This window comes from Cetorhinus maximus, chromosome 13 (assembly GCF_964194155.1).
Source record: "Cetorhinus maximus chromosome 13, sCetMax3.hap1.1, whole genome shotgun sequence".
In the NCBI taxonomy this organism is placed as follows: domain Eukaryota; kingdom Metazoa; phylum Chordata; class Chondrichthyes; order Lamniformes; family Cetorhinidae; genus Cetorhinus; species Cetorhinus maximus.
Window position 1 is genome coordinate 32,897,247 of NC_135891.1, and position 129,223 is coordinate 33,026,469.

At 43.1% G+C, this 129,223-nt stretch overlaps 1 protein-coding gene across 1 annotated transcript; it reads right to left on the bottom strand.

Annotated features, from left to right (window-relative positions):
- Positions 1 to 1,359: 1,359 nt before the first annotated feature.
- On the bottom strand, positions 1,360 to 120,473 carry LOC144689173 (sterile alpha motif domain-containing protein 10-like). The gene is made up of 5 exons (XM_078556295.1): positions 120,288 to 120,473; positions 109,942 to 110,120; positions 46,953 to 47,121; positions 27,608 to 27,748; positions 1,360 to 2,691 (listed from the first exon to the last, which is right to left on the bottom strand). The coding sequence occupies exons 1-5, from the start codon at positions 120,298 to 120,300 to the stop codon at positions 2,669 to 2,671; spliced, it is 525 nt and encodes a 174-aa protein (XP_078412421.1). The 5' UTR covers positions 120,301 to 120,473; the 3' UTR covers positions 1,360 to 2,668.
- Between the last annotated feature and the right edge of the window lie 8,750 nt (positions 120,474 to 129,223).

Genomic DNA, 129,223 nt, shown 5'->3' on the forward strand with positions numbered 1-129,223 from the left:
CGCTCTTTATACAGACTGTCGGTTCCCCATTGCAGCTGGCAGTCTGAACACACCCGCTGCCGATTTAATTTTCCCAATGAACATGGGAGTTGGAAGCCCGCTGGGCGGGCCTTAATTGGCCCGCCCACACAAAATGGCGGCGCGGCCCGTTTCGGTGGCGGCGATTGGCTGCCTACCCGCCATCGAGTCGGTCGGGCCCACCTGCTCGTCAAATGCAAAATTCTGCCCAAAGAGATTATTTGTACAGCATCTCTACACAAAATTTCCAATCTAAATGCAAATTCTATGAGGTTGCCCTCAAAATAGATAGGAGCAAAGGTCAGCAAAAGTAGGGCTATGATCTTCTGACCATACCTCCAACTTGCACTCCAATCTAGCAAGACTGCATTCTGAGAGTGCAGCCTCACTCCCTCAAGGGCTAAACTATGAGTAATATTGTGCTGTGTACTCAGAGGAATTATGAAATTGGGTTGGAATTGTCAAATTAATTTGATTTGGAGATTTTTTGTCTATATCACTTTAGGTGGGACTTGAGACTAGCCCTAGAAGTAATAGAACAGTGCACCGAGCCATGGGTCCCATGCGGATTTATCTTAAGATAAGGATGCCATCCTTGGGATTTTCTTTTATTAATCTTAAACTTGTTCAATTTAAATCTTCAATGTTTAAAATTTGAATATGGACTGGGGGCAACAGACAACCCTCACAATGTTACTTCCTCTGTTAAAAATGGTAGTTTTACAAGTGTGCTAATAATTTGTTGTCCCTCACACTGGTTTCATTTCTAGATGCATGCCTGGGTTGCCAGGAAGTCATTGCTCTATACTGTGTCAAACTTAGAACAGTGGAACTTAGCACGAAAAGTTTACCATAAAGATGCATAATAACTATCACTTAAACAACACATACGGGAAGATATCAGGGGTGCTACTGCCACAGAAGCATGTCACTTGAGCTCTGCACAAGTGGCAGCAGAAAATTGCTTTATATCAACTGAGACAGAAGAAAATCAGACAAATTGTATGTAAGTCATGGAAGTGGAGATCCTTCTGACCACTTGCTATACAACATAGTCACATAAAGGTTGATTCCATGACCTCAACTGGCAGTTACACTGATGGAGGAATGTTGGAGCCCCATCTCCAATCAGCACTCCCTTTGAGTGTGACTGTGCTTCTGGTTGTGCAGGATCATGGAATCACCTCTGAATGCATTTAGAATGAGTTATCTGGACCCTGCTCACTTCAAACAATAGCGTCACCTGCAGCACACAGTGAATGTAATTTTCAAGAGTTACCTTACTTGAGCAATACAAGCTATACTACAGGTTTAGCTACTATACAATATTTTTTTTTTTTTACAAACAACTTGCAGCAATAAGTAAAACTGCAAGACTTTCAAATCTGTACTGACAGTATCTCAGTCACAAGTGCATGCCTACAGCACAACCGTTCAGAGCCACTGCTGGAAGCTTTTCTTTAATATAATGAATAACGTAAGCATAAGGTAGTGTCAGGAGAACTGTAAAAAATATCAGATGTTTCACAAAATGATTCTCAATGGGACTTATAAAAAAAAAACTGTGCTAAAGTTGGGCCTTACACTGAAATTGAGATTTTCCTTTTTATGTTAAATTTTCCCAGTGCACAATCTCTTCCATAAATACTTTAATGCTCATACCAGTGACATGTATAAAAATTTCCACACATAAAGATCATTTTTCCTCCGTATTTACATACCATGTTAATGTGTAAATAGCACACCTATAGCAAATAAATTACTATTTGCTTCTGGAGAGAATCTGAGTTCTAAGTCTTCATTCTTAAGCTCATTAACCAATCAATGGAAACCACTTTGTTCAGTCATAAAATGCTAAATTTTTTATGAATCTTTTAATGACACTTAATGAAAGCCTTCATTCCCTGTTAAGCCAAATAGTCACTTTATCTCTAGACTGGAATTTCACCTTTTACATCCACATCAAGAATAATTGTTTTTCAGCTAACCATATTCTTACAGTTCAGCTTGAACTCATTTTTATTTGGTTTCATCTTAGGGAGCCAATTACAGGCATAGTGAAATGCAGTTGCAAATACGTTTTTATTTTAAAATGATATTAGTGTGCAAGGTTTTTCATTTCAGGGATTCTTTTCATTGGTCAGCATTTTATATAATAAAAAGTTAAAGATGTGGAGGTAACACAAATAACTCGCATAACATTGTACGTTAACAGGAACCCTGGAGCTGATCTAAAGCAGCCCATACATGTCAGGAGCACTTACATTTCCTGGTGTTGCAATATTAATAATGAATTCCCTGCTATTTTCTAGTGTTACAACAAACTATCAGTATCAGTAGGTGTAGAATGAAACAGAGAAATATAGCAAATATAGCACCATCCAGTCACCATTAACACTTGACTTAACTTTCATACTTAATTTACAAAACTATAAAAGAAAATTTTGTGTTTCTTCTTTAGCCTGAAAGCTGATTAAGTAAATAATCATGAGGTTTAGCAATTCAGCTTAAACTGGAGTTCCTCTGCTGCAGAATGACTACATTAATTCACTGCATGATTCTCCACAGTTTCATATCTATATCCCACAGATTCATCCCAGTGGTATTGAAGGTCCTCTCTGTCACAGCAAGCTGCCAAAGGAGGTGTCAGCTAGGAGCCATTATCAAATGAAGCTGAAAAGAAAAAAACAGAGAATGAATGAACCTGACAGCGATAAAGTGTAAATTTCTACTTAATTCTTGTATTTGCTCAGTTAGTGTGTAAGCTCGCTGAACAGAAAATCAGTTGCCCATTGTGATATGTCTACTGAGGCACATAATTTGCTGCATTCTGAACACCTATCTCTCATTTTGCTTCCATTCATCCCCAGTTTCCTTCTCACCTGAATGATTCCTAGGTGCAAACCCAGATGGAGTATTCACAGGCCATCTGACCATGGGAGTGCATCGTGACAATCCTGAACCTGTTCTCATCCAACATCAATACAGGTGCACTTTCTAAGAATGGTCACTGGATAGCAATCAAGAGTGAAAACCTAGCGCATCCTAGCTTGAGATTATTTGTAGCACCTCTGGTGAAATCACCTAAGTCATCTCACTTTTCATTGCAACATTTAAACCAGTCAAGTTTTCTATGACAGAAGGTGTAAACATTATAAGAAACAACATCTGGATTTGAGTATTACCTAAAAAAGACTTTTTTTGTTGAAACTTTGTGTCTTGCATTCGTTAGGATAATTCACAAGAATACCAAATATAAAGGGAACAACAATTTATATTGTATGAGAAGAGAGTGCTAATTGGTTGACAAATGGACTCTGATCAGACAGAAAGGACATGTATCCATGTTGTGCCTGTTTTAGCGAAATAAAATAAGTGACAGGCAATTGCTGGTCCATTCCTCAGGGCAATGCCTTGACCAATCAGAGCCAAGCTGCCTGGTTTAAATTTCAAACAATGCTTGGCAGTTGACTGTCATTTACCACCAACTGGTGCATTCTCCATGGCAACGCCTCTACCAATCAGAGTCCACTTGCCAACCAATCAGTACTCTCTTCTCATACAGTATAAGTTGTTGTTCCATTTACATTTGGTATTCTTGCGAATTGTCCTGATGAGTGTAAGATGAAAAGCTTTTACAAAAAAATCTCTTTTTTCAGCAATACTCAAGTTCTGTACTACCAATCAACTTCCAGATTCTGCACCAGCCACTTAAATTCTTACATTGATGCTCAGTTATTTCACAGGAGCTTTGACACTAACTATATTCAGAAAATCTAAGTGGCTGGCCATAAGCTATATGGAAGCATCAGTGACAAGAAAGTTGGCAACTTAATTATTTAAATCACAACTATTTTTGCAATCCAATTAAATTCTTCAGAAATAAAGAACATAAATTTAAAAACTTTGTCCATTGTAATAAATCATCACTCGTACAATTTTCAGCAATCAATCCCAATGCTTCTAGCCTCCTGCAATAAGGTTATTTTTGTATTTAGAAAGTCAGAAAATAAGGCAAGAGAGGGGAGTCCTCAGAGAGCATGAGAACAAGAGACAAAGAGAAAGAGAAAGAAAGTGGAAGTGATAAAATGAAAGACAGTTACAACAAGAGGGAAAACGACAAAAACAGAGAAAACGATCTGAGAGAGAGAGAGCCCTAGTACAAGAACAAAAGACAGATGCTGAGTGGTAGAGAGATAGAGGGAGAAAAACAGAGAGAGAGACAGAGGGCTGGATTTTACGTGCCCCTGCCAGGTATGTGTGGGGGTTTTCTGTGTGGGGGTGGGGCACTTAAAATAGATCATGTGGCTAGCTCACCACCTTCCTGCCCACCCCTGAGCTGACACCCATAATACACTAGGCGAGTGGGTGCTGAAATCGGCAACCTGCCCGCCATATGTAAATAAATATTTATACGTCTATTAGGCTTGTTAACAAGCCTATTGACCCTGATAATACGCTGCCCATGCTAAAATTCAGCTAACGCAGCAGGTGGGTGGGAGTGGGCAGGCCATTTTTTTATGGCCTGTATGCAAAAAAGGTGGGAAGGGGGGTACTTAATTCAGGGGTGCCCTTTGTGCACCACAAATATATCATACTCCCCTTTCTTCTGTGCCACCTGCCCTCTAAAACCCAGCCCCCAGCCCTCACTTCCCCCCTCCCGTGGCTCCAGGATCCCTCCTGCCCTAAAACTCCGGGACTTACCTTTCGGGTGCACCCATCCACCTTCTTCATGCTCCTTCTTGCAGTCTTGGCAGCACCCCCTACTGAGCTCTGGTGCTGCTGGGACTGCTGGAGCTGCTGGCCAATCAGATTGGCTGGCAGCTCCCGCAGGCAGGACAATCTCCCACTGATGGGTGGAAGTCACACTCTCAACCACTTTAGCCTACCCGGCAGTACGTTATGGCTGCGGGGCTGGCTTCTTCTGGGTGTGTCAGCTTCCGGCCCACTTTCTTTCCAGGGGTCAAGCAGTTCGCCAACCCTCCTCCCCTCCTCTCCGCACCCCGCCCCCTACCTCCGCACCCCCACCACCATCTTCCCCATCTCCTGTAAAATTCAGCCCTGAGATGCAGACACAGCAAAGTAGAAGACAGGGCCTGTGAGCGAGATGAAGGGTTAGATTTGAGTTAAAGTAACAAGACTCCATTCGAAGGAAGTCAGGGTCAGAGAATCAAGTGTCCAGGCCATGATGCATTACTTGTAATGCTTCCAATTTTTCATTTATTAATGCTATTGTGTCTTATAAAATCTGTAGATTTTTTTATACCCAAAGCATTGGAGATGCCTTGTTTTAAAAACTGACAATGTTATGCATGTTGACAGCACAGGCATAAAAACTCTACAGTAGAATAATCGAATGCAACATTACCAGCTGAAAAGCCATCAGTTTGACAGTCAGCCCGATTTAGTTTGTTCTTCAATTAAAAGTACTCTGCAAGTGTCCGTGGCCCAAATTTTGAGATCAGCAATGAAGCAATGGCGCTAGCTACTAACCTCCAAGGAAGCTGCGCACAATGATCTAGCCATCTCTATTCATGGATTTCCCCTTTCCAAAAATCAGTTTGAAACTGTTGCCAAGTCAACAGCATCTTCAGGTTTCCAGCAACAGTGATGTCATCAAGCAGGGTTAGCAGCCAATCAGAAGGAAGCATTCTCACGGACAGCAAAGCAGGAGGCAAAATACACTGAATTTTGCACTTCTGATTAATTGCAAAATAAATGTTTAGGGCCTACACATGTGATTAAGATAGAGTCCAAAATATGAAAAACCTTTAAAAATAAATTTTTATCATTATGGAGAAAATTGGAATTCCAAAAATATAAAATTATTTTTTCAGGGACAATGAGACTAACCAGCAGCAATAATCAGCTTAGCACACTGGTAAAAACTCAGTTACATTTCATTCTACAATGATTTTTACAGCGAGGTGGAGAGAAAGAAAACCCAACTTTAAGGGAGAAAATTGGGCCTGGGCAAGTGGTGGAATGATGCAGTCTGCAATTCCCTGTTGCAAAGTGGAAATGCTGTTGCTTGATGCCAATGTAAGGAGGATTGGCTCTGTTTGACAATGAGCCCTTCCTCCTTCCAAGAGGCTAATGTGCCATGCCTGGCAGGAGGTAGCCACCAGGCTCAAAACGCTGTGCATTATCTGTAGAATGTAGGAACTATATAGGAATGTAGGATGGCATGTTTTATGAAACCTGTCAGGGTGCAACTAACAAGTGGTACCATGTACCATCTAAATTAACGAAGATTGCTTGCAGCAAACTGGTGTCCTTCAACCGGTTACATTTTACTATTGACCTCTACCAAGCCCCCACACCCATACAGTTCTGCCATTGCATTTCATACATATCCATCCTTCAGTAGGGAACATATTTAAGCAGAAAATTACAGTTGCAAGCTTTATCATACTCTTACCTTCAAACAATTGTTAACACAACATAGCAATTTACTGGCATTCAGGATAGGTTTCACATTGGGCACTTAGCAGCCATCAATTACCTCTTCTATTTGGGAAGTACAGCAGTGTGGCGACATATTCCAGTAGGAAAGGATATGAAAGTGCTGACCAATCTTTCAATCACTTATTCCATATATATGAACAATACATAACTAGTACCATCGTACTAGCTGTGTGAGCCAGCCACAGACATAACAGTTGAAGGCAGTGGTGACCTTACTAACTAATACCCGTTGCAAATTTATGTTCCAACTTAGCTGCAGGTGCCTGTGCTACAGATAGAAAAGCTCCACAACTGGCTGCATGCCAACTTTGAGTCAGCTGAGGCAATTGTCTTTGATCAGCCAAGCATGCCAAGGTTGGCTGATACGTCCTGGTGCTTGGTCACTTGCTTCAGAAATGAAATATTTTGAGGCACATCTAAAATAAACTTGGGTTTCCAAAATTACCAGTGAAATGTTAAACATTTTCAAAATATGGAGAAGATGCCAAAGTGTTGCAAACAATTTTTTCATTAAACTGTACTTTAAATAAATTTAAAGGACAAAATGGGCACACTCTTGAACAAAATATGCCATGTGACATTATTCATGCAAAAGTCACAGAATTGCAGCCCAGTAGGCAGCGGGCACAGAACCTGCTCCACCAATTCAAGATTCCCCTATGCCTATGGCAGATTTACTTTCAGGCACTGCAGTGTCAGTACTGTTTCGAAGAGGTTTTACTTAGTCTACAGGCGACTGGAGGTAGGCAGTGTAGTTTTGTTAAAACTAAATAATGATGTAACTGTAACATCAGTAGCCGGATGACTGAGAGGCTCCAACAGATCTAGGCACACAGCATTCTGTGTCATGAATACCATGTGCTTATTATGATGTCTTGTACATAGTGTTTTTTTTATTCATTTAAGGGATGTGGGCGTCGCTGGCTCGGCTAGCATTTATTGCCCATCCCTAATTGCCCTTGAGAAGGTGTTGGCGAGCAGCGTAAATAAATAGTTTTAGCAAAACTGTATTGCCTATCTTCAGTTACATGTAGACTATGTAAAACATGGTGGCAGTGGTGGGATACAAACCCGCACCCCAAAAAAAATCTTAGGGAGTTTTCGGGTCTGGTCCCTGATGTGCTGAGTTGTTTGAACTCAGAGCTGTAAGAACTGCAATGGGTTTCAACGCCCTTTGGTTAAATTGGGGAAAATTGTCCTGATTACCATTTATTGAATTCTACTTTGGTGGAGATTAGGTAAGGGTAGGATCAGGCTCAAGTGTAGATTGTTGATGTAACTTTCATTTTTATCATTTAAAATAAAACACCTCCAAATGTTTGCAGTAAGATCAAGAAATGCTTTCTTTCCATACAAATGTGGAGAAAACCCCTCCCCCCAAAGAGTGTGGATGCTGGGTCAATTTAAATTTTCAAGGCTCAGATTGGTTGATTTCTTTTATATCAAAGGATATCAAGGGATATGGAACAAAGGCACATAAATGGATTGAGTTACAGAACAGCCCTGAATAGCCGAGCAAGCTTATTCCTGCTCCAAGTCATTTATTGCTGTCTTCTTTTGACCTGGGCTCTAAGATTTACAAGCAGCTGCCACCTGCAAACTTCCTTCAGCAGCAGTAATTAGTCTCCATTTGACCCCAGGGTGTGTTTATTTACAACAATTAGACTTTGTGATCTTAAAGAGACAGCCACATTAAGCACAGCTTAAGCTCAATGTGCATTACATGGTGCATACTCCTGTCATTATAAAACAGACAATCTTCAAACATACCCCGAAGAATACCTTGGGGAATCCTTTACTAGGTTTAAAATTCTGCAACAGTATCATTGATAACTTCAAATAAAAAAATCAAAGAAGACGATACTTATTTCAAACTGTCTAAGTCATCACATGGTGCTATTAAGCTTCAAATCCCAGGGTTATTATGTAAAAGCAAAGCATATAACAATAGCCTTCAGAGCTTTCAGTATTCCTCATGATTTATAGAATAAATCAGTGCAACAGTCACCTTAGAAGGTGCAATGGTTGAACTTTGATGTGTGCTGTGCAGTTCACTGTACCATATCATTTTGTGGAGTTCTCTATCATTACTCACAACCTGACTGTTTAATATACTGAAAATCTAATCAGGTTAGCTGGTTCTGAAATCTGGCAAAAAAAAACACAGAAAGTACTGGTGACAGAAAAAAGAAGTGTTTAAATTTATAAGCTTAGGATTTACCACTGATGTTATTAGCTAAACACAAGACATTCCTCTGTTCATTATTTTAAAATGACCAGATTACACTTAATACTTTGGCTGTACAGAGGTATTATAGGTATATTTTGAGCTATTATTATTATTTTTATACTTTAAAAGTACTTTAGAATTTAATTTAGATATAGTACAAAGGCAGGGGAGCAGACCATTCAGCCCATCAAACCTGTTCTGCCATTCAATGAGATCCATCAACCTACCTTAACTCCATATACTTTTAAACCCTTGTCTAGCAAAAATTTATCGATCTCAGATTTTAAAATATTAACCGAGCTAGTATTCACTACTCTTGTGAGAGAAAGTTCCATATTTCTACGCTACTTTGCGTTAAGAAAGGGTTCCTAACAGCTCTTCTGATTAGCCTGACACTGAATTTAGGGTTATGACACCTTGTCCTAGATGGGATGCCTGGAACTGTAATCAGGATTCCAGATGACCAACGCTTTGTCTTCCAGTAGCGAAATGTCTCACCTTTATATTCTATCTCACTAGTAATAAAGACTAATATACCATTAGCATTTTTGATTATTAGTAAATCATACGCTGATCATAGTAAAAACATAAAGAATAATTTACTTCTAAATACCACTAACAATAATTATAGGCTAAAAATTTGTCTGCATCCCTTTTAGGTTGCAGCTCGCGATACTCCCTGCCTCCTCTTCTTCCTCTTCCTCTTCCTCCTGAGGAAGCATCCAAATGCCTAAGGGCAATGGTTGCAACCTCATGATGGCAGGTTCTGGAGGACACCAACTTGCTACAGCGAGTATTGTAGAGCTGGCAGTGGAACCATTGTTTTAGCACCTCAATAGTCTGCTCCACAATGTTTCTGGTGACTCCATGGCTTTCATTATACACCCATTGTCCTTATATGGTTGTATGGTGGAGGGGTTCATCAATCAGGTGTAGAGGGAGTAGCACGTGTCTCCAAACAGCCATCGTCTGGTTCTTCTTGAAGGCCTGAAGATGGTGGGAACAGCAGGCTGCCTTAGGATGTAGACATCACGGCTGCTGCCGGGATACTGAGCATTAACCGATATGGCGCTCTGGACATGGTTGCACACCAACTGTACATTGATGAAATGGATGCCCTTACAGTTCCTGTACCTCTCCCCATTGACATAGGGAGCCTGCAGAACCACATGCGCACAATTAATGGTTCCCTGTACCATTGGGAATCCCACAATCCTGGAAAATCCACTTGCCCATTACTACTCACTAGCAGAGATAACATGATGAAATCACCTTTCTTCACATATAAGGCTTCATTCATGTGCCAGAAGCACACTGGGAGATTTTAACTAGGTCGCTCGCTCCCACCTGGAATCATGCAGTCATGTAGAATTTTAATGCAACTGTGCCTTTTTTTGAGGCATTAAACCAAGGCCTCATCTGTTCTCTCAGGTGGACATAAAAGATCCCAAGGCACAATTTCAAAGAAGACCAAGGGAGTTACCATAGTGTCTTGGCTAATAATGATTCCTCAGTCAACATCACCAAAACAGATAATTTTGTCATTATCACATTGCTGTTTGTGGAAACTTGCTGCCATGTTTCCTACATTACAACAGTAACTATGCTTCCACAGTACTTCATTGGCCGTAAAGCACTTTTGCATATCCTATGGTTGTGAATGTTACTATGCAGATATAAGTCTTCTTTTTGTTCCTTTCTCCCCCCTTCTGCAGCCTCTACTCCACTTGTTGGTCATGTTGTAGACCCAGAGGCACTGTAGCTACACCCCCATACCTCTTGCAGACTTGTTATGTACAGGTGACCAAATCCTCTGCCCTCCATGAATAAATGTACCAATTCACCAAAAGACCTCCAAAAACAAATGTTACGGTTGCATCATATAACCGTAAAACTATTAGGAAGATGAACACTTTACTTTTAAAAAGTAGCATTGAACATTGACACTTTACCTTGGCAAAATGGACACCAGAAGGTCAGGTGACTACTTTTGTGGTTTCTATACAGACACAGAATAACTCATGTCTGAACATGCCCCTGGAAAGTCATCAAAATGTAAATGTTCTTGTGGAGGACCTTCCATTGAAGAGATATCAGAATGCAAGGTCACTTGTGGAATTTACAGTTACAAGTGTTTAGATACTTACAGAATATATAATGGTCAGATATAATGGTTGCCCTAGATTCGGTGTCTGAAAACTTGAAATCTAATAAAGAAGGGTGTGTAGGAACCATTTTATTGCAAGCAAGTGCAAATGGCCACCATTCATTCCCCATTGTGTGGCGATGGCTTATGATGTCAAACCATTTATGTGGATCATAGGAGTATTGATTCTGTGCTCACATGATTGAAACTAGCTTGAGATAGAAAATATCTTATTATTCCAAGGACATGCCAGGGCAAGTCAGTCTGGGACAAGGACTACAGTAGAGAGATCTTGCCCATAAAAAAAAGGAAAAGACCCTACCTTCAAAAAGTCACCTCAGGCTGAGAAGTGGAGATTTCTTGTACCTGGGCTTGTAATTTTGACTACTGGGGCTTGACCACAGTTTTTGACTGAAAAGCCTGAAACCTGCTATTGCTTGGAGTACCATTGTGAATTCATCACCAAACACTTCCAACCTTCATTTTTCCTTCAGTGAACTGAAAGAAAATTTCCAGGCCTGCAACCACTTCCAACCACCATCTTGAAGAAACAGAATAATATTAACTTTCAGGACTTTAAGTTATCTATGTGCATGTTACATCTTTAGAAATGATCTTTTATTTTGTGTGTGTGTGTCAGTGTGGGTTTTTATTGTGTACCTTTTCAGGTATTGTAAGGAATAAATGTTTATCCTTGCTTTTGATTTAAACTTGCCAGAAAGTATGTGTCTGTTCTTAAAGTTACAGCACTCAAGGGGTTAACACACTCCTTCTCAGAAATACACCATGTTGTGGTCAGTCGAGAGGTGGAAAAAAGGGGCCAATTGTCCCACATCCCTCCCCATCTGTAACACAAATGACAGTACTTCTACGAACTTTACCACAGCAGAATTCAGTCAAATGCAATTTAGATGCCTATCCCTTTAAATAGCACTAGTGAGGAGGTCACTCATGCAGATAAACACATCGGCTCGAATTTTCTGGCCCCGTTGGCGTCGGGTGTCATGATGAGACAGCCATAAATCGGATTCACGCCATCGTGAAACCAGTTTGCAATTGTCCACTCCACCCGTCAATGGTGGGCCTCGTTTCCCATCGCCGCATGTCGGGAACCTAATTTCAATACTTTTGCATCTCAGTATAAGTCCTGCTTGCCGGAATCATCCTCCCACGCTGGGTCATCTGGGCACATCGGGGTGCAATGTTTCACAAGTGTACATAAGCAACATGCACCTAGCGAGCTGCACTTCGCTCGGGATTTCAAGGTTTCTTTGTCTACCTTGCTTCGGGCAGCACTCGTGATCATCAGCGCCAGGCTTCGCAGCCAGCACCACATCACTTTTAGGGCTCGCACGCAGGTCTCTACCTACCAGACCAGCTGTAAGGTGGGGGTGCTTTTCAACGGCTGCAGGGCTAGTTCTTGCTTAGAGAAGGGGGAGAAGCGGCCTCAGGCAAGGAGAGAGGCTGCAGGGCAAGGGCTGTTCTGGGGAAGGAGGGTATCCCAGAGTGTGTGTGGGGGCACATGTTAATCTGTGCAAGTGGCCCCAAGATGGCGAGGGCTGAGGAGGCAGCCTCCAGAGGAGATGAGGCTATGAGGAGATGTGAGGGTGTGTGTGAGAGTGGTGATGTCCCTTGAGCTGGTAGTGCGTGAGATGACAGTGAGTGTGTGAAGGCCTTGTGAGTATATGAATTTAGAATGAAAAGATGGTTGCCTTATTCTGGCAACAAGGTGAGATCATTGATTTGTTTTCTGCACTAGATGGCCGACTTCTTGTGTGCAGCATTGGCACTGACCACTGCTGCCACCACCTCCCAAGCTGGAGTGGTGAGACTGATAGGCCTCCTGCAGCCAGAGCGTGGGAAGAGGACATTGCAGCAGGCATCCACAACATCCAGAAGATGTCCGAGGGATGTGTCATTGAATCAGAGGGTTGTACTCGTCTTGGCTTTTGGGGCCATGTCTTCACTGGAGCAGTCCTGGGTTGTAAGCATTGAGAAATATGCACACGGCTGCAGTTTAAATATGGCGCCCTGTGTGAGGAAGCGGTGAGGAAACGATGCCACCCAGAGGTCACCCGCCAGCGAGACAGCGTATTTCCTGAGGCTGCGTAATTCATGAGGCGCCATTGCTGCCGGTGGGTAAAACGACTTTTCTCCCGCCCGCTACCACACTTTGTGGAAATCTGGGACGATTCCGCTCATCATCAGCGGAGAGTATTTAATATAAACTGGACATGCACAGTCCAAGTTTCAAAAACGTGCATCAATTCAGTCTGAATGACATCACAACCTGATCACTCCTAATGCTTCCATTGAACATATGGCATGGCCACGCTATTGCCCTTCCCATGAATGGTGCTGTCTGATTGACACTTTTACAGGATTGTAAGAAGAGCAGTTTTTTTTTTAAAGCAGAATTCTGATTGGGTGTTTTATTTTCCCTCAGCATTTCAAGACTTGCCATTATTATTATGTGGCTCATTGATTCTATACATAGTGCATAGTGAGTGAGGGGGCATGGGGGTATGGAAGGGGCATGAAGAGGGCATGGTGGGTGCATGAGGAGCATGGGAGGCATGGTGGGTGCATGGGTAAGACCTTTTAACCTTACCTTTCAAAAGGTTCCCGGATCTAGACTATGGTTCAAGAGTCCTCTGAGGGGCCATGAACCACTAGTCATCCAGAAGCTGGACAGACTCTGCCAAAATTGTGTGCAGGGGGTGGTGGGATGTATGAGATATCTACCCGTGCAATGGAGCCAGCCAGGTCGGGAATGCAGGGTGTGGGCTCACTAACCTCATCCCACACCAGTGAAAACTGCTGGTTCTGGACATGGGGCAGGAATCCCGGGATCAATCGTGTCCACCATTTTTAAATCACCCTGCCCCCCACCCCCACCTTTGCCTCCAATCCAACACGGACAGACATAAAAATACAGGCCACAGACTTGATCTGAAAATTACTGAGAACTTTCACTCGTGGTGTACGTTAACTTTGAGCAATATGTATTACTTTCCAGATGACCTCCTATCCCTCATTTCCTTCCTCTTCACAAGTGAATTATTTCCCTGCCTTATTCTTATATGCTGAGAGTCATTCCCTGATCAAACACAATAAGGTGAACAATTTCTTAAAGCTATATTGGGCGGAATTTTCCGCGCCAGCTGGCGGCAGTGGTGATAGGTGACGTGCGTGGAAAATATGGCACAACCTGCTTCACAACAGCATGAAGGCAGGTGGTGATCATCCGCTCAGCCTGCCAATGGTGGGCTGCATTTCTCACCATCGGTCGGCGGGGAGCTAATTGTAATACATTAGCATATAATTAAAAGACCAGCCAGCCAGGCTCTTTGAACCCCGCCGTATCGTCTGTCCACATCGGCGGGAAAGCACATCGATGTGTTTAATAACAACACCTCAGGTGACGTGCACTTGGTGGCCTTCACTTTGGGGGAACTGAGGTGAATGAGCCGCAGTGTTCTCCACAGCTCGCCCCATGTTTACAGGCCTCAGGGGCGCCTGGGGGTGGGGAAACTGATGCCTGGTCCCGCAGGCAATTGCTGAAAGGGGGAATGGTGTCTGGGGGCAAGTGCTGACCAGCCTCGGAGGCGACTGCTGTGGGTGGGGAGGGCTGCAGGTCAAGTGTTGCCTTGTCACTGCACCCCGCACACAGGCAATCAAGGTGGGGGCAGTGTAAGCGAGGGGAGTGGTCGCACATTAGGGACACCGGTATAAACTGACCATGCCTCCGCAACTAAGACAGATCAGGCGCAGCCACAGTGATGTGATTGGGCTCAGGCTCCTAGTCTGCCCGTCCATGCAAGCAACGCAGAGGCACCCAAGAGCCACCAAGTGCTCCATACCTTACCCACAAATATCCCCTCTGCCCCTGCCCCCCATTACCCTGGCACAGACTTCGAGTCCATCACCACTATATTGGACCGCGGAGCAGTTGGACTGCACACATTATACAATCTCCACGCTAAAGCTGGCCATGTAGCAGTCACTGCTGGAGGCGCTGACAGCCCCTTACAATCTCAGCGTCCCCGTTTGGACCAGTGTCCCCAATGTCGCAGGTTGACAGGGCAGCCATGCAGCGCACCCATCTCTGGCCATCCGTGGGGTGACCAGCACTCTCCGGGAAGCATTAAGGGGCAGTAACACAGAGAAAGGTGCTAAGTACAGACATGATAACCACGTCTCTCTCTCTTTCATGCTGCAGGAGTACGACGTCAGGATTATGGATCCTGGTGAACTAGCTGTGTGCCTGATGGCCCACAGAGACCGTAGAAGACGGAGGAGAGAGTGACTGTGCAAAGGCAGGAGGCAGCAACCTCATGAAGAAGGGGCAGCAGGAGCTCCTGCACACTCTGCCCAGGAGTGACAGCAAACCATGGCTGGTCAGTGCCTAGCATCACCCAGGGTCTATAGACGGCGCCTGCCATTCCTGCAGATGACTGAGAACCAGTGTTGCCGACAACTGCACATGACTAAGGACCTGGTCGCTCACATCTGCTACTTACTACAGGACTTGGTGCCAAGGGATCATGGAGAGCATCCACTGCCAGTGGCTGTGAAAGTGACCGTGCCACTCAATTTCTAAGCCAGTGGTTCCTTTCAGGGCACCACAGGTGACCTCTGTGGGATTTCACAACCCGCCACCCACAAATGCATCCATGAGGCCACAGATGCCATCTTCTCCATGGCACACAACTTTGTGCATTTCGCCCAGGACCGGGACAGCCAGGGTGCAAGGGCCATTGGTTTCACCCTAATCTTGGTGTTCCCACAGGTGCAGGGTGCAATTGACTGCACTCATGTGATGCTCAGGTCTCCATCACTACACCCGGTAGACTTCATCAACATCAAGGGCTTCCACTTGCTGAATGTACAGCTGGTATGCGACCACCAGAAACCTATCCTGCAGGTGTGCGCACGGTTTCCAGAGATTGAGAACGACACCTATATCCTGAGTCACTCGCAGATCCCTGAAGTCTTCCAGGGTCCACAGAAGCTGCCGAAATGGCTCCTCGGGGACAAGGCTACCCGCAGAGGCCGTGGCTGATGATACCCCTGTGGCGGCCTCAGACTGCAGCAGAGCGATGCTATAATGAGTCTCATGCAGCAGCTCGCAACTTGGTGGAGCAGACCATCGGGATGCTGAAGATGCGGCTCCGGTGCCTGGACCGGTCTGGTGGAGCCCTGCAATACAGTCCACAGAGGGTGTCATGCATCGTCTTCGTCTGCTGCAACCTTTACAACCTGGCGCTGTAACGGGGAGAGGAGCTGGCTGAGGTGGAGATGGAGGAGCTGCACGTCTCCTCCGATGAGGAGGATGCCAACGGGGATGAGGGTGAGGGGGTCCTTGGCAGTGACGATGATGGGGATGAGGCTCTCACACTGGCTAGATGAGGCTTGCGCACTCAGGAGGCCCTCATAGCTGCCAGATTTGTGGAGGATGATGACAACATGCAGTGAGGTGTCCCCGTAGATCCTTACATTGCAGTTGTGAATGTTTGACTCCAGTCTGGCTAATCGCAGTGCCAATACCCTCTGTGAGAATGCTCCTGTCATGGAGATGCAGTGGAGGCCCTAATAGTCGCTTGATCACAGGAGGATAATGACAACATGCAGTGAGGACACTCCATAGATCTTCACATGGCCACTGAGAATGTCTGATCCTGTCTGGCCAAGGGCAACTCGCTTGCGGTCTGTGATCAGGGTCATCTCAGAGATGCAGCCATGAAACATTAGGTGCATCTGATGCTGTGTCCATCTTCAGCACCTCAGCTCTTCAGAAGCTGGTGCACAGCATCACTGGTCACACATGCTGGTGTGATGGGGGCCAGCCCCACCTTAAAGGTGTTGAGAGCACACAGAGAGTATGTGAGAACTATGTGGCACATGTCCACTACATTTGGCAGCAATGACCAGCACCGCTGAGGTGCGGGCATCAGTAATGTTTCCAGGGAGTGTGAGGCCAGACCATCATTGTGGTCTGAAGGCCGCACAGAGCACAGGGAGGAGGCCCTGAACTGAGACACCTGCCTTTTATCTTGTGCAGAAAGGTTTCACATCCGAGTGACAAGAACACTGCTCATCAGAACAAGGAGCCACAGGCAGGGAGACATCCTTAGGAGTTTATTGACAATGGTGAACAGTGTGCACAAGTGATTAACACCCGTGTCCAGGCTGTGTAACTACGTTTACCTAACTTTCCTAACCCTGCTGCTACATCTTGGTGCTCCCCAGACATCCACAGCAGAAGTGGAAGCAGCCTGCTGATTGTGACATCCTGTCTGTGATGACTTTGGCAGGTGTCCTCCGGAGGGCTGAGACCTGGAGGGCCTCGGCCTGCTTTTGGGGTCCTGCTGTGTGGCAGTGACACCCTCCTCGGCCTGTGAAGCTGGAGCTGCGGAGGTGACAGGAAGGGGGGATTCGGATTGGCCGGTCACTCCCAGAGCCACCTGGATAGATGGCCCCGGAGCGTGCATCTGCTGATCCTCCTCCCTATGGGTGCCTGAGGGCCCCTGGCTGACTCCGTGAGCGGAAGAGATAGCTGGAGTGAGATCGAGCTGCCCAGCACCCCTCTCTTGTACATATTGTTTGAGGCCAACTTTGGCATCACCGATCGGGTTAAGCCCACACAGACTTGCAGGAGTGACATCCCGGACCAAGGTCTCCATGGCAGCTGCCATCCTGTCAGTGTTGACCTCGGTGCGTTGCAATGACAACGCTATGACCTCAGCCTGAAGATGGATGGACTCCTCCATCATGCCTTGCAATCTGAGGAGTGCAGCGGACATCCCTTCCTGATGTTCCTGAGCTTGCCTCTGCAGCTCCAGCAACTGTGACCTGACAGAGTCCAGAGGCTCATCATCTGACTCGAAGTCAGTAATGTTTTGGCCTCCTGAAATCCTCCGAGTGCCGGACATCTGGGAAGTCTCTGCCTCCGCCTGCTGTGGATCAGAAAGCATGACGTGTTCACCAGATTGTGATCCTGAGGCTACTCTAAAGCTAGGTCCCACCGAGGTGTGTGTCTCTGCGCTGGTGGAGGGTGTGGGTGAGCGCTGTGACAGGACTTCAGGGAGGGTGCCTTCAGATTCCCCTTCGGAGGTTTCTTCGGAGCTTGATTGGAGGCCCTGGGTCATGGACTCTGTCAGCTATTTGGCAGATGTGCCTGCGAAAGCAAGGAGAGATAATTAGTGCATGGCAGTGGCCTGTGAAAGAGGACACATCACTCACAGCATGGTTGTCTGATGGATGTTGCACTGCTGGATCCTCACTTGGTAGAGCATCGCTGACCTCACTGTCATCACAGGACCAGTCCCAGTCATCGCCGGCCAGCTAGATGGCTCTGGTTTCGAATTGTGTCAGAACTTTGATTTCCGGCACCCCTCCACCTGTCTACGACCTTTCCCTCCTGTTGTGAGCCAGTTTGTTCTGCACGGATAGAGATGGGGAGAGGGTATCAGGACGCCTGCTGGACCAGATGATAAACATGCCTGGCCTGTGTGGGTGGTGAGTGGTCTCATGGACGGGATGAGGACAATGATGGTGTGTGTGAAAAGTGAATGGTGATGTCCCTTGCACTGGCAGTGAGTGAGGGCCCTGTGGATGTGTGATGGGTTTGTGAGTGTGTGAGTTGTGAGTAATGAAAAGAGTGACTTACCCTGGTGGAACGGAGGAGATCATTCATCCTTTTGTGGCACTGGGTGGCTGTCCTCCTCTGCAGGGCATTCACGCTGCCAACCACCTCCCAAGCCAGGTTGGTGACATTGCTACCCATCCTGCAGCCAGAGTGGGGTTGAGAAAATCCCATCAGGTCTCCACAACATCCAGCAGTGGCTTGAGAGATCCATCATTGAAGCGGGGTGGGGGCGGCAGTCTTTTTGCCTTTGCTGGCCATGTCTCCCGGACAGCAATGGTGATGAGCTGGTGGTGATGAGTGCTTTGCTGGCGGCTGCCTTTTAAAGATGGCGGCCGGTGTGATGCAACAGTGGGGTGATGGTGAGCGGGCGAATGAGAGACCGCCCGCGATGGAAATGGCGTGTTTCACGGGAATGCAAAAATAATGAGGCGTGTTCGGGAAGATATGGCATGAAAACCCGCCATTTTCGTTGGTGGGTAGGATTCCATTTTACCCGCCCGGTACCACACTTAGTGCAATTCTGGGAAAATTCCACCCATTATCTTTTTTTTATATATCTTCTTAAAGTTGTACCCTTAATTATCATAGATGCAGTGCTCTCAACATCGTATGGCTTACATATTATCCCTCTCCCATTCTATTGCACTGGCCTGAATCTTACGCTCGTCGGGCATGTGCAATGTAGGCATGAAACGCGCGCTGAGAAAGCCTCAGTGCTGCCGGGGGGTGGAGGGGTGAGCGGGAAGAGGACGGGCACCGAGAAAAGCGAGGGCGTGGGTGAGTGCTTCTTGTGAGCTCTCTGAAGGCAGACAGCTGCTGCAGAGCTGCCTCAGGGAACTGCAGATCTGTACAGATTAAACGAGAAGAATAAAGTGCAGTAAACTGTATCTATGCAACACATTCCAGCACCTGACAGCAGAATTCAGAAAACATCAGTCCCCAGATAGCTTTGTTTTATTATATTTTACCCCGGATATTTCATGCCGCCCTGGATTGAGGTCTCAGCGAAAATGTGAATGCTGCCTGGCCGACTGGCCCATCCGTCAACCATAAACAAACGGGCCACGTGAAATCAATTACAGCTGCTCCCTTACTGAAAAAGAATTAGACTTCCTGGATGCGTCCTCAAATTTGGCAGATTTTGTTTTAAAGTCCTCTTTGCTGACCTTTTTAATTCTGGAAATGGCTTGTTGATTGTTGAATCTTTTATCCCACCACAAAATATCACCTGCTGAAAGCTGGGAGACTGCAGGATAAACTTCACTAATGTCCTGCTATGGCAGACCGGGAAATCATACAGGCAACTCACCATCCCTCCCACCCCCCGACAACCCCAACAAATGCAAGTGTCCCTGCCAGAAGCATTTTTTTTACTTTCTGTATGTGGAATTAAAATTCCAGCACTGTCAATTTTCCCATTATTTAAGTAAGCACTTTAGAAAATTTATACTGAAGCACTGAACAAGGATTGAACACAAGGTTAAGTTCAGTGATCCTGCTTTCCTCACAGGTAGCCATGCAGTAAGACAGGAATACAAAATCACAGTGCCAATTCTCTGGCCCATGTTCTCTTCAAGCACTGCTCACTAAGCTCATGAAGCTCATCCAATGGTACATTATCATTAATGATAAATGATCATTTATAAATGATAACTGGACTGCAATAGTGGACCAATCTCTCAATGGTGCAGCGCCAGGAGCATGCATACGCAGAAAGCCACCAATTTGTCTCAACTGATTGAATCTAAATCAAAAAGATTTGAGTGAATTAAACACTTCAGATGCATGATTGCAGCTTATAATTAAAATGGACCAAATTTATGGATGGGTCAGAGAAGCACAACCTGAAGAGTTCTTCAGTGCTTCAGACTTATTCAAACCATGACTCCTTCTCAAGTGGCTTACATTCCTGGTAATTGACTTTGGCACATCTACACTATCAATGCTGATAATTATGAGTAATTGCCCGCAAGTATTTAAATAATTGCTGTGGAAACATGTCTGCCATCTAATTCCATTCCCCAAACTTATTCAAGCACGAAAATTCATCAAATGATACAAACACCTAGCACCGTAAAACATTTCAGAATGCATTATAAAAAAGTAGAATCTGAGTTAGTCACTTTAAAACAGTGGCCCAAATGCTATCCCTTGTATAGCATAAACATCCTTACTGTTTTAAAACAGCCTTCCAGAGACCCTTTGAGTGAAAAAAATACCTCATCTCTGGCTTAAAAGCGAGATCTCTTATTTTTAAGTTGTGTCCCCTAGTTCTAGTCTCTCCCACAAGAGGAAATATCTGTCTGGTATCCACTCTATCAAGTCTCCTCAGGATCTTCTATGTTTCAATAAGATCACCTTCAATCTTCTAACCTCCAGTGGGTACAGGCCCAACCTGTTCAACTTTTCTTCATAAGATAAGCCCATGAGTTGAGTAAACCTTCTCTGAACTGCTTCTAATGCATTTATATCCTTTCTCAAATAAGAGGACCAAAACTGTACACAGTTCTCCAGGTTTGGTCTCACAAAGGTCCTGTCCAACTGCAGTAAAACTTCCCTACTTTTATATTTAATTCTCCTTGCAATAAATGTCAACATTCAATTTGCCTGCTTAATCACTTGCTGTACCTGCATATTAACTTTGTGATTCATGTACCTGGACACCGATCCCTCTGTACCACTGAATTGTGAAATTTGTCTCCAGTTCAATAGTATACTGCTTTTCTACTTTTCTTGCCAATGGAAGCCAAATTGTTCATGTGTGTTTTGCTACTAAAATTAATGGGGTGAATCTTACACTCAGGACCACTGCCTCTCCTTGTTTATGTAAAATCCAGCGTGATGATGACTGGTTGCTAACTCGACATCTTCATGCCAGTCTCCAATAATATGGAAGTTGGGCAAGTACCAAAGTTGGCAGCCCGTCCGGCATTTAAAAAAAAACTAAATAAGGACCAATTCAGCTTGATTATAAGTCAATAGACTTGTACTGTATGTTTCCCATGCCATTTGTCAGTGGGTGCGTGAGAAAAACGTTCAGAGGGAGTCATGCCGGTCATGAGGAGGCATTGCAAAGGTGGATGAAAAGGCTGCAAGCAGGATTATGACTGAGTCAGGGAAGGGTACCTAGAGATAGGTGTAAAGTGAATTTTCTGCACCCCAGTACTGGACCCTGAGGTCGGTGTCCCAATGGGCATACTACATTCCAGAGGAGGCTCCTCCTAGAGTAAGGAGGAGAGGACAAATAGGAGAAGGAGGAGGGTTGTTGGCCAAGGACAGATATGCGACGTGGACAAAGAAAATGTGGAACCTGCTGCTGCGCATGAGCCTGCGGAGGGGAGACAGCAGCAGCTGGTACCTCAATGTAGATGTACCAAATGAGGCCCATCTGAAGGGCCCACATTGGCACAAACTCCCTTAAAAACATGAAGTCAATCCAAATCAAAACCAGCACATCACAATCACGAAACATGGATGCAGCCAGAACTGCAAGTGCAAAGAACAGTTATTTATTGACAAAATAAATCAAAACATTTCAGATCTAACAACACTAAGCAATCACCCTTGTGAACTCATGTATGAGAATGAGGTGTTCTCTTCAGCTTTTCTTCAGAGACAGGCTGTTGACCATCATGCTCCTTTTCCAGGGGTGAATTGGGAGGCATCCTCTGTTCGCCTGAGGTCATAAGGGCCCAATGTTGTGGGGGGTCTCCTGCACAGTGGTAGGAGGCTCATCTGTCGCCATGGAACTCTGAGGCATTTATGTCACTGACAGAGAGGTGGAGGAGGGACTGTTCCCATCAGAAACACCCTGAGTGATGCCCCACCATTGGCAGCAGCACCTGCACATCCACCACCATGAGGTCCATTTGGCCCTCCCTGATTTCCTGAGAGGAACCATAACACGGCTGTTACTCCAGGCATCTTGTTATCCTCTCACCCTGGTTCTGGGCACCAGAGCTCAGATACAAGGCGATGGAATGCATGTCAGAACACATACCCAGTGTCCCATCAGTGAGTGGCTGGGTTGGGTCCTCCATGACAGTTGCCAGTCTCTCGAAGGAGGAAGCCAAGTGTCCTGAAGAGTGAATGATCGCAACGCTCATGGTCTGGATGCTCTCCTCCACTGTCCATGTCAGTGCGTGCAACCTCTCTGGCATCTCTTCAACATCTTCACGTACCTCGCACTGCATGTCCAGCATTTGGCGCCTGACGACAACTCCAAAGGCTCGTCATCACCCTGGGGCTCAGAGCATCTAGGTCGTCTCCGGCACTCCTCTGACTGCTAGAAGCCTGCTCTAACTCAGTCTCCAACAGCTTGTCTTGCGACTGCGATATGGTTGCAACAGCACGTGGATCCATTAGAACTGCCTCGCACATACCCACTGAGGTGCCGAGGTGTGCGTACCTGCGTTGGTGCTGGATGTAGAGGAAGGAAGTGACACTGCAACCTTCGAGGCTTTCTCCTCATCCTCAGAGGTTAACATTGGTCCCTCAGGGATAGTGGCTGCAGCTGCTGATGTTTCACCTGTGGGGGAAACAAACAAGGGGTATGAAGGGCACCATCATTATTTGAGATGGCTGCAGAGAGACACAAAAACACACACCAGCACCACTGGGAGATGGTAGCCAGGGTTTAAACCTCAGCCCCTTCAACATTGAGGCACACATTTTTTCCTAAACTCTGCAAGCCTCCAAAGTCCAAAATCATCAATGTTACCCCCCTGCAACCTTCCCTCCTCCACTGCGACACCTCCCCCCCAAGCCACTCCCCCTCCACCCTCCCCCACCCAACCACCACACGCAACACCCCCCCGCCCCGCCACTCAACCACCATCCCCTTCAACACTATCTTTGCAGGAGAGGGCTACATGCCTTTGGAATCTCACCACTCCAGGACCGTCCTCCAACCTTGCCTCGCCCAACAGTGAGGCTCCACCATTTCGCTGCCAGCTCCAGAACTTCCTCCTCCAAAGAGGTGAAAATTGACAAGTTGGGTTGACCACCTCAGGCCCAGACCCTCTCTCGGGCATTATGTGCCCTTTTCTCCTGCAAATAAAAAGAGAACATAGTAATGAATCTGCTGTGGAAAAATCATGCTTTCATTTGTGTGTCCAACATGTCCTTTGCCGGACAACAATTCTCAATGATCCTTGCTAACTACACATGTTGTAGTTCATAAGCACCTTACAGCACCTTCCAATCCCATGACCTCTACCATCTAGAAGGACAAGGGCAGCAGATGCATGGGAACACCACCACCTGCAAGTTCCCCTCCAAGCCACTCACCACCCTGACTTGGAAATCTATCACTGTCGTTGGGTCAAAATCCTGGAACTCCCTTCCTAACAGCACTGGGTGTACCAATGCCACATGGACTGTAGCGGTTCAAGAAGGCAGCTCACCACCACCTTCTCAAGGGCAACTAGGGATAGGCAATAAATGCTGGCCCAGCCAGCGAAGCCCACATCCCATGAATGAAATTTTAAAAATAAGCAATGCCCAACCCCATCCTTGCGCCGAATCCCCCGGTGCCTTGCAGAGTTGCACGTCTACTTCACACTGCCTTGTGTACTTGGTCAAGACACACTTGACACAATCACACTCTCAGATCCTTCCATGGTGGTCCATTTGCAAAATGGCTACACACTCACTCTGGCAAAGGTATTGAGATTTTTACGGCACTGCAGCCTTGTCCTGTAGACAACCCCTGGCTGCTCACTGTCTCTGCAACATCCATCCAGGCTGCTTTGGTCTGACTAGGAGGTCTCCTCTTCCCACCAGTAGGCATGAGGACCTTCTACCAATCACTCACAGCCCTGAGGAGGACTCACAGGGAGTCATCATCAAACCGTGAGGCCGTCCTTGGTGTGAGCCCCTCAACAGCTGGTTCCTCTATTCTCTCCACCATACAGTGATCTTACAGCCTCTGTGAAGAGACAAAGAGTTTTAAAGGATAGAATTTAGTCTTTTCCCAAACATGTGTTATTCATAAGGGGAATGGGACAGGTGTGCTCAAAAGTTCTTTCCTCCCTGGCAAGGATCTGGAATGAGACACTGCTGACACATAGTCACCAAAATTTAAAAACAAGCTCTTACCTGCTGCTGCTCCAATAGTTTAATTGATTTACAAGTCTGCTTGGTCCAAACTTCAGCCTCTGCACCAATAATTTGCAGCTACCAATCCGTGTCAGGGTGTTTTTAAATGGGTGGCCTTGACCGACTTCCTGTTCGCGGCTTCACCCCCCCTCTTCCTGGACACCCCACCCTGGAACCCTGAGTGGGCACGCTTCCCACCCTTCCCTTACCTAGTTCGCTGGCTTCCTGCTGGACAGCCATTAATTGGCAGCAAATGCTTTATTTGGTGTCTTTAAAAGTTGGTGGCGGGAGTCAGCAAACCATGCACTTCCAGAGTGGATTACCACCTCCCATTTACAAATGTAAAATTCACCCCAATATGATATATATTTATTGTATTTTCCAAGGAAATATATTTCCTTATTTTTCTGGTTTAGCAGGTGTTGATTGATTCTCCATTACTGGTTATAGAGTACCCTCAAGTGTTATCATTTACCCAACAGGCGCATGGCAACACCCTTGGTACCAATGGAAAAGTTGTTTCCTGCATTTTAACAATGATCTAAATATATACTTATCTTTAGCAATTTTATCCCAACATATCCAGGTTTTCTCCTCCTGATATTCTCCCATTTTGATACTACAAGTAGAACTGAAAACTCTAAAAGAAACATGTCTTTTGAAATGGCCGTAGCAATGACTAGTGTTTCTTACATGAAGCCCACAGTGACATATAAAGAATTATAATGCAAGGCATCCATTTCCCTTGTGTAGAAGTGTTAGCCTGCAATTATTAGAAAATGGATTTGAAAACCTATGCAAATGCTTTTCATAGTTAATGTACTTTGAGTTGAAATGGTGATGGATGATATTAGTAATTAGTATGAAATTTCTCTGTCTCATTCAACAAAGACAAATAGGAGGAAAATCAAACAAATGCATTAACTACTAATGTTACATGGCAATCTAGTTGATTCTTTCACGTTATTTTATCCAATAAATTTCTCAATACTGTATTATTAGTGTTTATATTTTTGGATATATGCATCAAAACATATAGATTGCACTGAAAATAAATTATTTAATTTTATAACAATCCTTTCCAAATTGATTGGTGTTTCCTGCTTTCAATAAATTCATATTTTAAATATTCTATGTCTGCATACTTATCAATATTCTTTAGTTGTTTTTTTTAATATTGTTGCCTATTATATTTGTTTTGGACTTGGAAATACAAATATTATATAAAACATATGTGCAAATAGGAAGTGAGTCACAAGGACTTTGTGGGTTAGGCGGTTGGGGCTCATAGAGTATCTATGACCCAAAGACTGCAATTAAGGAATAGCATCAAACAAAAACTTTTGTTAAATTAAAGCTGGGCAACAGTATTTAGTGCTGTAATGAGTTGTTGAAAGGCAATTTGTATACCCCAGTGTATTAAGGCTTTTTCAATCAAGATTACAAATTGGGATTCTTACAGAAAATCAGTAACTCTATGAAATTCGAATATCCTTGCTGGAATTGAGACATTTAAGACTTTGTAATCCCCATTTTACACTTCAATATATTCTTTTTGGACTGATTCCTACCCGTGGATAATATTGTCCTGCAAAAAAATTGCATTATTTTCAATGTTTACTTTAAAAACTGGAAAATCTAATTTAAATGAAACCTGATCAATTACCTGACCACTTTCTGGCTTCTCACAATAGTGCTTCATAAACTAATATACCGATGTATCCCACAAAAACTTTCGGGGAAAAATTATCCCCCCATCAGGGGGATTCTGCGGGGGCGGGCGGGCCAATTAAGGCCCACCCATCGTGACGCGTGCCCGGAAGCACTGTGCACTCCATGTGCGGGCGGGGGGTATTCCCTGAGTGGTTCCCTGTGTTCTTTCACACATGCACGCGAAAGAGCGCAGAGATCTCCCTCAGGGAGATCTGTTTGACATATGTAAGTTTAAATAAAGGAAGGAAAAAACTTTTGAAACATGTCCCCTCATGTGACACTGTCACTCATGGGACATGTCAAAGAATTAATGTAAAAATTTTTATTACATTTTGAAACGCTTCATGAAACCTCATCCCACCCGTGGATGAAGTTTCATGAAAAATGCAATGGCCACCTGGGCTCTTCGCCTGCCCCACCAACCTTAAGGTTGGACGGGAAGCTCATTTAATTGAGTTAATGACTATTTAAATGGCCTTAATAGGCCTTTGACAGATTGACAGGCTGGGCTTGTTTCCAATGGAGTTTAGAAGAGTGAGGGGTGACTTGATTGAAGTATATAAGATTCTGAATGGCCTTGACAAGGTGGGTGTGAAAAGGATGTTTCCTCTTGTGGGTGAGTCCAGAACTGGAGGCACTGCTTTTAAAATTAGGTGTTGCCCTTTTAGGACAGAGATGAGGAGAAATTTTATTTCTCAGAGGGTTGTGCAACTTTGGAACTCTCTGCCTCAGAAGGCGGTGGAAGCGGGGTCATTGAATATTTTTAAGCCTGGGGTAGATAGATTCTTGTTAGGCAAGGGAATATAAGGTTATCGGGGTAGTTGGGAAAGTGGAATTTGAAACACAAACAGATCAGCCATGATCTTGTTGAATGGGGGAGCAGGCTTGAGGGGCTGAATTGCCAACTTCTGCTCCTATTTCGTATGTTCATATGGTCGTAAATATTTGACCTATTTGTAGACCTTCATTCATCTGCTATTTAACAGAGGACTAACCCAATCATTTGAATGAGTTAACACCCTAGATAAAATAATAGTTAGAAATGTTGTAGGAGCCTATAAGTATTCATCAGCTAAAACAGACAACAGTAATTTCAAGCTTCTTGTGTAATGTAAATTGAAAATATTGCATTATTTGAATCTCATGCCCAGGCTACCTACAGTGAATTTACATGGCAGAATCATTGGTCCTCAAATCTGCTCGGGATCTCACTAAATTCACTACAGAAACTGAATGTGAAAATGTAAAGGTGATAATGTTTGCATCATGGAACCAATTTTACCTTGTCTAAGTAGTTGTAGGTTTCTCACTTCCTCTCGTACCTGCAGCTGAAGAACCTGCTGAAGTACCTCTTGCCTTTGACCTTCTTGCAATATTCCCATGCGTTCCAGCTTTTCACCATTTAGCCTAAGTAGTGCCCGACCTGAGAAGAGGGTCAATTTTTAAAAATCTGGAATTTGTACATTTTACACAATACATATACATAACATTTTCCCTTTATTATTACATCCAATTTTTACTGTCAGCAGGAAATAAAGCAAATGAGGTAGATAAAGTGGAAAATATTATGTTTTTACTGAATTAAGTTTTATTTGCTTCTATTAAGTACAGCAGGAACCATGGGAAATCTGGAAAAACTCACTAGTACAAAACTGCCCAACAAGAAAATACTATATTTGTAAATATAAATGAAATAATTACTCAATAAGTGCATAAAACCATCAAGACGTCATGAATAATAGCTCTGACATGAGCAACTGTTCTGTTGTGTTTCATTAGTTACTTATTCACTCAGACATACTGTCCTTGCCTTGCGGCATTTTAATCTAGTAAAGAAGACAGGAATCAATTCAATTCAATTTCCTTCAGAATGACAGGACATGTCCTTGCAGTGACTTATACCGATATCTATACACTCCTGTCAATACAAACTTGCTATTAATGATCACCAGAATCAAAATGAAACCATTGTAGGATGCAAAGCTGTTCACATATTTGATTTGTTGTTCAATCTCTCATTACTCTATGCCGCAGGAGAAGTATATCTCAAATAACATTTCAATTTCTCTTCAAATATCCTAACCTGCATGTGAAATTAAATAAAATATTAGGACCTGTTGAAAATGCTGGAAATACTCAGCACGTCTAGGAGTATCTGTAGAGAGAGAAACAGAGTTAACGTTTCAAGCCAATGACCTTTCATCAGCATTTTCTATTCTTATTTCTGATTTTCTGCTTCCAAAGTATTTCACTTTTGTATTCATATCTGCTGAACTTCAGAGGCATTATTTCCAATACTTTGTAACAATTATTTAGGAAGAGGCATATTTGGAAGGCAGTTAAAGCAAAGTGAAATAGTAACTCAGGCTAGTTGTGGTTAAAAAAACATCCAGATAAAGGGTGGCCAAGAGTCAACTCTCTTGGCTGAGCTTTTCAAGAAATTTCAGTGTGTTAAGTAGAGCAGCAGAAGATCAATATTAGAGGAAATGTTGGGTTGGTATGACGGCTGCCTACTATTTCCGTTAGATTACTTCTTAGCTGACCTAACAGTGCTATAAGCAGGATTGTGTTGCAGCAAGGTTCAAAAGTGAAAAAGTATCCTTTTATCTGGAACTACTTCTCAGATTCAGCAAAGCAAAGTCATTCAAAATATATTTTGTAAAGAGGCAAGAAAAGTTTCAATTACACAAAACCTGTCCTATAATGGAGAAGGTATAAAAGGTCATATGCATATTACCATAAGAAACTTTGTATCACAAATTTGAGTCAGCCAGCTTCAGTAGCATCAGTCGCTCTTTTTCTGAGTGCTGTACTTTTATGGAAATTGACTCCACTTGTATGACAGTATAACCAGGCATTGTAACAATAGTACCTGCCTGGTGAACTGAGTGAGATATTCATGTTTCTTGCATGCATGTTTCTTCAGTCTCTCTGAAGGCTGATGAGCAACCAATTGGTGAGACAAAGCTAGATGTGAATTGAAAAGCTGCTTTATTTCGCAGTAAGGTGAGCATACAGAATAGCAGTAATAATTATGTTTTCTTAATTCAATCAATACAATTTATCTTCAGAACAACAAACATAGTATGCTTTTTCATATCAATGAATCATCATACTTGACATAAACAATGTAACCTCTAACTGTCTTCCAGCATTTCTGACTTCTCAGTCATCCACCTACTAAATTCCTAATCTCTGTCGTGTTGCTGTGGTGAGGCAGTGGCATATTAAGGGAGGGACAGACACAAAGAAAATAAAGGCTCGCATTTGTATAGCACCTTTCACAATCTCAGATCGTCTTAAAGCACTTCACTGCCAATGAAGTACTTGTGAAGTGTAGTCACTGTTGTGATATGATGTGCATACATACCTTTAAGGGAGCATATCTTAACTTGCCATCGTACACTACCACATTGACACAGGATATGATGTAGTAGTCCCATGACTTGCAATCAGTCTGCAAGCAGCAGGGTAGAGATTAGACTTACCATACTTAGCCTCCCAGTAGAAATTATCTATATATAGTCTTATTTTTAAATAAATAACATACATTATTGTTTCATCAATCCTTGTGTATGATTGGTGCGTTTCCTTCAAAGAGAAAAAGAACATAACATGGTGACAAGGTGGCAGCATGTTTTTTGAAGACTTGACTAAAAAATATACAAGCCTCAACCCTTCATGAACAACAAAAGAAAAGAGCTGGTGTGAAAGCGAAACAACTATCAAGACTCACTGTGTGTAAGGATTGTGCAGTTCTGTAGGGATTCCGCACATGGTACCTCTGTTCTGGGATTGCACCCCCCCCCCCCACCCCCCTCACCTCCAGCCTGCAGACATAGGATGCCAGTAAGATTTTTCAGATTTGGGAGAGCTTAAATATTAAAAGTCTATCGTTTGTGAAACTTAAGCAGGAACAGAAATTAAATAACAGAGCCTGGAGATTCTCACTGTAAGCAGAACTCACTGCCAGGAAAGAGTCTATCATTGTGACTTTTCGGGAAGTTAAAGTACTGCAGACCGAGCTAAGATGTAGAATCAATCCGGTAACAGTTTCTAGCAGCCAAGAAGAAGCCTGTAAATTTTTGTTTCACTGTTCGCCTTCAGCTGTGAAGTCTGCAGCCATTTTCCCACCTAAATCACTGCTTTGTTGGTGCAACTTAGTATTAAACCCAGGAAAAATCAGAAAGAACTTAACAGCACCACCATTGCAGTCAAGCAGCAACTTATGACCAGCTAAGGCAGTGGCCACTAAAGATACTACAACTTAGAGCTAAATTGACTCCAAAAGAGATGGAAGAAACTTGCATAGCTGGCAAAAGCTCCAAATAGCACTAAAAATCCTGCAAAAAAGCTAAAAGATGACCACAAAATGTTCAACACTCAATTGGAAGGCAACAGATCTTCTATCTGAATTTACTTTGTTCCAACAACATGTCATGTTGTGTTTTCTGGAGCTCAATATTTTTCAGCCAGATAAACAAACCATTAAAATTAAAGTTGCCATAGACAATGAAGGCCTCCACAGACTGAACATATTAGGCCTGTCCAAAGGCCTTCCCAAAAATCCAGATAAAATATGGTCAACACTCACGGATCAATTAAAAGTGAAGCTTAACTTCAGAATATACCATCTGGAATTCATGCCTTTTTGGCAAGAACTAATAGAGACCAGCAATCAATTCATAAGTGGATGCAGAGACAAGGGGCATGATTGCATCTTTATGACATTTGAGCTAGCTGACAGAATAATCAAGCTTATGATAAGATCTACCCTAATGGAAGTGTACAATAAAGACCTCTTAGACCTACCTAAAGGTTACACAATGGAAGCATTACTACAAGCTGGGTGCAAGTATGGAGCCAAACTACTGAGTAGACAGAGTATACAGGCTTTGTGTAATTTGTCCACCGTTGGCACGATAGCTAATACAGCCAAATCTAGTAAACAATGTGGGTGGTGTGGTCTCATAAATGGACCCAGAAATTGCCCAGCTTTTAATCCTGTATGCAAGGCATATGGCACCAGTGAACACAAGAGGTACGAGTGCAGAAAGCAAAGGCCAAACAAGTGGTTTGATGTCATGAGCAGCCACAAACAGAGGCCAGACAGGTACAGCATTCCAACCAACCAAGAGCACGTACCAAACATTGTCAAGACAAGATGCATGTAATGTCTAGCCAAGCTATATGGTCAGATGATGAAGTTGACCAGACCATCGACACACAAAGTGAGCCGACATTCAGCATGGTGAACATCAAAGAATGTATTGGCACAGTGGTACCAACAGAAGCCTTTGCCAACAGCCACATTAAATGCACATAGATGAAGGATCAGCATGATCTATATGCAAAAATGGATACTGGTGCAGGTGCAAACATTCTTATACTTTCTATGTTAATATGTATGTACCCACAGAACTGGCAAACAATGATTCAACCAAGCACTACCGAACTCACTGCATACAACAGCCCGAAAATTCCATCCCAGGGATCCATTACACTCAAATGCCTCTATAAAAACTCACCCTGGTCACCCAAGATATTTTATGTCGTGGACACTGCGTGCCCAGTGATCATAGGCCCACCTGCATGCAAGGGCCTGTCCTTGGTCACCATCCATGGTATCATCAAGACCACGGTGAGGACTACAGACCACAAGGAGCACCATTGGAAACCCTGTGCTTACAATGGGAGAAGATCACCTAACTCTGCAACGTATACCAGCAGCTGACAGACTATGCAGCATAGTTGGAACTGAATATGTGTACACATTCCAAATTTCATACAGTGGAATCAACGTGGAATTACTATTCAGCAGGACAAAACTCCCCAGTCATCACTCATGAATACTCTCAGGAGAATGTGTTGCATTACTCGAAAAACAGGGAAAGGTGCCCATGACCAGCATGTGGGTAATCAACTATCCAATCTGAACATCAGGGAGAAATTTTAGAAATGTCATGGGACTACTACATCACATTGTGTGTCAATGTGGCAGTGATTGACAGCAGTTTAAGATACTCCCCTTAAAGGTATACGTACATCCTATATGTGCATATCACAACATCCTTTTTTTTCCCTAAACTAAAGGTTTACCTTTAACTAATCAAATTATTTACACGACAGCAAAACAAAATAACTTCGCATCTGAATGTACTTTAACACAGAGCAATAAATGTATATGTCTCTGAAATGTATCGGTGATTTCCTTATCCATCCCGCTTTGCTCATGGTGAACTTTGATGGGGATTACTGTACATTTTCAGAATGCTGGTTAGCATTGCTTTGTTTGTGTTGCATCTTAGACCATGTTCTAGTCGCAACAGAATTACTCAAGTGTTTCTGGTTGTGGTATTGTCCTGATTTGATATCTATTTCATCGCACTGTCATGCTGTTTGGTGTTCATACTTGACATGACCTGGGTTCTGGACATATGCTAGCAATTTCTGCTGGATTCCAGGTGCCATCAGTTGGACGTTGTACTCAAACTTTCATTGATGTTCAGGTTGGGTTGTTCATTATCCATATGTTGGTTATGGGCATCTTTCATCTTCCCCTATTTTTTGAGAAACACATCATGTACTCCTGAGAGTATTGGTAAGTGATGATTAGGGAGGTTTGTCCACACTTGCCTGCTGAATAATAATTCTGCGCTGGTTCCACAGTATGAAGTTTTCAAATTCAGAATGGGTATACATATTCGGTTCTAACCATGCTGCATAGTCTGTCGGCTGCTGGTATACATTGCAGAGTTAGGTGATCTTCTCCCATTGTAAGCACAGGGCTTCCAATGGTGCTCCTTGTGGTCTGTGGTCCTCACATGGTTTTGACGATTCCATAGATGGTGACCAAGGACAGGCCTTTGCACACTGGTAGACCTACAATCACTATCCATGACATAAAATACCTGGGATGACCAAGGTGAGTTTTTGTAGTGACATTTGAGTGTTAAGGATTCCAGGGATGGCATCTTCGAGCTGTTGTACACAGTGAGTTTGGCAGTGGTTGGTTGAATCATTAGTTGCCAGTTCTGTGAGTACATACATTTCAGTGTAGAAAGTGAAAGGATGTTTGTACCTGCAGCGGTATCCAGTTTTGCATATCGATTATGCTAACTCCCCATCGGTGGGCATATAATCTGGATGGTGCCAAAGGATTCTGTTGGTGCCACTATGCCAATACATTCTTTGATGTGCACCATGCTGAATGTTGGTTGGCTTTAATGTGTCAATGGTCTCGTCATCCTCATCATCTGGCCATTTAGCTTGGCAAGACATTTTGTGCATATTGTTCTGATGATGTTTGCTACGCACTCTTGGTTGGCTGGAACACTGTACCTGTCTGGCCTCTGTTTGTGGCTGCTCATGACATTGAACCACTTGTTTTGGTCTTTCTTTTCTGTCCTGTCATAGTCAGTCTGCAAGCAGCAGGGTAGAGATTAGATGTACCATTCTTAGTCTCCCAGTGAATATTATCTGCATATTGTCATACCTTCAAATAAAGAACCCACATTATTGTTTCACTAACCCTTGTGTATGATTGGTACGTTTACTTTGAAGGGAAGACTGTTGTAATGTAGGAAATGGAGGCAGCCAGCCAACTTACCCTCAGCTAGCTCCCAGAAAGAGCACCATGAACAGATAATCTGTTTGTAGTGATCTTGAATGAGGGATAAACATTGGCCAGGATCCCATTGATTGGCTCTTCTTCCATGCCAATTCCATCAAAACCAGAAAATGGGTTGCTGTGGCTAAATGCCCTAAATAGGCTACCTCTCTGTTTTAGCCATGGCTCAGTTGTAGCACTCTAGTCTTTGAATCATAAGGTTGTGAGTTCAAGTTCTATCTTAGAGACCTGAGCACAAAAATCTAAGCAGACACTCCAGGGTGGTACTGAGAGAGTGATGCACTGTTGAAATTGCTACCTTTTGTATGAGATGTTAACCGGAGGTCCTGACAGGACAATATCTCATAGAGAATATCTGACCCTAGTCTCAGCCAAACAAGACGCCATCTAAATGCAATCTTAGATCCAAATAGTTTCTAATCCAATTTTAAGATATAACCAATCTGAAGGTAAAAGTTGACAGAAGCTAGAGATGTTGTATTGTACATTCTTACAATGAGTACTGCTTAATTAAAGCAAAACTGAATATAAGGATGAACACATGAACTTACTAGAAAGAGGTACAGAGGTTGTATTTATACTGAAACTTTGGAGTTGGTGTAAGGTGGGGGGTTTCCCCTTAGCAGTTAAAGTATAACTCTGGAATCAGGGCCCTACACAAATTTGGGGCTGAGTTGTGTGAGACAACATGTAGTATACTTAACTCCAGTGTGATGTCAGACCTGGTGTAAAAAGTGCCCAAGAGGAAAGGGGCCCCTTGGAACCCCTCAGAAATTTTGTATAACAATCCAGAGTTTATTTAAACATTTAGAAAGTTTGGAAAATACTGCCTAGACTCTCAAAATATTTGAAGTTTTACTAAGAGGAGAATTCTGCATGTGCACATCAATCACATATCCACAAAACAATCTTCTGAGCAGAATTGCATCTGAAGCCAGTCAAGAACCAGCCTACAGCACAAATGCACCCTTAGAGAGCTATGTAGCCTGATACTGGATTTCTGCTGCTATGCCACTAATTTGACATATAAAGGACTTGTTATACTCAAAAGGATAATAATCACCTATCAGATGACAATAAAATGGACTGAGTAAGGATTTCCTGAATGGGATGTTATCTCTTGGGAGAGAAACAAGTGATATATTATGTATGTATTGACTTCAACAACCTATAGAATCTTGTCCTTAGCATCATTTTTAACAAGAAATTTGAAAAAAAATTAATATTGTAACAAGTGTTTTATAATTCATGGATATCATTTAGTAATTTGAAAAAGCCCAGACAATATGTTTTTTTCATCTGCAATGCTAAAAGAAAATACTTTCTGTGAAATATATTTTATTCTTATTAACATTTTTCTGATTGAAGTTCAGTGAGCACTGGAACATGTGGATGTAATGAAGTATTCAAAATATAACCAGCATATAATATATAGATCCGTACAAATTTTAACATACAAAAGATCATTTAAATTTATATGTGGAATGGCAGGAGATTCAGGTCATGAACAATGAAGGAAAATCCCCCAAACTTCAGTGTGGGGTGGTACTGAGCCTTATAGATCATGCAAGTCCCAGAATCTATCCATGGTCTGTGCTGAAATAGCTGGAATGCTGATAGGATGCTATCGTTAACATTACCATTCAGAGGCTAGTGAGAAGAAATTTTCAACAAATACAAATGAGGAAAGTCATATGGCCATCTAGCTCATCTATATTTACAGGTCAAATCAATTTAACTCAATGTGGAATTACTAATCAATGTTTCTGACACACGCGACAGGAGTGAATGTTGACAGTTCAAATATTGAGATAGTACTGAAGACTTGTGCTCCAGAACTTGCCACGCCCCTGGTCAAGCTGTTCCAGTACAGCTACAACACTACCCAGCAATATGGAAAATTGCCCAGGTATGTCCTGTACACAAAGAGCAGGGCAAATCCAACCTGGCCAATTACCACCCCATCAGTTTAGTCTTGATCATCAGTAAAGTGATGGAAGGGGTCATTGACAGTGCTATCAAGCAGCACTTGCTTAGCAATAGCAGGCTCACTGATGCTCAGTTTGGGTTCCACCAGGGCCACTGACCTCCTGACCTCATTACAGCCTTGGTTCGAAACATGGATGTTGTGGGGTGGCCGAGTTGTCCTATTAATGATAGAGTTGATCCGCAGGCACTACTTAGGTGGAAACATTTATGTTTATTTACAATATACTCAGCAGCAACTACACGTGTGCTTTCAACTCTAACTCCATCTCTGCACTGCCGTTTAGGTAGCCCGTGCTACTCTCCTATTGGTTACTACAGATCATATGATCTCTCCTAACCAGTATTATTCTTAAAGGTACATTACACACACTAAATAGAACTAGAATTACTTCAACGGATGAAAGAGATGAGGTGAAGGTGACTGCCCTTGACATCAAGGCTGCATTTGACCGAGTGTGGCATCAAGGAGCCCTAGCAAACTGGAATCAATGGGAATCAGGTGGGAACACTCTCTGCTGGTCGGAGTCATACCTAGCAGAAAGGAAGATGGTTGTGGTTGTTGGAGGTAGGTCGTCTCAGCTCCAGGACATCATTGCAGGAGTTCCTCAGGGTAGTCTCCTGGGCCCAACCATCTTCAACAGCTTCATCAATGACTTTTCTTTCATCATGAGGTCAGAAATGGGATGTTCACTGATGATTGCACAATGTTCAGCACCATTCATGACTCCTCAGACACTGAAGCAGTCCATGTCCAAATGCAGCACAATCTGGACAACATCCAGGCTTGAGCTGACAAGTAGCAAGTAACATTCGTGCCAGACAAGGGCCAGGCTAAGACCATCCCCAACAAGAGAGAATCTAACCATTGCCCCTTGACATTCAATGGTATTACCATCGCTGAATTCACCACTATCAACATCCTGGGAGTTACCATTGACCAGAAACTGAACTGGACTAGCCATATAAATACTGTGGCTACAAGAGCAGGTCAGAGGCTAGGAATCCTGTGATGAGTAACTCACTTCCTGACTCCCCAAAGCCTGTCCACAATCTACAAGGCACAAGTCAGGAGTGTAATGGATGAGTGCAACTCCAACAACACTCAAGAAGCTTGACACCATCCAGGACAAAACAGCCTGCTTGATTGGCACCACATCCACAAAGGTTCACTCCCTCCACCACTGATGCACAATAGCAGCAGTGTGTACCATCTACAAGATGCACTGCAGGAATTCACTCATAATCTCACAGAAATTCTCCTTAGACAACACCTTGCAAACCCACGACCACTACCTTCTAGAAAGACAAGGGCAGCAGATATATGGGAACACCACTAACTGGAAGTTCCCCTCCAACCCACTCACCATCTTGACTTGGAAATATATCGCCGTTCCTCCACTGTCACTGGGTCAAAATCCTGGAACTCCCTCACTAACAGCACTGTGGGTGTACCTACATAGGGACTGCAGTGGTTCAAGAAGGCAGCTCACCACCACCTTCTCAAGGGCAATTAGGGATGGGCAATAAATGCTGGCCCAGCCAGGGACGCCCACATCCCGTTAATGAATAAAAGAATAAACATGCCCTAATTTGAACTTGAATTCATAACATTCACTCCTTGAATTCAAAACAGGTGAGCTCTGAGCTAGCAAAAATATTTTTAAAAATCTATCCAGAATATCTTGTTGCACACAGAGGACCCACTGAGGAGAGTTTTGGATACAGTATGATCACTAAAGCATTGGTTTATAATTTTATGTTTTGAATAAATTACAATTCTCAAATCTGCGTTAAGCAACGTGGGTCAATGATAAACTAGCAGGAAATTAACCCTTTCCACACTAAATAACCTACTTGTCACTTAAAAGTTTGTTTCAAATTGCATTAACAACAGTAGTTCCCCACCGTTTCTGCGTATGTGATCACTTGGAAATATTAGCGCTCTTAGGGTGGCCTGACACATTCCCAGCATCCTCTCTGGCTATTACGAATAAACAGTATCAGCTGTCCCTGTCATTGGGGGATTTTTATTATAAAGGTTAGTGTAAAAGGTTAGAAAGATCACAAACATAAATTAGAAGATATGGATGACCATTCTGCCCATTTAGTACATCAAATCTAACCTCCTCTTGGATGATGAGAGAACTTTAGCATATTACTATAAAGTTTTAGGAATTATTGACCATTTTTCCACTGAAAGGATTTGGAGATGATGATGTATTTTAAACCAAAATGGGCTCACGCAGATATAAAATTCTCTTCAGAGCTCCATGCTGCCACTGCTGAGCCAAAGAGATATTTAACTGTTCATGAGCCAGAAATTGGAGCTGTGCAGTAAAACTAAACAAACTACTTTGTGGAAGTATTAATGCTCACGGTCCATTTTGATCTGAGGTATTAAGACTCAGACTCTTGTCAGGATGGCTTTATTCATTTTGAGAATAATAGAAGATGGTTCCTTGCCACCTCAAAGAGGGAGACGGAAATGAGAGATAGCCGGTCTTATCAACAGGCCTGAGGGTAAGTTCTGAAGGAGAAGTAGTCAGGGTTGGAGAAAAGCCCATGCACTTCCTGTGAGCACAGTAAGAAAAAGGGCAAAATGAAATGTATAGACATCGATCAATTGAGCTAGGTGTAGAGACGGAGACCAGTCTAGCAAGTGAAAGCTCACTCATTGTAAACTTCTTCAGTCAGAGCCAAAAGGCTGATGAGGAAAGAAAAAACAAATTTTGCCACTAACATGGAGTAATGTGGTGCGGTTTATTATATTTCTCAGGTATTCAGGGGAAAGTGAAGTTAATGAAGGAAGTGAAATTCAAGTACAGCTGTTAATTTGTATATTCATTTGCTTCCTATAAAATTAAGCAGTTTAATAATTTGGATCTGGCCTCATTTCACTGAAGTGCTTTCAGCCTATCTATTGAAAGATTGGAAAGTTGACTTCAATGGAAACAAAATTTAGGAGAGGTGTAGAATGGGTGACCAATCCAATATCGTCCCTTTATTATCAAAAGTCAAAATTACTCCTCCCTCCAACTGTGGGATTGTTTGAAAGTTGCAATATCCAGTTCACAAAGGAGAACTGTTGTTCTGCCCCAGGATATATCACCACATGATTAGATATCAGGTGTTGGGGCACATTCCTGAATACCAGATGAATGGACCATTTATTGGATTGACCAGCACTGTTAAACCCAAGGCAATATCTAGGCAGAACAAATTTGTAGCAACTACCCTTCCAGTTTTAAATTAGTGCGTGAAGACATTCTTCATGACATAATTTCTGAATTTGACTTTTGTTGTTCCTTAATCAGTATCCACATGTTGACATCCGGCCTCATGGTCTGAAACCGGTAGATTTGTCAAATATGCAGAAAACCTCAACCTTCTCTTTAGCCATAAAAGTATCATCAAATATAAAATAATTTTCTTAACAATACCATCATGCTGCTACTACATATCCTTCCACACAATGCCAGGAGCAGTAGTTTCAGCCCCTTAAAGATTATAACTTACGTGGGACAAAAAGAATGTGGAAAGCAAAGATAGAACTTGGAGACACAGAGCAGAGGCAGGAGAAAAAGCTGGAGCTTGGGGGTAGATGTGTCCATGCTGTAATGGACTCAGAACTAGTAAAGATGCTAACTAAAGTGCACAATGAGATTAAACAAAGTCAGTAAGGAAAAGTTCTGATGAAAGGCCATCAATCTGAACTGTTAACTTTATTTCTCTCACTATAGATGCTACCTGACCTGCTGAATATTTCCATCATTTTCAGCTTTTATTAAGGAAAAGTAATGCATGGGTAACAATTCAATGTTAATTTTAGAACTTAATTTTTTTTCCTCTTTGCTGCTCAGCATCATGCTACACTCTGGTTATACTACAGTTATAGTTTAATTGGCAATCTTAGGTGAGTAGCAACAATATGCATACACAGAATGCACTAGCAGATCGTTGCTGCCTGGCTGAATCTGACTCTTGTGACTGGAAGGGAAGGATTCAGTCATATTTATTGCAACTGAAGGAATGTGTCTCCAGGCATAAGAATGAAGAACAGTTCACACCTCAGCTGCGTACATCATGTGAATCCCTTAAGTGTTTAAGTAGAATACTTGACATTTAAAGCCTAACCTGAGGCGTATTTATAATTCGCTTGGATAATACCCAAAAAATGCTTAGTTGCATGGACTAGAAAGATGAATATGATTAGAATGGTTTTAAATAAAAGGTGTAAAAATTAAATTTTTATGTATTTAACAGTGAATTAGTAACAGGTCAATAATTCACTTACTTGGCTAAAAACAAAGAACTTTTACATCTATACCAGAATTGAAATTGAGAACTATTTGGTGAACATCACAGCATAGGTGATTATGATAATATATATTTCATAAGATTAATTATCTGAATGGAGAGAGATTGCAGATCTCTGAGATGCAGAAGGTTCTGGGTGTCCTAGCCCATGAATTGCAAAAGGCTAGTATGTAGGTCTCCTTATTTAAGGAAGGATGTAAATGCGTTGGAAGCAGTTCAGGGAAGGTTTACTAGACTATACCTGGAATGGGCGGGTTGTCTTATGAGGAAAGTTTGGACAGGCTAGGCTTTTATCTTCTGGAGTTTAGAAGAGGAAGAAGCGACTTGATTGAAACATATAAGATCCTGAGGAGTCTTGACAGGGTGGATGTGGAGATGATGTTTCCTCTTGTGGGAGAACCTAGAACTAGGGGTCACTGTTTAAAAATAAGGAGTCACCAAGACAGAGATGAGGAGAATTTCTTTTCTTTCTTTCAGTGGGTCATGAGTCTTTGGAACTCTTTTCCTCAAAAGGCAGTAGAAGCAGAGTCTTTGAATAATTTTAAGGCAGAGGTAGATTGATTCTTGATAAGCAAGGGGGAGCAAGGTTATCGGGAGTAGGCAGGAATGTGGAATTGAGGCTACAATCAGATCAGCCATGATCCTATTGAATGGTGGAGCAGGCCCAAGGGGCCAAATGGCCTACTCCTGCTCCTAATTTGTCTGCTCATATGAATGTGCTCATGAAAGAGTTGATTTAGATGGCAATTTTGGGGACCCAAGTCACTATACAGTAAGCATAGCAGAAGATGATTACTTGGGGTAAAAATAAGTTTCCAGATCTATAGATCATAGTAGCAAATGAGGAAAAAGTTCGCTGAATTGAGAAAAGTGCAAAGGCAGATTTAACTAAAGTGTGCCCATTATAAAGGAAAGAATTTCTGCACTATGTATGAACCAGGAACTGAATCCACAATATCTTTGCTACATCAGCAATGCAGCCTGGTAATAATTTCTACACTTATCATGTGAATGAGTATGCTATATTCACTTCAGTCATTTCTACCGTTTCGTTTCCATTTAAGTATTCTCTTAATACAGCCATTTTTCTGAACTATAATATTTTTGGAAATTTTTGGAGAGTTTTGTAATTTTGTCAGAGATTATCAAATTAATGAATTGCTTGCCCTTGAAGGAAGGACAATGACAACAATTAGTTTTTGCCGTCAGGTGGTGCTGTATTGCACAGGTAAGTTATAGCACGTTGATAGACACCACAAATACAATAGCCTTACACTGTTGCTGGTTTGGTTCCTTTCAGAAGTATAGTGTGGTAGGATGTTAGTACACCATCTTGTAGGATGTTGTATGATGTGCTTGCATGCCATTGTAATATAAAGGTGCTCGACAGAGCAAGGGTTAATCTGGAACTGGAGAATAGCACCACCACGAGATGATGTATAGAGTCCCATGGTAATAGGCTGAGAGAACAGTCGAGAGAGAACACTCTGGAATCAGTCTGCATGGAGGTAACAGCACCATGTATGACAGTAACCTGGGATCTGTAAATAGTTAAAGGTTAACAATAAAGGGTTCATGTTCAAATATACAAGTCTCAAGATCTCATCATTGAGACATCTAAAGAACCCATAATACAACATGGTTGGCAGTGGTGAGAGCTCCTAAAAGATAGCACATCAGCGGTGATATGAAAGGTGGCATTTTATGCGATGAACCCAGAACAGTATTCCAAGGTATGAAATACTAAAAGCAACTGAAGCCGAACTAGAGAGATGTGCACCTAAGAAGAAAACTTGAAGAGACAACTGGAGAAGCTTTGTTACAGCCATAGAAGTTGAGGATTCCACCAGAGTAAGTGAAAGCCCATTGCAAGACCCCTGAATGGTGCAGGCCAAAAGTCTGCTTAGATCACAAGACACGTGAGCAACACTACAACACTTGCAAGATCTTGAGTGACACGAAGTTAAGACATTTAGTTAGGTCACAAGATGGTGCGCAAAACTACAAAAATTGCAAGACCCTGAGTAACACAGAGTCAAAGAACCTGGTCAGTTTACAAGATGATGAGAAAAGTTATACAAAAGAAAATGTACTTACATTATAGAATAGGTGGCGGCCCTAGGGCTCCGCAGACTGTAGCAGTGGTGGCTGTGCTGCACTGAAGTTAATTTTAAAAATCAGCTAGCAGAGTCAAAAGAGAAACCTGCTGGGCACAGTAAAAAAACAAAAATGGAAAAAGTCTGCAGAGTTTAAGAGACAGGGAACCTCTTTCAATCGGGAAAAGTAAAGATTTTCAGTAAAGTAAAAAAAATATTGCTTCTGTACTCAGAAGTTTCAAACTACCAGCACTAAGAGTGAAAAAAAAAGAAAACAAATCCTGCAGAGTTGACAGCTCATGGCTTTCAAAAGAAGCACCCCTGCTGAAACTCTCAAAGTGCAAAGCTCAAAGGGACCTGCAGAGTTTGAAAAAGCAAGAATTGCCCAAAATATAAATGCTGCAGTATTTTCTTTAAATTAAGTCTGAAAGAAGGCCCAGATTCGTGGGGATCCTGGGAAAGCACAGAAAAATTACTGGGAGAAAACCAGCAGGCTGACAACAACTCCCAAAATTCAAAATGAACTGGACCTGCAGAGTTCAAAGAGAAGAAAAAGAGAGAAAAAAGCGCTGCGACTTTAGAAGTTTTATTTTCAAAGCAGCCATGATCGCTGGAGAGCCCACAGAAAAGCACAGGAAAATCACAGTGATTGAACCAACGGCTGCAGACAGCCTGAAGTGAAAAAAATGGTTACTTCACTGACAGTCTTAAAGGGGTAATGAAATTTAAAGCTGTAACCACAAGAAAAAACAAACAGTCATGGACAGCAAATTAGAAGAGCCAGAAGCAGTTTTGCTATGGAAAGGGCTAAACGAGACCCAAGAGTGGGAGTCTTGGTGTAGTTTACAGGAGACTTACAGGATTAGGTAAGGAATTGGAAGAAGTACAAGTTGTTAAGTTTTTATTCATCTTTGGTTCATTTGCTGGTTAAGTACTCCATAGCTAATGTATAGCTCAATACTTGACAACATTTGGTGAGATATTAAAAGGCTTTGACAGATATTTTAAACTGCAAATTGTGGAGAGCGCAGATGCTAGAAGGAAGTCTACATGCCCCCAATAAAACAAGAGACTCCAGAAAGAGGGCAACTCACAATAAAGTGCCAAGAGCAACAAGAGACCCCAAAGAAAGGGCAACTCCCAATAAAGCATCAAAGGCAACAATAAAAGACCCCAGAGAGGGGGTAACTCCCAATAAAGTGCAGAGGGCAGTAAGAGACCCTAGAGAGAGGGCAATGCCCAATAAAGTACCGAGGGCAACAGAAGACCCCAGAGGGAGGGCAACAAAAGACTCCAGAGAGAAGGCCATAGAAAGCCTCAGAGAGAAGGAGCCAAAAGACCTAGGAGGAAGGATGACAGATGTAAGTGCAGAGTGTGCAGGTGGCTGTGAAGGAAGGAAAGCTATCTGATGTAACTCAAAAGAAGCAAAACATGCAAAAAGTAAATGAAGCTGTTCTACAGAAAATATTTGCATCAGAGCTGAACTGTAAGACTTGAAGCACAAAATTCAAGCTGAATATTTACGTCTGAAAACACACAATAAACTGAAGCCTTCAATGAACCAATCTGTTTGAGATCTGAACAGACAAATTTCAGAGAGGACACAAAGGTACCAGGAGGAGACAATGACCCTCAATTCCACAGCTGGCAAATCAAAGCAGAAGTTGGGAAAACTCAACCAGATGTACAGCCAGGCAAAACGGCAGGCAGAAAAGGCACAGAAAGAAGTTGCAACCCTGAAAGAGTCCTTGAAGAATCAACATATAGCCATGGAAAGACATGAGAAGCTATAGAGGATGTTGAATATTACTTCAGAAACGCTGTGTTGAAATCATCAGTAGCAACAAAACCATGCACTAAAGCCTAGAGTGAGTTGGCAAGAGGTCAACAAAAAACTAAACAGTTCAAAGAACAACTGATTGTCCTTCAAGATTAAATGCAAAAGGAATGCATAACCATCCAACAACATGAAGAAATGAAGGCTGTCTTAAACAGCAGAATGGAAGCACAGCAGAAGAAACTCCAGTAGACTATGCTGAATTACAGGGAAGCTCAAGATGAAGCAAGTGAGCTTTGCAAAGAAAAGGAAAACCTATGACTCTTCACATGCTACAAGAATTCCTTAGGACAAACTTTATTCCTCTGGAAAATTATGAAGAGAAGCAAAATGAATTTAATGTCAGTCTGAACAACCTGAAAAGCCAGTTGGCAGAGAAGACTCAACAATGTTCTATATTCCAGTAGGAAGCCGAAAACTGCAAGAAACAGACTGAAGAGCTGAAGAAGCAGTTGAATGGCAAAGAGGAGACATTGAAAAGAAAAGCCACAGAACTTTCCAAGCTGCAAGCAGATAATGAAGCCATGAGTAGAACAATTACGGAACTTAAACAAGTTAAGACTTCACCAAAGATCGACCTGGCCAACAGTGAAACCAAAAGGAAGGACGAGGACAAAGTTCTGTCACAGACAGAGAAAGGAAAGATAGAAATGAGATCGGAAAGTGTAAATCCAACACTGAAGCGCAAGGAACTGGAAGAAGAACAAGCTGAGCTGAATGAAAATATTCATAAGCTTGCAAAACAATTTTGAAACTAAAACAGCAAACAAATGTTTGGCTGAGATTGTGAAACAAGTAGAAATGAAGATTCCATTTTCAAAGCGTATACATCCAGCAAGAACATGGTGGACACCATCAAAAACTAAAATTCGAGTCTGCTCTAGGAATGAATGGAATACACATTCCCCTGAGAAGGAACAGAACAAACCTACAGTGTCCGAATAAAGCAGATGGGTTATTAATAAAGAGAAATGCAACTCGAAGGAATGCAAAAGCAGAATCAAATGGAGGTAACCAAGTACCAGAAACAGTGTACTAATACCATTCCTCAAACTGTGACAGACCGAGATGTAGATGAACTACCAAGCCTCAAGACCATCTGAAGTTGTAAAATCAGCGACTTGAGACGGGGGAAAGGAATAGCATGTAAAGACTGTATTACAAATAGTTATACACTGTTGGAAGGGAAAATTTTCTTTGGAGAAGAAAAGGGGAAGTTGTAGAATGTTGTGTGATGTGCCTGCATGCCATTGTAATATAAAGGTGCTCGACAAAGCAAGGGTTAATGTAGGACTGGAGAATAGCAACACCCATGGTATAATGTATAGAGTCACACGCTAATAGACTGAGAGGACGGTCTAGAGAGAACACTCTGGAACCAGCCTGCATGGAGGTAACAGCACCATGTATTGCAGTAACCTGGGATCTGTAAATAGTTAAAGGTTAACAATAAAGGGCTCATGTTTAAATATACAAGACTCAAGATCTCATTATTGAGACATCTGAAGAACCCATATTACAAAACACCATGTAATATATATTTGAAAATATGGTCAACTAGCTGTACAAACTAGAAGACTTAGCTTGAATTTTTAACTAACCTACCAGGAGCTGGGTAGTGTTGGAAAGGTGTGGGGAACACAGAAGTTGAGATTCCCCTACATGCTGCGTTTTAATTCTACAGCACACACATGATGTCTAATTGTCAGACTGGGCTTCTAGTCAGATGGAGGAACTGGTCTGTGAAAGTCGCAGGACAAGGTGGGTATGTGCCGGTGGAAGGGCAGGGGGGAAGGGAGCCATTTTTGGGAGGGTAGGGGGTTGATCAGGGATCGGCGGGGGGGAGGCAATTGATCCCAGGGTTTGGGAAGTGATTAAACCAGGATGGGGGGAAGGGGGAAAGGGGTCAACAGGAGAAAGATGGGATTGCTCCCTGTGGGGAGAAGCATTTTGTGGCCGGAGGGAGGGGTCAATCCTGGGAATGGAAAGTGGGTCAGTGGGAATGGGTGCAAATCCCTGGGAGTGGAGATCAGAGGCTTGTGGAGGAGGTTAGGCGAGGGGGATCGGGGGCCTCAGGGGTATTTGAAAGCCTGGGTTGGAGTGACCAGAGACATAGAGGAGAGAATGAGAAGCTGAGGATGGGTGGATTGGAGGGCTCAGGGGCTGTTGGAGGCCTGGGGGGTTGATCAGAAGATACATGGGTGGAGATGTTATGGGGTTGGAGGCCTTGGGAAAAGGCTGGAGGCTTTGCAGGGCTAGGGGGTGGGATTGAAGGTCTTCTGGGGAAAATTGATTAGGGGGAAAAGGGGGGGGGGGGGGGGGTGCAGTGGTGTTGTCCTAATCATGGAGCTTGCTCAGGCAGGCACAGTTGATCCAGGAAGTGGGTGTAGAGGTACTTCCTTCCTGGATCTGGCAAGCCTTCATCTGGATAGAGGCCTGGATGAAACCTAGCTACTCACTGTTAAAATTGTAAAGCTGAATAGTAATGAGGCTCACAGCCTCATTATAATATTTAAAGTGTCAACCCACCTCCTCGGATCAGTTGATCGTCCACATACCTCCACCTCAGTTAAAGTGAAAATGGATGGGTTGGAATCGGGTTTGGGCCTCTATTCTGATTTTTGAGACTTTACACACACTCACTTGACCCAAAACCGCTGTTTTTCAATTAAAGCTCCCCCCCTAGTTTCAGAAAATATGTTAATAAGGAATATGTAACATAATCAGTCTTTTTTTATGGTCAGTTCCTGTGCGGTACCTGTTATAGCATGGTGTGAGAAAGCCTCGACATAGGTGAGGTAATTATGTGGACAGTGTTTCTTTAGCCATTTGCAAACATCTTGCTGAGTCCACAGCACCACAGGCTTAGCGTGTCTTGTGAACGTTGGACTTGTGTGAAAATTACAGTATCCATCATTGGATCCAATCTGCAAAATAAAATGAAACACATTAAATTATTGCAGATAAATTACCTTAGGGGTTAAATTATTCTACATAAATGGGATAAACCTTGCATGACCCACTCCAGGCACAGAACCTTTCTTGGCAGGTATGTGGATCAGAGCACTGGGTTTGGAGGTCAACACACCTGATTATCAGCACTCCTAATTTTACAGTGATTAAAAAGCAGGAAAATCATAAATCAGACAGGCAGGGTCTGCTCTCCGTGTCTTAAGTTTCCAATCACAACCATCTTGCTGTAGGTAATGCCGAGTCGATACCTGCCCTTTTTGCTGTATGGCAGGGAGACAAATGGGAAAGCATTGGAGAAAATCATATCCAATATTAAAATACTGCAGCAGAGTGATGGAGTTAGATTGCATTATGATTAGACTTATCACTTATATACGAGAATTTTTTCATCTTCAGCTAAATTAAAATACATGCTTCAATTAATAACTTCTTTTGCAATATGCATTTTCATTTATATTGTATTGATAATGAAAATTTGGAAACTAAGTCAAACTTCACATCTTTCAACAACTATATTCAAATTATGGTAATGGGCAATCCCCCTGACAATTCAATCCACTGCAGCTTTGAGGCTTTTTTTGTCAGTACCCTTCTCACTTACCAACAACTTGATTTGCTGCTCCAAACCACTTCAGAAATTCACCCAATAATATCAACCTTTTCTTACTCAGGTACAAATAAATCCCTAGTCCTATCACATTTCTGTACTATGTGCATTAGTTATGCTGTAAAGCAACGTTAGCTGGTAACCTTTTTGACAGGTGAGGCACATGTCATACGTGGCCCTATAAACTGATTTAACAACATTCAATCAGAGGGCCTCCACTGTTCCACATTTAGTTTGAAAAAAACACAGTAACCTATATCAATATCAACTTCATTATTTCAACACAATGCAAATCCCACAAATTCTTGTCCATATAAAGACCATTGCACACTTCTTAGGCAACCTATTAGTCAGGGTAGCAAGTTATCTTCTTACTGTGGCATATAATGTTAACTTGAGATTTAAGTGTTGATAGCAATTAATTAATTTTCTACTACACATAGTTTATTATTAATAAAACTTTATTGATTAAAAAAAGTTGATTAAAGCATTTAGCCTAGGGAATCCTGTGACAATTCTGTTGAGGCAGTGCCTCATTTACCTCAGCTGTTGAGAGTTGTCACTAATATAAAGCCAGGTTTATAACAAAATCCCCAGAGGTAACAGCTTGCGATCTTTTTTGTCAATTTGTTCCTTAGGGTGCATGTTTTACTACAGTATCAAACGTGCATTCATTTTCCTGTCAGGTTTATTTTACTCTCTCCTTTATTTTCTCACTTGATTTCCTTCTGATTTCCTATTGCCTCGGCTGATTTGTTTTTATTTAATGGCCACGCTCACCATTGTGATTGCAGGACATCACATGAGACGCCAGTGTGAAAACTAGTTAATTCCCAGAAATCACATACTAATCCAAAATGAGAGGAGAGAAGCTGCAGTATTTATAGAAAGAGCAAACCTGCATTCACATCGCACTTTGTGTCTCCCATAAACATCTGAAAGCATTACAATGCACAAGTAATATTGCTATATGGGTAAACTTAGTGGGTATTTTAGACTCATTAAGATCCCAAAACAACAAGATGAATGTGTAGCTAAATTACGCGGCTGTGTAGGCTAACAGAGAATCATTGGCCAAGATTTGGAGAACTACCTTGAAGAACTTCAACCTTTAACTTCTATCTAAACAAGCAAATAGTGCATCGACTTAACATCTAATCCAAAAGATGATATTTCCAGCAATGCAGCTCTACCTCAACACTGCAATGGAGTATCAGCTTGGATTATGTTCTCAACATTTGGACAGGGGAAAGCTGAGAGTCAACATTTTATGTCAAGAGCTGCAATATATATTTGGTAGGGAGATTATTCTTTTTCTTCTTGAGTTCCCTGCCGAAAATCAGGTCCAACCCACAGTACCATGACTTCCACCATAGGTAGGGCAAGCAGGCAGGTTCCAAATCATCCCCACACCAGCCATCCAGCCAACTGAGCCAACGAGCCTTGCAAGGAATCCGAGTTGTTATGGCCACATACACTTTTATGTGCGTATAGCCTGGAGCCCATGAATAGCGATGGAAAAGGCTCCAATCTCTTTCCATCACATGGCTGACCAGGAATCTCTCCCACTCTTAGAGCCTGCCATTGACATACATTGGAAGGATTTACAAGTTCATATTCAACCTGTTTGGCCATGTTATGAACACAGCTTCCTTCGCCATCAAGTCCTGGAGTGGGAATTGAACCCGGAGTTTCTGACTCAGAGGCAGGGGTGCTACCCACCACGTCACAAGACCTCCTAGGCAGTTTATATTGAAGTTGATTCCAAACTGGAGCAAGTTCAGGTGCACAGAGTCAAGGATGGATGTAAACTGCAGAAGGTGCAGACAGGCTGAAAACAAATGAAGATTTGGTGGCCAAGGGCTCCCTGTTGAATTACAGGTAAGTGACAAAAAAAAGAGTTTGGGAAGGGGTTATGGGACAGTCTTGTGGGAACAAAGAAAAGTCTTTGGCAGGGAGGACTGTTTTTACCTGGAGGGCTTCTTATTCCTTCCTACCACCAGCTATCAAGCTACTGGCCCACTCATGATCCAGTTAAAATATCATGGAGGACATGTTGACTTCACTGGATCCCAATTAGCATGAGGCATTTGCCTAGGTAAGGTGGATACATCATCTGCCACCAAATCCAGCAAAGGCTAAAACCAAACGTCGACAGAAACTGAGCAGGAAATGGAACAGTTAAATTTTCACTGTTCATCCATTCGGTTCCCATCCAACAGAAACAGTTAAAATTCCATTATTATCTTTATAGCCCAATATAAACAGGGCTATGGACCCCAGTGATAACATTTGCTTTACTCTGTATACACAGGTGATCATTGCTCCATGTTTGTCAAATTGCCTGCAGGATAAACAGCTTCTCCTAAATTCCTTTGATTCTGGGCTACAATTTTCATCGGCTTTCATGGGATTAACAACCTGGCAGTTTGTTTCATGTCCTGCAACTTTGAATGCATTTCATTAATCAATTGCCAAAGGATGATGTGCCTTTGTATTTTAATATCCTCCCTAGATGAGATTTATTTGTATGCATTTCCAACTTCAGGGACAAGGGACATTGGAGAATTTTGTGCAAAAATGCTTTCTTCATTAGATTCCTATTAACAAATTATTATGACACAGCCGATGATAAAGGCTGAGTTGTTCATAACCCATTTTTGCAATTTGTATGTTTCGAGATACTGGCTTTGAATTCAGTAGCAATAAGACCACTGAGTCTCAACAGGCTTTTATAAAACTAAATTAAACATTTACTAATGCAAGAAATATTGTAAACAAAACAGACGCCTACAAAATTACTACTATAATAATTACAAAAATCCCCTAATTAATCTTACTCTCAGTTACGCCCCTGATAAGGCAACAGTAAATCTCATAGATTTAAACAGATACCTGGAGAAGCACAACCTTGGACAGTCATATTCAAAATGAGTTTTTTTCAGCTCTGGGTCCCTGGCAGATAGCAACTTGAGTCTTACAGGCTGGAGGCTTCTGACATTTGTTGGATCTTAAAATGCCTCTACCTTACACACTGTCTCCTTTCTCCTTTAAACATATCTTTCTCTTTGAATGTAAATTTTCCATTGTATCTCTAGGCTTTTAACTTTACCTCTTCTAACAATAACATCCTTTCATCCCACCAATTTCATTAGTAAGCTGAAAAAAGATAAACACATTGCTTGGCATCTTCCAGCTAGGTGTAAGATTTCACCCACAGTCTTGAATGGTTTATTTTAACAAATACAAACTTACACTTTACCTTCTACCCTCTTTATGTTTACCTAATTAACATCTCAAAACTATTATAATCAAAGCACCCAGACTAGTTGGCTTTAAGCAATGCAACACAGGCACACACATAAGAACTGTATTTTAAAAAATAATTTCCAATAACATTATATACATTAATATCTCTTCATGACACAAATGTTCTTTCTCCTCTTAATATAATGGCAAGAAGCTAGCAGTGAAGCTCTGGGAATAGAGAAAAACTCAGGTCCCAGAAAGAAGGATTGTCTATGCACAGGACAGTTAATGCAGGAAATCATAGTATAAAATGAGCAAATCTACATAGCCTTTTGAATCATATAATCTTTTTCTGCATTTGTTATGAGCTATGAATTTAATTATCAGAGGGTACGCAATATAGTGGGCTGGAAAACAATATGGCCACAAAATAACTTCAAAGAAATTGAGCAATTTAGTTGATTTTGTAAAGCTTTTCCCAGCTCTGATTGTGATATTGAATCAAGCAGCATCATTCAGTTGTTCTTCAATTTGACTGTTTTGCCTGCAACACTTTGCATGCCAAGTTACCTGATAGAGTCTATGCACATATAATATTTGGCACTCTAGATGCAAAATAGGTAAAGAGGGAGGCAAAAGAGAAGAACATTATTAACGTAGTTCGCTTCACAGGTTTTTAATGTTTTCTCCATTATATTGGTTGGGCTGTGCATTGTCAAAGACCACATAGGACTGCAGTGTTCTTCGAAACATAAACTCGGAAACTATTAAGGCAGGGTGAGTTTCATTTCAATGAATTAGAATTCTGAATTGGAAACAATGCTTCTTAGAGAGGATGCAGAGGAAATTTGGCAGAGGATTTAAAATAATAGGGAAAGTTTAAAAGTATCCTGAAAAATAAAAGTGAGTCAGAAGTGAGTCAGAATATAAGGATATGACCACATTGGGAAACAATGACAGATTTAGTTAGTATGTGAAATTTTCCAGAAGAAACCATGGATGAAACAGAATCTGTGACAGGGAGGGACAGAGAGTACAATTCTAAGAGTAAATCAGCAGATAAGGCTACACACTACAAAAATAATAAAAGGACAGAAGTAAAGGCTCTGTATCTAAATGCACATGACATTCAAAACAAAACAGATGAACTGAAAGCGCAAATATAAGTAAATAAGTACAATCTGATAGCCATTACAGAAACATGGCTGCAGGATGACATAGATTGGGACCTGAATACTGAAGGGTACATGACATTTAAGAATAACAGGAAGTTAAGAAAAGGTGGAGGGGTGGCTCTGTTGATTAATGGTGGTATTAGCACATTAGAGAGGGTGACCTAAGTTCAGGAAACCAGGATGTAGAAGCAGTTTAGATTGAGATGAGGAATGATAAAGGCAAGAAGTCACTTGTGGGAGTGGTGTACAGGCCCCCTAATTGTAACTACATGGTAGGACAGAGTATAAAAGAAGACATAATGGGAGCTTGCCAGAAAAGTACAGCAATAATCATGGGGGATTTTAATCTACATAGATACTGGAAAAATCAGATCGCAATCATAGAGGAAACTTCATCTACGGGCGGGATGAGGTTTCTGATGTTAATTAAAAATAAAATAGAAATTTTTAAATCTCTAACATGTATCTGCTCATGTGACAAAGACACATGAGGGGACATGTTTTCCTTTTTTTAAAAAACTTTATGTTTCATGTGAAAAACCTTCAGCTCCCTGAGGCAGCTCTGTGCCTTTAGGGAGCTGTCTGTGAGTGCACCTGCACACATGTGCTGGCTTCCCAGATAGCTCTCCTCCTCCACCCCCCCACCCAGGCAGTGCTGAGCATTCCAGCGCGCAATTCACGCCAGCTGCCCGTTAATTAGCCAGTCAGCGTGAAATCGCGGTCGGGGCCCGATCGCAGGCGGCAAACTGTTGCGCGGCTGCTCCTGGGCCCATCTGCTATGCTCACCCAACAAAGGGAAAATCCTCCCCATAAGGAGGCTACAAAGTGACATAGATATGTTGAGTGGGCAAAGATCTGGCAAATGGAGTATAATGTGGGCAAATGTGAAATCGTTCATTTTGGCAGGAAGAATAAAAAAGCTTATTATCTAAATGGTGAGAGATTGCAGAGCTCTGAGATTCAGAGGGATCTTGGTGTCCTAGCACATGAATCACAAAAGGCTCGTATGCAGGTACAACAGGTAATTAGGAAAGCTAATAAAATGTTTTGATGTATTGTGAGGGGAATTGTTTACAAAAGTAAGGAGGTTAGGCTTCAGATGTACAGGGCATTGGTGAGACCACATCTGGAGTATTGTGTACAGTACTGGTCTCCTTATTTAAAGAAAGATGTAAATGCGTTAGAAGCAGTTCAGAGGTTTACTAGACTAATACCAAGAATGGGTGAGTTGTCTTATGAGGAAAGGCTGGACAGGTTAGGCTTGTGTCCACAGGAATTTAGAAAAGTAAGAGGCAACTTAATTGAAACCTTTAAGATCCTGAGGGGCCTTGACAGTGTAGATTTGGAGAGGATGTTTCCTCTTATGGGAGAATCTAGAACTAGGGGCCACTGTCTAAAAATAAGGGGGTCGCTCATTTAAGACAGAGATTAGGAGAATTTTTTTCTCTCAGAGGGCTGTGAGTCTTTGGAACACTCTTCTTCAAAAGGCAGTGGAAGCAGAGTCTTTGACTATTTATAAGGCAGAGCTAGATAGATTCTTGATTAACAAGGGGATGACAGGTTATCATAGTTGGGCAGGAATGTGGGGCTGAGGTTACATTCAGATCAGCCATGATCTAATTGAATAGCGGAGAAGGCTCGGGGGGGCCAAGTGGCCTACTCCTGCTCCTAAGTCGCATGTTCGTATAATTATTTTCTGTGGGTTGAAATAATTGCTTGAGAAAAATGAACAATAAAGGGTATGGGAAGCAATCAAGATATTGAGATTGGAGCAGATGTTTCATATTTTTTTCAAATCAGAACAGAACCAATGTTCTCTATGGTGCATTTATGTGCAGCAATATTCTACAATTTTTTCTTCTTTATCATCCATCATGATGCAAAGACAAAAATGTCACAGCCATTCTGCACATACTGTTGTGGTCAGGTGGGAAGTAATACAATGGCTCCCCTCTTTTTTCACTTCTCGATTGACCGCAACAGGTGTTTTAAGAGAATATACTTGTCAATTTAGTGAGTGTTTAACTGTTTAAGTGCTGTGACTGTAAAAGACACACAAAGACAGGTTTTCTTGTAAGTTTTAAGTTGTAAGTATTTGTTGTACTTAACACCCAATCTAAATAAAAAATAATAAAAACGCTCTGACTCACGCACACGTGCATTCAAGAGTTCACATATAGACATACACAAGTAAATTACAAAGTTGGAGGATAGATTAGTAGTTTAAAAGTCCAATAAAAGTCAGTTGTATATGGGTTTTGTGTATTGATGAGTACGATGATTTCAATTCCGGCTCAATGGTCTTTCTGGATTCTGCATTGAGACAATTTAAAGATGTTGATGGATGATTTATATCTTCGCGTCTGGAGTCAGCAGATTCTTAAAGCACTACCTGTGGCATGTGGATGGTCAAACAACAGGCAGGGCTCAAGATTGTAGAGTGGATAGAGAGAGACAGAGAGAAAGAGGGTGGAATCATCCAGATTTACACTAAGTGCAGTAGCGGGCGGGTAAAACGACATTTTACCCGTGGGCCGCAATGGTGGCTTATCACTCCATATCATCCCAAACCCGCCGCAGTAGGTATGCATTCTCGGGAAACACGCCATTTCCATGGCGGGTGGGCTCTCATTCGCCCACCACACCATCACCTCGCCATTTCATCACGTCGGGCGCCATATTTAAATTCCAGACCTGCGCACACATCTCAGTGCTTCCAGCACACGACTACTGCAGGGAAGATGTCCACGAAAGACAAAAAGACTGCAGCCCCCAGGTTTAGTGACGCATCACTGGAACGCCTTTTGGATGCCGTGGAGGCCTGTCACGATGTCCTCTACCCCTGCTCTGGCCACAGGATGGGCAGCTGGGTGACCAACCAGACTTGGGAGGCGTTGGCAGTGGTGATCAGGGCCAATGCAGCACAGAAGAGGTTGGCCATCCAATGCAGATAGAAGATGAATGATCTCATCCATGCAGCCAGGGTATGGCAACCATCTCATCACTCTAAACCCGCACACTCAAGCTCATCACACATTCACTGGCATCTCGCTTAGTGCCAACTCAAGGGACATCACCACCCATTCTCATACATACCCTCGCATGTCCATCTGGCCCCATCCCCTCTGGAGACTGCCTCCTCAGACCCTCACCATCTTGAGGCCAATTGCACAGAACAACATGTACCCCCACATGCAGCCTGGGTTACCTTCATTCCCCAGTACAGCACTCGTCCTGCAGCCTCTTCCCTTGCCTGAGACCACTTCCCCCCTTCACCATGCAAGCCCTAGCCCTGCAGCCATTGAAAAGCCACCCACATATGATTGATCTGGTAGGTAGAGACCTACCCGTGGGCCCCCTAAAAGTGATGTGGTGCTGTCTGTGAAGACTGGCGTTGATGTGTGAGTGCTGATCGAAGCAAGGTAGGCAAACAAACCTTGAAGTCCCGAGCGAAGAGCAGCCCACCAAGTGCACATTGCTTATGTGCTGTTGTGGGCTGACGATCCGGGGGCAGGGGGTACAATTCCAGCAGGCTGGCCTAATTATGATATGCAGATGTATTACAATGAGGTTCCCGACGTCCAACGGTGGGAAATGTGGCCAGCCATCAGCAGGCTGAGCGGACAATGGCAAACTGGTTTCATGCCGATGTGAAACCAATCACCCCATATTGTCTGCTCATGCCACTGAACACACCCGATGCCGGCAGGCACAGAAAATCCCAGCCAGAGAGAGAGAGAAAGAGAGAAAGTGCCTACTAAGAGTCCTCTTACTTCTGCATCTTCTCTTCTTCTGTTCTCTAGCCTGGAGAAAAGCAGCTTATTAAAACACAAAAGGGGGTTCGTTGGCATATCACATGTACCTCTCTCACCAACTGACCAGTTACACAAATATGGTCAAAGTAAGTTGATTCCAGGTCCATGGTTTATACAAGATTATGGCTGGGAGAGTTCCCTTCTCAACTAGGGTCTACTGTCCAAAGTGATTGTGTCTAATGGTTTGTTACACACCCAGCTGAATACATAGGTGCTGTCTGGATGTTTTGTGAATGGGTCAGAAAATGAGCCATTCACATTCCTCTAAAGTGACTGTCTCTGATGGGTTCTTCTAGACAGACTGAATCCCTTTTAATTGCTTTGGAATTTGTTGGGTACAGTTATGCAAGTGATCAGCCATCTTAGAAGCTGCCATTTAAGTCATTTTTTAAAATGCTGCTGTTCTGTCTTACTACTTATCTGGTGGTTTTAACCCAATAAATAAAGTTATTTTCAATATAAAAATGGATTTTATAACAGTACACTGAATAACAAGTACCACAGTAGACCTAGTTTAGAAGAACATTTGTCCAAGCCTACAGTACAAATACAGCTTTAGAAAGAAAAGAACTTGCACAGATAGCACCTTTAATAACCTCAAGACATCTCAAAGCCCATTACAGCCAATTTTTTGAAGTTCAAATGTAGTCTCTGTTGTAATGCAGGAAAACACAGCAGTTAATTTGCACACTGCCAGGTCTCACAAACAGCAGCGAGATAAATAACCATATAGAATGCTTTTTTTTTAATGATGTTGATTGCGGGGTAAATATTGGCCAGGACACCAATGTTATACATTTGTCTATCCGTTTGCTCTTTATTTTCAGATTCATGGGCAGAATTTAATGTTACCAATGTGGGTTCTGACAGTGGACCCAGAGGTGGGTGACATTGCTACTAGCAGCGAAAACGGTTGGTTGAAAAAGATTACACAGCAGAAGTGCAGTGCCTGGCCAATTACGTGGTAGGGGAGGGCAGGAAGATGCTGAGCCTGATATCAGCTAATGAGTTTATAGATCTGGGTGCTATTTTTAAACAGAATCCAGACCTGCCTGAAGTGCTTACAAGCCAACGGCACCATTAATACACTGAGAAGAATCACCATCCTGACCAGACCTCCAGCCTCATCTGGGTTTGTTGTGATTTGTTAACAGCATATAATATCAACTTCTTTAATGATGGTATTTTAAACTGTTTCTGAAACTCTTTACATTACGTTTATCCTACTGCCACCTCCCCACAAAGTCCAAAGTTCACAGGTTAAGTGTCTTCATAACTCTCCCTGATTTCATTGTTGTGACCATTGAGCAGGGGTGGTGGTCTTGAATCAATTTGTTGGACGGGTCAGCAGTCCGCAAGTTGGTTGATGTATCTTTTGGATCTTCGTGCCAAATCGTATTGTAATCAAACACATGTTCTTGTAGGTGCCAATGAGTTCAGGGCTTTCCTGTTCCATCTGAAAGTGCCTGATGTTGTTTGGCTGAGGTAGGGACGTGGATGTTCTGCACATTGAAGGACTATGCCTTCAGATTTGCAATCCCAAATCCAGACCTTTTGGCCTGGTTTAAAGGGGACTAGAGTCTTGACTCTATGTCAGGAATTATATCAGTTATTTTGCTTTTCACATAGGCCGGTCTCTATGTTCCTCACTCTTTTATGGTCAGCTGCCATAATGTTGGGTTGTAGGTTCTGTTGCAGCAGAGGATTTTGTCTTCAGCTGTCGGCCCATGGGTAGTTCCGCCGGTGAAAAGCCATGAGTTAAAGGTGTGACTCTTTAGTGCAGCAGGGCTGAATTCCAGTCAGAATTCTTGGTCATTAACATCTTGATGATGTTCACAGCTCTTTTAGCCTCTCCATTGGCCTGTGGATGGAGAGGAGAACTGGTGACAGCGGTCATCCACAGTCACCTGTGAATCTTTTGAAGTATTCATTGACAAATTGTGGTCTATTATCTGAGACAATCCCATCTGGTAACCTATGTGTGGAGAATATATTCTGTAATTCCCTTTCCAAGTCTCAGCCATCATAGTGTGGAGCCTGGCAGCTTCTAACCACCTGAAGTAATAGTAAATAGTAATGAGGTATGCTTTTCCTCGAAAGTCAAAGAGATCGAGTACCTGTTTCTGCCGAGGTCTATCTGGGAAGCAGGAAGGTAACAGAGGATCTCTGAGTGGCTGGCCATTAATTTCGCAGGTATGGCAGGACAAGACAAAATTTTGGATAGCCTTTGAAATGTCTGGCCACCAAACAGATTGCTGTGCACGTGCTCTATACTTCACTATTTCCAAGTGGCCACCATGGATTCTATGGAGCATTTCCTCCCTTATTTTAATGTTTCATTCGCTGCCACTTCTCTTCCAGGAATGCCTACCTTGAAAAAGTTCTGCTCTTCTCTCTGACGGGATTTCCATTGTCTCTTTCACCATGTTTGCCTTCATTGCTTTCCATTTTCCTCCTGGTGTTTGATAAGGTGTTTCCCAAAACTCATATTCACAGCCACATCTTCTTTCTCAGTGACTGTCTCCACCTCCGACTTACCACATATGGATTCCAACTGAAGTTCCATCCTTCAAGTTTTGAATCCATCCAGGATTACAGATATCTCTGGGACATACAATGCTCCTCAGACTGCTGTTCTCATCGCATCCTGAGGTCCACAACCGGTGCCATATGTGCACACTCGAACTCTCTCTCCAGCAGCACCCAATCTCAAAGCTGTCTTTGTCCCCAGTTCCATTTCATTTTTCGCCTTATCCAATGCCTTAACAAAAAACTTTTTCTCTTCCTTTCAGGCCTTAAGGATCACATGCTCCAACAACTTATTGACATCAACGCCCACCCAGTCCCGTCCCTCTGACCCCATCCCCTCTACTAATCCCAACTCTTGCCGTGTATTCACTATACCCTCTGACCTTTCCCTCTCTGATGCTGAACATTCGGTGCTTAGCAAAGGACTCGGTTTCATCCCCATACGGCCTCACCTCAATGAATTTCGCACTCGACATGACGCTGAACTCTTCTTCCATTGTCTTCATCTTCATGCTCATTTCTTTGGGTAGGAGTCCTCCTCCGACTCAACGGATCCTTTCACCCACCTCCAGTATTCTCCCTCTACCTGGACCCCTCCCTCTGGCCTCTTACCTGCTCTTGATCTCTTCATTGAGAACATGATATTGGCCATCTCATTTTCTCTGCTCCTCTCACCCACTCCAACCTGTCTCCTTCGGAACTTGCTGCACTCCGTTGTCTCAGGTCCAACCCTGACTTTGTTATTAAACCTGCTCACAAAGGTGGTGCTGTTGTTGTCTGGTATACTGACCTCTACCTTGTAGAGGCTGAGCGCCAACTCTCAGATACTTCTTCCTACCTCCCCCTGGACCATGTCCCACCACCGAACATTAAGTCATTGTTTCCAGGGCTGTCACTGACCTCATCCCCTCTAGAGATCTTCCCTCCACAGCTTCCAACCTCATAGTCTCCCAACCCCACACAGTCTGCTTCTACCTCCTTCCCAAAATCCACAACTGGACTGTCCTGGTAGACCCATCATATCAGCTTGTTCCTGCCCCACTGAACTCATTTCTTCCTATCTTGACTCCACTCTCCCTCCCCTTGTCCAGTCTCTTCCCACCTACATTCATGATTCCTCTGATGCCTTATGTCATATCAACATTTTCCAGTTTCCTGACCCTGACCATCTCCTCTGTCCAATCCCTCTACAACCCCATCTCCAACCAGGACGGTCTGAGGACTCTCTGCTTCTTCCTTGAACAGAGGCCCAAACGATCCCTGTCCATCACTATTCTCCTCCGACTGGCTGAACTTGTTCTTCCTTTACTGAACAATTTCTCCTTTAACTTGTCTCAATTCCTCCAAATAAAAGATGTGGCTTTGGGTATCTGCATGGGCCTGTTTCTTTATGCGGTATGTGGAACATTCCTTGTTCCAGTCCTACTCAAGCCCCCTCCCACAACTCTTTTTCCGGTACATCGATGACTGTATCCGTGCCACTTCATGCTCTCGTCTGAACTTGGAAAAATTTATCGATTTTGCCTCCAATTTCCATCCCTCTTTCATGTTCATGTGGTCCATCTCCAACATTTCCCTTCCCTTCCTTGACTTCTCTGCCTCCATTTCTGGTGATAGACTGTCCACCAATATTTATTACAAACCCACCAACTCCCATGGCTACCTCAACTACAGCTCTTCATACCCTGCTTCCTGTAAGGACTCCATCCTATTCTCCTCATTCCTCCGCCTCCATCTCACCTGTTCTGATGATGCTACCTTCCAAAGCAATTCTTCTGACCTGTCTTCCTTTTTCCTGAACCGAGGTTTCCTCTCTACTGTGGTTGGCATGGGCCTCAGCCGCATCCAATAATCTCCTGCACCTCTGCCCTCACCCCTTCCCCTCCCTTCCAGAGCCATGAGAGGGTTCCCCTTGACCTCACTTTTCACCCCACCACCCTCAGCATTCAAAGGATTATCCTCTGCCATTTCCGCCAACTCCAGCATGAAGTCACCTCCAAATAAATCTTCCCCTCACCTCCCCTATCAGCATTCCATTGGGACTGTTCCCTCCATGACACCCTGATCTACTCCTCCATCACCCCGAACACCTCATCCCCTTCCCACGGCACCTTCCCATGCAATTGCAGAAGGTGTAACACCCACCCCTTTATCTCCTCCCTCGTCACTGTCCATGGCCCCAAACACTCCTTTCAGGTGAAGCAGTGATTCACTTGCACCTCGTTCTATTTGGCCTACCGTATTCGCCGCTCACAATGCAGTCTCGTCTACACTGGGGAGACTAAACGCATGCTGAGTGATCACTTTGCAGAACGCTTCCACTCAGTCTGCAAGCATGACCCAGACCTTCCTGTCGCTTGCCATTTCAACTCACCATCTTGCTCTCATGCCCACGTTTCCGTCCTTGGCCTGCTGCAATGTTCCAGTGAAGCCCAACCCAAACTGGAGGAACAGCACCTCATCTTCCGATTAGGCACTTTACAGCCTTCAGGACTTAACATTGAGTTCAACAACTTCAGACCATGAGCTCTGTCCTTCATTTTGATCCTTTTAAAGAAAAATTTCCAAACCACCTCCCTTGTTCTGATGTTTTGCTTTCACAGGACGCTGACCCTTGTTCTGCTTTTAATACATTCTGCTATCTTTGCTTCATGCCTTATTAGCATCTTCTTTAGTCTTTAACACTACCATTCATACTCCCTTTGTCTTGTGTCCATGACATCTTTGTCAAATCTCTCCTGAGCTTCCACCTATCCCTGACCTTCTATTTTGCTCCACCTGTTCCATCTCTACCCCACGCCCCCTTCAACAGTATGAAATCCACCACATTTCTACCTCTCTTCAGCTCTGAAGAAAAGTCATACAGACTTGAAACGTTAACTCTGTTTCTCTCTCCACAGATGATGCCAGACCTGCTGAATTTTTCCAGCATTTTCTGTTTTTACTCCTCCCTCAGTGTCTTGGGTATAACAAGGTGGTGATTGAAGACCAGAAGATCACCCATTATCGTTAGGTGCTTTTATTGTTCATGATATTTTCGTAAGAGCTGGTCAGTTGGACTGTATTTTGACCAACTTTCTTGCCAAAATTTTCAGATTTGGGCACGCTGTATGTCCTCCTTCTGTGTTTTTTGGACCTCTTGCAACTTCCGTGCAGAGAGTGGTAGGGAATTCATTCTGATTGATGAGAGTGCTTCCACCTCAGAGACAAGTATGAAATCCTGGGTAACGGCTTGATCCACCGTAGCTCTGGATAAAGTGTCAGCCATGGTCTGCGATTTCCCTGGCACATGCACAGCTACGCACTGGTAATGCATCAACTGAAGCCTGAACCTTTGGATGCATGGGGGCATTTTGATGATCTTTGTGGAATTCAAGAGGGTCATTAATGGCTTATGGTTGGTCTCAATTTAGAAAGGTAAACCCATCAAGTAGTCGGAGAATCGCTCTACTGCCCATGTCACTGACAATTCTTTCTTCTCTATGGTTGCATTGCATTGCTCCATTGTTGTCAAAGTACAGAGGCTTTCTGTTGCTATTCTTCTAGACTTGAATGAATACAGCACCAAGGCTTGTTGAGGACGCTTGGCAGCCACCACTGTGGGCAATATTGGATCATATTATGCCAGCACATCAAAAGAGATGAACCTTTCCTTTACACACTGAAACGCATTAGTTTGCTCAATGCATCAAAACACTTTGGCCCTTTCATAGAAGATCGCTTAAAGGTTGGGTAATGGTAGAAAAATTTAGAATGCATTTTCAGCCTGATTGACCATTCTGAGGAACTTCTGGACATCAGTAACACACTTCTGTTGTGGAAAGTCGCTGATGGCTTTCGTTTTTTTGACAGTCTACCATTCTACCCTATCTTTGAATGATTTGCCCCAAGAATTTGATAGTAGTTTTGGCAAATTCACATTTCTCATTTAAGGAGAGACCTGCCTTTTGCAGGGCTTTGAGAACTTACCAAACTCTGTGGTCATAATCCTGTCTTGGGGCTCCACGCATGAGGATGTCATCCACGTGACAAATGGCTCCTTGTTTACCTTCTAGAATATTTGGCATGGTTTTCTGGAGTATATCCGGAGCTGATGATATTCCAGAGGGAAGGCGGTTAAAACAGAACCGTCTGAATGGCATAAAAAATGTTAACAGCCTGGACTCCATCGTCAACAGTAGTTTCCAAGTTTTGCTAAGCTGTCAGCCACTAATGCCTTAGGATGGATATCTCTCTGGCTGCTTTAGTTGTGTGAGGTCAACGCAAAGCTGACCATTTGGTTTGGAAACTGTTATGAGCCCCAAACACGAACGGGTTGGCTCCTTGACAGGTAATATGACTTCTCCATGTAACATTCTGTTGAGTTCCTCTTTGACTTTTGGCAGCAATGGACATGGTACCCTCCTGGGAGTAAATAGGCATACTGGTGGAAGCAATGTAAATATGGTTTACTGAGCCTCTGGAAGAGTTGTGGAAATTCTTGGTGAAATTCAGTCCTGTTGTCTGGTTGTAGGACTTCCTCTGCTTTTTTCAGAATGCCCAGCTGCATGCATGTATTTCTGCTGAGTAAAGAGATGCTTTATTGTGCAAGATATAGAGAGTATCTGTGATTTTATGGCAAAGATTTGTAGTTATTTGATCTTTTATTTGCAGATTTATTCCACCTGGACTTTGAAGTTTAATGTTTGATGGCTGGACAGAAATTGTGTTGAGCATTGCAAAAAGTTGATTTTAAAACTTTTAATTTCCAAAGTGACAGATCAAGAGTCTTGTTCATGATCCTTTACTTCTCCAAGGAAATTTGTGATGGCATTTTTTTGGTCCTGCTGATTTCATTTGGTGGCGCCTTTGGCATTGAGGTGGTTTAGAGCTGTAGACAGGTGATATATCTTTCTTTTGGAGACAACAGCACGGGATTGAGTTCTTCTTAAAATCTGTTTTACCTGGATTGTCACCTGTCTGCAATCAGCAGAAAGGTTTCAACTTGCAAGTTGGATGGATAGAGTGAGGAAAGGAGCCCACTCAGGGCCTTGTTACTTCAGCATCTTAGTTGCCTGTCCAGTTCTGCAGAGAAAGCTGGTGCTTAAATACATAAAGAGTTGTCTTGTCACACGACCTTCTCTCTCCACCTGCCCAGCGACCTAAATATGGTTGTGGCTAGCATTCCAGTTACTTTGATGAGATCATGGGTGGAATTGATCTCTCAGTCAGGGTCCCATTGTCCAAGTGATTATGTCTAATGGTTTGCCTCCAGGTGATTGTCTTTGCTAATGTGGATAGGAGATGGCCCCCATTCATTTCTTCCAAGACAATTGTTCCTGATGCGGTTTTGCAGACAGGTTTCAACGATTTTGGAACATAGAATGTACAGTGATGCAAATGTGCAGCCATCTTTGACTGTAATCCCAAGATTCTGGAATGTGGCTTTAGTCTTTTTTTAAAAATCAATCGGGGTTCCTAGCCAGTAAATTCAACAGCTTTTTTTTTTATGTGAAGCACCACCGAGTGAAAGCAGCAGGACCACCAATTTCAGCCTGAAGCCAGCCAAGTTACCAACCTTCAAGAGCTGTGTACCCCTTTGGTACAAAGCATGGTCACAACACTTACCTCATAGTTTCCACATACTTCCTGCTATTCAGCTATAGCAGGCACAACACCCAAACACATTGCAACAATTCACTGGCATTCTTCCCTCTCTCTTGCAGGACAAGGTTGCACATAACCTCAGGGAGCAGGTGAGAACCAATGAGGGAACTGGCATGCCTGTATCTTCTAAGCCCTTTGCAGGAGATGGTGCATGGTATTGTAGGGATAGCAGTCACTTAGACTGTTGCTTCCAGTGTCACTGAGAACATTCAGAATGATGGTATGTTTCTGCTTAATGCACATTCTCAAACCCAATGCTTCCTTATCCTATCACCTGGTAGGAAGCACATTTTTGCTTTCAGTTACTCAAGAACTGCCACCTGATCTCCAGATGGAGATGAGGAGGAATTTCTTCTCTCAGAGGATCATTAGTCTTTGGAATTCTCTTCCACAGAGAGCAGTGGAGGCTGGGTCATTGAATATATTCAAGTCTGAGCTAGACAGAATTTTGATCTACAGGGGAGTCAAGAGTTACTGGGGGCCTAGCAGGAAAGTATAGTTAAGGCTACAATCGGATCAGCCATAATCTTATTGAATGGCAAAGCAGGCTTGGTTGACTAAATGGCCTATCTCTGCTCCAATTTTTTAGGATCTTATGAACTCACGATCTCAGTTTAATGTCTCAGCTGACTGACTGCACCTCCAACAGTGTGCCACCCCCTCAGTCATGCACTGGGAACGTCAGCCTAAACTTTTACGCTCAGGTCTAGAAATGACACTTGAACCCACAACCAGGGGTCACTATAGGACCCCTGCTCTTAAGATATATATTAATGGTCTAGAATTTGGTGTACGGGGCACAATTTCAAAATTTGCAGATGACATAAAACTTGGAAGTATTGTGAACCGTGAGGAGGATAGTATTGAACTTCAATAGGACATAAACAGGTTGGTGGAATGAGTGGACAAGTGGCAGGTGAAATTTAACACAGAGAAGTGTTAAGTGATTCATTTTGGTTGGAAGAACGCAGAGAGACAAATAAAATAAAGGGTACAATTCTAAAGTGGGTGCAGGAGAGGTTGAGCGAGTGGTTAATAAACCATATGGTATCCTGGGCTTTATAAGTAGAGGCCTAGAGTATAAAATCAAGAAAATTATGTTAAATCTGAATAAAACACTGGTTCAGCTTCAAATGGAGTATTGCATCCAGTTCTGGACCCAATACTTAAAGAAGGATGTGAAGGCATTAGAGAGGGTGCAGAAAAAAAATCACAAGAATGGTTCCAGGGATGAGGGACTTCAGTTTCTTTAAAAGGAAATTGGATCATTATATGAAAAGTAAAAATGTTCAGGGCTACAGGTAAATGGCAGCAGAGTGGCACTTGGTGAATTGTTCCTGTGGACAGCCACTCTGGTACAACAGGCCAAATGGTCTCCTTCTGTGCTGTAAACATACTATGATTCAGTGCAACCTCACCATGAAGGCTACAAGCACTGTCACTTGATCACCACCAGCTCAGATACTGGCGCCATGCTTACTTCAGAAGATACTGCAGAGTTGGTATCAGCATGTGGTGATTCAATGGGCATGAATGGGCTGCAGACACGTTCTAATGTAGAGCACTCAGACGAAGACTTAAATGGTGCAGCATACAGGAAAACATTGATGAGCATACACACAGAGATGTCAGGTACATTGACAGGCCTGCCACAGAGCCTGTTGTCACTGTCAAGGTGTGTGGAGGCATTCTGCTCCAACTTAGCACATGGTTTCAGGCAGAGACATAGCCCATCCTTTCCAACATGGAAGTGGTGGCCAGCTCCATGACAGTACTTGCGAACCAACCGTGATGCAGTGTCCATTTACCAATTTATCAGCTTTCACGACTGCACAGGCAGAAGCCACCCAATACCTAAGTGTTGCAGTGAACTGAGGTCATGAGATCCATTCTTGCTGCCAAGGAAACCCAGCTTGGTGCCATGGAGTCTTACACTGTTGCCAGCGCTCAAGGGGCCTGCAGGCTTTCATAGTAGTCCAGCAATCTGTCCACCAGCAGATTACTAGAGTTGCTGATTATAGTGTTGCCCCGGGGGCGTGGCGGTTGATGCATGATGCATGCTCCTGCTGTCCTCTCATATTCATCCTCCCACAACTGCCTATCCGCCAGTGCTCTTGCTGTTGCCTGTCAGCCAGCCAGCCCAGCCTGCTGCTGCCCATGTCAAGGGGCACAATCTGAAGCCCAGCCCTCAAGATCCAGAGCTGATCAACATCATTCTACAAGGCCATCTGCAGTCTCCCCCACTGAAAGTCAGCAGCCTTCCACCAGCTATGCTTCAGCCACTGGGGTAGCAATGCATAGGAACTATAGGACAGGCAAAGGCACCTGCAAGATAGGCACTAAGGGAATGCCCAAGAATAGCTCCGTTTTGTATGTGTTATTGGAAGTGATATTGGATAAAGTTGTCACGGAATGATTTATTGGTGGTATATTTTATTTCAGACTTTGGCCAAGTGGGCGCTGTGATGGCCTGTAGCAGAGGAATGAAAAGATGGGGAATTGTGGAGCAGCAGTAATGTGCAATGTGATTTTAGGGGAACTAGAATCTGAGTAGTCTCCTCCCTTCCTCCCCTTGAGGTGTCTGTAAAAGACCTGGTGGTTAGATGTGTGTCCCCAGGACAGTGAGATTGTGGAAGACACAAATTAAGTGACACACTCCAGCGAGTAATGGATGGCTCCCATTGAGCAGTCCAAGTCGTGGAACCATTGTTTCAGAAGGCCAGTGGTTTGCCCCACGCCTGGTAGCAATAGGCCTTTCATTGTAGCCAGCTGTCCATGCATAGTCGAGTGGCAGAAGGGAATTATGAGCCAGATGTACAGCCCTAGTCACCAAGTTGTTGGCCTCTGGTTCAGTGTGGTGGCTCAAATATGGCTGACTGGCGCAGGATGAAAATGTCATAGTTGCGGCCAGGATAACGAACATTCACTGTAATCACACACCAATTGCATGTTAAGGAAATAGTAGCCCCTCTGATTGAGGCACATCTCCAAGTTAATATATGGGGCCCCCAAAGCCACATCCATGCAGCCAATAGTTCCATGCACCACTGGGAATCCCACTAACTTAGTAAAGCCATGTCCATGCTCTTCCTGCTTCTCTCTGGTGTCACGACTAAGTGGGGATAGTGCACTGAAATATCAAGCCCCACTGATCCATGACAAATGTGAAAAAGTTTAATCAAGCTACCAGATTGCCCCAATTCTACCTAACTGATTAATTTAGGTTAAGAGAATATGAGCACCAGGTTTGTAAACTAAGTAAATAACTGTTTATTAAATAAACTGTCGTTAACCAGTGGCAAAACTCTACCCCCTTCTTAAATCCCAATACATACACATACAAGGCACATAAAACACACAAAAACATGGATTTTAAGGGTAGGATAAAACAGTTCAATAGCACCAATTCCAGAGTACAGGATTCAATGGGTTGATTTTGATCGATGTCTTCCAAATTCCTTTCTGTTCTTGTTGATGACACAAGGTGGTCTTCCGGCATTTAGCTCACTGATAGAGAAATTGAAAGGCAAGTGCTCAAACAGTGGTTTTCCTCTTTGCCTCTTGACAGGGATTTTCACAGAGAGAGCAGGTTATAGAGATACGAGGAAGATGTTTTCTCTTTGCAGGCCAGGAGCTTTCTGCTGCACTGTTACCACACAAAATCCTGATCATCTGGTCAGGATCCAATAAAAATGCTGTTGTCAGGCAGCTCCCTTGGTCCAGGACTCCTTTCCGGCACCATCCTGTCTTTCATGACACACTCTGTTCCAGGACTGCAACATTGAATATATCTCTCATCCTGTCCCAGTGGACATGTCTTTCAACTGCAGCCATTGTAATTTTACCACAGTCCAACAGAAAATAAAAAGATATATTCTTTACAACAGTCCAATAGAAATAAAAAGATATGTTCCTTACATTGGTTAGAGAAAAGACCACAAATTACCCTTTCCTGGCACAAATGACCTTGGGTCACATTCCTGAAGCAGCAAAGCACAGCAAATAATGAGATGTTTGCAATGTTAGCTACTCCCACCTGAAAGGATCACATGGCCTAAAAATTGAGGCCCCGCTGACCTTGATGGCCATTGGAGGCATCAAACTTGCCTTGCTTTACAGGTGCCGGCCCAGGTGGTGAAGGTGGCATAATTTTGCGAGTACTTTTTTGGTGAATCACAGTCATCACAGCCACTGTTCCCAGCTGAGGTAAGGGAAGTGCTCTGTGAAGACACTCGGTGAGTACAGTCTTCTATTGGGAGCCCTCCTTGTCCTCCCTCTCCACACAGCTTCCCCTTTGCATCGGAGACTGCTCCCTCCACCTATGCTCCATATCCTTGTGGTGCTCCAACCCAACCATAGCCCCTATTAGTGACAGCAGTCTTTCTGCTGACAGGCCTCCAAATTCCTCTGGCTTCCTTGTCAAAGCCCAGCGCCACTCCTTTCTGAATCCAAAAATGTTTCCAAACTCCTCCAAAAAATCAGTAGACAGTCAATTACTCTGCAGGAGCAAAAAAAAGTCAAAAGCACCTCATCTGAAGGTCCCATGCTGATCGTTTTAAACAGGGCGACTGACGGAATGGGTTCCTTGCACAGTTGAACACAGGTTCAACATGGGAGTGTTTAAGAGAGGGTACTAACAGGACTTGTGAGATCCAAAATGGCTGCCAAATCAGTGTTTAACATCACAATCTACCTACCTTGCCCAGTTCCAGCATACAGGCTACGTGCCCGCTTTCGCACCCTTCCAAACATGGCGTGCCCTGGGAGCCATGCCATAATTGGTCAGATGAGGTCTGGCTGCCATTTTAGTCATGTTTTGCTGCTTCATAGTTTAAATGTAATGTGAACTTTGGTAAGATTGAAAACTAAAAGGAACAAAGCCAAAAATGGTAATACAATAAAATGGTAAATAACAGAAACCTGAAACTCAGATATTGACTGCACATTGTTGTGTTACATTAATAGCGGAGGTTACGAATATTTCATTTAATTCTATTATCATTGTCTAATGACTGGTACCAGTGGTAAACAATGAAAAAAATCTATTTCAGAGTATAAAAACAAAAAACTACTGCAGATGCTGGAAATCCAAAACAAAAACAGAATTACCTGGAAAAACTCAGCAGGCCTGGCAGCATCGGCGGAGAAGAAAAGAGTTGACGTTTCGAGTCCTCATGACCCTTCAGCAGAACTGAGTAAAGTTAGGAGAGGGGTGAAATATAAGCTGGTTTAAGGTGGGGGGTGGGGTGGGGGGAGAGAAGTTGGGGGGGTGGGGGGTGGTAGTAGGGACAAGCAAGCAATGATAGGAGCAGATAATCAAAAGATGTCACAGGCAAAGGAACAAAGACGTGTTAAGGATGGTGATATTATCTAAGAGAATGTGCTAATTAAGAATGGATGGCAGGACACTCAAGGTACAGCTCTAGTGGGGGTGGAGTGGAAAGACTGACAAGGTATTAGTTGTAGATTTAAAAATAATGGAAATAGGTGGGAAAAGAAAAATCTATATAAATTATTGAAAAAAACAAAAGGGAGGAGGAAGAAATGGGATGGGGATGGGGGGAGGGAGTTTAAGATCTAAAGTTGTTGAATTCAATATTCAGCCCGGAAGGCTGTAAAGTGCCTAGTCGGAAGATGAGGTGCTGTTCCTCCAGTTTGCGTTGGGCTTCACTGGAACAATGAAGCAAGCCAAGGACAGACATGTGGGCAAGAGAGCAGGGTGGAGTGTTAAAATGGCAAGCGACAGGGAGGTTTGAGTCTTTCTTGCGGACAGACTGCAGGTGTTCTGCAAAGCAGTCGCCCAGTTTGCGTTTGGTCTCTCCAATGTAGAGGAGACCGCATTGGGAGCAACGAATGCAGTAGACTAAGTTAGGGGAAATGCAAGTGAAATGCTGCTTCACTTGAAAGGAGTGTTTGGGCCCTTGGACGGTGAGGAGAGAGGAAGTGAAGGGGCAGGTGTTGCATCTTCTGCGTGGGCATGGGGAGGTGCCATAGGTGGGGGTTGAGGAGTAGGGGGTGATGGAGGAGTGGACCAGGGTGTCCCGGAGGGAACGATCCCTACGGAATGCCGCCGGGGGGGTGAAGGAAAGATGTGTTTGGTGGTGGCATCATGCTGGAGTTGGCGGAAATGGCGGAGGATGATCCTTTGAATGCGGAGGCTGGTGGGGTGATAAGTGAGGACAAGGGGGACCCTATCATGTTTCTGGGAGGGAGGAGAAGGCGTGAGGGCGGATGCGCGGGAGATGGGCCGGACACGGTTGAGGGCCCTGTCAACGACCGTGGGTGGAAAACCTCGGTTAAGGAAGAAGGAGGACACATCAGAGGAGCTGTTTTTGAAGGTAGCATCATCAGAACAGATGCGACGGAGGCGAAGGAACTGAGAGAATGGGATGGAGTCCTTTTTTCAGAGTATGCTCATTCATTAATAAATGAACCCATTGGAAGTTTTAGCAAGCAGTTTTATGCCCTAAACACATTTTTGCGGTGTAAATTTATCTGTTTTCTTCTGCAGTCAACTAGAAGATAGATGCATCACTCCTGCCGATAGTTTAAATTGACTTTTCAACTAAACCCTACAGTCAATTCAAATCAAATAAAAGGACCATGTGGTTTGGAGCAAATAGAGAAAATTTTAAAAATGCTAGTACCATTGCCTTCAACCGTCATCTACTTCCATTACACTGTCTCTGATAGTCATATGAAAAGCAGGTTAGTGTGCAGAGTAGACAAGAGAGCTGCTTTATATGGATTTTCTGTTTGTACATTATAGCAGAGTCCTTAGCAGATCAGACAGTCTCACACTGAGTAGCACTGTTTTTCTGGAAGTGGTATCAGAGCCTAATGTTCTCCACACCCTAGTTGTGAATGAGCTGAATTAAAGTATTGAATTAGTCTGAAACCTTGCTGGGCTTTCCAGTCATTTCCTTGCCCATGTAGTTTCAACCTCAGAGCATGCAGCAGCAAGACTTCCAATTAGCGGCTACAGTCAAAGTGATTTCATTCAGCAACTTTAGCTAACTTGAATTAAAATTCAATTTATTGGCGATCCTTAATGTTACGTCAGCAGAAAGTGGCATCTTTTTTCCTTGCTTTGCTCTGAATCTCTGGCTTACTAAAGTCTTAATGAGAAGGGCAACAATTAAGGACTTGTGCCTTATGACGTTTGCAGCATAGCAAGGAGACAGTATATTAATTTTGCCAAATCCAACATCAGTTTCAAGCACTTAACTCTGCCTGCACTCTAAGTTGATTGAATTCTGCTTCAGGCCTTGATCTGAGACCTATGCCAATTTATCCTGATACTGAAAACAATACAGCACCTCCAAAATTCTACATGCTAAGTAAAAACAAACCAATTGCTCGTGGCATTCTACACGTGATTGTTTTAGCTGGCACTCATGGAGCAGTCATGTATGGGTCAAAACAACAGCTGATTGGACAAATAGCCTAGTGAGCAACATTGGAGAAGCAGCCATTTTTATCCCTACCTGCTGTTTCTGAAGTCTCTGCATTGCTTAAATACACCAGTGATCATTTACTGACTAGAAATTCCTTTGGGCATTATATGTTTCTTATGAGGAATGTTATACTGTGGAATAAATGTACCACATGAAGACATTTCTAATCTATTGAAATATTAATGATCACCTTGTGTGGGCCAATATGCAGTGATGAATAGTAAAGTTTAGTATCCCGTCTATGTAAGCATATCACTGTATTTATTAAATTATACCACATGCTTATGTGCAGCAGAATTAACTTTTCCAGCCAAACTCAGCTCCTGCCTTTAGACATTCTTTTCACATGTAACCAATAGTTTTATTTCAGGGAGATGCAGCCATTATTTCAAGACTTTACTGTGAAAAGCCTCCATAAACATATTGGCCCACATCGTCTGGTTGCAATGGCGGTGAACATTGAGACGTACGCAGTTAATGAGGGCCGCAATGACACCGCAAGTTCCAGGGAGCCGACATTGGAGCCCAGAGCTTGCAGTTTGCCAGACATGGCTCCATGGGAGCATGCTGATGGTCCTGTGGGATCTGTCAGCACATAAACTTGGGCTGTTTACTCTTTACTGACCCAGTTATTTACACTGATTTATTTATGGCTGCTTCTAGTGGGATTTGAATGATATGAGGAAAAAAATAAGATGATCCAATAAGTGTCACTTCCCAAATTATTTTAAGGGAAGCACTGTTAACTTATTTCCAATATTTGATTAAATTGCTTTTGACAGCATTTCACAAAGCAAGATTTTATTTTGGCTTCCAACATGCCCTTTTTAGTTCAGACTCTTAATAACAAACTTAGTCTTTCTGTTGTGACACCATAAGGTCATCAGATTCTGTTATTAAAAAGCATCATCATTTGTACACTGGCATATGATGGGACAGTAGGTCAGACTGTTTTTTAAATAGTTCCTTTGTCCTCAGGACATCTGATATCAGTGAATTACTTTTTAAAGTGCAGTTAGTGTTACATAGGTCAACCTGGTTGCCAATCTGCACAAAAGGTTCTGCATTGGCAAATGAGGCAAACAACCAGTTAGCCTGCTTTTGGTGGAGATGGCTGAGAAAGGAACATTGGTCAAGATACCAGTTGAACTCCCTATTCATTTTCAAATAATCCCTTGGATCTTTTACATCTAATTGAATCACCTGAACAAGTAGGTGGAACATGGTTTAATGACTCATTCAAGAGTTGACATGTCTGACACTGCAATACTGGAGACCACGGTGCCCCGTAAAATCCATCCCAATCTAAATGCTGCCAAAAATCACAAAGGTAAACGGGCAAGATTCAGAATAGAACACAGAAGCAACAGATGTTCCTCCAGAGTTAGTCAGTTCCTCAATCTGAACAGTGAAAATATTTGAGGTTTTGTTTCTAAATGTCCACAAAAAGCAGGAAAAATCCAATTAACACCCCAGTAGTCTACCCTCAATCATCAGCAAAGTGATGGAAAATGTCATCGACAGTGCTATCAAGTGGCACTTATGCCGCAATAACCTGCTTACCGATGCTCAGTTTGGGTTCTGCCAGGGACAATCAGCTCCAGATCTCAATGCAGCCTTCAAACGTAGACAAAAGAGCTGAATTCAGTGAGGTGAGAATGAGTGTCCTTGATATCAGGGCAGCATTTGAGTGAGCATGGTATCAAGGAGCCCTAGCAAAATTGAAGATAATGGGTATCAGGGAGAAACTCGCCACTGGCTGGAGTCATACCTAGCAGGTTATGTTTGTTGGAGGCCAAAAATTGCAGCCCCAGGACACCCCTGCAGAAGTTCCTCAGGGTAGTGTCCTAGGCCCAACCATCTTCAGCCACTTCATCAATGACCTATCCTCCAACTGAAAGTCAGAGCCGGGGATGTTTACTGATGGCTGCACTTTGTTCAGTACCATATGCAACTCTTCAGATACCGAAGCAATCCATGCCCATAAGTGGCAAGTGACATTTGTGTCATAAAACTGTCAGGAAATTATCGTCTCCAGCAAGAGAGAATCTTCCATCTTCTCTTGACATTCAATGGCATTATCATCACTGAATCTCCAGGTCCGGATGATTTGTGTCCCAGACTGCTGAGGGAGGCAAGGGAGGAGATCACAGGGGCTCTGACCCAAATTTTTAATTTCTCTCTGGCCACGGGGGAGGTGCCAGAGGACTGGAGAACAGGTAATGTGGTTCCGCTATTTAAGAAGGGTTGCAGAGATAAGCCAGGGAACTACAGGCCAGTGAGTCTCACGTCAATGGTAGGGAAACTATTGGAGAAAATTCTGAAGAAGAGAATCTATCTCCACTTGGAGAGGCAAGGTTTGATCAGGGATAGTCAGCATGGCTTTGTCAGAGGGAGGTCATGCTGAACAAATTTGATTGAATTTTTTGAGGAGGTGACCAGGTGTGCAGATGTGGGTAGTGCAGTTAATATAGTTTACATGGATTTCAGCAAAGCCTTTGACAAGGTCCCACTGGGAGACTTATAAAGAAGGTAAATGCACATGGGATACAGGGTAATTTGATAAGGTGGATTCAAAATTGGCTTACTTGTAGGAGACAGAGTGTGATGACAGGAGGATGCTTCAGTGACTGGAAGCCAGTGTCCAGTGGCGTACCACAGGGATCTATACTGGGTCCCCTATTATTTGTCATTTATATAAATGACATAGATGACTACGTGGGGGGTAGGGTTAGTAAGTTTGTGGATGACACAAAGATTAGCCGAGTGGTTAACAGTGAGGTTGAGTGTCTTGGGCTACAGGAAGATATAGACGGGATGGTCAAATGGGCAGATAAGTGGCAGATGGAATTCACCCTGAAAAGTGTGAGGTGATACACTTTGGAAGGAGTAATTTGGCAAGGAAGTATTCAATGAACGGCATGACACTAGGAAGTTCCGAGGAACAAAGGGACCTTGGCGTGTGTGTCCATAGATCTCTGAAGGCGGAGGGGCATGTTAGTGGGGTGGTGAAAAAGGCATATAGGACACTTGCCTTTATCAATCGAGGCATAGATTACAAAAGTAGGGAGATCATGTTGGAGTTGTATAGAACCTTGGTGAGGCCACAGCTGGAGTACTGTGTGCAGTTCTGGTCGCCACATTATAGGAAGGATGTGATTGCACTGGAGGGGGTGCAGAGGAGATTCACTAGGATGTTCCCTGGGATGAAACATTTAAGTTATGAAGAGAGGTTGGAAAGACTTGGATTGTTTTCGTTGGAGCAGAGAAGACTGAGGGGCGACCTGATCGAGGTGTACAAGATTATGAGGGGCATGGACAGGGTGGATAGGGAGCAGCTGTTCCCCTTAGTTGAAGGGCCAGTCACAAGGGGACACAAGTTCAAGGTGAGGGGCAGGAGGTTTAGGGGGGGATGTGAGGAAAAACATTTTTACCCAGAGGGTGGTGATGGTCTGGAATGCGCTGCCTGGGAGGGTGGTGGAGGCGGATTGCCTCACATCCTTTAAAAAGTCCCTGGATGAGCACTTGGCATGTCATAACATTCAAGGCTATGGGCCAAGCACTGGTAAATGGGATTATGTAGGTAGGTCAGGTGTTTCTCACGTGTCGGTGCAGACTTGATGAGCCGAAGGGCATCTTCTGCACTGTGTGATTCTGTGATTCTGTGAATCCCCCACCATCAATATCCTGGGGGTTACCATTGCCCAGAAGGTTAACTGAACCAGCAACATAAATACTGTGGCTACAAGAGCAGTTCAGAGGATGGGAGTTCTCTGGTGAATAACCCAGCTGTTGACTCCTCAAAATCAGCTCACCAAAACTCCTTCAACAGCACTTTCAAACCTGAAAGGGCAAGGACAGCAGACACACGGGAACGCCATCACCTGCAAGTGCCCCTCCAAATCACACACAATCCTGACCTGGAATTATATCAACATTCTTTCACTGTCACTGGGTCAAAATCCTAGAAATTCCTCCCCAACAATATTATGGGTGTACCTATTCCAGAGGGACTGATGCGGTCCGAGAAGGCAGCTCACCACCCACTTCTCAAGGGCAATAAGGGATGGACAATAAATGCTGGACTTGCCAGCGATGCTCAAATCCAAGAAGGAATAAAAGAAAAATGTTCACTCTATGTTCACTGAGATTGACAGATCTTTGGAGATTAAGAGATGAAGAAGAAAGGCAAGCAGATTGATTTAAGGTGCAGATCAGCCATGAATTAATTCAGTGACAGAACAGGCTCAAGGGGCTGAATTGCCTACTTCTGTTCCTAAGTTTATATAGTTTTTACAATTGAGAAAGAGGTCAGCATGCTGGACATCCCTAGGAAACTAATATTGGAATCAGTGACAAAGACTCACCTAAAATAATGTAAGCAAAATAACAGTGATGAAGAAAATAATGACACTAAAGAATCACATATCCTCAGGACTAGATGGTTTCCATCGCAAGGTCTTGAAGGAAATAAGTGAGAACATTACAGGTGCCATAACTATACTCTTCCAAAGTCCTCTTGATTCAGGGACCATTCCTTTAAATTAGAAAATTGTGCATGTCACTCTGCTTTTAAGAAAGGTGTGAGAGGAAGATTTGGTAATTTTAGATCAGCTAGCCTAACATCTACTCCAACCTATAATTAAGGATATGGTGACTGAATAACTTGCAAATCTTCAGCTGATCAGAGAGAGTGAGCATGAATGTGTAAAGGATAGCTCATGCCTGACAAAGCTGACTGAATTTTTGACAGATGACTGAAGCAGTGAACGGTTTATTCACTTTATTTGAATTGTTAGTGATAATGAAGTGATATCGAAGGGGAACTTTTACTTGCCGATTGACTGCGTGTGGGAGGTGGGTAGGGAGGTGTCTTGTGGTTTGTTAGCAAGTGGAAAACCCAGAAGTCAGTGCTTTCCCTCATGTTGTGGAGCTTTAACTCCAGGGCATGTGGCTTTTGGTGCTGACAGGTTCCCCATCCAAAAGGCAGCCTGTTTGATAGGCGTGGCTTCCACTTGGCAGGGAACGCTCTGCAGGAGGCCTCGAGATCAGGTAAATCCAATCCCCAACTGGCGGAGGGATCCCGAGTGGCCAGAGGTAGTTTGTGTATCAGGAGGTTCTGCTGGTGGGCGAGCTTGGGGGTCGGTGGAAGCACTCCTGCTCCTCTTGGCTCACAAGGTGTAAGGTGAACGTACCTGCCTTCTCCCCTAGGCTCTCCTCACCTTGCTGCATTTGCCATGGTTCTAGAGGCCTAGGAAACATAGCTGGCCAAAGTTAAACCTTTAAAGTCATTTAAATCCAAAGCTTCCAGCCTCATTGATATGGTAAAAATGCTAACAGACATCCTGAGAGTGTGTTGACTGCCCAGTTCTCGTCTCACCTCAGTAAAGCCCATTTCAGGTTGGGACTGACCTTTCCAACTATTCAGAATTTTTGCTTGTTTAACCCCCCCACCCCCATACAATTCCACAAGTACACTTGCTTGTTGTGCCAAGTTTATATCTAAACATCTCCTGAACCAACATCCTGGTTACTGATCAGAATACACTGAGTGTATGGGAGAAGAAGCCATTATAAGAGATGTGTTAGCTACATTGCAAAAGATTGGAATGGAACCATGAGTTGGCTGTATTAGAAAGGAGGTGATAGAGAAACCAATCATACAGGAGGCTACATCAAGAAAGATGTCAAAAAGGGCTGGAGTATGATCGCACTACTGTTGCAATAATATGGGATATCGCTAAAGACTTGGAACAGGCCAGAAATCAGTGTAAAAGGATACAAACAAACATAGTGGAAGAGATGGTCATGAAGTTGAGTGATGATAGCATGTTTGAGAAATTTAGACATTAGTTGGAGGAAGAGCTTTTAAAGGGAGGGAATTGAGGAAGGTAGCATTGATGGGGAACATGACAATCATTGTGGTTTCTGAAAAAGGGCAGAAGAAGGGAGGTAGAGTAAGGAGGGAAAGGGGATAAAAGAAAAGCAATCTAATAACTATGGAGCAGGTGAAAATGACAAAAATTGGGGACATAGAATGGATGAGAACAGAGAATAAACATGTCCACATGATTTGCTGATGAAATAATCAACTCCCACTAAATAAAACCTTACCCGAGAAAGTGCAATAGGAAATAACAAAGAATTGATGTCTGTATTCATGCAATAAACTTCTCAGCCTGTGAATGTTCAATAACAGAAAGGAAGGAGTAGGGGGTTCCAAGAAAATTAGCAGTTCATTTCCAGTTATTGTGAAAAGACAGAAGAAATGTCAAAATCTAACAAAAAATTACCTCAAACTGTGATGACTATTTCTAAAAGGCTTTCTCATAGTTTTGTTCCCGCTGAAGAAATTTCGACACAGCTGCTCTGGGTTTAAATTTGTTACTCAAATAACAAATAAAACAATAGGACCTTGCAGCAGGATATATTATCCCAGCACATCAATAACCTTACATTCCTGGAGATCGGAGGTTATTTTCTCGTCCTCCAACAATGCTGAATCAGCTCCACTTATCATTTTCAAACAATAGCTGGAGTCTACAACAAATATTATAGATCAAGCAAAGTCTGCATTTGAAATCGATTGGCACATGAGTAGCAAATATCTCATTCCCAGCAATAATCAATAGAAAAATCTAAAAAAGAGTACCGATCTCTCTGGTTACTTTATTACTGTATTTTTAAACCAAAGAAAAGCTGGTTAATTGAAATGGTTTTGAACAATTATTGCAAATTCTAAGAAATTTCCTTTCGAATGTGAAACTCTGCTTGTATATCTATTCAAATGATTCAGCCCTGTAGCAGAAGTATTCATAAGCAATGGGTTTGTAGTCACATTTTTTTCTTAAGTTTTAGTACTACTACTTGATTTTCTATTTAACAGGTTGAAGGTGAATAAAATTATGTTGTTTCTAAGTAAATGTTATATCTCTCTTTCTGTTTTTGATTGTCTTTGACATTAGGCGGAATTTTCACAAATTTGCACTAAGTGTGGTAGCGGGCGGGTAAAATGATGGCATGGCGGGTTTTCACGCCCTATCGTCCCAAACCTGCCACATTATTTATGCACTCCCAGGAAACATGGCGTTTCCAAGGCGGGTGGGTTTTCATTCACCCGCCCGCCATCACCCCGCCGCTGCATCATGCGGGCACCATGTTTAAAGTTCAGCCACAAGCATACATCTCAGTGCTTCCAGACCACCACTGCTGCACAGAAGACCTGGTCCTGAAACTTAAGAAGACTGCAGACCCCCCCCCCCAGTTTAATGATGGGACTCTCGAGCAACTTTTGGATGCCATAGAGGCCCGCTGGGATTTCCTGTACTCCTGCTCTGGCCGCAGGATGAGCAGCAATGTGACCAATCCAGCTTGGGAGGCAGTGGCAGCAGTGGTCAGCGCTAACGTCCTTCAGAAGAAGACAGTCACCCAGTGCAGCAAGAGGGTGAATGATCTCCTCTGTTCCACCAGAGTAAGCCACTCTTTTCATCACTCTCACCTCACACACTCACAAACCCATCACACATCCGGAGGGCCCTCACTCACTGCCAGTTCAAGGGGCATCGCCATTCACTCTCTCACAGTCACCGTCATGATCCTCATCCCGTCCGTGGGACCAATCAACACCCACACAAGCCAGGCGTGCTTGTCATCTGGTCTGGCAGGCGTCCTGCTTACACATTCTCCCTCTCTGTTCATGCAGGACAAGCTGGCACACAACAAGGAGAGGGATCGCAGACCGGTGGCGGAATGACTGAAATCAAGGTCCTCACGGACTTTGAAAACAGAGCCATCCAGCTGGCTGGCAATGATCTGGACCATTCCTGTGCTAACGGTGAGGTCGGTGTTGCTCTGCCAAGTGAATATCCAGCAGTGCAACATCCGTCAGACAACCATGCAGTAAGTGATGTGTCCTGTTTCACAGGCACTGCCATGCACTAATTATCTCCCCTTGCTTTCGCAGGCACATCTGGGAAACAGCCGACAGAGTCCATGACCCAGGGCCTCCAACCCGAAGAAACCTCCGAAGGGGAATCTGAAGGCACCCTCCCTGAAGTCCTGTCACAGCGCTCACCCACACTCTCCACCAGTGCAGAGACACACACCTTGGTGGGACCTAGCTTTAGCGTTACCTCAGGATCACAATCTGGTGAGCACATTGCACTGTCTGATCCACTGCAGGCGGCGGCAGGGACTTCCCAGGTGTCTGGCACTCGGAGGACTCCAGGAGGCCAGGGCTTTGCTGAGTCCCAGTCAGATGATGAGCCTCTGGACTCAGTCATGTCACAGTTGCTGGAGCTGCAAAGTCAAGCTCGGGAACATCAGGAAGGGATGCCATCTGCACTCCTAAGATTGCAAGGCACGATAGAGGAGTCCGTCTGCCTTCGGACTGAGGAGATAGCGCCAGAGTGCCAACGCACCAAGGTCAATACTGGTAGGAATGCGTCTGCATGGAGGCCTTGGTCCAGGACTTCGCTCCTGTACTGCTGCGCAGCCTCAACTCCATTGCTGATGCCATAGTTGGCCTCCAACAGTGTTACGCGAGAGGGCAGCTCAATCTCACTCCAGCTACCCCTGCTCCTCAGGGAGTCAGCCTGAGGCACCCACAGGGAGGAGGATCCACAGGTGCACACTCTGGGCCCATCCACCCAGGTGACTCTGAGAGTGTCGCCCATCTGACTCCCCTCTTCCTATGACCCCAGCAGCTCCAGCTCCAATGGCCGAGGAGGGTGCCACTGCCACTCAGCAGGACTCTGAAAGCAGGCCGGGGCCCTCCAGGTCTCAGCCCTCCAGAGGACACCCGCCAAAGTCATCACAGGCAGGGCTCGTAGTCAGCAGGCTGCCTCCACCTCCACTGTGGATATCCGGGGAGAACAAAGATGTAGCGGCAGGGTTAGGAAGGTTAAGGAGAATTAGTTGCACACCCTGGGCATGGGTGTTAATCACTTGTACGTACTGTTCACTAATGTCAATAAACTCCCAAGAATGTCTCCCTGCCTATGACTCCTTGTCCTGATGAGCAGTGTTCTTGTCACTCAGATATGAAACCTTTCTGCACAAGGTAAAGGCAGGTGTCTCAGTCCAGGGCCTCTTCCCTGTGCTTTGTGCAGCCTTCAGACCAAAGTGATGGTCCGGCCTCACACTCCCTGGACACATTACTGATGCCCGCACCTCGGAGGTGCTTGTCATTGCTGCCAGAATGTATTGAGCAGGCGCCACAGAGTTCTCTCATTCTCTCAGTGTGCTTTCAGCACCTTTAAGGAGTGGCTGGCCCCCATCTCTTCAGCATCTGCGACCACAGATGCTGTGCTCCAGCTCCTGAAGGGCTCAGATGCTGAAGGTCGACAAAGCATTAGATGCTTCTAAAGTTTCATGGCTGCATATCTATGATATGACCCTGGTCAAAAGGGCAAGTGAGCTGCCCTCGGCCAGAAAGGAATCAGACTTTCTCAGAGGCTGTGTGAAGATCTATGGAGTGTCCTCACTGCATGTTGTCATCATCCTCCTGCAATCGAGTGACTATTGGGGCCTCCACTGCATCTCCATGACAGGAGCATTCTCATAGAGGGTACTTGCACTGCCATAAGCCAGGCTGGAGTCAAATGTTCACAAATGCGATGTGAGGAACTATGAGGATGCCTCACTGCATGTCGTCATCATCCTCCACAAATCTAGCAGCTATGAGGGCCTCCCGAGCATGCCTGCCTTGTCTAGCCAGTGCGAGAGCCTCATCCCTGTCACCGTCACCTCCGAGGACCTCCTCAGCCTCATTCGTAGGCGTCCTCATCAGAGGAGACGTGCAGCTCCTCCATCTCCTCCTCAGCCAGCACCTCTCCCTGTTGCAGCACCAGGTTGTAAAGGGTGCAGCAGGTGATGATGATGCATGACACCCTCTGTGGACTGTATTACAGGGCTCCACCAGCCCGGTCCAGGCACCGGAACCGCATCTTCAGCATCCCGATGGTCTGCTCCACCAAGTTGCGAGCTGCAGCATGAGCCTCATTATATCGTCGCTCTGCTGCAGTCTGAGGCTGCTGCACCGATATCATCAACCACAGCCTCTGCGGGTAGCCCTTGTCCCTGGGGATTCATCCCTGCAGCTTCTGTGGACCCTGGAAGATTCCAGGGATCTGTGACCGACTGAGGATGTAGATGTCGTGCACACTCCCTGCAAACCGTGCGCACACCTGCAGGATGTGTTTCTGGTGGTCACAAAACAACTGCATATTCAGCAAGTGGAAGCCCTTGCAGTTGATGTAGTTCACCGTGTGTTGTGATGGAGATCTGAGCGCCACGAGTGCTGTCAACCGCAACCTGAACCTGTGGGAAACCCGAGGATCTGGTGGAATCCAATCGCTCTTGCATCCTGGTTGTCCCGGTCCTGGGTGAAATGCACAAAGTTGTGTGCCCTTGAAAAAGTGACATCCGTGACCTCATGGATGCATTTGTGGCTGGAGGTTTGAGAGATCCTGCACAGGTTTACTGTAGAGCCCTGAAAGGAGTCACTGGCATAGAAATTGAGCACCGCGGTCACTTTCACAGCCACTGGCAATGGATACCCTCCATGTCCCCTTGGCACCAATTCCTGCAGTAAGTGGCAGATGTGAGCAACCAGGTCCCTAGACACGCGCAGTCTTCAACAACTCTGGTTCTGCAGGAATGAAAGGCGGCGTCTATAGACCCTGGATGTGGCTAGGCACCACCTGCGCCAGCTCGCTGGGCTCTTGGGTGGCATGTGCAGGAGCCCCAGCCTGAGGCTGCTGCTCCTGCCTCTGCGCAGCCAGGAGTCTCAGTCGCTCTCTCCTCCATCGTCTTCACACTCTGTAGGCCATCAGGCATACAGCTAGTTCATCAGGCTCCATGATCCTGATGTACTCCTCCTGCAGCATGAAAGAGAGAGACACATGATTAGCCTGGGTGTGCTACGAACCTGTCCTGGTTAAGTGTGACGGCTCCTTAACATTTCCCGGAGAGTGCTGGCCACCATTTGGATGACCAGAGATTAGTGCACTGCATGGCTGCCCTGTTAGCTTGAACCTTGGGGGAGACTGGTCCAAACCAGGGTGCTGACATTGCAAGGGGCTGTGAGCACCTCCAGCAGTGGCTGCTACATGGCCAGCTTTAGCGAGGAGATTGTACAACGTGTGCAGTACAACTGCTCTGCAGTCCACTGAAGTGCTCATAAATTGGCAATCTGTGCTGGGGTGGGGTATAGCTCTGGAGAATTTGGTGGCACTTTGATGCCTCTGCATTGCTTGAGTGGGCAGATAAGCCAGAAGCCTGACCTCAATCATATCAATGTGGCTGCGCCTGAACTGTCTCGGTTGCAGAGGAATAGTCACTTTCTACAGGTTTCCCGAATGTGCGGCCACTTACTTCACCCACCCTACCCCCCCACCCAGAATGGTGTGCGCTATATTCAACGGCAGGGCTGCCCTTGCCCACACCCCACTGTCACCAGTCACCTCAACGGCAAAGCTGCACTTGTCTCCCTCTCCCCCTCACCCTCACAAGTCACCTCAGAGGCAAGGCAGCACTTAACCCCAACCCTCCGGCACCCCTGACGCCTGCAAAGCAACAGGCGACCCAGGCGAGCTCTGCAGAACTTCACTGTGCACTCACCTCTAGTTCATCCAAAGTGCAGGCCACCAAGTGCACGTCGCCTCTGTGCTGTTGTGAAACATGTCAGCGTGCTTTCCTGCCGATGTGGACGGACGATCTGGCGGGGGTGCAAGAGCCTGGCGGGATGGCCTGATAACTATATGCTGATATATTACAATGAGGTTCCCGACGACCAATGGCGGGAAACGCGGCCCGCCATTGGTGGACAATCGTGACTTGCCTTCTCACCGTCGTGAAACCGATCACGTCATATTGTCCACTCACGCCACATATCAGGCCCGCTGCCAGCAGGCACAGAAAATTCTGCCCATGGAGTCAAATAATCTCCGATACCTGTGCTACTGCTGTTCTTGGACCAGCTGCTAGGCAGTGAGTAGCAGTGGCTAGCTAGAGTGACTCGTCTACTGGCTTTTCCCATTGTTAATTATGGGGAAATACTTGAACCTTCATTGTTGTGGATGTGGATTTTATTGATTTTCAAAATGGATTTAGTAAATAAAAATTCAAGCGACTTACAATGAACAAAATAGCACATTAAATTAAGGAAAATGTGGCTACATGGAGACAAAAGTAGTTAGAAGCTAGGAGTGAAAGGAAGTTTCTTGGAATGAAAAAGGATAGTGAGTGATGCCCTACAGATTGAGGTGACTCTTACTGTATACATAAGGAACTGAATGAATAACATTAAGATTTGACGACAATGCCAAATTTGTTTTGGGGAGGTACAGCAAATTGTGACAATGATTATGAAAGACTGCAGGGATAAATAGGTAGGCTAGCAAGATGGGAAGATAGGTGGCAGGTGCAGTACAAGTAAAAAATATGTGGAGTAGTCAAGTTTGGATTAATGAGAGAAATTTACTTTAAAATAGTAAGATTTTAAATCAAGCTGTGGAACTTTGATGTGCGCAAAAACAGGCCATTAAGCACCAGAAATCTTAGAAATGTAGAATGGTTGAAGCGCAGAAGGAGGCCATTCGGCCTGTCATGTCTGTGTCGATTCTCTGCCAGGGCAACTCAGATAGTCCCACTCCCCTACCCTTTCCCTGTAATCCTGGAAGTGTTTTTCTCTTCAGGTGCTTGTCTAATTCCCTTTTGAAAGCCATGATTGTACCTGCCTCCACCATACTCTTAGGTATTGCATTCCAGATCCTAATCGCTCACTACATTAAAAGATTTTCCTCATGTCGCCATTGTTTCTATTGACAATCACCTTAAATTGGTGCCCTCTGGTTCTTGACCCTTCCACCAATGGTAACAATTTCTCTCTAACTACTCTCATCATGATCCCTCATAATTTTGAACACGTCTAACAAGTCTCCTCTCAACCTTGTCTTCTCTAAGGACAACAACCCCAGCTTCTCCTATCTATCCACATAACTGAAGTCCCTCATCCCTGGAACCATTCCCAAAAATCTTTTCGGCATCCTATCTAAAGCCTTCACATCCTTCCAAAAAAGTGTGGTGCCCAGAACTGAATACAATACTCCAGTTGAGGCTGAACCAAAGTTTTAGAAAGGATGAACATAACTTCTTTGCTCTAGGCCTTTATTTATAAAGCCCAGGATCCCATATGCCTTTTTAACCACTTTCTCAATCTGACCTGCCACATTTAACAATTTGTGCACATATACTCTAGGTCTCTCTGTTCCTGCATCCCCTTCAGAATTGTGTCCTTTATTTTATTTTGCCTCTCCTCATTCTTCCCACCAAAATATACCACTTCATAATTCTCTGTATTAAATTTAATCTGCTGTGTGTCCATGCTTTCCACCAACCCTGTATATATTCTCTTGAAGTTTATCACTATCCTCGGCACAGTTCACAATACTTCCACATGTTGTGTCATCTGCAAATTTTGAAATTATGCTCTGCATACCCAAGTCTAGGTCATTAATATATATATCAAGAAAAACATGGTCCAAGTACCAGTCATTGAGGAACCTCATTCTATATCTTCTTCCAGTCCAAAAAACAACCATTCACCATTTTTCTCTGCTTCCTGTCACTCAGCCAACTTTATATCCATGCTGTCATTTTCTTTTTTATTCCACTGGCTTCAGCTTTGCTGGCAAGTCTATTATGTGGCACTTTATCAAATGTCTTTTGGATGTCCATATATACTACATCAACCATATCCTAATCAACCTAGGATATTAGGTTGATATCCTAATCAACCATCTTTGTTACCTCATCAAAAAATCAAGTTTGTTGGACTTGACTTGCCAGTTTTCCCTAATTAATCCACACATGTCCTAGTGGCTGTTAATTTTGTTCCGAATTATTGTTGCTAAAAGCTTTCCCACCACCAATGTTAAACTGACTGGCGGGCCTGTAATTACTGGGTAAATAAATAACAGTATAAAAAGGCAAACCAAATTCTTAGTTTTGTATTTAAAGACACAAAATACACATGCATTAGATAATAATGAACTTGTACTAGACCTTAGTTAGATCATACTATTTTTTTTTTCAGCATTCCAGTATAGAAGGATATCAAAACAACGGAAAAGGTGAAAGTTTGATTCATTAGGATATTACCAGACCTAAGAGGTTACATTTATGAAAAGAGACTGGAAATGTAAGGATATTTTCACTATAGCTGAAATCTTTGAGGAAATGTAATGGAGGTCTTTATGATTATCGAGAATTACAACATAAGTTGTGATAAACTGTTTCCATTGATTGACAAGATTGTAATGAACGGGTGAAAATTTAATACAATCATCTACAGCTAATGGGGGAGGTTAGAAAATGTACTTACGGAGAGGGTGGTTAGAATGTAGAATTCTCTGCCACAAAAAAATATTGAAGCAGGGTCCATAAATTCTTTGAAAGGGTAATTTGATAGCTGCTTCAAAATAAGAAATATGAAAGGGTATGAGGAGTGTGGGATTAGAATAAATAGCTCATGTGGAGAAAAACATTGGAGCAGACGTAATGGGCCAAGCTCCAGTGCTGTACATTGTATGATTCCATGAATATGCTGCTAATTCGAACGAAAAGAAGAAAGGATTCAATGTAGGGTAGCAAAACGATTTTTGTATAAATTACTGCATTTCACCAAGGAAGTGACAGCAGGTCATTTGTAACAGAATTTTGTAAGTTTAGATTTTGAATTATAAACAAAAGTAATTGAATGTGAGAGTTTTAAGTATTAAGTGCAGATTCTGTATATATTCTATAATATTCAGGGTAAAAAAATATTAATCTTTATGAATTCTGATGAATCACAACATAAATATTTTGAAAGTTGAAGTCTGAATCCAAGGGCTGGATTTTTGCCACGGGGGTGGGATATAGGAGCTGAGTCTGTTTTTTGTCAGAAACCTGCCTCCAGTGGGAAACTGAATTTCAGATTTTCATGGGAGTAAGCCCTTCATTGATATGGAGATGGATTTTCTGTCCAATGAAAATTAGTGGGGCAGGAATGGGGGTGGATTTCAGGGCTTGTCCTGAGGGAAAGAATTCACCACAGGGAAAGTAAACGTCACAGGAGAGCGGAAGGGCTGGTATCCATGAGGTAGAAGAGGGAGGTCCTCTTCCCGGAAGGTGGCAGAAGGAGGCCACCTTGTTACCCAGTAGGGGCACCTCTGTGTTCAGCATCATCGCCCTCTGCCTCCAAATTCTCCTCCTCTCTTACCTCCTGCTCCTCCCGCAATGAGCTGTCCTCTAGCAGGCCTTAACATCCTCAAGGTCCACACCTCTCTGGTGGGCCATGTTATTGTTAGCGCACCAGAGCACCACACAACTGTGACTCTTGCAAGAGGGCATTGGAGGGCACCATCTGACTGGTCCAGGCAACAAGTGCGTTGCCCTGAGCCTGCGATGCCCCATCATCTGTAACCCTGATGTGTTTCCAACCTTGGTGAAGAGGGTATCTGTCACCTAGGTGATGCACCAGAGTGGAACTAGAGATGCCACAGGGTTCTGCACTGACAAGGGCACAGATGTCTGTGACCATCTGCCTAGAGTGTAACAGTCTCCATCGGGACTAGTTCTCAGTCATCTCCAGGTCTCTTTGCCTCTGCTTGTAGTTCCTATGCTCAGGGTTGTTTCTCCTTCTCCTTCGTGCCCCTCATCCCTCTCTTCTGGCTTCCTGATACCCGCACTCTACCCATCTTGTGCAAGCTGCTGCTCCTCATCTCCAATGGTCTCGATTTCTGAGGGTCCAGCACCCATTTCCTGCTGCAACCTACCTGGTGCTTATGTGGAATCCAAACAGCCATGCCCACTGCTCCAATGCACACACAATGCAAGGAGGGTGACAAGTCCCTGAACATGCAAAGTTCTTGATTCTGGCTCCTCCCCTGGCATTTGAGCTGCTGCAACTTTAACTTCAAACGAATAAACCCTTTAACTTATAGAAAGCATGAATACTTACCTTCTTTAACTTTCCTGGTCTCCATGACTCACGCTTGACATGGTCCTTGCCAGCCTGGTCTGATTCAGACAGCTGCTGAGCACTGGCCACCTCCAGGAAAATCCAGAAGGGTTGTAGAGTTGGGTTTTTAATAAGCCCTTAAATATTTCAGTTGACCTGTTGAACAGCATAGGCAAGTTCGGAGGCCCATGCTACCCGCACCCCCCTCCCGCCAACCCACCCTCCCCCCCTCCCCACCCTCCCCCCCAAAAAACCAACACTCTCAGGAAGGTTGGTGTTGCTGGAAACAGAGGTGGGACTTCCAGCCACTTGGCATTGCTGCCAGATCACCTGCCTCTGTTCTGGCCTGAACTGGGCCACAAAAATCTGGGTCCCAAATATCAACACCAGTTTGCATTAAGGATTCTCCTACTTTTGTCAATCTGAGCTAGACTGTTATCGCACTAATGTGGATATGGAAAAAATAACTGCAGCACTCTCATGCAACTTTATAAAAATCATGGGGAGGTGCCACTTTTGTGAAACTAATGAGAGCAGTGTAAATCAGCCAGTAACCTGTGATTCACAATTCACTGGATATCTCTTCCTTACCATTATTTCCTGGCTAATTTGCACATAAATAAAAGTGCGCATCCTTCAGATGCCATTATTTTTTCAGTAAAATCTGGGTCATTAGGCATGGAGTGTGATGCTGTAGTATTCACAGGCAATGTAATGAAGCTCCAATTACTCGTACAGATGAACTTGCTGATTTATGTCCTACTTATATGACAATTTTTATGCTGAACTTGGATCCACAAGAGTATAAATCTGGCATGAAGAGCATTATATAAAGTGAAAGATCATAATATGAATCCCAAAATACTCCAGCTGTTCTGTCTCACAAAGACCCATCCAAAAAATTGGTCCGCACTTGGCAGGATTTGGTCAAACAGCTGCAGCTGACAATATCCAGGAATCCAATGCATGTCATAACATCACAGCATCCTGAAGTGCACTGTGGCACCATGAGCAATTTTTAATGTGTTTACGGCCAGTTAATTTGACTGTACTTAAGTAATTGCTTTGTCTTCCTTGGAAACCATTGCATCACAACCAGGATACGAGAATTTACAGATGTCATTGTGTAGGTGCCATGTGTGTTTTCTTATACCTGTATGAATTATAGAGAATGCTGGAATACCCTATTACATGTGATCCGTGTAATTTGGCTGGCATAAGTGTTATTTAACGAACCTCATTTATGCTACCCAAACAAGCCTCCTCAGGCAGTTCCTCAGGCTCAAGGATGACTTGCTTCCACTCTAATGTGCGATCTGCAGAATCTGCTGCAGTGGGTCAGGTACTGCTTGGAGGGCCAGGTGGGCCAGTTGTTTGCAGGTTTGTGAGCTCTCTCCGATGCCTCAACTTCATCTCTGCGTGTTCCTGAAGAAGTCTCTCGATATGTTCAATACCTCCCCAAATGAAACTTCTCCAGTTTGGTCGGTCACAAGCCAGGAACTCCCATGAGTCAGCGGGAATGTTTGACCTCTTCAGGGGTGCTTTGAGGACATCCCTAAAGTGATCTGCTATCTTCCTGGGAGTCTCCCTGACTGAGTTCTGAGTTGAACTGTTGCTTTGGGAGCCCAAACATGTAAAACAAGTACATTACACGGTTAAGGCCAAAGACAAAACCAGGTCAACTTTAGATTGTTTCTTATTATGACACAGCCGATGATAAAGGATGAATTGTTCAAATCTCAGACGGAAACTTGAAACAACTGTCATAACTCATTTTTTGCTATTTGTATGTTTCGAGTCGCAGGCTTTGAATTCAGTAGCAATAAGACCACTGTGTCTCAAGAGGTTTTATAAAACTAAATTAAACATTTATTAATACAAGAAATATTGTAAACATATACATACATCTACAAACTTACTATTATAATAACTACAAAAATCCCCTAATTTATCTGACCCTCAGTTACACCCCCGTTAAGGCAACAATAAATCTCATAGATTTAAACAGACACCTGGAAAAGCACACCCTGGACAGTCACATTCAAAATGAGTTTCTTTCAGCTCTGGGTCCTTGCAGACAGCAGCTTGAGGCTTACAGGCTGGAGGCTTCTCACACTTGTTGGATCTTAAAATGCCTCTACCTTACACACAAACTCCTTTCTTCTTTATATGTATTTCTCTTTCTGAATGTAAATTTTCCATTGTATCACTCGGCTTTCAAGTTTACCTCATCTAACAATAACATCCTTTCATCCCATCACTTTTATTAGTAAGCCGAAAAAAATAAACACATTGCTTGGCATCTTCTAGCTAGGTGTAAGATTTCACCCACAGTCTTGAATGGTTTCTTTTAACAAATGCAAATTTACGCTTTACCTTCTACCCTCCTTACGTTTACCTAACTAACATCTCAAAATTACTATACTTCAAAGCACCCAGACTAGCTGGCTTTAATCAAATTAAGACAAACACAGATACACACATAGACACAGATCCCACTAGAACTCTATTTGAAAAAATAATTTCCAATAACATTATAGACATTAATATCTCTTCATGACATTCTAAATGGATTGACTATTATCATGAATTGGGTTAGAACTGGACATTAACTATGCAACTGGTGTTAAAAAGCTTCGAATAGATTAAATGTTTATTTTTAAATTTAATGTAGCTGTTTAAAATAAATAGTTGAATAGACTTCTAGCTGACAGTGACAGGTTAGCTCAGTCTTAGGTGGTATATTGTCCCCAGTTCTCAAAGAAATTCTCACTTATCTTTGAAAACTTCCTAAGAATCAAATTAGCACATTATAGCTCTATCTAAACTAGCAAACTGATGTGCTTGCCTTGGCTCAGTAATAATACTCTTGCATTTAAGTCAGGTACTTGTGGGTTCAAGCCTTCCTTTAGGCATTTGAGCATATAATCTAGGTTGGTCTTTGGTGCAGTACACAAAGTACTGTTATTATGACACAGCCGATGGTAAAGGTTGAGTTCTTCAAATCCCAGAAGGAAACTTGAAACAACTGTCATAACCCATTTTTGCAATTTGTATGTTTTGGGATGCAGACTTTGAATACAGTAGTAATAAGACCGCAAAGTCTCAAGAGGGTTTTTATAAAACTAAATTAAACATTTATTAACACAAGAAAGATTGTAAACACATACACATCTACAAAATTACTACTATAATAACTACAAAAATCCCCTAATTAACCTGACTCTCAGATACACCCCCGTTAAGGCAACAGTAAATCTCATAGATTTAAACAGACACGTGGCAAAACACAACTTTCAACAGTCACATTCAAAATGAGTTTCTTTCAGCTCTTGCAAACAGCAGCTTGAGGCTTCTCACACTTGTTGGATCTTAAAAATGCCTCTGGCTTACACACAGGGCTGAATTTTCCCAGAATTGCACTAAGTGCAGTAGCGGGCGGGTAAAATGAAGTCCTACCCGCTGTCAAAAATGGCGGGTTTTCACGCCGTATCTTCCCGAGCCCGCCTCATTATATATTCATTCCCCCGGAACAAGCTGTTTCCATGGCTGGCGGGCCCTCATCCGCCAGCTCGCAAGTTTCCTTCTGGGATTTGAAGAACTCAACCTTTACCATCGGCTGTGTCATAATAACAGTACTTTGTGTACTGCACCAAAGACCAACCTAGATTATATGCTCAAATGCCTAAAGATTGCATGGCCATCTTTAAAAGACAGCCACTAGCAAAGCGCTCATCGCCACCAGCTCACCACTGCTGCCTGGGAGACATGGCTTGCAAAGGCAAAAAGACTCCAGCACCGCACCCCCACCCCGCTTCAACTACGAGTCCCTCGAGCAACTGCTGGGTGCTGTGGAGGCCCGCTGGGATGTGCTCTACCCCCCACTCTAGCCCCAGGATGGGTAGCAATGTCACCAACCCGGCTTAGGAGGAGGTTGCAGGGGTGGTCAGCGTGAACGGCCTGCAGAGGAGGACAGCTACCCAGTGCCGCAAAAGGATGAATGATCTCCTCCATTACACCAGGGTAAGTCACTCTTTTCATTACTCTCAACTCAGGCACTCACAAACGCATCACACATCCACAGAGCCCTCACTCACTGCCAGTGCAAGGGACATCACCATTCACTCTATCACACACACTGTCATTGGCCTCATCCCTTCCATGGGACCACCCACACAGGCCAGGCATACTTATCATCTGGCCCAGCAGGTGTCCTGATATACACTTCCCATCTCTATCCATGCAGGACAAACTGGCTCACAACAGGTGGGAAAGGTCGCAGACAGGGGAGGGATGCCAGAATTCAAAATTTTGACAGAATTTAAAACAGAGCCATCCAGCTGGCCGGTTTTGACTGGGACCTGTCCTGTGCTGACAGTGAGGTCGGCGCTGCTCTACCAAGTGAGGATCCATCAGTGCAACATCCATCAGATAACCATGCTATGATTGACGTGTCCTCTTTCACAGGCCATTGCCATGCACTAAATATCTCCCCTTGCTTTCGCAGGCACATCTGGGAAGTAGCCGACAGGGGCCAGGACCCAGGGCCTCCAATCAAGCTCCGAAGAAACCTCTGAAGAGGAATCTGAAGGCACCTTGCCTGCAGTCCCGTCACAGTGCTCACCCACACCCTCCACCAGCGTAGAGACACACACCTCGGTGGGACCTAACTTTAGAACAGCCTTGGGATCGTAATCTGGTGAGCACATTGCAGTTTCTGATCCACAGCAGGTAGAGGCAGGGGCTTCCCAGGTCCCCGGCACTTGGAGGACTATTGTGGGCCAGAATATTGCTGACTCCGAGTCAGACGACAGGCCTCTTGTCTCGGTCAGGTCACAGTTGCTGGAGCTGCAAAGGCAAGTTGGGAACATCAAGAAGGGATGTCCGCTGCGCTCCTCAGATTGCAAGGCACGATGGAGGAGTCCGTCCGTCTTCAGGCTGAGGTGATAGCGCGGGCATTGCAATGCACTGAGGTCAACACTGGCAGGATGGTGGCCGCCATGGAGACCTTGGTCCAGGATGTCACTCCTGCATTGCTGTGCGGGCTTAACTCCATTGTTGATGCCATAGTTGGCCTCCAGCAGTGTGTACACGAGAGGGGTGCTGGGCAGCTCGATCTCACTCCAGCTACCCCTTCCGCTCACGGGGTTAGCCAGAGGCCCTCGGGCACCCATAGGGAGGAGGATCAGCAGGTGCACACTCCGGGGCCATCCACCCAGATGACTCTAGGAATGAATGGCCCATCTGAATCCTATCTTCCTGTGACCTCCACAGATCCAGCTTCACAGGCCAAGGAGGGCCATTGCCACATACTCCTGCCAAAGTCTTCACAAACAGGGAGTCACAGTCAGCAGGCTGCCTCCACCTCCGTTGTGGATGGCCAGGGGACGCCAAGATGTAGTGGCAGGGTTAGAAAGGTTAAGGAGAATTAGTTGCACAGCATGGGCACGGGTGTTAATCACTTGTACATAATGTTCACTCTCGTCAATAAACTCCTAAGTATGCCACCCTGCCTATGGCTCCTTTTTCTGATGAGCAGTGTTCTTGTCACTCAAATGTGAAACCTTTCTGCACAAGATAAAGGCAGGTGTCTCTCCAGGGCCTCTTCCCTGTGCTCTGTGCAGTCTTCAGACCACAGTGATGGTCCAGCCTCACACTCCCTGGAAACATTACTGATGCCTGCACCTCGGCAGTGCTGGTCATTGCTGCCAGAATGTAGTGGGCAGGCGCCACAGAGTTCTCTCATACACTGTGTGTGCTTTCAGCACCTTTAAGGTGGGGCTGGCCCCCATCACACCAGCATCTGCGACCAGTGATGCTGTGCACCAGCTCCTGAAGGGCTGAGGTGCTGAAGGCGGACACAACATCAGATGTGTCTGAAGTTTCATGGCTGCGTCTCCGAGATGGCCCTGATCATGGAATGTAAGCGAGCTGCCCTCGGCCAGACAGGGGTTCGACATTCTCAGAGCCTATGTGAAGATCTATGGAGTGTCCTCACTGCATGTTGTCATCATCCTCCTGTGATTGAGTGACTATTAGGGCCTCCATTGCATCTCCATGACAGGAGCATTCTCACAGAGGGTATGGGCACTGCAATAAGCCAAACTGGAGTCAAACGTTCACAACTGCGAAGTGAGGATCTATGGGGACACCTCACTGCATGTCGTCATCATCCTCCACAAATCTGGCAGCTATGAGGGCCTCCCGAGCACGCCTGCCTCACGTAGCCTGTGCATGAGCCTCATCCCCATCATCGTCACCACCGAGGACCCCCTCACCCTCACCCCCATCAGCATCCTCCTCATCGGAGGGGATGTGCAGCTCCTCCATCTCCTCCTCAGTCAGCTCCTCTCCCGTTGCAGCGCCAGGTTGTAAAGGGTGCAGCAGGTGACAACGATGCATGACACCCTCTGTGGACTGTATAGCAGGGCCCCACCAGATTGGTCCAGGCACCGGAACCACATCTTCACCATCCCGGTGGTCTGCTCCACCAAGTTACGAGCTGCTCCATGAGACTCATTATAGTGTCGTTCTGCTGCAGTCTGAGGCCGCCGCACAGGTGTCATCAGCCACGTTCTCTGTGGGTAACCCTTGTCCCCAAGGAGCCATCCCTGCAGCATCTGTGGACCCTGGAAGACTGCAGAGATCTGCAAGTGACTCAGGATGTAGGCGTCGTGCACACTCCTGGGAAACCGTGCGTATTCCTGCAGGTTGCGTTTCTGGTGGTCATATACCAGCTGCATGTTCAGTGAGTGGAAGCCCTTGTTGTTGATGAAGTCCACGGACTGTAGCGATGGAGACCTGAGTGCCACATGAGTGCAGTTAATCGCATCCTGCACCTGTGGGAATCCCTATGCCAGGGTAAATCCAATGGCCCTTGCATCCTGGCTGTCCCGGTCCAGGGCGAAATGCACAAAGTTGTGTGCCATGGAAAAGATGACATCTGTGACCTCATGGATACATTTGTGGGTGGCAGGTTGTGAAATCCCACAGAGGTCACCTATGGAGCCCTGAATGGAGCCACTGACATAGAAATTGAGCACCGTGGTCACTTTCACAGCCACTGGCGGTGGATGCCCCCATGTCCCCTTGGCACCAAATTCTGCAGTAAGTGGCAGATGTGAGCCACCAGGTCCCTAGACATGCGCAGTCATCGGCGACACTGGTTCTCAGTCATTTGCAGGAATGGCAGCGGCGTCTATAGACCCTGGGTGACGCTAGGTGCCAACCAGCCACGGCTCGCTGTCACTCCTGGGCAGAGTGTGCAGGAGCCCCTGCTGCCCCTTCTTCACAAGGTTGCTGCTCCTGCCTTTGCACAGCCAGGTGCCTCAGTCACTCTCTCCTCCGTCTTCTACGGTCTCTGTAGGCCATCAGGCACACAACTAGGTCACCAGGATCCATGATCCTGATGTGGTGCTCCTGCAACATGAAAGAGAGAGAGACGTGGTTATCATGGCTGTACTTAGCACCTTTCTCTGTGTGACTGCCCCTTAATGCTTCCTGGAGAGTGCTGGTCACCCCTCAGATGGCCAGAGATGGGTGCGCTGCATGGCTGCCCTGTCAACCTGTGACATGGGGGACACTGGTCCAAACCAGGATGCTGAGATTGCAAGGGGCTGTGAGCACCTCCAGCAGTGACTGCTACATGGTCAGCGTTGGCGAGGAGATTGTACAACGTGTGCAGTCCAACTGCTTTGCCGTCCAATAACCTGGTGGCAGGCTCAAAGTCCGTGCCGGGTGGGTTGGGGGCGGGGGCAGAGGGGGATAAGGTATGGAGTGCTTGGCGGCCCTTTGGTGCCTCCGCAATGCACCAGGGAGACTAGGAGCCTGACCCAATCATGTCACTGTGACTGCGCCTGATCTGTCTTAGTTGCAGAGGCATGGTCAGTTTATACAGATGTCCCTAATGCGTGGCCACTTCCCTCGCTTACCCTGCCCCCCACCTGTGTGCGGGATGCAGCGCTAGGGCAGCATTTGAACACCCCCCTCTCAGCAATTGCCTCCGAGGCTGGCCAGCACTTGCCCCCAGACACCCCCCACCCCTCAGCAGTCGACTGCGGGCCAGGCATCAGTTTCCCCTGCCCCACCCCAGCGCCCCTGAGGCCTGTAAACAACAGGGGAGCTGTGGAGAATGTCACTGCTCACTCACCTCAGTTCCCCCAAAGTGGAGGCTGCCTAGTGCACGTCGTCTGTGTGCTGTTATGAAACACGTCAACATGCTTTCCCGCCAATGTGGGCAGATGATACGGCGGGGTTCCAAGAGCCTGGCAGTATGGCCTTTTACTTATATGTTAATGTATTACAATTATCTCCCTGCCTTCGGTGGGCTAAGCGGAAGATCGCGACCTGCCTTCACACCGTTATGAAGTGGATCCCGCCATATTTTCCGCGCACGCCACCTATTACGCCTGCCGTCAGCGGGCTGGGAAAATTCCGGCCACTATCTCCTTATTCCTTTATACGTAGCTTTCTCTTTGAATGTAAATTTTCCATTGTATCACTAGGCTTGTAATTTTACCTGCTCTAACAATAACATCATTTGATTCCACCAATTTTATTTACAAGCTGAAAAAAATAAACACATTGCTAGCTCAGTTCAAGATTTCAGCCATTCTTTTGAATGGTTTATTTAACAATGCAAATTGCCCCCTTGACACCTATGTTTCTAAACTTCCTCATGTTTATCTAATTACCATTTCAAACCTACTTCTTTCTATACATCAAAGCCTCTAGACCAGCTGGCTTTAATCAAATTAAGATACACACAACATTGATACAGACACCACTAAACTCTATTTTAAAAAATAATTTCCAATAACATTATAGACATTAATATCGCTTCATGACACTTTGACATTTTGGTGCTGTCAAATGTGAAGGCACCATCTACTTCTCAGGTAGGCTTAAAAGATCCCCCAGCACAGGATAAAAGAGCACGAGGAGAGCGGCGGAGACACAGGATAAAAGAGCGTGAGGAGAGTGGAGACACAGGGTAAAAGAGCGCGAGGAGAGCAGCGGAGAGCAGCGGAGACACAGGATAAAAGAGCGCGAGGAGAGCAGCGGAGACACAGGATAAAAGAGCGCGAGGAGAGCGGCAGAGACACAGGGTAAAAGAGCGCGAGGAGAGCAGCGGAGAGCAGCGGAGACACAGGATAAAAGAGCGCGAGGAGAGCAGCGGAGACACAGGATAAAAGAGCGCGAGGAGAGCGGCAGAGACACAGGGTAAAAGAGTGCGAGGAGAGCAGTGGAGACACAGGATAAAAGAGCGCGAGGAGAGCAGCGGAGACACAGGATAAAAGAGCACAAGGAGAGCGGCGGAGGTGCGGTATAAAAGAGCGCGAGGAGAGCGGCGGAGACACAGGGTAAAAGAGCGCGAGGAGAGCAGCGGAGACACAGGGTAAAAGAGCGCGAGGAGAGCAGCGGAGACACAGGGTAAAAGAGCGCGAGGAGAGCAGCGGAGACACAGGGTAAAAGAGCGCGAGGAGTGCGGAGACACAGGATAAAAGAGCGCGATGAGAGCGGCGGAGACACAGGTTAAAAGAGCGCGAGGAGAGCGGCGGAGACACAGGATAAAAGAGCGCGAGGAGAGCGGAGACACAGGGTAAAAGAGCACGAGGAGAGCAGCGGAGACACAGGATAAAAGAGCACGAGAGCGGTGGAGACACAGGATAAAAGAGCGCGAGGAGAGCGGCGGAGGCGCGGGATAAAAGAGCACGAGGAGAGCGGCGGAGACACAGGATAAAAGAGCGCGAGGAGAGCAGCAGAGACACAGGATAAAAGAGCGCGAGGAGAGCGGCGGAGAAACAGGATAAAAGAGCACGAGGAGAGCGGCGGAGGTGCGGTATAAAAGAGCGCGAGGAGAGCGGCGGAGACACTGGATAAAAGAGCACGAGGAGAGCGGAGACACAGGATAAAAGAACGCGAGGAGAGCAGTGGAGACACAGGATGAAAGAGCGCGAGGGAGTCCAGGGAGCAGAGTCGGAGGGCGGAGTTCAAGAGAGGTGAGTATAAAAACCTTACCTCAGGGATTCACGGACCTCGGGTCTTAAGAAAAAATTAAAAGTGGCGTCACGGTAAATCTGTGACCTGATTGGCTGGTAGAGAATCTACACTGAATTTGAAACTAAAACATTGTTAAACTAATTAAACCAAATAAATTAATCACTTAATTAATAAGTAGAGGGTATCTAGACCAGAATGAGGGAATTACTGTTCTTAGAATTTAGCATTTATAGTAGAAATCTAGCCCTAGGGAACTTATAGTTAATAAGGAGTCAATAAGCAGTTATTAGATTTAAATTAATTTATTAAATAGTTCTAGAAATGGCAGTTGCTGGGGTGAAGTGCTTCACCTGTGGGATGTGGGAAATCTGTGACACTTCAAGTGTCCCGGACAACTACATCTGCAGGAAGTGTACCCAATCGCAGCTCCTCACAGACCGCATGGATCGGTTGGGGCAGCAGTTGGATGCACTTAGGAGCATTCAGGTGGCGGAAAGCGTCATTGACGGGAGTTTTGGAGACGTGGTCACACCCAAGGTACTGACAGATAGATGTGACCGCTAGAAGGGGCAGGCAGTCAGTGCAGAAATCCCCTGTGGCTGTCCCCCTCTCTAACAGGTATACCATTTTGGATACTGTTGGGGGGGATGGCCTATCAGGGGAAAACAACATCAGTAGCCAGAGCACTGGCACCACAGCTGTCTCTGTTGTTCAGCAGGGGGGGTCAAAGCACAGAAGAGCAATTGTCATAGGGAACTCTATAGTCAGGGGCTCAGATAGGCGCTTCTGTAGTCGGGAAAGAGACACCAGGATGGTATGTTGCCTCCCTGGTGCCAGGGTCCAGGATGTCTCTGATCGGGTATGGGACATTCTGAAGGGGGAGGGAGAAGAGCCAGAGGTCGTGGTACACATTGGTACTAACGACATAGGCAGGAAGAGTGACGAGGTCCTGCAGTGGGAGTTCAGGGAGTTAGGCAGAAAGTTAAAAAACAGGACCTCTAGGGTTGTAATCTCAGGATTACTCCCTGTGCCACATGCCAGTGAGGCTAGAAATAGGAAGATAGTGCAGCTGAACACGTGGCTGAACAGATGGTGTAGGAGGGAGGATTTCCGATATCTGGATCAGTGGGATCTCTTCCGGGGCAGCTGGGACCTGTACAAGAAGGACGGGTTGCATCTAAACTGGAGGGGCACCAATATCCTGGCTGCGAGGTTTGCTAGTGTCACTTTGGAGGGTTTAAACTAGTATGGCAGGGGGGTGGGAACCAGAGCAATAGGTCAGCAGGTGAAATAAATGACTGGGAACCAGTGAATATGGCCAGTAGGACTAAGAGGAAGGGCAGGCAGGGAGAAATTACTGAACACAGTGGGACTGGGGGTCTGAAATGCTTTAGTTTCAATGCGAGAAGTATAACAGGCAAGGCAGATGAGCTTAGAGCTTGGATTAGTACTTGGGACTATGATGTTATTGCTATTACAGAAACTCGGTTGAAGGATGGACAGGATTGGCAGATAAACGTTCCAGGATTTAGATGTTTCAGGCAGGATAGAGAGGGATGTAGAAGAGGTGGGGGAGTTGCACTGCTGGTTAAGGGGAATATCACAGCTGTACGACAGGAGGACACCTCGGTGGGCCCATGCAGCGAGGCAATATGGGTAGAGCTCCGGAAAAGGAAGGGTGCAGTCACAACATTGGGGGTTTACTATAGGCCTCCCAATTGCCGGCGGGAGATTGAGGAACAGTTATGTAGGCAGATTTTGGAAAGATGTAAAAGCAATAGGGTTGTTGTGGTGGGTGATTTTAACTTTCCCTATATTGACTGGGAATCACTTAGTGCTAGGGGTTTGGATGGTGCAGAATTTGTAAGGTGCATCCAGGAGGGCTTCCTGAGACAATATGTAGATAGTCCAACTAGGGAAGGGGCAATACTGGACCTGGCATTAGGGAATGAACTCGGCCAGGTGGTCGAAGTTTCAGTAGGGGAGTATTTCGGGAAAAGTGACCATAATTCAGTAAGTTTTAAGATACTGGTGGATAAGGATAACAGGAGTCCTCGGGTTAAGGTGCTTAATTGGGGGAAGGCTAATTATAACAATATTAGGCAGGAACTGAGGAATCTAGACTGGAGGCGGATGTTTGAGGGCAAATCAACAACTAACATGTGGGGGTCTATCAAATGTCAGTTGATAAGAATTCAGGACCGGCATGTTCCTGCTAGGATGAAGGATAAGCATGGCAAGTTTCAGGAACCTTGGATAACGAAGGATATTGTGAGATCAGTCAAAAAGAAAAGGTAAGCATTTGTAAGGGCTAGAAGGCTGGGAACAGATGAAACCCGTGGAGAATATAAAGAAAGTAGGAAGAAACTTAAGCAAGGACTCAGGAGGGCTAAAAGGAGTCATGAAAAGTCACTGGCAACCAGGATTAAGGAAAATCCCAAGGCCTTTTATACATATGTAAAAAGCAAGAAGGTAGCCAGGAAAAGGGTAGACCCACTCAGGGACAGGGGTGGGAATCTGTGTGTGGAGCCAGAAGAAATGGGAGAGACACTAAATGAATACTTCTCGTCAGTATTCACGAAAGAGAAGGACTTAGCGGTCGATTTATCTAGGGAAGAGTGTGTAGATAGCCTGGATCATGTTGAGATCAAAAAAGAGGTGTTAGGCGTCTTGAAGAATATTAAGGTGGATAAGTCCCCAGGGCCAGATGGGATCTACCCCAGAGTACTGAGGGAGGCAAGGGAGGAGATTGCTGGGGCCTTGACAGAAATCTTTGTATCCTCACTGGCTACGGGTGAGGTCCCAGAGGACTGGAGAATTGCCAATGTTGTTCCATTGTATAAGAAGTGTAGCAGGGATAATCCAGGAAATTACAGGCCGGTGAGCCTTATGTCAGTGGTAAGGAAATTATTGGAGAAGATTCTTCGTGACAGGATTTCCTTCCAGTTGGAAGCAAATGGGCGTATTAGTGAGAGGCAGCATGGTTTTGTGAAGGGGAGGTCGTGTCTCACTAACTTGATCGAGTTTTTCGAGGAAGTGACAAAGATGATCGACGATGGAAGGGCAGTGGATGTTATATACATGGATTTCAGTAAGGCCTTTGACAAGGTCCCTCATGGCAGACTGGTACAGAAGGTAAAGTCGCACGGGATCAGAGGTGAGCTGGCAAGATGGATACAGAATTGGCTTGGTCATAGAAGACAGGGGGTAGCAGTGGAAGGGTGCTTTTCTGAATGGAGAGCTGTGACTAGTGGAGTTCTGCAGGGATCAGTGTTGGGACCTTTGCTGTTTGTAGTATACATAAATGATTTGGAGGAAAATGTAACTGGGCTAATTAGTAAGTTTGCAGACGACACTAAGGTTGGAGGAGTTGCAGATAGTGAAGAGGATTGTCAAAGGATACAACAGGATATAGATCAGTTGGAGACTTGGGCGGAGAAATGGCAGATGGAGTTTAATCTGGACAAATGCGAGGTAATGCATTTTGGAAGGTCTAATACAGGCAGGAATTATACAGTAAATGGCAGAATCCTTAAGTGCATTGACGGGCAGAGGGATCTGGGTGTACAGGTCCACAGGTCACTGAAAGTGGCAATGCAGCTGGATAAGGTAGTCAGGAAGACACATGGCATGCTTGCCTTCATTGGCAGGGGTATTGAGTATAAAAGCTGGGAAGTCATGCTGCAGTTGTATAGAACTTTGGTTAGGCCACACTTGGAATATTGCATGCAATTCTGGTCGCCACATTACCAGAAGGATATGGAGGCATTGGAGAGGGTGCAGAGGAGGTTTACCAGGATGCTGCCTGGTCTGGAGGTTATTAGCTATGAGGAGAGGTTGGAGAAACTTGGATTGTTCTCACTAGAGTGACGGAGATTGAGGGGCGACTTGATAGAAGTTTACAAAATTATGAGTGGCATGGACAGAGTAGATAGTCAGAAGCTTTTTCCCAGGGTGGAAGAGTTAATTACTAGGGGACATAGATTTAAGGTGAAAGGAGAAAACTATAGAGGAGATGTGCAGGGCAAGTTTTTTTACGCAGAGGGTAGTGAGTGTCTGGAATTCGCTGCCAGAGGAGGTGGTGGAAGCAGGTACGATAGTGGTGTTTAAGAGGCAGCTTGACAAATACATGAATAGGATGGGAATAGAGGAATACGGACCCCGGAAATGCAAAATGTTTTAGTTGACGGGCAATATGATCGGCGCAGGCTTGGAGGGCCGAAGGGCCTGTGCCTGTGCTGTACTTTTCTTTGTTCTTTGTCCACTATTGGAAAATATACAGGGGAGTTCTCCAAGTGTCCTGGTGAATATTTATCCCTCAACCAACATCTAAAACATTTAATCTGGCCATTATTTAATTGTTGTTTACGAGACCTCGTTGTGCACAAATTGGCTGCTGTGTTTCCTACATCACAAATGAGCACACTTCAAGAGCACTTAATTGATCATAAAGGAGGCTCTGAGGTGTGAAAGGCACTATATATATATATATATATATATATATATATATATATATATGGAAGTTCTTTAAAATGACCAAGTGAATTAACAGAATGTGTATCCTTAAATTGTCAGTGATTAATCAGTAATTTGTTTTAATTGCTTTGCAATATAGCAACTAAAAACTCAATAAATCTCTATCTTATTAGTTCTATACTTGTCAAAATCATATTTTATAGTAATCTATTTCTAATGTACTGTAAAATAATAGTCTCCTCTAGAGGCAATTATAATATTTTAAGATTCCACTATATTTAAATAATTTGGCTCAATTTAACAGACTCTGCTAAGCAGTTCTGCTAACCAGCTCACTGTTCCATCACTGGGCTTTGTACAACAGTGGATTTCACAATGCAGTAATCAGGATTTAGCATTTCCTCATCTCTAGCCAGTTGGTTTCCCAGTGGAGTTATACATAATTACTTGCACTTAGCTGAATGTTTATAATAGGAGAGAAATTGACTACCTGATAGCTTAGAGATTGGTGGGCAACTACACAGCCAATGTTCTGTTATTGTCACTTTTTCTTAGTGTTGAAGACAATACACTGTGCATTAGAGGCAGATATGGAAAGAAATGGCCGATCATGCAGTCAATGTTGTCGAGTGTGGAGAGTATTAACCACTCTGTAGGGTATCATTTCATCACTAAAGACTTCAGTGTTGAAAAACAGGTTGGGCGTGTTTCCTGTGAAACATGTTCTACTGCAGAAAACCAGTTATAAATGATAAAACTGGAGCCAATCTTTATGCATTTTTATATTTATTATACGCATTGCAAGCATATATCTTTTAACCTAAAAACCACAGTTTTGGTTTGTGTCTATTCATAGGGGGCTTGAATTAATGCCCACAACCTTCATACAATTAATATTAATTAATATGTTGATACAACATACAATTAACAGATTGCCTTCTCTCTCTGTAAATAAAAATTAGTTATTGGGCAACATTTTCCCCCCATCGGTGGGGAAGTGCGGGCGGGTGGTCTTCCGATTGACGCCCCCGGTCGGGGATGGTGGAGAGGGGTGCCGCCATTTTATGTCGGCAGGCCAATTAAGGCCCACCCAGCGTGACATCCACCAAAAAGCACTGTGTGCTCCCTGTGCGGGCAGGGGGGGGGGCGGAATTCCCTCAGCCGAGAGTGCAGTGCGCATGCGCGCGAAAGAGCGCACAGATCTCTCTGAGGAAAAGTGCTGCCTCAGGGAGATCGGCTCTGATTGAAAACTTTAAATGAAGGTGATAAAAAAATATCCCTGCCATGCCACATGAGTTGGGACATGTTCATAACTTTTATTGAAACATTTCATTAAAATTTAAATACCCTCATGAAACCTCATCCCGCCTGTGGATGAGGTTTCATATTTTTTCCAAAGCCCACCTGGGCTCCCGGACTGCCTGCCAACCTTAAGGTTGGACGGGCAGGTCCATTAATCATCTTAATTGGTTTTTTAATGGCCTTAATAGGCCATTGACAGTTCGGCGAACTGAAAATCTAAATGACACGGGGTGACACATGCCCGAAGTATCCCCGCATCATTTTACACATCGGCAAGTGGGACCTGGCCCCGCTAGCCAACTAACCAGAAGATGCTGCCCATTAGGCAACAGATTAAATCAAAAACCTCCATATTCTGTACAAAGCATTACATTGTGAGACACCCCTCCTCTAGGGCCCCTAATAATTTCTTTGTCTATGCATTTCTTTTTGTAAATAACCAGACAGTTGATGATTTGCATACACCCATTTAATTTCAATTCCTTTCTCTCCGGCATACGTTTCAAACCATCTAAGTCAATCTGTAACATTTTCCTATTCACATGTGTACATTAAAAAAGATCTGCATTTATATAGCAGTTTCATGACCACTGTACACCTCAAAGCGCTTTACAGCCAAGGAAGCACTTTTGAAGTGTTGTCACTATGGTAAAGCAGGAAATGCAGCAACCAAAATGTGCACAGCAAACTCCGATAAACAGCATAGCCAGATGTTGACTGAAGGATACAAATTGGCAAGGACACCAGGGATAAATCCCTTGCTCCTCTTTCAAATAGTGCCATAGGTTCTTTTATATCCACCTGAGCAGGCAGCTGGTTTAATGCCTCATCTGAAAGACGGCATCTCCAACAGTGCAGCACTCCCTCAGTGCTGTACTGGAGTGTCAGCCTTGATTTTTGTGCTCAAGTCGTAGAGTGGGGCTTGAACCCAGCATGTTATGACTGAGTGGCAAGAGTGCTACCCATTGACTATGGTTGACACTGAACAACTCCCACCACTTGCAAACAATTAAACACAATTAATATACAACTAACACAATAGTTAGTTGTATAATTCCCACCACTTGCAAACAATTAAACACAATTAATATACAACTAACACAACGGCCAGGATTTTACGGCCCTGTGGCATGTGTCCCCCTGGCAGATGCAGAAAGCCATCTAAATCTCCATTCAGCTTTGCAGGACCGTAATATCCCACCAGCCGGGGGGGACCTTAAAATCATGGCCCACATGTTGATGACCTTGTTTCCAGAAATATATCATCAGCATACCAACTCACCGCTGTGGTGTTCTTTGATGAATGATTAGTTGCCAACACCCAACATATAAAATTCCCTCAAATTTACATGTTACAGTTATGTAATCTAAGCTCTGAGATTTCTTGCAAATGCTTCTACCCATTTAATGTTCCCGATTTAAAAATAACACTTATGACATAAAGTCAAAATCACACCAACATAAGGAAAAATGTTATATGGACATAATTTGCAGATTCTTTCTAGGAGAAGAATAAACATTAACCTGATAAATATTGATATAATGCTAAATGCAACACATAGAAACAGGCAAAACACTGTAAATATCAGACATCAGTGACAAGTAAAATTGGGCAGGGCATAAAACCATAATTGTACCCAAACTCATCAGTTTCTTGGCAGGTAGATTAGGTTAAAATTGCCACCACAGCATGGAATCAATATGAATTGTTTCAGAATAAACTGGAATTTAGAATCAAATTGCATAAATCAGTTATTCACAGAAGGATTCAACCATTTTACTTCCAAGATTAAGTGCATAATTACAAATTATTGAACTCATGCTCCCAATCTTTTATACATCTCATCACATTATGTAAGAAGTTATAAAAGTTTAGCAAAGAAGATAATAATCCCTCGCTATGAGCACTATATGCCTCATTGCTTCAATTATTAGCTGTGCATGAGATTTCAGTGTCACAGTTAAAAAAAAATTAAACTTGCCTGGATTCATTTTGTGATGTCACTAATCACTGGCTAAGATGATTGAGGATAGTCACGACAGCCGGGTAGGGAAACTACAGCAACCTGGTACATTTGATCATTTCTATTGTTGTAATACTTAGCTTTTGTAGATACTTAAGTGTATAGAGTGTATATATAAGTGTATACTTAACAAAGGCTTTGCTTATTCTAGAGAGTCATATACACCAAAAATGGATTGCAATGTGAAGCTTTTATATGACCTGTATGCATTTTGCTATGTTTTTGCATGGCAGATCTTGACTCAAAGACAGTGATTCCTTGAGCAAACATTTATGGTGACATCATGCCAAATGATAGCATCTTAACTTTTATTTTATCTGTTCTTAGAATGTGGGCAGTGCTGACAAAGCCATATGCTTATTACCATTTCTAGTTACCCTGAGAAAATAAGGATGTGCCTTCTTGAGCTGGCACAGCCTTTGAAAGTTGGATATTGCTGAGCATTTAGGTTATGTAGAGAAAAGTTTCACATCAGTATTAAACTTTAATACTATTTTATTGTGGTGTTTGATAGTAGCATCCTTTCACCTGAGTCAGGACTTCAGCACGTAAATTGGGCTCACTGCACTATTGAAGTAATGCCACGTTGTTGGAGGTGCTGTTTTTTTGATGAAATATTAAACCAAGGTCCTGTCTTAGTCTACCTGTTCAGATGAATATAACAGATCCCACAACACTATTGAAGAAGAGTAGGAAATTCTCCCTGTTACCCTGACCAACTGTTTAATGTGACTTCATGCACACGTTGGACATGATCAGGAGGGTGGATGGCAATACATTGCCCTCTTGAGTCCAATTAAAACATTTTCATGTTGCCCACGATATAAGGCTTGTAAGCATTTACAAAACTAATATTCATTAACTAACATAGAAATAGAGCCAATCACAGACCATACCTGCAATATCTGGGATGGAGAAATGATAAAACGCCACATAAAAGCAAGCTCTTTATGTAAATTTTATCTTTATTCATACTTTGAAGACTATATAAATGGGTTAAAAATTTTAACAGTTGAGTTCTACACTCAAATATTTGCCCTAATCACCAGTTGGCATGTATCAACACATCACATGTTCATATCTAAAATTATTTCTATCAATTCATTGTTGAGAATAAAAGCTCATTGTATTTTTCACAGAGCAAAAGTGAATGGCCTTTTGCACCATTGTAACAACATGAATATTGTGGTTTAGGATAGAAGGATGAATACAGTCTTTTGACATAAACTCAGTGCTCTTAAAGAAATCCTGCAATTATGCAAATTCATTATACTATAACTTGATACATCTGGCATGCAGTAAAGAGCCAGAAAAGCAAAAAGACTCAACTTAATGGACTATTTCTTGCATCTCAAAAGCCCATTTGTCTCCATTTGGGAAAAACAACTTCTACAAAAGTGAATGGCTTATTGGTGAAAAATTTAAGAAATAAGAGAAAAATAGCTAATCTTCAATTGCCTTTAGAAGATTAAAAAGTGGAACATCAAGATTCGGTGACTAGCTGATTTATGTAGAATAGGAGGATTCCAGATTTAATCGGCAACCTATGCTGAATTAGCTAATTGTGATCATGACAGCAGATACTAGTATTCAAGAATAGGGGAGGAAAAATGTGTTGTATTTCCCAGTCTTAATTGCTTTGCAACAGTGTTTAATGTAGGCCTTCAAAGATCTGTTTGTGGCAGTCCAGTTCCAACTCTAAAGCTGCTTCTATACTCAGATGTTTGCAAACTATGATCAGCCAAGAGGAGCGTAAAAGTATTCCAAGTTCAGGGATATCTTCTTGTTTGTCTCCAATGTAGCCAGGCAATACATTGCCCTCTTGAGTCCAATTAAAACACTTTCATGTTTTTCCCATGGTATAAGTTTTGTAAGCATTTGCACAACTAATATTCATTAACTAACATAGAAATAGAGCCAATCGCAGCCCACATCCACAATATCTGGGATTTAATCAACATGGGATTTAATCAAAAATGGGATTATAGGGTCAAAGAAATAGTGTGATTAATCAATTTGGTGGAGTTGGCTATGTTTTAGATTTCTAATAAAAACCTGTATGATTAAAGAGTGAGACCGTAAATGGCAGATGTGGAGCAAAAAGGAAATAAATGAAAACGAAACAAGTTAAGGACAAAAACAGCACAGACCAAGATAGTGAGAGAGATTAGTGAGAGAGAAGAAATACACAGTGAGAGAGCTAAACTGGGAAAGGAAGAAATGTATAGAATAAAAGAAAGGATAAAAAAGCTTTTAAAACCATCTTCAATCAGAAGTGCTGAATGGATGATCCATCTTGGCCTCCTCCTGAGAGCCCCAACCATAATAGAAGCCAGTCCTCAGCCAATTTGATTCATTTCACATGATATCAAAAAACAGCTGCAGTCACTGGATACAGCAAAGGTTTGGGTACTGACAACATCCCAGCTGTAGCACTCCAGAATTAGCCACGACTTAAGTCAAGCTGTTCCAGGACAGCTGCAATACTAGCATCTAACGAAAAATGTGGAAAATTGCCCGAGTACGTCCTGTCCAAAAAAACTCAGAACAAATGCAGTCCTGACAATTACTGACCCGTCAGTCTATTCTCAATCATCAGCAAAATAATGGAAGGTGTTATCAAGCGGCACTTACTCCGCAACAACCTGTCCTCCGGTGCTGAGTTTGCTTTCCGCCAGGACCGCTCAAATTCTGATCTCATTACAGCTGTGGTTCAGACATGGACAAACGGGCTGAACTCCAGAGAGGAGGTGACAGTGACTGCCCTTGACATCAATGCAGCATTTGACCGAGTGTGGCATCAAGCAGCTCTAGCAAAACTGAAGTCAATGGGAATCTGGAGGAAAACTCTCCACTGGTTAGAGTCATGCCTAGCACAAAAGAAGATGGTTATGGTTGTTGGTGGCCTATCATAATCATCCCCAGGACATCACAGCAAGAGTTCCTCGGGGTTGCATCCTAGGTCCAAACATGTTCAGCTGTTTCATCAAGACCTTCCCTCCAATGTAATGTCAGAAGTGGGGATGTTTGCTGATAATTGCACAATGTTCAGCACCATTCGCAATTTCTGAGATACTGAAGCAGTCCATGCCCGCCTGCAGCAAGACCTGGGCAATAGTCAGGCTTGGGTTGATAAGTGGCAAGTAATGTTCATGCCACAGAAATGTCAGGCAATGACCATCTCCAGCAAGAGAGAATCTAACAATCTCCCCTTCACATTCAATGGAATTGTCATCATTGATTACCCACCATCAACATCTTGGGGGTTACCATTGACCAGAAACTTAACTGGACCAGCCATATAAATTACGTGGCTATAAAAGCAGATCAGAGGTTAGGAGGTTAGGAATTCTGCAGCGAGTAACTTACCTTCTGTATCCCTAAGGCCTGTCTGCCATCTACAAGGCACAAGTCAAGAGTGAAATGTAATACTTTCCGCTTGCCTGGATAAGGGCAGCTCCAATAAAACCAAAGAAGTTCGACGCCATCCAAGACAAAGCAGTTGCTTGATCAGCATCCCATTCACCATCTTAAGGTTCACTCCCTCCACCACTAGTGTAAAGTGGCTGCAGTGTGTACCATCTACAAGATGCACTATTGCAACTTGCCAAGGATCCACCTAGAAGAGTAAGGGCAGCAGATGCGTGGAAACACCATCACCTGCAAGATCCTCTCCAAATCACACACCATCCTGTTTGAACTATATCACAGTTCCTTCACTGTTGCTGGTTCAAAATCCTGGAGCTCCCTTCCTAACAGCACTGTGTGTACCTACACCATATGGACTGCAGTGTTTCAAAAAGGTGGCTCATCAGCATCTCCTCAAGAGCAATTAGGTATGGGCAATAAATACTGGCCTTGCTAGCAATACTCACATTCCAAAAACAAATTAAAAAACAGAAAGCTTATACGAGAAAGAGAAAGAAGAGAGTACTGTTTTTGAGCAACTCACTGTCTGGTATGAATGGGCGAAGCATGCATAACATACACACCACCTATTTCTATTTTGAAATTGGAGTTCTATGTATGTCTTAGGTCCTCCTATTTGCACATTAAATGTGGCCTCTGGCTAAAACAGGCCGCCGCTCTAGTCAATCACCATGGCACCCTATCCAAACTATACTGGTCAGAGCACCACTGTAAATGAGCTAAGTGACCCGACACATTTCCGTGTCACTACTGCCCTGTTTATAATAGATGGGGGAGTTAAAATTGGCCCTTATACATTTTTAAATCCTGGTTAGGAGGAATACTAATAGGACCAGACCAAACCTGCCAGCATTATAAAATGACAGGTCCTTGTGCTTATAAGATTAATTTCTGAGGTATTTTGTTAAACCTATATATTAATCTTGTGTATCAAACAAAAGTTAAAAATCAAAAATGTATCTTAGTAGACCATTGGGTACCAAACTGCAAATTATGTATCGGACAATCTTATATGTTAAACAAGAAACAATACGAACATGCAAATCCTTCCAACTACCTGAAAATGCTCTGTTCCTGGTTGTTGTAACAGCTTTATGTTTCTGCCCCCAGCTGTCCATTGACTTCTCCCCTCATTCCAGGCAAGATTCTCAGCATCATCTTGCAACCTGCAGTTTAAATCATCTGTTGGCACACTTTGATCCAGGGCATTTCGGCAAAAGCTGAAATGGGAAGCCGCTGAAAATTGAGGAAAAAGGGAATGGATGAAACAATGAGGAGACGTTTTGGCCATATTTTATTACATTCGTTTTCACAGAAGGAATAAATTTATTCACAACCGACAGTTAAACAACAGGATATTTCAAACTCAACTACTGAAATGAAACTACAACATCACCTGATATAGCATTCAGCCATTTATGCACTGCATTTGGCCTCAATGCTCTGGGCTAGAGATTGAAAAATAGTATCCAATAATTCCTGAAATGAACATGTATCAACATCATGTGAGGAGAAGACTAAGCTCAGTTAATACTGACACATCATCTATGTTCACACTTGAAAAATGGTCACTTGTGTGAAGCACTGGTGGACCGACAGAATCCGTGCAGCTGTAGCGTTCAGGAGAGGAAAGAAGAAAATTGCAGAGGGAGCAAAATATAAACATGTACAATATTAAATTATTGAAATATTTTCTGAAAATTAAAACAGGTCAATTATCTAGAAAAGTTACGGGTGACCTCAAGAAAAGCTATTCAAGTTGTTGAAATCATAAATGGAATTTATACATTGGTGTGATTTTATTTTCAAATTCTTTCAGAAGCAAAAATGCTGAGAGTCTAGATTACTTTGCTTACAATGTTTAAGGATTTAAAAGCAAGTTACATTGAATATATACAGTAAATGATTTCTGAAACTATTAATGACAAAGGTTTCGTACTTATAAGACAGAAAGTTGCCTATTCATAAAAAAAGTCAAGTAAAAGTGTGGTCCTGACTCTGCTGAGTAATGAGTTTAATTGATGTTTGACAACAAGCAATTTAGCATCAGATTGGAGCATAAGGTCCCATAAGCCCTGTCTTCTGACTTTGTTTTCCATTAGCTTTATCATTAGATAGCTAAAAGGTTATGTTCCAAAATACATATTATCAATGTTAAAATGAGCCAGAGAAAAATATTGAACTTGTGAAGGCTGGCTAAGGTTTTGGACTGAGCAAATTCTAGTTCAGATCAATTAGTTGCTGTACACTCATTGTCAGATGACAAGAGATCTGTAGAGAATTATTGAATCAATACATCTCTACTACTGCCATAATGCATAAGCATAGGAGTATTAAAAGGACATAATACCAATAAGTTAACTGAGAAATGATGGAATGATTTAAAAAATTACTTTCTGAATCCCGGCAGAAAATTATCATGTGGAGAATGATGCAAAGTACCAATGTACATTATGATGGCAGTCCATAATCATTTTCATGGACAAAGCAGTGTTAACATTGTCACTAGAATCATATGAAATGTATATTTGTTTCTTATACAATAAATGCTTCTACTATTACTAATAGCATCTTCTTGTAGGATTAAACAGATAGAAGTCAAACCAAACAAAATGTTAGCGTATAGCCAATTCACTTTTACTTTTGAACAGATAAACAAAATCAATGCACCTTTTAAAAAATATCCTTTGTTACTTCAGTAGATTAGCAACCGCACCCACCCCCGACCCCGAGCTGATTTTTCCCTACTCACCCATAAGCATCACTCCTTCACCAAGGGACACTCAATCCAATAAACCCATTAGCAGAGGATGGTTGAGTCTGAGGGCAGAATCTTGTTGAAGCATCAGGTGGGGATCTTGCCTGCTGGCTGAAGAGCTGGTGAGAGACCCGCCTCTTTTCAGGAAGGCCGTTCAAACCACATGTCAATCAGGCAGTGACGAGGCCAGCAGCAGGCCTTTCCCTGGAATCAAGATCCTGGGGGAAGAAGGCTTGCCAATCGAGAACTGCCAGCCAATCAAAGGCCAGTAGCTCTCGTGCTCAGCAGCCCCAAGTGGAAACTGTGGCTGCCGCCGGAAGGACAGGCACCGGAGTCCAAGGATTTTGGAGCGATTCAGTACACAGGTAAGTAATGTGGGCAGAGGAGGGGCATTTCACAGGGTGGGGGGGGGTCATGGGACAGGCGTGCAGGGATGTTGGCAGTAAGAGCAGGAGGATGGCTCTCAGCTGGCCCCCTTCCCATTGCTGAGTCCCTCGTTCACTGAGTGCCTTAGATTGAGGGATTCCCCCTCCCCAGGAAGTGACAAGCCGGCCATATGGTTTTAGTTGCCATGCATGCTGCCCGGTGATAAGCCTGCCTGCAGCTGAGTCAATTCTAGAGGCAATGGGATGAGGTCCTTAAGTGGTTACTAATTAGCCACTTAAAGGCCTTAATTGGCAGCAGGGTGGGATAGTCAACCATGGGCCTTCCCACCCATAACTTAATTCTGGCAGAGGTGGAAGGTGGCAGGGTTCAGGTACGTGACCATCCTACCTAATTAAATACCTTTCCTGCCTCCAAGCTTGCCAATAGCAAGAGCAGAAGATTCTGCCCTGGGTGATAGTCAAACCAAAAACCCCTAAATTACAGCATTATATTCAAGTCCCTTAACTAATATGCCACAGAAATAGGAGGCAAAATTATACCAACTGAGAAATCAGTAACCAAACGTACCATTGCATTGGCCTATATTCAACTGATTTTTTTGTATAGACTATTATACTCTTTATTGACAAAAATTCAACCAATTATCTGATTCAAATAGGATTAGATTAATATTTAATACAGTTATCTGTTGTGATCTGGGGACATTGGTACTTTGCATAATTTTCCACCTGATAATTTTTGTTCAGGATTCAGAAAGTAATTTTTAAAATCGTTCCACCAACTCTCAGTCAACTTCTTGGTATTTTATTCTCTTGATACTCTTACACAAACATTTACCAGCAGTTCATCAATTGGAGACATTAATATAACAGCAGATAGCTACCTTCAACAAAGTTAATGGCATGTTGGTTGAAGTGTGTACTTCATACTTTTTCATTGGTTGCTACAGGAACCCAATACCTGCAATCATTCTTGACAATACTGCAGCAGTTGCTGTAAAACGACAGCAATTCACTTGAACATTCTTTTATACTCAAAAACATTTACACAGGGCTAGGGGACGCAAGCAATGATCCTTGTGCCTGAATGGATGGACCCGAGGTGCACCTAATATTGAGCCTTATTTTAATCAATTATGAGGTGCAGACATCTAAGTGGCATCTCCTGCAGCTCGCCAGAGAAGAGGCCTCAGAGGTTGGGCCGCTGTGTTGCAAAAGTTGCCCTCAGATAAATCCTTAACGGTGACCAAGAGAGGGGAAACTGGGAGAGGAGCGACAGGGAAAGGTGGGGGGTAGGGAGTGACCAGGAGAGAGGGAGCAAAGGCTGCAGTTAGGAGACTGTGAGTCAGGGATGAAGCAAGCAATGGCCAGGGTAAGGGAGGGTAGTGGTGCCAATCAGGGAGGGCTCCCCATTCAGGTAAGCATTTTTAACAAAATTACCTTTTTGTTGGTGGCCTGCAGCGATCCAGCAAAATCAGCTGCGCACCTGCCAACCTGTCAATGGCCAACCTTAAGGCTGGCGGGCAGGCCAGGAGCCCCGGTGGGAACTAGAAAAAACATGAAACCTCATCCACGGATGGGATGAGGTTTCATGTAGGCTTTAAAAAATTTAAATAAAGGTTTTGTGAAAATTATGGACATGTTCCAACTCATGTGACATTGTCACACTGTCACATGAGGGGACATGTAAGGGAAATTTTATTTTTCTATCTTTGTCTTTTTCACATTTAGTGCCAATCTCCCTGAAGCAGCACTTAGCCTCAGGGAGATGCGTGCGCTCTTTCGTTTTTAAGATTCCAATCCCCACCCACACAGAGAGCGCATAGCGCTTCTGTGCAGACGTCATGCTGAGGCCTGCCCACGTAAAACGGGGGCACCAATCGGAAGCGTGCCTGTTCACGCCCGCCCATCAACCTCCCCCACCGACGGGGGAATATTTCAGCCCTATAAGTTCAATACAACCAATTATTAACAGGAAAGCTTCCAACTATTTGTTTGTTATGGTACAGTGGATGGTAAATGCTGAGCTGCTCAAATCCCAGAGGGAAACTTGAAACGGCTGCCACATCTGTTCTGCAATTTGTATTTTTATTTTGAGATGCGTGCCTTGAATTCAGTAATAAGACCACTGAGTCTTAGAGTTTTTTTACAATACATTAAACATTTATTAATAAAAGAAATGATTTTAAGCACACACATAGGTCTACAAATTATTACTATAATAATTACTAAATCCCTCATTAATCTAGCTCCCAGTTACACCTCTGTTAAGGCAGCAGTAACACAACATAGATTTCAACAGACCCAGGCAAAGCACACAATACCCTGGACAGTGATGGACAGTGATATTTAAAATGAATTCTCTTAGCTTTGGTTCCTGGAGACAGCAGCTTGGTACATAGAGGCTGGAGGGTTGTCACACTTGTTGCATCTTAGAATGCTTTCTTCTTACCCATAACCTCAACTGCTTTATACATGTCCCTCCATTTTTAATGTAAATCCCATTGTTCTAATATATCTTTGCAACTTTACTTCTTTCATAATATAAATCTTTCATAGTACTCATATTATCAGTAATTTGGGGGAAAAAATAAACATACTGTTTGGCTTAGCCTCTGTTGGCTAGGTGTAACACCTTACCATCTCTTTGAAATTCACCACTCTGGTTTATCTGAAAATACAAATGTTCCTCACACCTCACATTCTAAAACTTCAGCCATGTTTACGTATTTAGCATTTCAAACCTAGTTTCTCTTCTGATACATCAAAGCACCCAGATCAGCTTCCTGCAATTCAATTAAAACTTACAGACACAGAAACTAAGACAAACCCCACTATTAACCTACTTTTACAATAAATTATAATAATATTATGATTATTATATATTCATGACATGTTGAACAATATTCACCTTCCTATTAGCACCTTTCTAAAATTCTGACAGCTCAATACCAATTTTTAAAATTATTAAGGCTTAATGATCCACACCTGTATTTCCCTTTTATCAACTAAAATACTCGGCTTTTTTTGTATGAAAGGTTACAACAGATAATATTGAGTTGAACACAGAAATGTCAGGGGCTTGGTAAAAATTCAAAGCACAGAATTTAATGATTACAGCAGTGGGCCCATCCATTGGCTGGAGAGCTGGTGGCAACTGTGCTGCAGCCATTTCCTGGAGCCAAAACCCAATCAGGCAGTCTGCTGCCTGTCAGCAGAGTTCCAGGGTTTTGAAGTCAAGGATCCCGCCTCCGAGAGATATCAGCCAATCAGAGGCTGGCAGCTCTTCAGCATCAGCCACTCCACTGAGACTGGTGGCTATTGCTGGTACTGCAGTAGGCTTCAGGAGGAGGATCATTGCTGGAGCACTGAAACAGAGTTAAGTGTAGTGGGCTCATCAGATCAGTTCGGCAGCCTATGGTGAGGGGGGTGCTGGGTGTCAGTACAAAGGGCAGAGGGGATCTTCCCAAGGGACAGCCCTTGCCACCAGCGTATCCCTCCAATTGTGCACGAACAGGAGGGACCTCCCCACCAGATTGCAGGCACCCCTGCCAGGGTATACTCAGCAGTTTGCATGAACTTGCATGAATACCCACATGGCATGAACTCCTCACCCTCCAGTCACTGGTTGAATACCAGCAACTGTGGGATGAGGCCCATAAGTGACCCCTTAAAGCCCTCAATTGACCTCCAGGTGGAAGGCCATATTTAACCCTTTCCGTCCCTAATAGGGGGGAGTCGGGAATGCAACATCCTCTCCACCCCAAGCCTTCCCACCCCATTATACACAACCACCTCCCCGCCCCCCATACGACCCTCTCCCACACCTCCCAGCCCACTCCCGAAGGGCACATTAAATTCCAGCCAATGTGACACCAGGGAGAAGTCCAAGAAGCAATTTAAAAGTGCTCATACAATGTAAAGGCATGTACAGTTAAAATTTTAATTATTAAAACTTGCAGTTAGCATATATTTTGCATTTGGGGCAATTATTTATAAGCATTTTTGCTTCATTATTGAACTGTTTTCTTCTTTGTTATTATTTGGTAAGGACCCTTAAAGGATATTGTCACCATGGAAACTATATTCCTGTGTATTTATAGACATGCAATGAGGCAACCCCATCATCTTACCATTCTCTTTGAAAGATATTAGATTTATTTTTAATGTACAGCATACTACTAAATGCAAGCTAAACAAGCAATCCAAGATCTGCATTAAGATAGTTTTCCAACATGCAAGGCTCTGGGTTTAGCATTTACTAAGGGGCAACTGGCATGTCTGTATTTAAGGTGACATTAATACTGACAAGTTAAAATAGCAAATAGCAGTGTTTCCTTCACACAATAAATTTGCAACATTAATACAAAGTCAGGATCTGTCCTGATTCCAAAGAGAAACAGTGTGATAATCACTGGGAGAGAGTGGGAAATAGAGAGAGAAAACATCTCAAGACTTGAACTGGACACATCATAGAGTGTAACTCCAATGCAGTGTCAAATTTGATTTATAATTGCCTTGGAGGAACTGTTGGACAACTAGCTGATGTTAGAAAGAGTGCTCCGCCCATTTGTATTATTTAAACATTAAAATTTGGTTGCTAGAAGAGGAGCTCTCTAACCATCTATACTGTACATATAGCAAACTTCTGGACAGGACAATTGGGCATGCAAACAGGCAGTGTCAATAGGGTACTGCCTGACTGTATTCCACAGTCTGAGACCAGTAGCTGCAGTGTAAATGGAATTGAGAGGGAATGCTCAGGTCATACTATCCCAGGAATTTACCATGTCTGACAACACCTTTTCGAAACAACTTCCCACAAACGCGCATGAGAAGGCTATTAGGAAGCAAATTTGAAAGACTAGCCAGTTCACATTCTCAAATATATTGGAGGCCTGCTCGTACCAAGTGCTTTTTCATTTTACAGTGGTTATGTTCAATCAAGCTGAGCAAATTCTACTTCCTTATCCAGTTCCATTACTTCTGGTCAATTTACATAATCGTTTTTCTTTAGTATTCATACGTTGTTTATTCTTTCTTTTATCTAGGCACACTGATGTTGGTCAGTAAGCGTGAATTCCCTCCTTTCTTCCCATGGAAAATGTGCAGTCAGGTTTGTGAAGAAATATACATTTCTGAGTTAGAAATATGAGTTTGAGTTCTATAATTCAAATGTTATAATTGTATCAAGTCTAACTTTGATACTCAAATCACATTTTAAAAGGAAATGATGGGGAGATTCATTTTCATTTTCTGCATTACTGTTCAATAGTTTTCAGAATATAGGTCAGCAATCTGTCCACCAATAATACACATGGGTTAAATTAGACCTACAAAGCAATAAATAGTTTGCCTTTATTGTGATTATTTCACTTTTAATAGGTGCAGATTGATAATAATTTTAACATTAAAGATTTTTGTTGCTTTTAACTCAATAATGCACATAATTGAACAGCTACCACAAATCATCCACTTTATGTTCTCACTTTCAGTGTAGTTTTATACATACAAAACTGAATAAAATATTTGAAAGTCTGTAAGGAAACTATGACAATTGACGTGCAAGTATACACAAAATGAAAACAACAGGCATTTTGTCTTTGTTAAGAAATTGACATGAGAGTGATGTTATTAATTTTAATTGTTGAGCACCATTTAAGATGGGCTGCTATGAAGGAGTACCAGCTAAAATATTCCGTTCAGCATTTGTATTTACAGAGAAACACTGTAAATTTACCATCACTGTTTCTTTTGTTTTAAAATAATGCAAAACAAAATATATATTTTACTAAAACATGACTGCTTAATATGTTAAACCAGAGTTGTAGTTTTACTTTTCAAAATGCTTTAATTTACATGCATCCCTCATCCCTACTTGCCGTACTACCACCTACCCACCTCCACCCAACCACCAGCGCAATTAGGGAAATGCAAATGGATTGGGTCAACAAGCACTGCATCTTATAGTTTTGATCTGATTACATTTATATTCCAGCTGTGTATCAGTATTTGCAAGCAGCACGTATCCCTTTCAATAAAATTCATTTCACAGGCATTTGTTCCAGGTCTGGCTCCTGGCAGCAGTCATACTCAGCAATTAACAATTGGAATCCAACCTGCATCTTTACAATCAAATCACACCTTCTACTTCAGGACATCCATGCAGCAAGTTCAATTATGTTTCTCTGGCAATTCCATCTATTACATTAGATTCATTTACTGCCTTAAACCATGAATACTGAGAAGGCAAATGACTTTATTAGATTCTTCAATATGGCAACAGACTGTCCCACATGTGAAACTAAACTTTATACAGAAATTTTTTTTTTTTAGAAATCAAAAGTGCAAACATTTTCAAAAATTTCAATTTAGGAAGTTAACTTTAATAACAACTCTACCTTTTCAACTGACAGGGACAATATTCATTAATCCATTTGTCATCGACACTGACAGATTATGGAAATCATATTCCCAGAATTCATTTCAATTCTGCTTTGCTCCATTCATTTTCTTTCAAAATAAAATCTTTAAAAATTGAATTATTTTTGAAATAGTATATCAATATCCTGATTAGTAACACAGCCTAAGTACATTGTTAGCTGTTATCTGTACTTCATGTGGAATTCATTATTGATCCATTCTCTCATCCAAAGCTTACTAAACCACCATTGATGCCTTGGAATAGATTGAAAGGATACATAAGCTGATATTTTGTAGGCTGATTTTCTCTGTGGATTAATCAGTTTATTTGCCTAGAGATGTTATGAGGATCGTGCCAGTGAACTAGAATTTCTCTCCATTATTCTAAAGCAACCTTACAAGCATGAAAAAATAACGAAGAAGCAAGAAGACAATCTTTTAATTTGGCCTTAGTATCAGTGTACACAAGACCTGGGAGTGCAAGCTTTTCATAAAAGTTATCTAAAACATAAACTGAAGAAAATAGTGAGATATAAGGGAAAATCTTCTTAAACTAATTACTATAAATAAACATATGCAAAGTAATTTAAGTTCATATTTATAAATTCTAGATTACCCGGTGTGATGAATAATGAAAGCTCGTTGCCATTAAGTAACCATCCTTTGAGATTTTCAATATAGTCAAAGTTCTAAACCATCCCAGCTGATAAAATAATTGATTTGTAAATTCTTAATACTGAAAAACGAGGGTTAATGTACAGCAATGTCTAACCAAGATTTTTTCTATTAACAATGTAACAATTTTGAGGCTTGCATGCTGCCACAGAATTCAAAAGCCAGCAAGTTCAGCTAGAAATGAGTGCAACTTCAATCTTACAATTATTTCAGCTCACTGAAACCTTTTGATAGAATAGACGAGGCTCTGGGTAATTCGTAACATTTCCCTTCCCTTGATGGACAGAGTGAAACCAGGAGCCAAACAAGTAAATTTTCCTTAGGCTGACTACCAGTGTGATGCCCTGGTCATTTTACATTTAAGGTCCTTAGATTTACCTCCTTTTTGGTTTCTGGCAGGGGAGGTGGCGGAAGATAATTTTCTCATGATGATAAATGGTTGCAATATCAGTTAATTTGAGTTTATTCAAACCTGGTTAGACATTTCGATACACAATAGCGACTCAGTCGAGACATTTTAATTAAGCATCGCAAGTCATAGTAAATTAGCAAATGGTACTGTATGAATGATCAAATGTAGGACCGATCTCAATATATTTTATTGACTGAACAAGGCGACGTCGGTCCTTAAACAGAGGTAATTGAGATTACAATTAACCACTTCCTGATGTTAAACTATTGTATTAATGTGCCATTTGCTCCAATAATTCACAACCGACTCACAGTCCACACAGAAACGTGACAAGCTAAAGAGACCTAAGGTAGAAAGCTTTAGAGCTACGGGAAACAACAGAAGAAAAGGTGATAGAGTGTGAGAATATTTATGTCACCCTGTCCGGATAGCCACTTTACTACAGGATTTATAAATAGCATTTGCTGATGTTAAAACTCAAACTATGTTAGAGGACCTGATGAATCAAGACCGGGAACAGAACAACTGGAAACAGCTGCACACTTCAGTCTCCAAATATTTGCCAGGACACGATCTGTGCATCAAAAAATCAATATCAAATCGGCACATTAATGAGTACGGTGGAGGTGTGAGAGGCATTGTGTCTGTCACCGCTATTATCTTATCTTCACATATCAATGTTACAGTTCCTTTCGCAAGCAAAATACAAACAGAACGAGCTCTGCATCCTTTCTTTGTGTCTGACTTACCGTCCACAGCCATTGCGTTGAATGCTGGCGGTCTATAACGTTGCCATCCTGTTCGGGCACTCGGTATGCCGGCTGCAGGATCACTGGATGCGACTGGACAGTAACAGGATGTTTTCAGCTCATCTACTCTCTCACATCGCGTCCAGGCCACCGGAAATACACCCGGAGCCTCCTTTCAGAGACCTAAATTTGGGGCAATTCACAAAAAATCACACGATTCTCAACGTCACGCTGGGTTCGGCGAGAAAAGATTCTTTTGTGAGATAGAATCTTCTCCAGAGACAGTAAATTAACACCATGCAATAGGAGAGGACTATCCTTAAAACGCAGGTCACAACCTGTATCCCTGGAAGAATGGGTTCTGGTATTGCCCTACCCTATCTTGCAGCACCCGTAGGGAGGTGGCTCAGAACAAAGGGACAGGCTGTCAGCAAATTTATTGATTATACACCAGGAATTGTAGGAACTTTCAAAGCACCAACCGAAACAGGGAAAGTTTTTTTTCTCATAATCATCTAAAATTGTGGATAACTCCAACAGACTGAGACTAACAGAAAAAAATAGACATTCACAGTTAGGATCTAGCACCTAATATACCTAATATAGAAAATACCATCTGAAACACATATTCGATAAAATTCGATAAATGTTCGCATTTCGACATTGATAGTAGAAGTGTTTTATTTTAATCAATAACTGTTGTTACCTCTCCTCATCCCCATCCCATTTCGATATAGGCTCCTAACACAGACCACTGAAATAAACGTGTACAATAACAAAAAGGTCAACACAAATCATGAGGTGACTTACACAATGTACAGCCCAACATTTATTTTAGAACAGCCATCCGGGTAAATATGGTATAAAATATTTGAGAATGAGCAACATGGGCTCAGAAACTCTTGGAGTTTTGCCCGCCTTTTAAACTATTCAAAATAACCTTTCTGCTGTATTAGTTTCTGATATCATTAGAATCCCTCATTTGAGTTACAGCCTTAGAACACATCCTATTTGACTTTTGACCTTGTTATTTAAGGGTATTATTTTCTTCCTCTTAACCTTCATGATTGCCAGCATTGTAATTGCTCCTTTTAATCTGGCACCGCCCTCTCACCTTCAAAGCCATTACCATCATCCTTCTCCTCATAAAGCCAACGATTGATCAGCCATTCTCTCTATTACCCCATCTTTAAACTTCCTTTTGACTCTAAAGTCCTCTAATGTGTTGTCACCTCTAATTTAATACTCATCTTCCCTATAATTCCTTGCCAAACCTCTTCAATCCAGCTTCCATCCTGTTTGCTTCTTAGCGCTACCTTCTCTAACCTCCTCCTTATTACTAATACCTCTTCCAACACCCTGTTCCACTGACCTCAGAATATCAATCACTGCCCTACTCTATATCAACAGAATGTTTCCTCCCAATTGCCCATCACCCCAATAATCATTTATCCACATGCCAAAATATTTCATTTAAAATCCTTATTCTTGTGTGCAAGCTCTTCTATGGTCTCATTCATTTTAATTTGGTAATCTTATTCCCTTCATTAGTACTTGGTTCTTGAACTTTGGCTTGTGAACACCTTCCCCCTTCACTTAGCACTTCATTATTGCCAACTGTCTCAACTCCACCCTGTGGAACTCCTTCCCTAAATTGTTTTGCCTGTTCACCTTTCTCTCCATCTCAAGAAAACTTCTCAAAATGTACCTTCTCAATCATCTCTCCTCATTGTTCCATCTCGGTTCAGCATTTATCGCTTTATTCCTTTTATTTTAGTTATTTTTATGATACAATACGTGATTGTGACAAAGGTAAACTTTTTTCTCCTCATTCTTCTTGACCTTGTCAGCAGCTTTTAACACAGGTGACTACACCATCCTCCTCCAACGGCTCTCCACTCTTGTCCAGTTGGGTGAGACTGTTCTCACATGGTTCCATTCTTTATGTCTAACCATAGCTATAGTATCACTTGCAATGGCTTATTTTCCTGCATCTGCACGGCTACCTCTGGTGTCCCCCAAGTATCTATCCTTGCCCTCTACTATTTCTCACCTACATGCTGCCACTTGGCAACATTATCTGAAAGAATAGCATTAGTTTTCCCATGTTCACTGACAGCACCCGGCTGTACCTAATAACCACCGCCAGTTGTGGCAGGTGCACCCCTTTGATCAATTCCAAAAAGAATGAGAGTAAAAGCAGAGAAAAATGGAGCTCTGATTGATCAAAGAAGCTTGCTGGGAAATTAATTACCGCTGCCTTTTCATATGTGTATGTTCCTTTCCACCACTGTTGCTAAATTATCAAACTGCTTATCTGACATCTAGTACTGGTTGAGCAGAAATTTCCTCTAACTAAATATTGAGAAGACTGAAGCCATTGTTTTGGTCTCTGATCGAAACTCCATTCCCTAGCTACCAATTTTGTCTGAGATTACACAAGTCTGTTCAAAACCTTGGTGTTCTATTTGACGCTAAGATGAGCTTCCAACCATACATTTGTGCCACCACTAAGACCACCTACTTCTACCTCAGTAACACCGCCAGACTTCACCCATAACCCAGCTCATTTTCTGCAGAAACCCTCGTTCATGCCTTTATTTCCCTCTAGATTTAACTATTCCACTGTAGTCCTGTCTGGTCATCCACATTCTACCTTCCATAAATTTGAGGCCTTGTAAATCTCTGCTGCCCATGTCTTAACTCGCGCCAAGTCCCATTCACCTACCACCCTGTACACACTGAGCAACATCAGCTCCCAAAATCTTGACTTTAAAATTCTCATCTTTGTTTTCAAATCCCTCTATGGCCTATTCCCTCCATACCTCTGCTATCTCCTCCAGACCCACAACCCTCCAAGATATCTGCACTCCTTTAATTCTGATCTAAGAGTCATTTGGTAATACAAAACTTGAATATTGCTGAAAAAAAGAGACATTTTTCGTCAAACCTTTTCTTCTCGCAAGAATACAAAATGGAAAGGGAATAACAATTTATACTATATGAAAAGAGGGTACAACACCTCTACCAATCAGAGTCCACTTGTCAACTAATCAGCACCCCCTTCCCATATAGTATAAATTGTACATTCCTGCTTTTAATCACTCCACCATTAGTGTCCATGCCTCAGTTGCCTAGGTCCTAAGCTCTGGGATATCTTCCCACCCCTCTCTGCCTCTCTGCCTTGCTTTCCTCCTTTTAGACACTCCTTAAAAACTACCTCTTCAACCAAGCTTTTGGTTATCTGACCTAGCATCTCCTTATTGGCTCAGTGTCATATTATGTTTTATAATACTCCTGTGAAATGCCTTAGGACATTTTAATACATTGTTATGGACAGGGTTTGGAGAGAATTGAAACCATTGTACCCTTTCCCTTACTGTCCATAACCATTGTGGTTTGGGAGAGGAAGATGTGTGTGTTTCTTAGCTCCTGGAGTGTGTGGCCAATTTAAATAACTGCAGAAAGCTTTCACAGTTTTAAATGAAGAGGATTATTTATTCATGCATCTAGCCCAAAAGTCTAAATGAGACATCACTCATGCAAACACACAAACTCACACACACAGTAGAAAGATATAGTTTGAGAGAATAGTGCACTTTTACAAGTTATAAACAAAAGAATAGTTTATAGTTTTTGTGCTTAGCTTGTCAGAGGAAGAACAGTAGTTGTGGCCTAGCAAAAGTGACGTTTTCACTCTGAAAAGATAGTTAGGTGGTTTCAATAACTGTAGTCATATATCGAGGATTATTGTAGGATTCCCTCGAAGAAATGGATGTTCAGCAGGTCACAAAGTTAGTCACCTGTAGTTTATTCTTACCAGGAGATCAAGTTTCTTCACAGGTGGGCTTGGAATAGGGATCAAAGAATTGGAATAGAGATTTTTTAGATGTAATAGTCTCCAGGTTTTAAAAGGTGTGGGTCTTTTCTGCTGCTGATGTCCTGCAGCTGGTGTTGCATTGACTGCCTGAGTTTCCCTCTGATCCATGAGATAAGTACAATTCAATACCTGAAGACAGTTTTGGTCACATGATCAACTTCTATTGCCAATCCAGAATGACCTTGAAGTCCAAAACCATTGCTGCACAATGCAGTAATTGATGAGTTCTTCACACTTACCTTGCTTTCCTCCTAAGGTTCAAACTGGGAGATATGGAGTCTGGACTTGTGTTTTTGGTAAATCCACAAACAATAGCTAGCGTAAATTCCACAGATAGTTTTCAACTTGATAGATCCATTCAAAAGGGAACACTCCACCCACAGGCATTCAAGGAGGAACTTTCTGGAAACTTGAAGCAGTCTGTGTAGACATTGCAGAAATCACCTGATCTTCAGCAGCTATCTTAACAGTCTTGCTATGTCCATTTTTAAATAAAAGACAGTTCCAGAAGAGTATATACTGAACCCAGTCCATGTTTAAAGTTATGAATAGGACCTTCCTTCACTGAGCATGACAATGTTAAACATATAAATTGTTGTTGTTATTTATCTTTTTTCCCCATCAATCAATGAGGTGTCTTGGGATAGTAAAGACACTATGTAAATGCAAGTTTTTTTGTTATTCAATGTAGTTAATGCTAGGTTTGTTAAAGAACATTAATCTCCTAAAGAAGAGACATGCATCTTATCACATTCTTGGGATATCCCAAAAATGCTTTGCAACCAAGAATTACTCTTAACATAAAGTAACTGTGGTTTTGTAGGCTTTAAAAGGGCAAGGAGGGGTAACATTAGAGGGAAAGGGCACATGTAATACAATAGTCAAAAATGGTTTGTAGTTCAGTTGTTTAAAATATTATCAAATTACCAAAACTACATGACAATCACCATGTTAAATTCCATTGAACTGCCCTTACAGAATTCTTGTTTTGTAATGCTATTAATGACCTTTAAGTAGATACTACAGGTATACAATAATACATTAATCATGAGTAATTTTGATGCATCATTATTAATTTGTCTATGTTAACTAAATTATTTAATTATGTACAATATGCACTATTATTTTTCAATATGCATAATATAAATTCACTGCCAGCTTCTTTGCACCAAACAAAAATCTTTACTAGGACAATATTTTTTAAATTACAGAGAACAGGATGACAATTTTGAATAAAACAACCAGTGGTGGCAGGTGCACCCCTTTGATGAATTCCAAAAAGAATGAAGAGTAAAAGCAGAGAAGAATGGAGCTCAGATTGATCAAAGAAGCTTGCTGGGAAGTTAATTACCACTGCCTTCTCTTGTGTGTCTGGTCCTTTCCACTTAAACCCTCCCTTACAGTACGATAGTCTTTTATCAGAAAACTGGCATGGTAAAACAATGTTGGTATTTTTAAATTGGTAAAGACTACACAATGGAATATGTTTTCCTCTGTGAGATTTAATTCCACCCTTATTCAGCATGTATTTAGCACTCAAAGGTTAGTTTGAATGAAACAACTAGTTGTGGCAGGTGTATCCCTTTGGCGAATTCCAAAAGAATAAGAGTAATAGCAGAGAAGAATGAAGCTCTGAATGATCAAAGAAGCTTGTTGGGAAGCTAATTACTACTCAACGGTAGAGGTTAAAACAATTGTCTGGATGAACAGGAGCATTATAAATAAAAAACATCTCCTCCTCTAGTATGTCATATTATACTGGGTGTTCCCAATTACACTATGGTTAGCAGTCAGAGTCATTTTCATGAAGGTAAAAGCAAAAATAGTGCAGATGCTGGAAACCTGAAACAAAAACAGAAAATGCTGGAAAAACTCAGCAGGTCTAACAGCATCTCTGAAGAAGAGCTCTGAAGAAGAGCCATAAGGACTCGAAAGGTTAACTCTGTTTTTTTCTCTCCACAGATGCTGTTAGACGTGCTGAGTTTTTCCAGCATTTTCTGTTTTTGTTTCATTTTCATGAAATAGTATTCCAGTAAATTTTATATGTTTTTAAGTACCTTTATAGAGCTGCAATGAGGTATTTCAATAATATGGCTATTAACAGTATTCACACATACACACTACCTATCTTCAAACATCAATCAGTGTGTTTAAAAAATCAGAGCCTATAAATTGCTTTTCTTTGATGTCACTAGTGATCGTAGACAATATAAAAATTATTCCCAAAGTGCACATTAGTTTCATTTTGATGACAGGTGGTTTTGATCCTGTCACACTGGAAGTTATTTTCAGAAATTGAGGCTGTGCTTTATGCCATGGACTTAAAATGCCAATACCTGATAATTAGAAGAGCAAATAAACACATTAGTAGTAAAATGTTTCACTGGTAGCTGTAGCAGGAAATTATTTTTAAAATGGATATAGTAAATCAGTAATATTTGGAATGTAAGTCTGTGGCTCCATAAAGGCAATTTTTAAACCTTTCATGTAAATAAATATAAATATTTTTGCTTTATATGCCTTTAATAGTCTTCATAAATTCTATAAATACGTGGAAAATCTGAAGAGACTAAAAACTACGTGAAAGAGGTAGGTTATAAGAAGTTTTCACCTAGTTTCTGCTGAGTTAGCTGGACCTTAGCTGAGTCGTAATAACAGTGTTAAACTTGATCTCAGCACTTGTAATTTAGGGAGGAAAAGAAAAAAAGCAGATATCCTGTTCCTCATTATTATCCAGTGACTAATGCTGAAAATATCCATGCATGAAAGCCAAATCAAAATATTAACAGCCTGTTTGAACAGGTTAGGTTGTATATATTCATGGTTCATTACTATCATGCCATTCTTTACAATAAAATATCAGCACCCTTTCCATACTGTGTATGGAAAATCCTCTTGTGGAGTGACAACTTTGAGATGAGGCAAAATCATTGCAGTGCAGTAACAAGAACTTGTGATTTGTGTATATATTTACATAATAACTCTGGATTTATTTTATAATTCTTCCACAGAATTTTTTTAAAAATGTGCTTTGAAGTTAAAACTTGCTTTAAAGGGGTTAAATTCATGGGACAGCAGGTCTAGCAGGTGCATGTGAGATTTTAGATGGGGCCTCTAAACCTCACAATCTGAAGACAATGAAAGATAATTTGACATTGAAGCAATTGTTCACATGCTTGTTACTGTTGCAACAACCCTACTCACTTGAATTTTGCAGGAGTCCTGGCCACATTAGGCTGGTGGATTATGCCGGTGGGCTGGAGGTGAGGAAAGGGTGAGGGGAGGACACAGTGGAGGGAGGCAGGAAAGATAAGCACTGGAGTTGAGCTTTTAAGAAAAAAATCATTGACAAAAATGTCAGGCAGGCAGTGAAGTGTTGTGTTAAAGATTGAAAAGACAAGAGACAGTAGGGAAAGAGGTTCTGCCTGGGTTTTAAAAGAGGATGCAGGGAGATGATTTTATTTAAGTTCAACTTAGTGATTCTGATCATAACTATTGTCCATCTTATTTTGCATTAAAACAGCTTAATTTTGTGATACAAGTTGATACGAGGCAGTATGTAATGTATTCAGATCACTTATGCGGGCAACTGATACCACCGAATCCGAGGAGTTATTATGACAGACATGATTTTTTTTAAAACTAGCTTAGAAATTATTGGTGCTAATAATAGTAGACCACTACAGAACACATTAGTATATGATTCCTCTGTCTGCTATTTTACCAGTTTATTTTAAATGGGTTAACATTTCTATTAAAATATCGTCTAAGGAATGTCATAAGATTGCTTTAATCATTTATCTAGTAAGTTCTCTGCTGTTCTACTATAAAATATTGGCTACATTATGTAACTAATAGCAATAATCAGTCATTTTTTTATCATGTTATATATATTTTCAACTGTTTAGCAATGCTCGAATGTAGACATCTATGCACTTTGCATCATCACTGTGTCATGGTATTGTATTTTATAAACCCATTTTTTCACCATGCTGTGGAGGGATGAAAAAAGGAATAAAATATTCACAGACCTTGCTGGAGTTGGAGTGTGATTTACATCTTGTAAAAAATTCCAAACGTGTGCTTTGTGACCATCCTTATACCTTGGGAGCCTCACTGCAGCTTCTTATTGTAGGTCCTGGAGACAGATACCAGATCACAGCATCTGTCAACCATTGAAGAAAAAGTGCTGCTGGCTAGAAAGGCACACACACTGAGATCTGTAAGTTAATGTCTTAAGAGCAGTCATCCGCAGCTTATTTTTTCTTACCTAATCTTGCCCAGTACATAACTGCGGAAGGATAAAAGACTCATAGCTGTTGCTAGGATAATTGGTATACATGCAAACTGGAGTGCGGATGGAATGATGGTCAGTAGAATCAAAGGTACTAGCTATTAACAGCAGCTCCTTGGTTCTCTGTTAGGAGCTATTATAGCAGCATGTTGTCTGAAGCAAAGCAGCAGTGATTTGAAAACTACTTTGCTGACTCACTGATAACTATTACTCTAGATTGGAGGTTTGAAAGGTGCCAATCATTATAAACACCTTTTTAATATTCACTTTCAGCAATAGGACATATATGATAAAAATTGTACCCTTCAAATCATACATTTAATATAATATTTGCTTTAAATATATAATAGTGATGCATGGCAGACTAATAATTGTAAGGTTAATTCAACATTTGTAAAAATTGAGGGATATTGTTCTTTCCCCAAAATAATATGTCAGTTTCACTGATACCTCATCACCAAAGGATTGACTAAACTGATTGATATGGTAGCCTTTTCTATTTTGCAACATTAGTTGTGCCATTCAAAAATGGAGCAAAATTATTATTTTTCTGATTTGAAATGGCTTTGTACCAAATTGATCAGTTTACATTTTGGCAAAAGGATTGAGGAAATCACAAAAAAGCCTACTCTATCAATTGCTCTCTGGCCTCACCAGCTGCAAAGCGCTGAGATGGCCCCTCCTTGGAGTTCTGCCTCGCCTCCATGTAATTCTTTATCTGATGACACTCTTCTTGTTGCTGCACCTCCCCTAGTCCTCTTT

What these genes read in the sequence shown, in the direction of transcription:
- LOC144689173 (XM_078556295.1), bottom strand. An exon ending in CTCACACCATGCTATAACAG is followed by an intron (nt 27,749 to 46,952) that starts GTACCGCACAGG and finishes CCCTCTTCTCAG; the next exon opens with GTCGGGCACTACTTAGGCTA. An exon ending in CCTACAACTACTTAGACAAG is followed by an intron (nt 2,692 to 27,607) that starts GTAAAATTGGTT and finishes TTTTCTTTTCAG; the next exon opens with CTTCATTTGATAATGGCTCC.